The following is a 121896-nucleotide window of genomic DNA, read 5'->3' on the forward strand; positions in this document are numbered from 1 at the left end:
GCTCTCCAAGTATTCCCTGTCAGCCGTGCTGCTGCTGACCAACGTGCTGGACGTGCTGGTAGAACTGGGCCTGGGACATGTTATCGCCTGTATACAGATAGTGCATACCTACACGAAATGCTGCCAAGTCCTGTGCCTGAGATCCAAAGGACGAACCTCGGCAATGTAGTTTTGTTACTCAAATCTCTCAAAGTTGAGAACTTGCTGGATTTTGATTTCATGGACCCACCTCCGCAGGATAATATTCTTAATTCTATGTACCAGTTGTGGGTCTTAGGTGCTCTTAACAATGTGGGAGGCTTAACTGGTCTTGGCTGGAAAATGGTGGAGTTTCCGTTGGACCCCCCACTTGCCAAGATGCTTTTGATGGGTGAAGAGCTAGGATGCTTAGATGAGGTGTTGACAATTGTTTCAATGCTCTCAGTGCCGTCGGTATTCTTCCGGCCTAAAGATAGGGCAGAGGAGAGTGATGCTGCGCGTGAAAGATTTTTTGTGCCGGAATCTGACCACTTAACGCTATATAATGTTTACACTCAATGGAAACAACATCAATATCGGGGAGACTGGTGTAATGACAATTTTTTGCATGTGAAAGGGTTACGAAAGGCTAGAGAAGTGAGATCCCAGCTGCTGGATATTCTCAAGACACTGAAAATCCCTTTGACATCTTGTTGGCCTAATTCAGATATCGTGAGAAAAGCCATTTGTTCTGCATACTTCCATAATGCAGCAAGATTAAAGGGTGTGGGTGAGTATGTGAATTGCAGGAATGGGATGCCTTGCCATTTGCATCCGAGCAGTGCTCTCTATGGTATGGGTTGCACTCCAGATTATGTGGTTTATCATGAGCTGATTTTGACAACAAAGGAGTATATGCAATGTGCGACAGCAGTGGAACCTCAGTGGCTGGCTGAGCTGGGACCAATGTTCTTTTCTGTTAAGGAGTCGGACACATCGATGTTGGAGCATAAGAAGAGACAGAAGGAAGAGAAAACGGCCATGGAGGAGGAAATGGAGAATTTGAGGAAGGTGCAAGCAGAAGCAGAGCGAGAAAGCAAGAAGAAGGACAGGGAAAGGAGGGCAAAGCAGCAGCAAGAAGTCTGCACGCCAGGTCTGCGGCAGGGCTCTACAACCTATTTGAGACCAAAGAAGTTTGGTTTGTAATTAGAAACTGTACTTTATGAAATATCGAATGTGTTTCCCGCAGCATAATAGGGCTGTTCTTAACACAGGAAATAATTTTTTCTTCTTAATTGTGTATCAGAAATTGAAAAAGGAAAAGAAAAAAAAAAAAAGAAGAAGACAGAATTTGTTGATTTTTGCCAATGCAAGTATACCAGTTATAAATTAAGGATACTGGCTTGTTCGAAGTAGCAGAGGTGTTTTTTATTCTTCTGAGTTGGATGAACTTTTTCTCTTGGAGGAAATCTCTGTTCGCATTAAAAAAAAAACCCACAAACAAAGACATCTGACCAAAAAGATAAAAAATAAAAAAATAAAAAAATAAAATTGAAAAAATTCTTTTAGATGATTGTGGTCTTGAAAAAAGAAAAAAAAGAAGAAAAAAAAGCCTAAATCGAAAATTGTTTATATCTTTTTGGTTCATATGTTTACTATTTTAGTGACGAATCCTGATTTTTAGCAAATAACGTTATAAGTATTATTTGGAATATCACATTAGTTCGTAAATATAATAAATATTATATAACAATTTATATTTAATAACTTATATGATAAATGTGACGGGAAATACTAAATCGGCTTGTAAATAGCCTTGGGGAAAAAATATATTTTACGGGCTTTATTGTGAGTGCGCAGAAATATATTTTACAAATAGCCTTAGCCATGGGGAAAAAATGAAAAACGCAAGCTTACCTCTGAAGTAATACTGTTTGTAATAAAGCCCGTATTCTGTGAGGCCTCTCTCGTCGTTTCGACCAAGGTAAGCCGCTATCGCTCGCTCTCTCTCTCTCTCTCTCTCTAAAAGTTGATTATTAGTAGCGGAATTAGCGCGATTCGTCCACTTGTTGATGTTTATTTCGTTCGTTATGGTGAGATTTTCTGTAACGGAGGCTAACAAGATCTAAATTAGGGTTTTGATTTGGATCTGCCTGTTTGGTTCGTATTTTTATTCATTCATATGACAAAATGTAGTATGAGAGAGTTGTATTTGTTGAAAACTTGTGGGTTTTACCCTCCGTTTCTTTCGCGGGAAAATTCTTAGTATGGGGAAGCAAAGAAATTTAAGTAGAGGATAGTGTAATCTGGTTAAGTTTGACGCATAGTTTGATCCTATGTATTAGTGTTATTGAAAGATATAATTAGAAAAAAGAAAAAAAAAATCAATTCAAGAATTACTTGAGACCATAGGCCATTTTAAGTACCATAAGGTTGCTGAGGAATCACTTATGTTTGCATCTTATTCATGTGTTGGATTCAAGTGTGTCAGCGTGACAGCGTGTGTGACCCATAATGTTGCTCATTTTATTTTGTTTATTTGTATTTTGTAGTTTGGAGGAAGGAAATATTATCAATTTATATACGACCCGAGATGGTAAAGTGAAATTTTGAATTGTTCCTGTTTTATTTAATTTTGAAATCAAGAAGGTTTTGACTTGGTTATTTCTGGGATCCAGTCGGCGCTCTTCAACTTCCATTCTTTTTTAACAGTAGTTCTGTTGGGAATTTGTGCCTGCACTTATTTGAAGATGCATTTTCCAGCAATCCTTGAACAGAGAACGGGGTATGTTCTCTCTGTTGTTCTTATTGTTTTTTATTTCCGTGATTGTTGTGTATGATTGAAAGATAGTTCTTGTAGTTGTGTATGATTCAAAAATAATGTTAGTCTTTACCATCTTTTATTTTTTCAAACAATTCTCAAAAAATAGTTTTAAGCAATTTTCTGAAAATGACAAAAACAATTTCCTATATAATGAAATGTCATTGCAGGTTGTCTAATGACCAGTTGTAGTGGTCACTAGACAACCTGCAGAGATATTTTAGGCAGGTTTCTCTCTCTCTCAGACGCGCAACATGTATTCTCTCCATCCATCCTACCCATTCTAGCTCCTATTAAGGCAGATTACTTTGACTAGCCTGAAAATTTTCAGTTGTCCTTTTAGTGTCATTTTTTTAATCTATATATATATATTTCCAAATTTATGTATGGTTTGTCGTTTATTTATTTGATTTATCCATGTTAAGCACATTTCAGTGTTATTACAAGATTGATTGCCACAGTAATCTGTGTTCACTTGGATTGATGTTTGAGTTGTATGAATTGGTTATAGTGGGTCCTAATGACTGATATGCTTTTCTGACAGGTTTCGTGGTTTCTTTTGGAAGGCAGCCAGAATAGGTAGGCCTTTTGTTTGATGTTTTACCATCATCTTTGTTGGACTAGTCCGCAACTACTCCTATGTTTTTTTTTGGGATTGGGTGGGGGATTGACACTAGAGACCCAGGAAGCTATCCTTGGCGTCGAGTATTACTTTTTTTTTTTTTGATGTCGGGGAACTTCTCCAAGGCATGGCCCTTCGGACCCACCCTTGCAGAGTAAACCCAATATAACATAAAAGGGAAGCAGTTTTATTTTATTTCATGTGGTTGATGCCCTCAGATGTCATCCACAAAAAGCTATAAAAAAAAATGATTGATGCCCTATAAATCCCTGATATAATGTATCTTGACCTAAAACGCATTTCTTTTGAGTTACTTAAAAGAATTTTAGAGCACACATATAGAGCGAGATGCTGATTTGGGTATATTGATCCAAACAGTTATACATTAATATACAAATGGATGTGGTTAATCTAAAATTTTGCAAGACAGCTAGTGGCAATATGACCAGAGGGTCTGCTAAATTGCAGATTGCCCTGTCTGACATTCAAACTTGCAAACATGAAAACCATAGAAGAGAAAATGAAGTAGCAATTATATTTTGATAGGATATACATTTATTCAGGATGCTATGAACTTCTTATAGCCTATTTTATATTGCATTGCAATCTGAAACGCTGACATTTCCTTGTTTGTTTTTCTGAAAAAGGTGAGCGCTTGAGTCCGTGGGTGGCTGTTGGATGCTTCACAATGGGCGTGTCAATTATCTTTTTCTGAGCCCCATATTGTCCATGTATTCTGATGTAAGCTTCACCTTTTTTCTTCTCATGTGGCAAAAATCTCACTGCTTGAAATTGATATTATCAAATCTTCTATGTGGTGAGAATACTGTAACCACTCTTTCTAGACCTAGTTGACATACTCATATTAAAGGCAGGCAATTCTCAGGATATTTGTTTATTAATGATTCAACCTTCATTGCAAATACTTGATCATTATTTGTAAAAATTCTTTTCATGGTAATGGTTATGATGGAACAAGTATCATGTGCCAAGTCCGAGCCTTTTGTTGTATATTATTACAGTTTATTGAAACATGCATGTTAAGTGGGAAATCCAACACGAATGCACATGAAATATTTATTTGAAATGCCACAGATTATAGATTCTGAGACTGGTAAGCTAGTCAGCAGCAAGTGTGAAGTTTTGGATTGACGCATGCTATTCGTGATTTCTTGTAACAAACTGTGCATGAAGGATGAGAAAGGTCTTGTGTGGACAGGGTGAGGTTCCACTCATTATAATACTTTTATATTGAGATATGTACTTTATGAAACAGTGAAATTGGGAAGAATATGAGGAAAGAAAAGTAGGAGATCAAGCTGTAATTAGGGCAGTAGGGGTCTTAAAGCCAACAGGGATACATGCAATGACATGAACTGCGATCATATGCTTGACTCTCCTTAAAAACAAAAACTTATCTCCACCCCAATGAAACACAGACAGGATAATCTTCTTCATGGGTTTCTTTTGATTGCTTCCATCGGCTGCTCTCACCTTGTCTTCTTTGTTGAATCCATCTTGTTGTCCCAATTGAAGAGGTTCTTCTTTGTTGTATTCATCTTTTTCTCCCAATTGAAGAGGATCATCTTCTTTGTTGTATTCATCTTGTTCTCCCCATTGAAGAGGATAGCTTCTCAAGAACACCCTTCTGTTATTGTAGCTTTCGTTGCGGAAGCTTTTTGTTCTCAGCCCATCTCCCTCTATGCCTTTGCAATCCATACTATAAAAGATACTAATGAATACTGAGCAAAGGTGATTTTATGTAAGGGATAGATGGGGACAGAGAAAGGGAGAGAACAGGAAATTTGGTGCACGACAAGATGATCCTAGGAAAAGGAAATAATAATTATATAATTTAAAACCCTTGCATTTAGTTTTTATATGATCCAAGTGGATATTCTTCAATTATAAATCAATATTGTCTATTAGTAAATGAGTACTCATTGGATTCAGCATGGTCTCTGTTTTCTAGCAAGACGTAAATGTTTGTTTTTTCTTTTGTTAAAACCAAATCCTGTGTCTGCCTCTGTATGATTTATCTTTGTTGAATATGCTCGTCATATACTCCTCCTATGGCACGTAACACGTTGAAAACAAAGACAAACACGACGAAATATCAGACTATGTGCCTAGATCCAAGGCCGTGCACTATCATAAGTGATTAAAGTAACAGGTCCATGAAATTCTCACTACAACTGCCAACGGGTCGGGCACGTTGGAAACAATGACCAAGTTGATGAAAATGATAATAAACCCATGAAATTGCACGATGGGATGATGTTGATTTGACTTGGGAGATCTGGCACTTCATATATATATATATATGAAGTGCCAGATCTCCGGCTGACATGATATAGGCTGATCTTTGGATTTATTATTTTGGCTGAATCGGGGATGATGTATTTTAGATTTATTATTTTGGCTGAATCGGGGATGATGTATTTTATGGTTTAGATTTGGTTTTTTTAGATTATATATATATATATAAAGAAGAGGATTTTCTTTAATTTAGCCTATAAAATTGATGTGTCACTTGAACATGTGAGAAGTATATATATTTTTTTTATAACATTAATAAAGTTAGAGGAAATTCTATTAAAAAAATACATTAAAAAAATATGTAACTTTCACATGTTAAAAACACATGATAATTTTATATATTGAGCTCAATCAGATCGGAGTAAAACTATCTCCGAAAGAAAAAGAGAATTCAAATACGATAGAGTTTTTTTTTTTTTTGTAAGTTATAGAGAGAGAGAGGGAGAGAGTTGAAATATGATAGTTTATGGTTTTTAATGCAGGAGCAATTAGACAGTTAGGCAGCTGATTGATATTTGAGCAAAAATATGTTATTGGCATTAAAGATATCAAATCTTACGATGGGACAAATGGTTATAAGAGCCATATTCGTCCCCTCTAGGCTCTATCATATCATCAAGATTAAGTAATGACGTGCTAACTATTTGAGTACATTAATGCCCTAGTCTTTTTCTCTACTTTCTCTTCTAACAAACCTATTAAATATTTTTGACTTTTTTTTTTTCCTTTCTTTTCTGAATGAGTGGTTTTTTTTTTTTTTTTTTTGAAGGACTGAATGAGTGATTTTGGCCTTGATTAAAGGAGAGGGACCCTGTCCATTTTCAGAAAAATTAAGAAGATTCATTTTATGGTTTATATTAAAATTTAGGACAAGGTTTTCCTACAAAATTCCTTTCAACCTAACCTATAAAAGTGACATATGTCTATTTTTTTAATAACATGTAAGAAACACATGTGTTTTTAATAAAATTTATTATAGCTTTGTCCCCTATTAAAAAAATATGTGATTTTCACAAGTTTAAGAACATAGTTTTCCTTCAAACTGGGTTGAAAGAATTGTGTTTATTTTTTTAATAACATGTGAGATACACCTGAGTTTTTAATAAAATTTATTTCAACCCACTGCTATTAAAAAACATGTGCATCTCACATGTTCAAGGGACACATGTCATTTTTATAGACTAGGTTGAATGAAATTTCTTCAATCCAGTTTGGAGGAAAACTTTGTCCATAAAATATCATGACAGTATAAAAGTTGGACAGAGTTTTTCTCCAAATTGGGTTAGAGGATTTTTTTTCCGACATATTTTATAAAAATGACGTGCCTTCCACATGTGAGAAACAAGTGTTTTTTTTTTTTTTTTTTTTTAATTACAATGATAAAGTTGAAATAAATTTTATTTAAAAAACATGTGCTCACTTGAAAATATAATAGATTGGAGGAAATTCCTTGAATTTAGTTTGGAGAAAAACTCTGTCCATAAAAAACAGTATTTATTTTCCTTGAAAAGGAGATCCAAAGTTATAGTTATGTTGGTTTCGCAAGTCATGCTCCTTAACCAATTACACCATCTCTTGGGATTTTCTTTTTCTTTACTGTCATATGATTTTTGGGTTTTCAGGTTCTCATACAAGGAAATGTATCACTAAGATTGAAATACACTAATATGCATTTTGCTCTAATACCTAAACATTTTATCCTTAATAAATATTTAAGAAATTAGTAATGTATTTAATTTAATACCCAATTGAAAATTATTTATTCCCCTATATGCTATCTCCACGGGTAATAATTTTGAGTGAAAATGAGAGTTTAATAAGTCATTGCTCAAAGCTGCAGCCTGCAGTTTGGTAAGATGTAGACCTACTGCCGATTTGTGCTGGCACGATTGGAATAATTTAGAAAGTACCACACCAAAAAAAAAAAAAAAAAAATCCATTCTTGGCCATGTTCTTCCCCGTGAAGACTTATTTGCTTCCAAACAAGGCCTTATGATTTGAATTTAAACAAAATATTAGGGGGAAAGCTTTGATCGTGTCTTTAGAATATCCAATCATATCCGGCCTTTGCGCTTGCATTAATCATTATGTCCAAATAGTTGATTAATAATGAGTTCTTCAAATACAAAATGTCATGATTCTTGGTTGGTTTAACTGCCTTCATGCACCTAATATTCAAAATCCCATACATAGAAGATTTATATTTTAAAATTTTAATTCATTAAGAAACGGTAAATTTAATTATTTAATTAATATTCTAATTATTTTCTACGTGTTTCAACAAATAAAACTTAACAAATAGAATATATGACTGAAATAAATGGTAAAATATAGAGTTTATAATTTGAACTCAAGATCTCAGCTTTAAAATTATGTTGAAGTTATCTAATAATACTACTCTTTAGTCTTTAGTCTTCATACTCATTTCATATCGATTGCCCTGACGTATTTTAAATAACTTTTTATGACATCTATTAAAAAAAAAAAAAAAAAAAAAACTTCAGATACTTAAAACACGTAAAGTTAATCAAAGTGAAATAGGTATAAAGAGTAACATTATTTAAAATTCCCTTAAAAAAAAAAACATTATTTAAAATTATCACTTAATTCAAAAGCTCAAGATAATTTAAAAAATTAATTATTTAATTAATTTTCTAAACTAATTATGACGTAACAATACATCTGCTAGATCTATGGCCAAAAGGTGCAAACTATGGTCATTAATTGGTCACGCCACTTGGGAGTCGAGTTTTCGCCTTTCTTGCCTAGCAATCCTCTGACAAATACATAAAATGAAAGCAATAACTTAAAAGAGATTTTTTTTTGTGAAGGGACCCATGTCTGCAAATGCCATTACTTCGCTTTCAAGACCAATCAACTCCCACCCCCAGAACTTGGTTGATTGAAAAAGTTCAACCTTTTCTCTTTCAAAGCATTAATCCAACTAACTGCCCCCTGTTCTCTTCTAGCTCTCTTTCTATATAGAAATTGCAGAAAACAGAATTCCAATTCCTAATGGATAAACATGGCAATGTTTGGAAGATGGGGAACTCTGTTCCTGTTTCTACAACCTCGGACTCTGCCTTGAAACTTCAACGCTCAATCAGTTGTAAGCTGGACAGAGTCTTAATCGAATCACCGATCAAGAAAAACAAAGTCAAAGGCCAAAACTCAATTGCTGGACATGGTTTGAAGCCTCAGCCACCACCAATATCCCATGTAGACAGTTTCCGAGAATTAAGTACGATTTTATACTGTTAAATCTTTGTTGCCTTTCTAAGTAAGAATGTTGGACAATGTGTCTACTTACATTTGTGTCCTTTTATTTTTTTATTTTTCTACAAGTTCCGATTATCTGAAGTATTGTTCTCTGTTTCCTTCCTGATCACTTTCTGCATAATTATCAGCTTTTCTTTTCTGATGTAAAAAATTCTGGTTTTAGTAACACTGATGTTCTTGTTTTGTTTGAGATTAATATGATTTATTACTTGAAGTTTGTGGATTCGTACTTTTGTTTAATTGTTTCTGGAAAAGATTATGATTTGACCTCCTCTGTTTAGGTTGATTATTGCAAAAGTTATTTGACAGTCTTGGTGGCTCCTTGATTATAATGGTGTCTGTAAATAAAATGCTGACACGTGTAAAAGAGTTGTAGATACAGCATTACTAGGGTGATTATGAAATATGTATGCAAACTTGTTTGGAGATTTGGATTGTTTGTAGGCAGATTGGTTGGGAAATGTAGTTTTCCAGGATCAAATAAATAATCTTTCTTTCACTTGTATGTTATTCTGCAGCTTCCACATTGTAGAAAAATGTAGTTGCTTTCAATATATGCCTATAACATGTTACACGATATTTTTGTCTATAACAACATCAATTTATAGAAAGATATATACTATCTTTAATTGAATTGTGCCCAATGTTCCATGCAGGTGCTAAAGAGGAAATATATTTTGATCCACGGTCCTGCCCAGAATCTGATTGTGAAGACTTCTTCAGTATCAGCAGTGGTGAGACTTGGTTTCAATATATTCCATAATTTTTTTCTTTAATTTCTTTTTGAGTTTCTATTATGTTTCTTGCAATTTTATACTTGCTTCTTAGATTTTTGACTAGCTTGTATTCATGCAGATACAACCCCATCTTGTGGCAACACTCCTATCCACCAAAGCAGCTGCAAAGAAACTCCTGAACCTCTTTATGTGAACAGTACACCCAGTTCCAATCCTGAACCCCCTCCAACAGATATGAAAAAACAACTATTTGAGCTCTTTCAAGAGAGCTTCAGGGGAGATGCTGTTGATCATGGCAGTCCAAATTTACAAGGAAGGCCCATTTTTCACATCCCTCCAAAATCTACAAATCAAACCCTTTATGCATCTCTAGCAAGCTCTGAATGCAGCAGTGAGACAACAACTCCCAAGGGAAGTTACAACCCCGGCGGGAAGGGGAAACTCGCAAAGTCTGCACGCTGCTGCCTTCCAAATTTGGTGCGCAGCCTGAGCTTTAATGGGAGGAGGAAGAGGCTGAGCCTTGCCAATAGTAGAGGACGCTGAGCCCAGCTTCTACTCTGTCTATATTTGTAAAGAACTGCAAACTATAGTCTATAGCATAAAAGACATAAAACCGGTATCTTAAATCCCTTTTCATATATTTCTTGGCTTCCCTCAAGCAGGTTGAGAAGCAGTTCTAACTTCTAAAGTGAATTATGATCTTTCTTTATATTATCTTGTGCAAGTACTTGGGGAGCTTATATTTTAAAGTGATGATGCGAATTTACCTACCACTTTTCCTAGATCCTTGCACTTTTACTATGAAGTAGGCGGTAATTCTTCTGTGTAGAATCTTGTGATAGCATTGCAGAGAGATGCATAGATCCTGACAAGCCAAGTTTGGATGTGCATTGTCTCTTGCTATGTTTCATAGGACTATAGCATTCTTAGTTTAGTTGACACGGTATGTAACAACTCACCCTAAAAGATATGATATTATCTATTTTGGGCCAGATTCGCACGATTTTAGTATTGTGTTTACCCCAAAAGGCTTTATATCATTTAGACAAAGCATATTCCACATAAACATATCATATTTTCTACACTCAAACAATGTAGGACGTCACAAAATTGTTCACTTTTGGCTCCCCCGAATTAGACTTTCCAAAAGGTCACCTATCCTTGTACTACTCTCGCATAAGCTTGCTTAACTGTGGAGTTCTGATGGGATCATGACAATAACGTGTTTTAAAACCGTGAAGCTCATGATGGTCATGATCCTGTTAGAACTCCGCAATTAAGCAAGCTTATGCGAGAGTAGTACCGAGATGGGTGACCTCTTAAAAAATCTGGTTCGAAAAAACCTAAAACATACAATATTGTGTCAATGGAGTGCGGGTGTTACACGGTGTAGACTGCTACATCAGTTTATAAAAAGCTTATAGTAATATCACTAACAACTCTGTCTACTCAAAACATATGTAGTTTGATTTCTCAACCAAAAAATCAATGCACCAAGTTACTCCCACCGGCACTCTACACATGCTGCTTCAATACATCTGCTACCAACAACTTCAAAACTGATCTACAAAACGTGTGAGAAAGAGTCGTCTTTTTATGTTGTAATTTCGCCTTAACAACGATATGCGCCTTATAAACTGCGCCACTGAAGTATAAAATCTCGTCTTAAAAAACTCAAATTACGACAATTGACAAACAGAAGAAGTTGAGAAGGCCACACACACTACACAGAGCAATGCGAGCACTGAGTTTCTCAGCCTTGGACTCGCTTCTCATTGCTACCTGAAAATACCTAAATCCCCATATGCGTCTGCGAATTTGGGTACACATTAAACCCTAGCAATTTGAAAATGACTGGAAATGGCCGAAGAAATGCTCGGAGCAGAATCAAACCCGCCACGGAAGCCAACGAGGACGGCGCTTTTCTCCGCAACACAAAACCAAACCCGAAAGCACGTAAAGGCAGAACCAGAGATCATAGCTTCATTCGGATTTTCGACGTTAATCTGAAAGTCGTGCTCGGGCTCAGCGTTTTCGCGTTCTTAGCGATCTTCTTTCTGATTCGTCATCTTGTAAATCCAGCTGAAGAAGCTTCGAGACCTAGGGTTGTTACGCCGTTTCCGGCGCCAAAAGTCATGGACCTTCCTCAGGTTAAATGTGACTTTTTCCTTCTATTTCTTCTGTTTTCCTTTTGGTATTTATAGCATATGAAGTATGGATGAATTGGTTATTGCAGTTCCAAGGCGAGCACAGAGAGAGCTTGTATTGGGGAACCTATCGCCCTCACGTTTATCTTGGGATTCGTGCGAGGTATTCCTGTTGCCATTGCGAAAGAATTTCTTTGTTCACTGGTTTTTACTATATTATTTGTCTTTCGTGATTGAAGGAATGGTTTATATATTGAATTTTGGCGTTGCAACATATTCTCTGTAAAATGAACTGTGGACTGGCATCAAAGGAATAGATATCATCCATCATCCAGGTCATGATGGTTATCTGGAAAATTTAAATAATAATAATAATATTTCTAGTGTTGATTTTTGTGTTTGTGGAGTGGAGGTTATTGCCTTCTTGGTGTATTTCTGTATCGAAACTTTCTAAAGATGGCTAAAGTAGTTTTGGTACCGGTATACTAGAAATTGGCGTTGAAATGGAAGAAAGTGGGTGGTCGATAATGGCTCTTCATATTTCAAAGTAAAGTACGTAAACAAAAATCCTGACTTAAAGATCAAACGTATTTTTTGCACTTGTAGCTTTTTATGCATTTGTAGATAAATAGGCTTGTTTTGGAAATCAAATTTAAGTATTTCATAATCCCCAGACCTGCAAACATGCATGTGTCTATGTGGAGTTCGTGTTTGGAAACGACTAAAGCTACTACAATCACTAAAACAAGGCATTTGCTTGTGCTACAAGCAGAATTCCGGTTCTCTGCAAAATGATATAGTTAAAAAGATCACTTGGCCATTATATTTTGAAAAGGAGAGGAAAATAAAATGTCACTGTTACATGTTATGGTTTTTATATTCATTTATTCTCCACTTTCATCCAACTTTATGAATTAAAAGATGTGTGGGTAATAAGCTGCTGTAACTGGCAGGACTCCACGGTCTCTTATTGCTGGGTTGATGTGGCTTGGTGTAAAGGATGGAAGATATTTCATGAGACATGTCTGCCAAGATTCTGATGAGCTAAGCACATATGGTTGGACGCATCATAATGGACGTGATTTTGGACACCAAGTTCTGGTTGACCAGGACATGACCCTGGCAACAAGTTTCTTGAAATCGAAGGTTGATGGCAGTGGCTATGGAGGAGATTGGGCTGTTCAGATTGATGTTCAAAGTGAGCAGTAAGTGGCTGGAACCCCCTGAATATGACATGTGCTTTATCAAATGCATGTGCTATGCTAAGCATGATTTTTGTATAAATTTAGCCTTAAATTGGAGAAAAAAAGTCTTACAATAAAGTAAAAGTAGCATCTGAAACTGAGTTAAAAAATGATGGTCCCGTTAAGACTGCATGAAGTGATCTCTTTTGTTTGGCTTTGATTCATAAACAACACAATTGACCATTTGGAGTTGTTTAAATAAACTTATAGTGACTGAATCCTCTAGGTGAGGTTAGGCATCAAGCTATTTTGTTCTATTTTTGTATAAAAGTGTACATTCACTCCTTACCCACTTTTTTTTTTTTAAAAAAAATTATTTTGTTTGGTTCAGAACATTTCATTTCTGAGCTGCAATTTTTTGATAGCGTGTGTGTGTGGGTTGGGGGGGGGGGAGGAGAGTGTTGTGCAACTATGACAACTAGATGGTCCATTGGTAATAACCCCTGCATACTTTGCAGTGCACATGGATTTTGGCAGAATGATAGTGTCATCATTAGGCATTCATTTACACCTCCTAACATAAATTGTTGCTGTTGTGGTTTGTCCACAGATCTAAGTGGAATGAGGACATTGGGGGAACTGCACATATATTTTTCTATATGGCTGATGAAGATGGCAACGCTCTAAGTTTGAGTAGAGATATCTTGGACATTCGTGAGGATTCTCTCCTTGCATCAGGTTCACGAATGGATGTTGGAGATTGGCAGCTTCATTTAAAATCAAAGGTAATGTTTGCAAAGGAGCGCTGGTAAAAATGCAAGTGTTTTGTTTCTTTATGAATGATAGAAGTGCTGCTTTTGTGGAATTATATCCTTGAGCCACTAAGCTTTTTGGCTTTGCTTTTTGTAGATACTATCTTAGGACCTGTGTCATAGAGTAGCATAGTCCTTGATGTTTTCTACTTACCAACAAAAAATAAATAATAAATAAAATAAAATAAAATTTGTTTGACGATCTTTTGCATTCTTCACTTGGACACTGACCTGTTGCCTACATCTTCATGTTTTCTCTTTTGCAGGACAATTTGGAAGTCCATTATTCTGGTTTTAAGACAAATCACATTCACAACTTATCTGATCTTGTCCAGGGAAACCTTGGAGCACAAGTACGTCAGATTTTCATTTGCATCCCGATTTCTAATTCCATATTTGTATTAGACTGTTAGAACAACTGTGCTGCTCAAATTGCTATTGATTTCTTTCCTTTTTTGTACATGTAAACAGGCAAGGAAGTTTGGTTGGCTGAAGCTATCAGACACATCTGATCATTCTCCAAATATTATAGTTTTCCAGGTATGTGGATATAGTGTTAATAACTAATTTAGGATCTTAAAGCTGTGGATTCTCTGTCAACTGCTCAAGATTTTTTTCCTAGTCCATTGCTGGCGACTCAAGCTTATGGGCTACCAACAAAAGGTAGCAGCTCCTATCCTCCCTTGGGGGGCACCAAAAAAGAGAGAGAGAGATCGATCCTAGTGAAAGTGGGTTTCAATCCATAGTCTCTAATATGAACCAAGTGTCTAAAAACTAAGTTAGCTGACACCTTTCATCCTTGGATTCTACTTTCTCGCTACCTTCTCCTGATGTTTTCCAATTCTATGCAGATTTCTGCTCGGATTCCTTTTAAAGTGGATATTGTGTTTGTCTCTGGAACTGGTTTGCAAAGCTCAAGAGTTGAAGAACGTGTCAGCAGCCTTACAGGTGCCTACCACATCCATTCAATATGATAATATGTCTATGATATGCATTTTCAATTTTATTTTTTTATTTTTAATTTGAGCTCTAGCATGTCCACTGCTTTACCCAAGCAGACAAGATTTATATATGAGAAAGTCCAAAAAATATACAAGGTAAAAAGTAAAATAAAAGAAAACAAAGCTGGCACCTGAAACTTGAGCTAGGTAAAATCAGAGTTCTTGATAGGGGATCTGTAGGTTTAATCTTTGAAAATCATTGTGGGTTACCATTATGACTAGGTTGTTGAACCAATTTCCATTATGCCTTCAATCTTACTGCTAATCTTGCTTTTTATCATGGTTTCTGTCAAAATAATAAATTAGTCCTCTTTACCGCCAAGTATCCTGTCAAAACGATAAATATAGTCCTCTTTACTGCCAATTATCTAGGATATGTTTCTCTATATCCAGATCTGTAGGCCTTTCATCATTTTCATTTTTGGCTTGGTAAGTTTGAAGCTAGGTCCTAGCCTCATCCCAGCCTTCCCTTTACCACCGGAGCCAAGGCCTAGGGGCAGATCCTTCCTGAATTTAGGGAAAGTTTTCTACATAAGCTTCCAAATGAAATGTTGTTATTTCTCCTTTCTGACTCTGTGTTAGTTTTACTGTTAAATATTAGGTACCTTACTGACTGATCAGTTGAAAGAGAAGCAAAGAGAATTTGATGCTAAATTTGAGAAGAGCTTTAACCTTGCTGACAAGGTATCTAACTGTTAGTTGTTGGAAACTATTTCCATTTACTCTATCATTGTTCTAGTTTGATACTATATATAACACACTGTAGCATCGCACCTGGTTAAATGTCTTGCCGCCAGTGACATCTCTTTTCAGTAGTTGCATGGATGATGTGAGGTAACATATAGTTCTCCCTACTATGATATTGTTTTAGTTCTGAACAATGTGGTGGAATAGTGAATGCTCTGGATAAGCTGATTAAACTTTGGTGATTGAATAAGTTTGCCCACCATCTTGCGTACTTCATTGAACTATGAGGTGTCTTATGTGATATCTGCAGCCTACTTAAGTCCTTATTTTCCCTTGCATTGAGGCCTTCCCTCATGCTTCCTTTACTTTTAGTATGCTATTAACGATTTCTGATCTAATAGTTAGTTTGCTCCAGGCCCATATCAGAAATTTCAAAATTAAAAAAGAAAAAAAGAAAAAGAAAAATGTAATTAAGCCAAACAACTGTTGAGGTTGGTTAAATACATTCATGAAAACAGTGTGAGAGTCAATCCTTTAGCTGCACATTTTCGATTGCTTGAAACTTCCTATGTCTGATTTAATTCTAGAAAACTAAAACTACAAAGGCAAATTAGTGGAAGGAAGGAAGAGGAGTTATCAGTCATTTTAAATGTTTTTCCTTTAAGTTTGTTTTATGCATGTAAATTTTATTCTGCTTGAACTGGAAGAATTCTGAAAATTTGGTATTATATTTTCAGCTCGATTCTGAATCTGTGATTGTTGGTAAGGCTGCTGTTGGAAACTTGTTGGGTGGCATAGGCTATTCCTATGGCCAGTCAAAAATTTCACTCCCAAGGGACCCAAATGTAAGCATTATGAATTTGTTTTGTTTCCGTTGTATTTTATGTGATGTAAGATCTTTGTCAGTAGCATCTAAGCATTAAGTTGATAAATGTTGATCATTCCAAACATAAATGACAACATCAGCAATATGATGTTCTTATTCTACATATTTTGACTTTTGCACTATTACTTCACGTCTCAGGTTGCATCATTATCAAGCTTGATGTCTAGTTAGTTAGCTTGGTCATAGCGATTACAATGGTGTTTGAGATCTTGATAAGTTTTTTAGTTAATGTTAACAGAATGATTAATAGAGCAGTGAGAGGAAAAGGCAAATGAATCTTTCTGTGGTTTCCTGTCTTTCTTGTGGCTTGCCAATAACATAATCAGATATAGCGTTGCTGAATAAATGACCCATTACTTGATACACTTCACTTCCGAAACCTTTGATTTCAAGAGTAGTGGTATATATCAGAAATAAAAAGGCAAAACTCAAGTATTAGTTATTAGGTTTTTTGCATTATCTTCTGTTGTTTGCAGTAGTAATTATGTTCTGACAGGCTTAACAATGGGGCATTTTCGTTCTTAATTTTCGTGTTGTTTTTTCCCCCACTTTTGCAACCTGTGGAACTGCTATTATTCATATTTATTATCAGCTGTCATCAATTTCAACATCTGACAAAGTCATACAGTGGGCCATTTTCTCTTACAGCTTGGAGGTCTTGATAATGTTATTTCATATTGGCCAGCTGAGCTTTACACAGCTGTTCCAAGTCGACCCTTCTTCCCAAGGGGATTTTTATGGGATGAAGGTTTTCATCAGCTGCTGATCTGGTTAACTACTAATAATTACCAGTAACACCATATATATACTATTAATTTTGACAGGCGTTGGGATATTCACATTTGCTTGGATATCATTGGACACTGGTTAGATCTAATGAATGTTGATGGATGGATTCCATGTGAGCAAATTTTGGGTGCTGAAGCTCTAAGGTGATCTGGAGTATCTTATTTGGCTGTACCATTTTTCTAAAGAACAATTTTTACTTAAGAAAAAGGTTATATGAAGTGCCTTTTTCAATTATGTGCAACAAATTTGATGTTTTGGTTTCTCCAATAAAGTAATGCAAAGTCTTTTCTTGAGTGCTTGCAGTAAGGTTCCAGAGGAATTTGTTCCCCAACATCCCACTAATGGAAATCCACCTACTCTGTTTTTAGTGTTACGTGGTAAGGTTTTCTCTCAATGAACTTTTGCTTCTTCTTTTTTTCCCAGTTGTGCATATTTCTTACTTCTGTGTTTCAGTTATGCATGATAACAGGAGATTAAATCACTTGCTACTCTGTCTTTCCATATTAAAAGTATACTTAATTATCTAATTAAGAATTGACTGTTTTCTGTAAACCTAATTTTCAATGTATTTTGAAACTTTCCTTCTAGATATTGTTCGTAGCTTAAAGAAAAACAAGTTTACTGCAACTGAAAGCAATGAGGTCTCTTCATTTCTAGAACGGGCTTTTGTTCGCCTTGAAGCCTGGTTCCAATGGTTCAATACTACCCAGTCAGGTATATAATAAGGTTAATCTTTCTTCTTTTTTCTCTTTTTGTTTCTTTGGGGATGGGGGCAGGGATGGAGGGAGGGGGTAAATAATACATGTGATGATTGTCTGTAATTTTATTGAGGGTGTGGACAATGTAAAAGATCAGTGTTTATTATGTTTATAAGTTTACATCAGTTTTCTACCCATTCCAACCTCCTTTCTGTAGCCCTGATGTTATCTAAAATGGTATCACGATAAAGATTGTGTAATATTATTTCAGGATATAGACTATGTGTAGCATTTGCTGGCATGGTGTATATATGTATATGCTTGTACACATGTACTTCAACTTTTTACCTTGTTCATCTACCTAATGCAACTCTCCCTACTCAGAGCTTGATGTCATTCGGGATAATGGATTTTTTAGACAACTGGAATCACACAACAGATACATGCTTGTCTGCATTGGATTTAATTTTCAATTTTCTGATTTACTTGGAGTATTTTCTTCATTAACACAGGAAACGATAAGACCAGCTATTATTGGCACGGGAGGGACGGTACAACAACTCGTGAACTAAATCCAAAGGTTCTATTTTACAGCATTAATAAGTCTTAAAGTATACAGATTTTTTTTCCTTTCTCTTTCTTTCGTATAGAATGTAATATTTACTATTGGGGTAATTTATAATTTAGGTATAAACTTTCATTTGTTTTATGAGCTTCTTGGGGTCCAAGTAGCATGATTTAGGGAGGAAAAGCACAATAGTGAACCAGGGCAGACATTATCGCCTTGAACCATTGGGATTTGGTGCATTTGAAACATTTATACAATAAATGACTTTATCTTGTAAGGTTAAGAGGGTTCCTTCACTTCATGCTGCAACCTCTTTTCCTCTTTTTTTAATGCATTTCTGGTACAATAAATTAGAGAGACCCAGTACAACTATTGTGCTTTATTCATAATTCTTGACTATGTTTGACCCTTGGGACTCAGCGAAAGTATTTGTTAGTGGTCATCTTGTGTAGTGTAATCATTTTTGCCAACCCTCCTTACCACTTACTACCTCAATGTAATTTATTTCTGATTTATTTTGACTCTTGATTTTTGGTGGTCCTAGGACTAATATGATGCCATACATAATTCCAATTTTGATTTTATTTTGGAGTTTATCAGTGTAATGTTGGATTTCTGGAAAGAGTTTTCCGAATTGTTGAGAAGTGGTAAACTGACATCGTTTCTGAAATCTCCAGACACTGTCCTCTGGGTTGGATGATTATCCACGTGCTTCACACCCAAGTGAAGATGAACGTCACTTGGATCTCAGATGCTGGATGTATCTTGCAGCAGAATGCATGCATTCCATTGCAGAGCTTTTTGATAAGGATAATAAACCTGGAAAGGTATAATAATGAGAAAAGATATCTAGAATACTCTTATAACTCTTCTATCAGTTAATTGACCTTTGAAATAAATGATGCAGGATTATGGTAAAACAGCTAAACTGCTCTCAGATTTTGAAATTCTGAATCAGGTTTGTTATTATCATGCTGTCTGAAAGTGTTTCTCATTCCTCTACTCTTTGATCTTTCTCAATTAGTAATCTGTGAAATGACGGTGTTATCTTATACGATAAATATTTAGTACTTTTGGAATATTTATCACAAATAATTTGTCTCTTACTGCTTTCGGAAAGAAATGAGGGGTGCATGGAGGGTTAATATATATTGTATTTTCTTCTAGATAACTTCTAGGAAATAATTGATTATTGCTAGATTGGATGCTTAGGTGAGTATACTTAATATGGGGGTTGCTATTATAGTTTAATTTATATATGTGCTTGAATGCTTGATGTTTAAACAGATGCACTTTGATGAGGCATACGGAGCTTATTTTGATTTTGGAAATCATACTGAAAAGGTACACTGTCTGTATGTTTTTGTTCCTCTCAAAATTTGATACCATTTTTTATAATTTCATTTTCACAAACATAAACTGCAAATTGTACATGCTAGCATTTGCTATCACTGTTGAAACAATAGCTTTAGAAGGATTCTGTTGTCAAATAGGGTTTTGCCCTCATGAATCAGATATCATTTGGTGACACGTCTTGCTATAACCTTTTTGCTCATAACATTTACCTGCTTTTTTTTGAAAGTTGGTTTAATCATGTTAGGTTCGCTTAAGTTGGAAAGAGAAGAAGATAGGAGACAATTATGCAAATCGAGAGCTCGTGCGCGAAGTGTTAGAAAGGCCTCAGTTGAGACTGGTTCCTCATGTTGGTTATGTTAGTCTTTTCCCATTCATTGGGAGGCTTATTCCACCTGTAAGTTACACAGAATCTAATCTTGAAGATGATACTTGAACTGTTATTTGGTGCTTCCGTCTTTTCTTACTCTGGAGCACGGAAATATTAAGCTATTGCTTCTTTTTTTTTTGTGTGTGTGTAGTAGTAGTAGGTGGGTTTGTGGTTTTGTCCATTTGGTATCATTGATCTCTCAAGTGTATTGTTTAACACAGGGATCATGGATTCTGGAAAAACAGCTTAACCTCATCTCAAACCAAAGTATCCTATGGACAGACTATGGGCTCCGTTCTCTTGCCAAAACAAGGTGTATAGTCTGCTCGTGCTAATCTGATGACTTACTTGAGACCTTGTTGATTCTAGAACTAATCTGACTACAACATGTCATTTTGTATGCTACAGCTCAGTATACATGAAACGCAACACAGAGCATGACCCACCTTATTGGAGAGGTCCAATTTGGATGAACATAAATTACATGATTCTTTCAGCACTCCACCATTACTCCAAAGGTAAACCTTCATGCTTTATACAAAAGAAAAAGAACCTAAACGAAAACAAAGAGTCTTTTACAAGTCTTTTGTGGTGATTGTCACAGAAGATGGACCATATAGGGACAGAGCCAAAGCCACCTATGATGAGCTGAGGAGCAATTTGATTAGGTACTGTCTCACACAATGACTGAATATGGCTTAAGCTCATCAGAACTCACCAATTAATTTAAATAATATATATTCTTCACTTGCTGCAGAAATGTGGTTCGCAATCGTCGCCAGACTGGGTTTTTGTGGGAACAATATGATCAGAAGAAAGGCAAGGGAAAAGGTGCACGGCTTTTCACTGGTTGGACATCACTCGTGCTATTAATCATGGCAGAAACTTATGAAGAAAGTTAGGACACATTATTTAAGAATTGTGAGGATATCCCCTCCAAAAAAATATTTAGTTAGATGTGATGCTTTTAACGGGAGGGGGGCATCCAACTTTTTCTTTTCTTTTCTTTTTTTGCTTTCTTTCGTTTTTTTTTTTTTTTTTTTGTGACAAAGGAAAATCAAAAGTTTGGCTTTAACAAAATCACTAGGGATTACAGTTGCACGACAAACGCATGTTTTCCCTTTCACGTTCATCATGCGTGAAGTGGTGTAATGTTTTGCATGAGCCTAAATTGGAGGAGCCTTGTGTGAGTAAAAGCATTTTAGATAATCCCTAAGCTTATAGGTTTTTGTAAGATGAAGATATAAACCAGTGAGGATGCTATGACCCGGGGTGCCTCCTACTTTTCGCTTTACAAAATGGCAAAAACAAAATAAGTTTCGACTTCAAGATGAGTAATATCGCACGAGAAGAGCAAAGAAATCAACAAAGTGGTAAAAATCATCCGAGCCCCGAACACAACTGGTAACATCTGGAAGAGAATATGCATCAAAATTTTTCTTGAGATCTTATCTTCAATGAAAAGAAGATACATGATATTTTAAATTATTGGTAAATAAGAGTTTTGAATGCTCTGCGGTTAGCTAAAATGACTTCCACTATTTTATTTAAATTTTTCTGGGGTCAAGAGTTATATCTGCCGCCGGAGCAAAAACTTTGAACACATTAAAAACATCATCATGAACAAATGCAAGAGTGCCTTCGCCATTAAAGCTTCTTAGCTGACATCATCCGTCAAATGTGTGTCCTCAGCCATTATGATCTCCATGTCCCTGGCGTCTCGCTTCAAAACATTGCCAAGCCTAGCAATGGCCTCTGTCTGCTGCTGTAATACCTGACCCACAAAAACGAGAATAAAGACATGGACATCATTCCAATAATACGTAACTAAATGAACAGTAATGCCCATAAGCAGAAATCACAATTACAACCAAAAAAGTCAAAAGTGAAGAGAATTGTTGAGCTTTCAAGTCTTGTCCACTCTTACCTCCTGCATATCAGCAAGACTCTGTTCATGTATTTTGGTTGATCCTGGAAGATAAACAGAACCACCGGCACCAAAGCCATTTGCTTGAACACGAGACAAAGTTAGCAGGTTTTGTACCCTCCTAGAAAGTTCTGCTCCAGATCCTTTCAGCTGAAAACGTGTCTACTTGTGAGTATCATCTCCTGATAACAGCCCCAGAGAAGTAGGAAGCATGAATATGAGGGCAAAAGACAAGAAATGCCTACCTGTCTAGTTGTTGCAGCTAACTTTTCAGCCAGTTCAGCTTCCCCTTTTGTTAATGGTAATCGGAAACCCTTACCCTCCATGGCCTCCACAATTCTCATTACCTGTAGGCATAACACGTGATTAGACCAGCACTAAACAGAAAAACTACAAGAATGACCAGTGTTTCCCATCAAACATAGCCATCCCAGCTTGGGCCATACAACTTATAGCATTTAGACATTACAGGAACTTCCCTCTCAGCTATTCATGATGAAATTAACAAGGTCATCCTGTACGCATTGATTTTCTGATGCAATGGATACAATCATACTACAAAGTTACCACGGTTTCTCAAACATAAAGCAGAAATTATCCCCACCCTTAAAAGACGCCTTTGAAGAACTTGCTCTTTCTGTCTCATTCTTTCAATCCGAGGAAGAGTGTCAGCTTGAAAATGTCTTTGAAGCTGCAGAGATTGTTAAATATGTAAATGCCAAAACTATATGATGGGGAGAGAGAGAGAAAGAGAGAGAGTACCATCTTCACATTGCTTTGGGTAATTCGTAACCTCTCTGCATCTGAAACAATGACATCATCTTGGATCTGCACCAAGCCGGTATTAGAACATTATACTGGCCAGTCCCAAAGCATGATGAATAAAAGAAAACAAAATCGTTTAAAAGATAAGGTCTCCCAGAACATCTAATTATCCTTGCCACTTCTACTCCTTGAGTGCAACCATAGAAACAACAGCAGGAAAGTAGCTATAGCAGCCAATGAACTCCATTCCACAGCCCTGTAACCTTCACCGCATTGCTCAATTTTATTCCTTCATCTAAATATATTTCATCTTACCAACAGAACATATATATGAATGTATGTGTGTGTGTATATATATATATATACCCCATTGAGCTCATTATTCCATGCACTGCTGTCAGTTTTGTCCAACCGTAACTTCTTACTCACCATACCCTGTCAACTGGATTTACAAAGTTCCAATCGATGCATTCTTTCTATCATAGCCATTTATCAAACTCAAAGTCTGCATAAGCTCAACTTGGATGTGTTCTACTCACCACCCCAACTTTTTTGTACTATAAGGAATAACTGGTATTATATAATAGATGCTACTTTTTCGTTCAAAACTATCTAATTAGGATCCTTATCACTACTTTACAATTACTGGCACGCATAGGTTTTTCCTTCTGCATCTAGATTTTTCAGTGAAGTCATAATAATAACATAACTTCCATTATCCTTTCTCAATTCTTGCTCAACCACTCTATTAGAAATGCACATAATTTGTTCAAATCTATGAAATATTTTTCTGTGATCCAAATCTACATGCTGCCATCCACAACTATAATGTTTTTTTATCCAAAGTTCTAAAAAGAATTACTTTTGAACGACTACATTTCATGATTCAAAATTAACAGATATTACCTTAAGACGCTGTGAAAGATCCTTAAAACCCTGAACAAGCTGAGGCCACAGGCGCTCCCGGTCAGCACTTTCCATACCCTCCAGCTTACCCATAGCCTCTGCCCACATAATCTGGCAATGCAAACTATTCTTGAAACTTAGCCCAAAAAATAAATTTGAAGCTCAAAATACAAAAGCAAAGAAAGGATATATATATGAAAAAAAATGACTCACATCTGATACACCTGCAGGCTTCACTCTAAACCGTGGATCCGTGACGCTGAACAACAAATGCTGCCAACCAACACAATCAGCAAGACATCACAAAAACCTCCAAAACCCTAATTCTCCATTCCTTTGCTCATAAATAGCATGGAAATTAACTGAAACTAATATTTTGAACGGCACATTTTCATTCCACAAACACAGCGAAAAGAAGATAAGAGATAAACGAACCTTAAAAGCATATTTAGGGTTTCCAGGCTCGTCCTTGTAAGCGTCAACAATAGCCTAATCAAAAGCACACAAGAAAAATCAATTAAGCAAAAGAAAATAGCTAGGGTTAGGGCCTTACAAAAAGAAGCACTACTTGAATATCCCGATCGGCGAGAGAGAAAGGAAGAGGTGCCACTGGAGCCATCTGAGTAGTCAATTGCGCGCCGGAGAAAGTACCAGGCTGCGGCGCAGAGAACGGTGTCGTTTGGAAGCCGAACGTGGAGGACGGTTGCTGAAACAACGGACTCTGTTGCTGTTGCTGAGGCTGAGCCGAGAATGGGGTGGCGAAGAGCGAGGACCCATATCCGGTGCCGAAAGACGGCGTCGTTTGAGTCCCGAACGCCGGGGTCGTAGACGGCGTGCCAAACACCGGGGTCGCAGATGGAGTGCCGAATGCCGGTGTCGTAGACGGAGTTCCAAACGCTGGAGTCGAAGAGGGAGTGCCGAATGCTGAGCTTGAAGAGGGAGTGCCGAAGGCGGAGGTGGGAGCTTGAGCTCCGAACATTGTTGTTTGGAGAGTGAGTGAGACGAGAGGGATTGGAAGGTTTTGGGGATTCCTTAAGCAGATCGCGCCATTGGAGGATTTTCAAGTTTTGCAGCTCAGGTGCTCGACCTCTTTCCTGACCTGGGACACTCGACTAATTGAGGGGTTTTCGAGTGTTTGGGCGCCAGAAGCTGTGGTGGGTAAAATCAAAACAAAATTTGTTCCACTCTCCAAATTTATAAAATTTCCCACAAATTGGTTATACAGTCGCACACTCGCATGGCATATATATACCGAACGTCCACTCCACGGTGGAAATAAATTTCTTCCGATCGATAAATTAACTTCTTTAAGGTGAAATGTGTCTTTTTACTAGGGTTTTTGAACGGTTATAACCGTCGGTTATTGAATATTCGCAATTAACTTAAGCTATTATTAGATTTTAATAATCACCGCCTAGATAGTTATCAGTTATTTTATAACTACGGTTAGCGGTTATTCAATCCAATAAATTATAACAATTTTTTTTTAAATGGGCTTTTAGACTTTTTAAGTGTTTTGAGCTTTTAATTTACTATTTTTTAGTCTTATTTTAAGGGTTTAAGGCCAAAAATGTTCCAAAAAATATGAAGAAAAAAAAAAAAAAACATGGCCAAATAAATTCTATCCCATAAACATGGCTAAAAAAAACATAGTCCAAATCCATTAATCCAATACAAATGAAAAAATTAAAAAGACAAATCTCAAATTCATTCATCCAAATACATGGCTTCGTCTGGATGTTTTATTTAATATTTTATTAATATAATATATTTATATTATTATATATAAATAAAGTCGGTTACCGGTTATAACCGCCTTGCCCTACCCCTAAAACCGCTAATTGCAACCGCTCTAGTCGGTTAACGGTTTTTAATAACCGACTACCAAAGCGGTTATCGGTTAGCGGTTATAAGTGGTGTATAACCAACCCACTTGAACACCCCTACTTTTTAGTATGAGAAAATAACATATCTTTTTAATATCATGTCCTTTTCACATTTTTTTTAATAGCTTAAATATTTAATTATAAATACATAAATATTTTAACTATATATTTATATTTTAATTATAGCGAGTTACATAATGATTGTTACTAAATACTTACTAATTTGATGCTTAATGATGATCAAGGTTGTTTAATGGAGGGTTTAATTATGGGTTTTGAATTCAGGATATTTATTTTCATGTTAATTGGAATGAATTATTTAACAAAGAGTAATGCTCCTATAATCATTCTAGGGTTCTCCCAAATGTGATGTGGCTTTTAAAATTACTGTTAAATTTGAAATATGATTTATTGAATTTTGATCTATTGGTAATTTTAAAAGCCACATCACATTTGGGATAACTCCAAGAGGACTAAGAAGACTTATAGCATTACTCTTTAACAAAATACATGGCTTATCACATGGATACTACGAACTTAAATTAACCAACAAATCAAATTCCAATCCAATCCATCCTCCTCCGTTTCATGAAAATTTATTATCTAAATTGCTTGCACCATTACTTTTCTAGTCATTTATAATTAACAACTTTAATGAAGAAAAGGATAAGGGGCCTATGTTGTCAATCCTGTTGAGACGTGGTTAATTACTTTTCATTGACAATGTTTTGATTCTTTTGAACATATTACAATTCCCAAATTGAAAATATTTCTATTAAACTAGCACGTGTCATTTAGATGTGATTTTTATATGCATTTTTAATAAGAACGATTTATTTAAATGCATGTGAAAATCACGCGTTCTGCTCTAGAGATATATGTTGATTTAATATATTAAATTTTATAAATTTTCTCCAATCAAATTTAAAATAAAACTTTACTAAGAAAAGGAAAACTATACTCACCCCTCAATAATCTATCCTCCAATTTATAATATTCTCAAAATCTTTCAATTTGTTTAATGTATGATACAAATTTACCATTAGGGTTGCAATGTCTTCCCTCTTTAAGTCAAATGACAAGCGTATCATATGACCTGCACATGATATAAAATGACCATTATACTCTCAAGTCGTGGGTCTAATGCCATCCACGAAAAGGCGGGATCTACTGTAACCTACGATTGGCCTTCCTTTTTCTTTTTTTTGTTGCTCTTTATTTCCTTGAATTTCTTTTGCCTTTTTTTTCGTTTTTATTTTATTTTAATTTGTCTTTTTCTGTTTTTTTTTTTTTTTTAATCTTATGTATGTATTTTTGTCCTTTTTAATAAAGTGAAATAAATATGCTCCAATATCTGGGACATCCCCTCCCTCACAAATCACAATAGAGACGACTACTCCAAAAACACAATACCACTTCTGAGACATGCTGCAAAAACCCCATTATATATCCTGATGATCTAAATGATTAAACTCGGTTCTCGATTCACTCTGGAATATGTATTCTAACTTCCCAAGGACGGTGAAGCGTAAAAATTATAAGCAAAAGATATAGGTAAATCAGATTTTTTCATGAAACACCCTGCACCCAAGAATAATCCTACCAGATAACACCTATTTAACAATAGGCATAGGAAATGTTTTGAAAAGTTAGCATCCACGAACAGAATACATATAAAGATACATTCAAAAAAATAGACTCCTAAGGAAAGAAACAGGTAATTGTGAAATGCAAAAGGCCAGCAAATAATAAAAATACATTCAAGACTCCTGAGAAGATCCTCAACCTCCGAAGAGAGCTTCTAGGCCTTGATTGTCACACTGCAAATGCACAAACCAGACGGCTTTATATCAGAAGTCTGCCACTCTGAGCCGGGGGCTGCATTTGGGTCATACAACAGAGTTCTGTAACCGGGTACATCCTGGAGTGAGAAGAGCAATAATTTTCCATCCAGTATTCCAAATCGAAAGCCAATGCATGAGCTTCCTGTCAATGGAACTGGCACCATCTTCCATGAATTGTCATCTGGAGTGAATATTGCCAGTTTCCGCTGGTTCTTCCACTCCATACAAAAGAGGTTCTTTCCCAGCACAGCATGAGCAGTGACCATGACACAACCATTCTTCATTTCACACCAGGTGTGCTTCTCAGTGTTGTACACATCAACAAACTTAGAATTTCCAATTGTGAAGCTAGATCTTCCACCCATGACATACAGCTTTCCCTCAAACCCGCAGGCAAAGCAACCCGACCTTGGCCGGCGAAGGCTTTCTATGAGGGTCCATTTGTTAGTATCGGGATTGTATACCTCCGCACTAGATAGATTGTCACCATCCATACCATAGCCTCCAACTGCATAAACCATACCATTAACCTCTGCACAAGCAAAGTCAAACCGAGCCACATTCATCTTTGCCGATTTACTCCAACTGCAATTACAAAGAATATGTCAACAAAGCTAGCACAAGAGACGGTAAAAATATAAAGAAAAAGAGGATCTCTAAAAGGTCGCCCTTTGAGTCCCTTATCAAAAACCAAAGTTCTTTTATGGAAGTTGATATATGTGGCTCCGATGTTAAAACCCCAATTCAAGACTTCAACTAAATGGAGAAGCCACCAATCAACACAAGTCAGCTGCAACTTGGTAAAACGCAACACCAACTGCGTACTAAAACAACCTAACCTTGAGTTGTTGATTTGCTCCCACCCTGCTTCATGGGTTGAAAAAGCAAACCACTCAGTAGTCATTAGTCAAAACCAAATCTCAACTGAAGTTGATTGATTTGGTTCAGTATGGGTGGAAAAGATAGAACCAACCATGATTAGTTCCATTCTAGATTGAAACACAAGCAAATGGACCTGAACCGTGTTGAAGTTATATACCCCAAAAAACAAGCTCAAACATCAATTTGGCACAGAATATTACAGAGGGTTGTCTACAGTATGCACACTTCTTGCTGCTGTCTTGCAAGAAAGATGGAGCTTATTCAAAACAGTCATTTGTGGACAGGATTAGTCCGGCATAGTCTAGAAGGCAATGTTATCTCATTAAACGTTTTTGTGGACAAAGCATGGACCTCTGTAGCGAATTTTGAGGTGATGTAATCCCGCATCTAATTCAAGGGAAGATCTTGATGTTGGAAGGCAAAGATATTATTAAATATGTTTCATCTGAGAAACTACTGATTTGGAACCAATCTTTGTTGTTATTAGTGACTGAACAATTGGTCAAATACTCCAAATCTGCTATTTCTTTCAAACAAAATCACCAACTTTTAAATGAAAGGGCATGATCTTATAGGACTTGAGAAAATGAGCTAAAAGACTCCCTACATAAATTAACGTTCCTAACCAGAAAAAGATTGCAAAATAAGCATGAATATACAAATCGCATAAAACCTTCAATTAAGTTTGACAGCTGATCTGACTCTATATCCCCAACAAGTTTAAATACATCAATCCTGTAAAAAGCAAGAGTCCCAAGCCTTCAAAGAAAATGCAACAAAAACATACCTGTCTAGGCAGGAATCATATTGGTAAACATCTGCAGAGGCAGAGCCAGTCTCATCAATCACAGAATAGCCACCCATGACAAGAAGCTTTCCATTAAGGACAACCACCCCAAACCCAGCTTTCACTGGACCAGGCATTGTTGGAAGAAGCCTGTGTTTATTTCCCAAACAATCCAGAACCTCCCAGTGGCTTTCCTTCCCTTCAGCATCCATGGTCAAGACATAGAGCCATTCCTCAAGCAAGCCAGCTAATTTCCGCACTGTGATGAATTCCTTGCTTTGAATAAATGACCTCCACCTTTTGCAGACACCACCCATAGCTGGGAAGTTGGAACGAGGAACAAGTGCAAGACAATACTTTGCAACATCATCAGGCAGCCCAGCTAGAATGGGGCTGTCAAGATCATAAACAACCTGAGAAGAGAAACAGGGATTGCTTTTCGAACATGCCGGTACATTATGCTTGACTGAACTTGAGAAACACATATTTGGTTCCGTTAATCTCTTCTTTCCACTCACAAACCCCAGCATTGACTGAACTGAGAAGCTATATAAATCTTGAAAGATATGGATGATTCTTGTTTTTTATCAACTTTATCACCCAAAGAATGTAAAATATGACAGAACTTTAATTAAAGAAATTCATGATATCCTTCACCAATAGGGATTCTACAAGACCAAGGCATAAAAGATGTTGCAGAACGAATCACTTGAGCTGTAAATGCCGAGGATTTTCTATGTTTCGTCCAGTCTGATTCAAATTCCATACCAAAAGCTTTGCTCTTACAGTAGTTTCTTTCTGTTCTTCTATGCAGAATATTATTGAAGCCAACGTTGTCCTTTCCTCCACACATTGCCCAAATATCTAAATACCATACAACAACGTTATCTCAACCTAGTCTTTAGAATGGAAATGTAAAAGAACTAATATTTCTCCACAAATTCATACAGCTGAAGATGACAGAAAACTCATACCAGTCAAGGCCATAAAAACCAGCAAGTCTTAACCCCCTGTAACTTCCATTTGATTCAATTCAAGGATAATCTGAACATATAGGAGCAAGTCAAGTCAATTTGAATAATACCAAAAACTTGCTCGGTAAAAAACAAACAACAAAAACTTGAATGCAACAGCATAAAATACAATGCCACAAACGGTTATAATTGATATTCTACTCACAGATTCAATAGAAGAATACAAAACTCTCATTTGTTGTGACTATCAATTTCAAAACACGGGGACTAAAAGGGCCTATGAGCCACTTGTATACACTAAAAAGCAAAAAGTAAACCAGTTCTTTTCCACCTTCCTGTGCTAAATTCTATACATCACGTTTCATGACCGAAAACAAAAGGTCATCACCTTATTTAAAGTGGTAGACAAATGAAATGGACAAATATAAACACTCCAAAGACCTTATTATATTCCTCTTAATTACTGAACGCGTAAACCCAAGGACCACTTACCCACCCACCCACCAGTATGATAACAAAAAATGAGTATGGAAACACAAAGATGAAAGATCTACACAACTTAGTGCTGGTGAGGCTATCACGGATTGATCAATTACTGCTATTCAATTGAAATTGTTCTTACTCATCTACAATTAAAATAATAAAATTGCTTTTCAATTGAAACAAGAACAACCCAGATCAGATCTAAATCCTCGCCCAGAAATTACAAAACAAAAGCTTAAATAACCAGATCTGAAGTCAATCAACTGATTAGTGAACGACAAAATGAAACTTGACGAACCAATTAAAGCTAACAGAACAAGATTAACTATGCGAAGTAAAAGGTTGAAATAGAAGATACAAAAAAATGAAGTGAAAGCTAGAGGTCACAAATTGAAATCCACCCCAGCCCCCAAGAAGGCGAGGCAGTGCAGAAGATAGAGAAAAGAAAATAAAATAAAAAATCATGTACGTTTTTTGCGCATGAATGCAAATCTAAACTTATGGGAGCTAAAACAGCAAACGTGAGAGCAATTATATCTATATCGTATTCGGCATTAAGAGCAAGACACAACCATAAAAATTATTCAAAAACGAAAAGAAAAAGTAATACATTTTTGACAACCCAATACAAAAACTACAACCTTGTAATAGATTATAGTCGGCACAGCTAGTATAAGCGAGAAACAAGCAAAAAGATAAAACATTTGATAAAATGCTGCAACACCGAGTAAATCGATCTAATGAAGACAAAAAAAAAAAAAAAGTTGCAGAGAAGAAGCATCTGAATTAGGTGAGCAAATGGTGGTGGATCTGAAATCAGAATTTAGAAACAAAAACCAGAACGAGAGAGAGAGGAAAAGGGTAATCAAAAATATTACCTGGAAAGCAGTAGATTATCCAAGTCGATTGTTGGAATTGGGAGGATATACGAGTTGATGACTGGTGAGGCAGCGGAAGACACAATTTATAGGACCCAAAATAGCAAGGAAGATAAAAGCGACAGGCACGACGACCACGTCAGAGGACAATGAGATATGTGCCCAACCGGTAAGGAACGAGACCACACGCTCCTGGGTGTTCCCTATATAAAGGAAAGGAACACTAGCATTAACCTATCTTATTATTTTTCTGTGTCAAAGTTAGAAAAAAAAAATGGGGATAAGATTGAGTGTGCGTACTCAGACACAGTTGGCTCCGTCTAACTGGTCTGAACCGCACGAAAATGCTATATCGGGGATCATGATTCTTTCGTGGTCAACGTCAATCTGCTTGGCGAGCCTCGAGGGAAGTTGGGTTCTTTTGAGGTGTTTGTCGGCACCTAAATGTGTTCTTGGTTAATAATAATAAAAAAAAGGTGATAATGAGTGATTAACAGTTTTGATTAATATAATTAGAGATAAGATTTGTTGTTAAGATATTAATAGAGCATGTGATGTGTTTTTTTTCTTACTAAAAGTTCGAGATCTTTTGAAATGGAGAGGAGCATGTCCATTATATGCTAAAATTGTCTCTCTCTTTTTTTTTTTTTTAATGAAATTGCCCTTTCCATACAAGTCACATGTTTCTCTCTATTTCATTTTTGAATACTTAGGCCTCGTTTGGTTCGCGGAATGTCCAGTCCATTGAAAAATGATTAGCTACTACTATGAATAGAAGAGTATGGAATAGATTAGCTATTCATATTCCTTTGTTGGGTTGTAACGCTGGAATAGACTAGCTAATTATATTCCTTCGTTTAGTACAATACAATATGTTGGTAAATGAAATCATATTGTGGTCAAATTTTCTAAAATACCCTTATAATATAAATACAATTTATATTATTAATGACTTTCATTTTTTTTTTTTTAAACATAAACAACTTTACTATAATTTCTTTTTCTTTTTTGTTTTTAATTATGTCAGATATGTGGCCTTTTTTTTTTCTTTTTTTTTTGCAATTACGCTACAAAATTATTTATATAAAAAAAATATAGTTGGAGAAAATAGAATCAAACTCAATCTTGAAATCAAAAAAATATAGTTGGAGAATGTATAAAAATAAATAAAAAAAATTTTTTGCACTTGCAGAAAAACTGTACCATAAGAATTAGAGAGAAAATAGAAAGAGAGATAAAAAATAAAAAAAAATAAAAAATAAAAAAAAAAAGAAAAAAAAGAGTGAACGAAATATAGAGACAGATAAAAGAGACATGAAGATATAGAGAGAGAGAGAGAGAAGAATCAGAGAGAGATCAAAATTTCATCCCACAAGTGGGGTCTTTTTTGACAATTTACACAATTAATTTAATCACACAGGAAATGATTAGCTAAACCACTCAAAAATGAGTGGTTTAGCTAACCCTGTGTATATGGGATTAATAGTCTCATAGGAATAGACTATTCCCAGGAGTAAAGTGTTACCAAACAAAATATTAGTTATACCTAGTATTAGCTAGTCCAATCTAAGGGTCTATTCCACAAACCAAACAGGTTGCCAAGTATTGAAATCTTAAGAACCGTTTAAGACTAATCTATTTTTTGAGGCTTTTTGAAATTAACTTCTGGGAGCGGTTGTTGAACATGCTAGTTGTCAATGATATAATATTATAATCTATGGAGGATTGAAAATCATTTTCCACTGCCCTTTTCTTTCAAAAAATAAAATAAAAAATCCTCTAGTTAATCACGAGCTCTCATTATTTTGATTTTCTTTTTTACTTTTATTGCATTATGCATACATATCAACAATGAAAAATGCTAACCATATTGTACGTACAATTTACATATATGGTTAGTTTATACGCCGATGTAATTGTTACATCAGTCATCAACTAAAAAAAGATTATCATTATTGATGAATAGCCCAACAATTATTTTTATGAATGACCGACTATCTACTTAAATAATTATTACGGATGGTTGAGCAAGATTTAGTTGTCAATACCACCACCGTAGGTCGGGGGTGGCATCAATCCTTCGATTTAGTATTTTTCTTGATTGGCATAATAACACCAAAGATTGTACGGAAAATGCTATGTGCAAGCGCAACTGCACAAGGTTACAAACTTTAAAATAATGTGCTAGAAAATAATTCATAAAAAATTATAAATTATAAAATTAAATTAAAAAAAAAAAAGAAAAAAGAAAAAGGAATTGAAGCATATTCAAATCAATGTTCCAATAATCACTACATTTTATGTCTGATCCCATCGTTGTACTACGCGCTCTTATTGAAATTACAACAGTCTAGCCTACTAATATGTAAGAAAAATCTTAATGGCATATATTTTTTAATATGGACTATATAGTTATCATAGTGGTTTGATTGTCACCTTGACAATAGGAATTAGTACATGGATTTGAGTGTATGAATAGTCACGAAGAACGAAAATGACAATACCATAATTGAGAAAATACACAATGACACAAACGCCAACAAGACCCTGAAAAATATTTGAGAAATGCTAGATTTATATTATGATTTTATTCATCATTCATTTAATAATGCTAACATATCACTCTTGAATAGTTATTGAATATCTTTTTATTTTTATTTAACAAAGATTAATTCAGTTAGTAGTCGAGAGTGTCACCTCAATATTATTGATTATCTAACTTTACTCATAATAATATTTACATCAAAATCACGTGATCGACATTATGTTTTTATGCGATAAATATACAAAGATGACATAATGTATCAGTATATATCACTCGTGATTTTTATTTTTTATTTTTTCTATTCATGTCAATTCACGTGGATCGAGTTGAAAAAAAAAATGTTGTAGATATATCTGTAATTTGACATTTTATCAAATCACTCCATATGATTTTAAACGCATCAAATCACTCTTTCAAGGCATCCATGTGATTAAATCATTCTCTCCTTCAAATTTTTTAATGGTGAGCAATGACATTAGGCTAATGGTCATATCATGTCCAATAACATTTTAATTAACAAATGTACATGTAGTTGAGTCAACACCAATTATTATAAAAAATGAAAAGTAAAGGGAAAAAAAAGATGAAAGAATGGTTGGGGTCATCAAACCACGCAAAATGTCTTATGTGATTCCTACCACCTTTAAAGCCTTTTAATGGTTGGTGGCCAAATCATCCCACAAATTTTGAGGCCTCAATAACTTTTTTTTTTTCTAGGATTTTTTCTAGGGCCATCCTGACCGTTAATTGGAGGCCTCTCTAATCCAAGAGGATTGGGGAGGATCCGGATCACAACTTTTGCCTTATTTATTTTTAAAAAATAAAATAAAATAAAAAATGGAAAAAATGTTTGAAGCAACCCTATCTATTTTTTGTCTTTCTTTTATTTGGTATTTTTTTAAAAATGAAAATTAGTATTTTTTTTCATAATAATGTCATTTTTTTCAAGAAAATGTCATTATTATGAAGAAAAATACTATTTTTCATTTTTTTAAAAATATTACATAAAAGAAAGGCAAAAAATAGATAGGGTTGCTTCAGACATTTTTTCCATTTTTCATTTTGTTTTTTTTTTTAAAAAAATAAAGAGTAAAAGTTGGACTTTTGTTGGGCAAAAAAGTTGGGCTTTTAGCATTTCTCATTTTTTAATATGGGCTATATAGTTATCATAGTGGTTTGATTGTCACCTTGACAATAGGAATTAGTACATGGATTTGAGTGTATGAATAGTCACGAAGAACGAAAATGACAATACCATAATTGAGAAAATACACAATGACACAAACGCCAACAAGACCCTGAAAAATATTTGAGAAATGCTAGATTTATACTATGATTTTATTCATCATTCATTTAATAATGCTGACATATCACTCTTGACTAGTTATTGAATATCTTTTTATTTTTATTTAACAAGAATTAATTCAAATATTAGCCGAGAGTGTCACCTCAATATTATTGATTATCTAACTTTACTCATAATATTTACATCAAAATCACGTGATCGACATTATGTTTTTATGCGATAAATATACAAAGATGACATAATGTATCAGTATATATCACTCGTGATTTTTATTTTTTATTTTTTCTATTCATGTCAATTCACGTGGATCGAGTTGAAAAAAAAAATGTTGTAGATATATCTGTAATTTGACATTTTATCAAATCACTCCATATGATTTTAAACGCATCAAATCACTCTTTCAAGGCATCCATGTGATTAAATCATTCTCTCCTTCAAATTTTTTAATGGTGAGCAATGACATTAGGCTAATGGTCATATCATGTCCAATAACATTTTAATTAACAAATGTACATGTAGTTGAGTCAACACCAATTATTATAAAAAATGAAAAGTAAAGGGAAAAAAAGATGAAAGAATGGTTAGGGTCATCTAACCACTCCGTGGTTCCTATCACCTCAAAGCTTTTGAATGGCTGGTGGCTAAACCACCCCACAAATTTTGGGGTCTCAATAACTTTTTTTTTTCTTAGAATTTTTCCTAGGCCAATCCTGACCATTAACTGGAGGTCTCTCCCGTCCAAAAAGACTGGGGAGGATCTGGATCCCAAATTTTGGGGCCTCAATAACTTTTTTTTTTTTTTTTTTTTTTTTTTTTTTGACAAGACACTTTCAAAATTACGTGACAAAATTATTTTAGTGTTGACTCAATAATATGTGCAAATATCAATTTGTTATTGGATATCATTTACTCAACAGTCTCTGTGTCATTATTCAACATTAAAAATTGCAATATAACAATACATGATTTAATAAGTTTTAAACTATAAGAATTGATTTGATAGAGGGTTTTACTTTCTCTATTATGAAACCTATACATTTGTAGCTCTTCTACATGAACGCTTGGAATTTTGGAAAGAAGAACGTCAATTTTTTACTGAGATACATGCTTGGCCACACGTATACCCCACAGCTCCTCATTCAATTAAACGGAAACACGTGTTAACAAGTGTTTTTTTCTCGTCCATGCTATGACAACGAGTGGTAGCCAAATCTGCTGGTTTCTTGAGTTTATGCTTTTTACCTCGATTCAGGTTTCGTTTATGCTTTTTAAATGATTGCATTTTATTTTTTTTTGAGAAAATATTTTTATGTAACATAAAAGTAGAAGTAATTTTGAGTAATTTCTTATTATTTATATTTTAAAAAGAGAAAAGAAAAAGTGTAATCAAATTGGATAAGGACACCACCTTTCCATCTATTGCTTTTGAAAAAAAAAAAAAGAAAAAAAAGAGTAAAATAAATAAATATGAAAAATAATATTACTCCTTTATATTTTTGTCACATGATAATATTTTTTTAAATTAGAAAAAAAAAAACATTCCAAAACACATTAATAATCATACCCAGATCTATATCTCCTGCGAAGAGTTTATCCAATGCCCCCAAATAGCGGGAACGATTAATTGTTAACCAAACACATGGCAGATCTGGACATGTGGCTTCAACTAGTTACAACATTCACTGGATGAGATTGAATTTGAATATTATATATCTACAGACTACAGTCTACAGAGGCCACAAAAATGGTTAGTGGCGCGCGCATGATCCGAGCAAAAAGTGGTGAGGGAATCACTTGTCCAAATCAGCCCCAGGAATCAGGATATGTTCATGTTCAACTATAATTGACATCTCTGGTGTTGATTAACATCAGATGATTGTTAGGAATTTGGACGAGAATATAGGTTTGTGGCATAGCTGAAATCATATGTTATCTTGGGCAAGACAACTATTGCTACGGCTGCCATTCGTTGATATTCTTTCTGTATTGTTGTGCAAAGTTCCACATCGTAAGCATCAAATCTGTTTTGGACATTTGGTGTTTGATGGTATAGTAATGGATTAAGTCTTTTAAAATTTTTTTTAAATGTAATGTGACTTTTAAAATTATCGTAATTTATTAATTTTTAATTTATTATAATTTTAAAAGTCACATCACATTTAAAATAATTTTAAGAAAAATTTTAAAAAAATTTATAACATTACTACAATACAAGAGGAAAGACGTGGCAGTTTTCTTTTTCTTTAATCTTTTTTCCGTAAGCAATAGATAGGGAAGGATGTGTCCTTATCCAATTTTATTATACTTTTTCTATTCTCTTTTTAAAATATAAATAATAAGACTACTTTTATGTTACACAAACTCAATGTAAAAACTATTTTTGCGTTCTGAAAATATATATATATATATATAATTTTAAGTTGTTATTATTTTTGAACCACAGAAACAAAACAAAAAATAAATTCGTCAATTCACATTTCCAGAATTATTGACATACACGTGTCGTGTTAGTCAACTGTGAGACTTATCGGTCAAAATTGCTAACCTTTCCAACAAATAATTATTGTGGTGGTGGAACATGACCAGCAAGTGACGTATACAGTTTTGAATTTTTGGTGATTGAGGGGGATAAGGTTTATTTTTCTTCGTGAATTCGACGGTTCGGGGGTGGTTGGATGGGCTGGGTCAAACGTGGAATATGGACCGTGGAGTCGGGTCGAAGATGACGGCGCACGAGCCATTGGATGTGGGCGGGACCGACGCTGACGGGAAGGTAAATGGAGGGTCGGATAGCTTGGACTTCCAGTTAGGGGCAGCTAATGATCCGGATGGGTCTCCGTAGACGTGTACTTGGGCAGAGTGACGAAGGATGGCACGCAGTTTCGCAAATCGATCTTGCTAATAGATGGGTCTAGTGTCTATGCACTCAGACAAAAGTTGTTGTACACAATTTCTTTTACATCTCTTTTATACCTGCCATTAAAATTATTTTAACTCCCCTCAATCACATCACATGAAAGAAATTACTGCTTTTGAGTTTTGACTTTTGTCGCTATAGCATATAAACAATTATTTTTTTCACACATTATATGCAGACTATCTTTCCTCTTTTATTCCGTCAAAGGGTAATTTAATTTTTAATATTATCATTATTATTATTATTTTTAAATCATTCTTTTAACATTCCTCTAAACGAGTATCAACACCCTTATCCACCTTTCTATTTAAATAAGTAACTTTGATCTAAGAGAGGGGAGGGAGCCGGTGACTTTCGAACACCCTATCTTTTTCTTTAATTAAAATTATTTTTCTAATAAAAAAAAATGAATTTTGAAAGATATATTCGGCTAAAGTTTACACGGAATATCTGAAAGCAAATGATCAATCCACCATAACATGCATTAACAACTTTGATAGCTTCGATGCCATTGATCGTTGCCGTGCACCTTTGGGTTTGGATCAACTACCGAATTTTTTTAATCGAATCAAACGTATAATGTCTAAACCCGCCTAGACTTTTGATCTTAGCCAATACGTGGATACACGCATTACTGAGATTTCAATATCCACCTTACTTTTGCAATGTTCTAAGCACCCATTTTTATATATATATATATTCTACGAGGGAAAAGGGTTACAAAGGGCTAAGCACATTGTTTTGTTTCTTCTAAGCTCATGCTTATGACTTATGAGCTTAACCCTTTATTCTGCTTGGTCAAATTGCACTTAATTTCTTTTAACAAGTAGCTAGCTAGTTTTTGACTGGTGATGGTCTTAGTATTTGAAGAAGGGTGTTAATTTTACTATAATATTAGATATAACAACATGATGAATAGGACGAAATACTCTCTCTTTGCTTCTAAATAAGTGATATATATAACACAATCATTAGTAAAAAAATTAAAAATTATACTTTTCAATTTTATTTTTTTAAAAAAAAATTGTATGTATTTTAAAAATAACTTTTTATAATAGAGTAATATTAAAAATTAAATATATATTTATGAGATTTTATTTAAAAGAAATATCATATATATTTCGAGACTAAAATTTATGATATATTTTGAGAGAGAGAAGAACATAATCGAGAAACAACAACGTAAGAGTCTATTAGGAGAGTATTGATTTCAAAATTGGTAGCGAGTTGAAGATTATTCGTTTGAGGATAGAGATTGAATAATCTGAAGCTATGAGGCATTATCCACGAACACGACCTAATTAATTACTTAAGAATATGGTAAAAAAAAAAAAAAAATTACTTAAGAATACTACTATTGTAAACAGGGTTTGAATTGGTCGGACAATAGAGTATTACTATAAATATAAAAACAAATATAATTTCGTGATCATAAATATTATCTCTAATATTTAAATTATAATTCTAATCCTAATGTTATCAATAATGATGACTTATTATTGTTGAGGAAAATCAAGCATAAACAATAATCAGAAAAATCAATGCAACTTTGAAACATGTATAAACACTATCTTTAAGGTGATAACTATCCCCACTCGAAAGAGTTTGTTGCTGGGTTGCAAGTAATTCACCATCAGAATACAACAATTCTGAAGTTTTGTTCTTCAGAGTTTTTTTATAAAAAAAAATCGTGTATTTGACTAGTAGGATAGAAAAGAAAGTTATGAAATTCGTAAAGCAAAAGCTCTATTTATAGATTATGGAGAGCAGTTACAAAAATGATTAAGTAAAATGAATTTCATAACTTACAAGATATAAGTGGATAGTTGAATGGTTTGAAGGTATCTCTTCCAATTAGAGTTCAACGTCCCAACGGCTGCAGTTCAGCTGTTTAATTTTTTAATAACTGCTTACTCAAGACTGGCCGTGTTCTGGGCGTGTGTCTAGGCCTACGTGCGCCCAAGCCCAACTCTTTTAAAATGTAAAATGTTTATTGTAATAGAGGGGATTCGAAACTCTAACCTAGGAGCTAATTAGAAGACCCTTTAATATTAAGCACTTATCCATGTCTTTAATATTACAATATATACAAATCTATAACAATTATCTCTAAGTTATTCTAGTCCTAAAATAACTCCTATTAGCCCGAACAATCAAATAGCATTGAGGATTAATTCTATTGATATTGAAGTGTTAACTAATATTACATACTTACAGTTTAGAATCTCTAATAAACATATTATATTATTATATTGAGGTAGTTCAAGAAAAGCATATAAGCTTTTACATTTTACACCAAAAGATTTTTTCTAATTTAAATAAGTTTTCTACAGAAATCAAACGGGGTCTTAAGTCAATTGATGATTCTACAATGCGAAATACATTACAATATGAGTATCAACTAAGTTAAAGCACCAAAACAACCAAAATAAAAGAACTTCAAATAAACGAACAAAATTAAATGGGGTCTTAAGTTAATGGGATAAATGCAAAATTAATTACTATGGTTGGCCTAAATTAGTAAATTAAAAATCGATCCATTTGGTGTAAAAAATAATTAAGAGATCCTCCAGTAGGCCAAAATAACAATTTTATTCCTTGTAATCAAATTTCATCAAAACACTTAACGAATTCTATTAGTGTGATATGTCAACACCAATAAAAATGATGACACATATCCCTCTTAGTAAAAAAAAAAATTAATTAATTAATTAATTATTTTTAAATAATAATAATAATAATAATAATAATAAAGGGGTAGCCAGCAAAACCTATGGGGTGGCTCACAGAGTCGCAGGCCACCCTTGAGGTGGGGGTGGCCCCATATCTAGCTACGGGTGGCCACACACCACCCCCAACCAGCCAGGGGTGGCGGCGAGCCGCCCTCACCCCCTCTAATTTTTTTTTTTTTTTTTAATTTTATATATTTATATTTTGAATGTATTTTTTATTAAGACATGTGTCATCATTTTATTAGTGCTGGCATGACATACTAATGGAACCCATCAAGTGTTTTGACAGAATTTGACGGTAGAGATTAAATTTTTATTTTGGTCTACCCCGATGACCTCTTAATTATTTTTTATACCATATAGATGGATTTATAATTTAGACCAACCATATGGACTTATTTTACATTTATCCTAAAATTAATTGATTGGATACTACAATATATATATACATATATACCTCTTAATTATTTTTTATTCCATATGGATGGATTTATAATTTAGACCAACCATATGGACTTATTTTACATTTATCCTTAAATTAATTGATTGTATACTACAATATATATATATATATATATAAAGACCTCAATACATCAAAAGCCCGAAGCCCACACGAAGCACTCATCGCGTAAGCCTTGCCTATCCCACGCCTAGAGGAGTCTCCTTTAGGGATTGTGATCCCCAACAATCTTTTAAAATTGCCGGCCAACACTTTTGCAAATATAAGCCATTGGATATATCTAATAGCTTATAATAAGACACCTACTACTAAAAGGTAGGTGGCATATTTCCGAGGTTAAATTTTTATTTTTTTTTTTTCCCTCCAAAACTTGCTTATTCCTTCTTCATTTGCTTCTTCCTTTTTCATCTTTTCCTGAAAAAAACAAAAAAACAAAAAAAACAAAAAAACAAAAAACTTTGACAACAAGCTTTTGCAACTGTTTCGGACCACAACTAGTATGGCTCTGTTCATATCAAAAACCTGAGAAAAACTACAACCAACCAGGGATCACACTATCGAACTGGTAATCCTGTTTTGAGTTTTTTGTCCATTTTCCCAGTTTATTTTGGTCTTTGAGTGGGTTTGTTGTATAGGGGATTGAGGTTGTTATGCTACTATTTGTTATTTGTTGTCTCTTTATTTGTTGTCCCTGAAGCAAATAATATTTTTATAACAAAAACAGTGAAGACTTCTAAGGAATAATCTCATGTTGTTACTCTATTGCTTAAAAAAAAAAAAAAAATTGCGGTGCAGACTTTATAAGGATTTTAGTATTTTACTTTCTTTTTATTCAATATATTACTTTTTTGTTTTTAAAAGACACACTTTAAACTAAACCTAAGAGTAAGAGCCTCTAATGTGTGTATATATTATCTTTGTATGGAAGTTTAAATCTTCCAACAAAAAGTAATGTTTTGTTTAACTTATATAATTTTATTTTTTGTTTGTTGATGACAGAAATATACTTTTGTAACAAAAAATAAATAAAAATGGATAGCATTATGGATGATTCCCTTCAAAATATGAATACTCAAATAGATTGGACACCTAAAGTTGATATGAAATTTAATACCCTATAAGATGCATGGGAGCATTGGAAAATTTATGAAAAGCAAATGAGTTTTGGAGTGAGATAAAAGTAAGTCGGATGGAAAAGTAACATCGAGAGGATTTGTTTGTTGTAAGGAAGGTGTTCGAGGAGCAGACAAGCGGGATCATCTTTACACTTGTCATTGAGATGAAATAAAAACTAACTACCATGCACGGTTGTTTATTCCATTAGTACGAGAGAGTGGGAAGTACAAGGCTTATGATTTTGTAGCTGAATATAATCATATTATGCATCTTCAAGAAATTGTTCATATGATGAGGTCACATCGAAAAATGTCAGAAGTTCAAGCATTTGCAATTGATTTGGCATGTGCTTCTGAAATCTCACCTAAGACAACCCATGCGCTGAGGAGTAGAGAGGCTAGTGGGAGAGCAAATTTTGGATATACTGAGCTTGATCAAAAAATTTATTTTCGACCAATTCGGCAAAAGAATTTGATATATGGTGAAGCTGGTTGCATATTAAGGATGGTAACTCTAACTCACATGCAAAATGTTATTCTCGTCAAGATGACATAATTTGAGTTTATAGCGAAATAGCCTAAAATAATTGTAATTTTCTAATATGTCTAAATGTATTTCATGTTTGTTGTTTTTGTTAATGATATTTTATTTTGTTTTATAATATAGCGAATTGAGCAAGTGCCTTATTCAGTACCAATGATAACATTTGAAGAACCATTTGGAGATAGGCTTGAAACCGGTTTCATTGAATTTCTACAGGTAAACTTACATCATACTTGAAAAATAATAATATGTCTCATATTAAGTTGACAAGTTAAGTGTTATGCTTTTTTTAGGTAACTAATGGATTCAATCTTATATCAACAATTCCTTTTGATAGTGCAAATACAAATAGGATAAAGTTTTCCTCTAAACTGGATTGGAGGAATTTCCTTTAACCTAATCTATAAAAGTGACACGTGTCTATTTTTTTTAATAACATGTGAGATGCACATGAGTTTTTAATAAAATTTATTTCAACTTTGTCCATATTATTAAAAAAACATGTGCATCTCACATGTTCAAAAGACACATGTCACTTTTATAGAGTAGGTTGAAGGAAATTCCTCCAAGCCAGTTTGAAGGACAACTCTGTCCATACAAATATGAATCTCAGGAATTTATTTGGTAAGTAACAAACTTACAAATAGAAAGAAAATTTTTAGCACTTTCTCATTAGTTTGAAAATTGACTTTGATTTTGGAACATGTTCAGGACATTGATTTTTTATCGTCACTTGGACATTTCAAAGGCCCACTATGTTGGTGTGAGTTTAAATGGTGGCGTTGGTTGTATTTTTTGGGCTTTTGGTGGTTGCACAAGACTAATCACCTTCGCTACAGTGCTAAGCCCGACAAGCTGACACTGACCCATTTCTTCCAGAACAGCTTTCATCTTACCCATTCACTTCATTTTCCCCAATATGTCCACCAACATATCATATGCTTCTTGTGTGTGTCTATAACCTAACCGCGACTCTGCCCATCTGAACACACCCAACGCAGACTTCCAATCATCCTTAAACCTATGAAGCAACTTATCAACAAGGTCAGAGGACAACTCTATTCAATTACATGGTTGATCATTCAAGAGCGACCGAACAACTTCATCTTCGCTGATTCCAATAAGAATTTTAGCGATGACAATGTCTAGATCGGACAATGTTTTCGACTCCAACGGAGCAGAAAGACATGAATAAAGAGCGCGAGACGATATCGTTGGACGGACAAGGTTATGAATGTGTTTAGCGAATTTCTTAGCATGGAAGATCATGGAGATGTTCCGTCCAAATGAATTCTTGAGAGTGAAATTTTATCAGAAATACTTTGAAATTCCACAAACCTGTTTAGTTGAAGGTCTTTTGTGTTGAACGTGTCTCTTGGTCTCTGGGCTGATCGCGGGATATGGTGTTGGTCGTAGTTTAAATCATTTAAATATAAATATTGTAGAGGTGGGCGTGGGCTGGGTATTGGCCATTTTGGGCTTCCGGCCCGCAACATGTGGGTTTTGAAATTCTAATCCGTTGGCCGTCACTCAGCTACAGTGAATTTTATCCGCCAGGTATCGGGTTTGCGGGGCGGGTGAGAATGGGGCCAGTAATGTACTAATGTGGGTTTGGCAGGGGCGGGTTCAAGAGAGAGAGAGAGCAAAAGAGAGGAAAATTGAGAGAACATGAGTGAAACAAAGGGAAACAGAGAGATAGGTAGATAGAGAGAGAGTGAAAGAGATTCAGAAAGAGATTAACCTGGATGTTGGCTAATCGGAGCTCCATGGCTGGTAAGCACGGTTGGGTGAGAAACTAAGAGCGTGAGTTTGAGAGGAGATGAGACCGTGAGTTTGAGAAGATGCGATTTGGGTTATTAGGTTTACAGTAAATTCAAGCGAGGCGGGCGGGTATCCAGATTTTTTTAAAACAAACCGCGACCCGCCACGCCCCGTACGGGTATTTAAAAATTAAACTCAGGACCCAAGTTTTTATTAGGGCAAATGGGCGGGTCGGGCGGTTATTGCGGGTGGCTCGGGTATATGCCCACCCCTTTAATATACATGCAAGTGGTAACACAAGCCATATACATCACAAAATAGAACTTTGGACTAATTTGTTTGAGAAATGTTATGGGTACTAATTCTTTTACTAACTACTAACATAATGAGTCTTTAAGGGGTAGCTCAATCGGCTGTGAACTACGCCTCATGAAGCGGATGTCACTAGTTCGAATCCATCTTCCCTCTTCCCTTTTGTGGATAAGTAAAAAATAAAATACTAACATGATGAGGAGCTTATTTATTGGTATTCGTAGCATTTTTCTTTATTTATTGTTTTGAACATCTCCAATGAATAACCTTTACATCATGTTAATACCCATATATTAGTAAAAGAGTTAGTACCCCTAACATTTCTCAATTTGTTTATTAGGGGGCTAGGAAATGCCACTTGAGCCAAAGGCAGTTGGCAAATGTAGTTTACAAAAAGATATTGTCATGCATTTGCTTTAAATTTTAAATGACTTCTAAACCTTGTGCAATCCCATATATATAAATTTTCTTTTTATTTTTTTGAGAAATTTGTTGTCCCGTGGATGGTTGCACACGACTAATATGGATTTTGGATTTTTTTTTTTTTTTTTTTTAAAAAAATTAAACTATATAGAGTTAAACGTAAGTAAGGAGAATATGAATTATTAATTGTGATTACTCGTTAATTTTGCCTTTCACTAGTATACACGCACATGATTTTTCGCCAAAGGGATTCCTTCCCCTTGATGAAAATTTCCTGGTGACTTTATTCTTGTAATTGGTGATTTTTCATCCATAAAGGAAGGGCAAAATTTTATTTATTTTGCAGATTTTTGGAAGAATTCAGTGTTCTCGCGTAAGAAAAATAATGTGTGTCTATTATAATACATGAGCCAAAGAAATGATAAAATGCTAATTAAGGAACAACCATGGAACACGGACACAAATTGGGTTTTGTCTATCTTTCATTGAAGATTCTTTCTCAAGTTCTTTCTTACAAAAAAATCTCCCTCACTAAGGTTGAATTGGCCCTCTTTTATATGTACATACAAAAAATGGTCTAAGAGTTGCTAAAGTCATGTTCTCCTACGGTTCACCGTTACCCTCCCTTGTCCACCGTCCATCATGATTGAGATCTGAGCTATCCCTCATCAACGAGATATTGGCACGTGGGCCATTGGGATTGACCCAGTATGGTCTTCACAGGGGTGGGCCCATCGGTCGTACTATGGGGGGCAGGTCCCATACTCTCTATGACAGAGGTAGTCTTGATTTGACACTATACTGCTACGAATACACAAGTGTTTTCCCTTATTGGACATTTGCTTTCACTTGAGCTAGGGATTGGGTGAGCGAGGCATGACACCCCGTATGACTCTTTCGTACTACTAGTTAGATGTAGCGAAATGGTTCATCTTACGGGGCTGACTTGGTTAGTTCACTCGTGGTTTGGTAACGACGAACCTTCTTTGGTTCGCATGAAACATCTCTGTGTTCAAAGAGGTTAGTTTGAGTCCCCATCAATGCTTGTCATCTGCACTCTAATGAAACTCGCTTTTAGTTTGAAGTTCACGCGTCTCAAAATGAGTTGGTTAAAGAAAAATTAACTCTAACTTATTTTCTCCCCAATAATATGAAAGGAAAGTAGAAATTAAAGTAAAATAAAACTATGGTGTAAATAAATAGAGCATGATGCAACTTATTTGCTTGCGAGAATGTTAAATTTTATGCTTTTAATCTTTAAATTTCAAATCTGTACAATTTCATTTGAATGAGATTGAAATTCATTTGACCAAAAAGGAATCTCCATGTGGCAGTCGTAAGTGTGTTTCATGGGAATCGCTAGGAGGGTTCTGGTAGCTTTTGCTCAGACACAAGACTATATTTGACCCCTAGATTTTCATTAGGAAACGTGGCACAAGGCTGTGCACAAATAGGAGGAAATAATAAACAGTTTGTTGTGACAAAATAAATTTTAAGATCCCAAATAAGCATATAAAAGGAGAATAAAAATAACCTGAGCACAAAGATTTCATATGGTTTAGTTTAATAAACCTACATCAATAAATCTAAAATAACTTTACTGTTAAAAGATTGAATATAAAAAACATTAAGAATAAAACTACTAAAAACGTTAATACACTCAAATATCACTCTCACACAATAGATAATTAATTCACAGAAGAGAATATTCTATAATTCTCTAACCGGCACTACAAACCGTGAGAAACTAACGCGAGATTGCAACAAAGTCAAGTTCAAGAGGGTAATCACTCATCTGCTCCCAATATAATTAAAGGCACAATTCTTTAGAAATTTGTATGAATTATACTGAGTAAATTTCATTATTTTCAAGTTAAATGGTGAAAATTTTGGCATACCAACATCTGTGACTTCAATTAATAATTCAAAACGTCACCTAGATCGTGCAAAATTTTGTAAAATGTTAGCTGATTGAACTACCTCTTGAGGACCACTTCCGCCTTTTCAATTGAATTAGTATGCAATCAATTAACTTAGGGATAACCTATATAAAAATAATAATAATAATAATAATAATAACTTAGGGATAAATAAAAAATAAGTCAATATGATTGACCTAAATTACAAATCGATCTCTATGGTATAAAAAACAATTAAGAGGTCCTTAGGATGGGCCAAAATAACAATTTAATGTCTGTAGTCAAATTTCATTAAAACACTTGATGGGTTCCGTTAGTATGTCACGTCAGTACCAATAAAATGATGATATGCAAAATAACAACAAATTAAATTTTCCTACATTGATGCGTTGCTAAAGGGCTAAGATCAGGGCCAGTCAGCGATAGATTAGGTGGCTGCCTTAGGCCCCCAATTTAACAAGGCCCCTAATTAATAAATATTAATGAAGCTTTTTTTCATTAAAAAAAAAAAGAAAAAAAAATTAAAGCTTTAATTACCGCAAATATTATTTAGTTAATGCCCAAATTTATGGTAAATTGGGGCTTTAAAATCTCCAACATGGCTTTAAAATTCCTTGGACCCATGCAAAAGCAGTTTCGGCCATCTTATAGAAGATATTCAGAATGGGCTGCAGACTATGGGCAATTCGTGTGTGATATATTGTCCAAGGGAAGCTAATTATATATGCTGCTCACCGGTTAGCCAAAAATGCTACCGAACATGTCATAGATCTGTTATGGAGGGATGAGATTCCACCATGTGTCTATGGTATTGTAAGGAGGGAGGAAGTCATTCTACCTCCATGAGTGTATTTTTCCACGATGATTTTTTGAATAAGAATCTCAATTATTTTCAAAAAAATAAATAAATAATTGATAACATTAAATAAGAAAATCAAATAATATATTAACATCAAAGTCATTTTTAAATAAAATTCTCATGTTGAATGTAGAGATATTTTGGGCATTGTGATGAGTAATCAAAGATCTCCCTCGTAATTTACAATAACAGCTAATTAGCAATAAATTATGATACCAAGTCCCCCTTGGCAAATTGGATAGTTATTGCAATTTGCATGAGATATGCATTTCTTTTTTCTTCTCTCTCTCTCTCTCTCTCTCTCTCTATATATATATATATATTTTTTTTTTTGACATGTCCGCATAAGATGGGGAATGTGGATTCAAACTAGTGACTTTCGCTTCATTAAGCATGGTCTCAGCCAATTGAGCTATCTCTTGGCCCATTGAGAACTTGTTTTTCTCTATCTAACGTGAGAGTCTAAGACATAGATTGCTTCTGTGCACAAAATATGAATTTATGATTAGATTCCAACCTTAAAAAACATTAAATGTTAATAATATGGAAAGTCTTTAAATATTGTATTCAATTACAAACTCATATTTATAAGTTTCTATTTTTTCTCTCTATTTATCTATTCAACTATCTTGTTCAACTTTTAAATCTTTTTTTTTTCCTCCAATTTTATTAATTTTCAACAACTAATTGTTCAAATCCTTAAAATCATTTCATATCTAATTAGTGATTAAAAAAAAATGAGATGTTAGAAAAACTTGAATATAAAACCTTAATAAGTAATTTTGCATTTCAAAAGCGAGAGTAATGCTTTTAAAATAAAAATATAATATTAAATTAAACATTAAGAAAAAATGCGAAATTAGTCATTGTGGTTTACCTTATTTATAATTAGCTCCATGTGGCATCAAAATGAACCCAAACGTGCTTGAGGTATGCCAAAAGAACAATTTAGTCTATACAGTCAAATTTCATCAACTATTTTACATATTCCAGTAGTGTGATACTGATTTAAATACGACAAGTATCACAATTTTATTGGTTCTAACATTTTACGCTATCAGAATCTGTAAAGTCAGTGAACAAAATTTGACTGTAGGAACTAGATTATTTTTTTGGTATACCTCAAGGCCTTTGAGTTCATTTTGATACTGCAATGAGTTAATTACAAATTAGGTAAACCACATGGATTAATTTTACATTTTTCCCTAAATATTATTTATTTAATATTTAAATTTAATGAAGGCCTCACTAACATTTTTTGCCTTAGGGCCCAAAATGTATAAAGGCGACCCTGACTAAGATTGTGTCATTTTATGAGTTTTTAAATGAAATTTGGGTAATTATAAATTTATAATAGGTCATAAAATGGCCGAGTTAAAAGAAAAAAAAAAAGGGTTGAGTTCATAAGGACCAAACTTAAATTTTCAAACTCATCGTAATATATATTAGTCATGCACTATATATATTTATATAAGTTTTGACTTCAAAAAGAAAACAAAAGAAAGTTTTGAGAGTTGGGGGTGGCCATGGCCTCTACTTGCTCTCCCCCTATATTCATCCATAATCTTAGGCCTCAAAATTTTATCAAGCTGACCCTGGAGATGCATGATACATGAAGTCATGCCCACGTTGATGTTGGTTAGCATTCTAATCACGTAGATGATTGCGATTAGAAATTAATTAAAGCTCACATGACACATGTGTAACTGTGTTCATTCTAGCCTTGTTATATTTTGATCTAATTATGACTAAAAAAATTACTTAAACTTAGGCTCCATTTGTTTCGGTGCTTTTTGTTGGAAAATATTTTCAACATAAAATTTTTATCGAAAAATGATTTCCTGAAAAACATTTTATAGTATTTGATGCGTAGGGAAAATCATAATAAATACTTTCCGACGTTGGGTCCTGGTGGGGTTCCAATAAGATCTTGGACAGGTCCCGGGCTAGTCTCGGCGGGGTCATGGGTTGGTCCGGTCGGATCCCGAGCAGGTCCTGGTAAAGATTCGAAAGAATAAGAGAAAGCATGAAACTGGAAATACTCGAGAAAAGGCAGTAGTGTAATCCAATATTGCTAACGAATCAAAATATTATTCCAGATCTGAACTTTTTATAAACCAAAATTATTTAAATAAGGCATGAAACTTGACGCCAAGCTTATTTTAAGTTTGCACCCACTTCACAAAATAGATTAAACTAGAAACAAACATAAAACAAAGAGAGTTGTAGTCGGTTTGGTTTTACGGTTTTAAGATGTGTAACTTAAAAAAGAAAAATATTAGTTTCAAAATCTACAATTTGAAAATGTAATTTTAAATTGCAATTAATTCTTTGATAAAATCGAAAATTGACCTTAAAAATGTGGGTTTATTTAAAAACACACCTCCTTGCATACAAATTGAAATAAGTATAATTCTTAAATTAGGAAACTATTAGTAAGACAAATCCATATTAGTAATTTCAAAAAAAAAAAAAAACCAAAAAAACAAGAAGAAGAAGAATCAATATTAGTAGTTTCTAAGGGATAGCTCAATTGGCTGGAAACCACCCTTATGAAGCGAATGTCACTAGTTCGAATCCCTCACTCCCTCTTTCTCGTGTGAACATGTCAAACAAAATTATTAGTAATATCATAGAGGTACTATCTAACCACTACCTCTGCACATGCTAGTAACCAAGTAAATCTTAGCACTGTATCCAACTAAGCTTTATTTTTACCCTGAATTAATGAATCTTTATAATAGTTGGCATTATATTAACTTCAACCAAACTCGATCTAGGCCTTCAAAGTGGAACTAGATCATTTTAAGTGAATTGATGAATATTTAATTAGTTATATTTAATGGGTAGGTTTGTTCTTTTATTTTTTTAGGGAACAAAAATATGGCTAAAATATAACTAATTAAATATTATCTAAAGCTTGGGTAAATTTAATAATAGATTAAAAAATAAAAAATGTAACACTTCTGATCATAATTTTAAATGCTTTCACCTACTTGGAAAAAAACAAAAAAAAAGAAAAGAAAACGCTTTTCTCCAAATTACAAGAGGTGGTTGGAAGTGGTTTTAATGTTACAGCGATGAATTAATTATTGTAGGAAATTTGGTTGGAGGTGCTTTTAATGTAGGAACTAGGAAGCGTTGGGTTCAACTCATCATTCAATTCTACTGTTAAGTTTGAAACTTTGACACGGAAAGCAGTTCAGACACAATAAATATACAGCTTCACATTCTTTATTATTCTTTTTGAAAATATAACTTCTGTGTAAATAATTTTACATATTTAATAATAAATTTGGTCACCTCTTCAATGACAATGATGTCTAAAATAAGAATATAGAAAAAATAAAAATTTATGGATCACCGTAGATTTTGTTCTTATCTTATCATTTATTATCCTAACCATTTGTTTTTTTTGTTTTTTTTTTTTCAAGACTTCTTTTAAGTTGTATGTATCCTCCCTGCAAATCCAATAGATTAGAAAAAATATACACCAATTTTTTTTTTTGGTTGGCCGGATTGATAAAGAGAAAAAAAGAAAAAAAGAAAAAAAAAAGACTGCTAGGCAATCTAATAGGTAATCCACGCTTTTACTCTTTGGATTGCCTAGCGGATTTCCACTAAGGGGGGCTTATTAGTGGATTGCCTAGTGGCAATTCACGCTTTTCAAATTCAGGATGGGCCCCCCACCCCCCGCTGTGGGTTAAAACGTGCAGGCTGTGCAGCAGCTTGATAATGGCTTTAGCTGCAATAGGTGGTACTGGGGGATCACGTGGCAGCCTTGACAAGTCAACTTTAACTTGTAAATTATACGGCATCTACTGATCTACGTACCAAAAAACAAGAAGAGAATCTCCAAAGCGATTATGCATTGTTGTTTTAAACAAGAAGACGTATTACAACGGAACAGAAAAGGAACAATATATACATACGATCTCATAAATAAAATAGACCGTGGTAGGTGAAAGCAACAATACTTCAAAAAAAACAAGTAGTACTTTCATATTTACTTGTTTGGATGAAGAAACACCGAGAAAAAAAGAAGAAGCAAAAGGCTGTGAAGAAACAACAACCCTTACCACTGAAACGCGAGAGATTCATGTGCAAGAGAAACTAAGGAAAGAGAAGAAGAAGAAGAAGAAGAAGAAGAAGAGCTGATTGCCAGAAAAGAAAGGGTAAAGGAAGAAAACAAAGGTATGCAGCATAGTTGAAGCAAGCATATATTATCCCTGCAGGCGTTCGTTTTTCCATACAGGCTACCGGCTTTGTTCATGCCCTACCTGCCAGCTTCGTTCTTGCTGTTGCATATGATCTCCGGTATGTCTTTTGCTCTCTGTGACGTGTACGTAGTTCTAATCTCTGCAACTATAAAAGTTTGAGATGTGAAACTCAAAATAATCCTCTCTGCTTGCCCGGCCAATAATGTCGCTGCCCCTTACAACTGGTTGTGCGTGGGCATTAAACCAAGATAGATATCAAAAAAATTATAGTGGGAGTAAAAGTTAATTTATGGGGGGTTGAGAGGGGTTATTAAATCAAGATATCTTTTAAAAAAACTATAGTGGGAGTAAAGATAGATGATTTATAATAGTATATATAGCACTCTGTGAAGAACCTCTCTTACTTTCTGTGAATTTGTCTGTCTAGACTAAGCTGGGGTTTGACTAGCACGGCGCATGGCCGATGGCTTGCTCATGGAAACGGCATACCGATACAGTTTTTGAGACTTCCGATGGTGGTCGACGGCAACGCCTACGGCCTACTTCTTCCCCCTCCACCTCTACCTCCAGGTAGGGAAACGTCCAAATAAATAAATTAATTACTTTATGCGTCATACGTGGACCCAGATGACTGGATGCCACGAAATAGCGGTAAACAATCATGTAATTTTTGTTTTTACCTTAAGTGGTTAAAATATAAAAGAAAAAAGAATAAAAAAAAGCAAAAAGAAAACAAGAAATAAAAAAACAAAACTGTCTACCTGTCAGTGTCGGAGAAGACACGTGATTTGTTGGAAGCGTGCGGTGCGTGTAAGAGTTGGAGTTCGAAACGCAAGATTTTTTCTTATATTCATCAATATCATCATTATAGAACCCTAAGCCTAAACACCTTGATGGTGAGGTCAGCCGCCTCCTTTTCCCCTCCAGTCTGTGTTGCAGTCTTTCATCGGAACTCCCTCACCATGCGCACAGTTTTGCTTTAAACCAGATTTGACTAAACTTTGTGTGTCAGACTGAAACTATCTATTTTTATTTCTTTATTTAGTAAATCAAAAACCTTTTGCAGCTCTGATCTGACGTTGGTTGTGGGTGGATGATGGCATCCGGATCTAATCTCTGGCCATAAACGATAAAGGATGAACCTTAGAGTCTCTGCACAAACGGTATGAAATTCAACCAAAGTTATGTGTTTGTATTTGTATTTGGTTTTGTTCCTAATTTAATACATATAGATATACCTGGTCAATCCTTCGGTCTATATGTATATACTTTAAATTTAATGTGGGTGATAGGTTTTACAAAGTCACAAATAGTACCAATTTCATTTAATCGTACCAAACAGTGATACATAAGATAGATCTAAGTTCTCTTTCTCGCGAAGAATATAATATAATTACCAGAAGGGGAAGAATGGTTACAATTTTGTTGGGTGAAACATCACCTACATTTGATAATAGAAGAAGATAATGAATCCATATAATAGAGAACAAAGCCATTAACGAATTGTTGGTCATACACTAGAGATGCATTGGTTACAAATGTTATAGACGAACCGATAAAGTTGGACAAATACACCAACAATGTTGAGAAAATAAAAAATAAAAATAGAACTTGAAATCAGTTTAGGTTCTTGTGCGATTATAATTTAATTCCTTAGTTTTTTTATTTTGACAATTAAATCATTTAGATTTTTTCTTGATTTCAAATGTTCCTCGTTCAACTTACTATCACCCGATATTTAATTGATCAGTCGTACATGGCATATACTAAACTAATCTAGCTGAACAAAGAAATCTACAGAAGAACCCAGTAACCTAATTGTCGATCAAGCAACATAGTTTTATTTTTTTTAAAATGGTCGATTATGCCTATTAAGCGCTTTAATTTTGAAGAGAAAAGCTCATTTTGTTTTTTATTTTTTTTATTTTTTGGCTTCTTTATTAGATACATATCGGATCTGATACATGCACCGACATTTTGCTTAATGTTTTTGGACAAACTAGTTTGATCCATTAGCAGGAACCAGTGACTGGGTATTCGTAAAAATGTTTGCCTGGGAGAATTCTCATCGTGAAGCGTGCAAATGGTTGGGATTTCGAGGAGAGCATCTTTACAGGTTCATTGTTTTTTCATCATCTATTTACCTGTTATCATAAAAATTTTGTTTTTTCATCATCTATTACCCACTCCTTTTTTCTCCTACTCTCTCCATATTGAGAGTGACAAATCTATTATGAGGTCCTTGGGAAAGACACCGAAATAAATGAATGAAGCATGGCAATCTTATAACATTGAGGCTCGTGATGCATGCCATCTTGTGAACAAAAATGGCCTTTAGTACGAATTGTGTCTTGCAAACTTTTAGTCTAACTACAATCATTAGTTTTTTTTCTTTAAGTAGATAGGTAAAGGGTTACAAGGAATTAAAAAAATAAAAGAGAAAGGATCGACCTGAAGAATTTGAAAACAAAAAATAGGAAATTGATTGATAAAGGATCATAATTCATAAGCAACTGTGTCTTCTAGATATGGATAGGCATGTACAAGTATATTTGAAAATGCATCGATAACATTTGAATTCTCATTCTCCTCATCTTCTTCTATCTTATTATTGGTTTGACTTCTTATTCTTGTTGCAACCGTGTGGATCCTTATCCGGATCATTTTTGTTTGAATCTTCAAATGGTTCAATAGACACAACGAATGAAATTATGAAGCACATTTTGGAGTAGTTAGTGCAAGGAAAATTACTTCTAACTAACTCCATATTCCCCCATCAAGGTTTAACAATCTTTTCTACTCAACTTTGCTTTTTATTTTTACTCCTAGTCCAATTTAGGACTCGTTATGGTTCGTTATAATGGATTAATTAAGTCCTTCATTTTTATTTTTAAGTAAAATGATAAGGATTTATTATGCTGTCAAAGTTTTAATTTGTTACACTTTAATGATGCAAGTGATTTAAATAATATGACAATATATATAACATTTGATTTTTTTTTAATAGACTATATATATATATATATATATATATATATACACTTAAAAAACGGTCATGAATAATCATGACCTAAATTAAGATACAGCTTCACTTTCTTCAGTATAAATTGTATAATCAATTTTTTTTTGTTTTTTCCTAAGCGAAATTGATGCACAGAAAAATAAAGATGATCACATAACGGGATTGACAGCTTAGTTGTGAAGGTTGGGTGGTTGATGGCTTTGATAACGGGATTAGCTGGAATAGGTGGTACTGGGATTACTTTAACGGAATGGGCAGCATTGACTAGTCAACTACAACTTGTGAATTATATCCCATATATATATATATATTTTTTGTAAGACTGAATTATATCCCGTTTAAAAACAAGGGAACTTGGTAGCACAGAAATCGAAAGGAAAAAAAAACAAGTATTTGTACTCTCAACAGTACCTTAATTTTTGCAGCTCATGAAAAAAACACATCACCGACACCTCCATTATTGTAAAAAGGTTGTAAAGAAACGAGAAGAATTTAAAAAAAACATAAAAAGCAAAAGCAAAAGCAAAAGTGAACATTACCCGAGAATCTCTCGGACAACAGGCCAATAGAAAATAGCCGGTGATTTCCCAAAAAAGAGTTAAAAAGAAGAAGAAAAGAAAAGAAAAAAAGAAAAGAAAAAAAAAGAGAAAGCAAAAGCAAAAGTGCAACATTACCATAGAAAGGCGATAATCACAACAGGCCAATAGAAACTAGTCAAAGAAGAAAAATATCTAAACACTCTCTTCTCTCTCCTGAAGCCTCCATTTTCGGCCAAGCTTGAGGAGGGAAAACCTCCTGGTTGCCCTCCTCCTCACCCCTTTTGCAACATCCAACATCTCTTTCTTCTGAGTTTCTCTCTTCCTGAGAGAGCTTTTTTACTTCTAGAGTTTTTTCTAGATCTACCTTTCGACTTTGACGATTTTTTCTCTTGCTCATTTAGGGTATTTTTTCTGCATGAATTCTCTCTCTTGCTCATTTAGAGTATTTTTTCTGCATGAATTCTCTTGGTTCTTGCTCTCTCTTTCTCTTGGTTCTATACGTCGTGGTTTGTTGGAGGCTTTCTAAGTTCGGAAGAGTTAGCAAGTGTATATCCGCGACAGTCCCCCTAATTGTATATTAGCCTAATTAATACCTTAGCAAGGTTGACGCCCCTCCGTTTCCTCCGGTCTGCCACAGTCTTTCTTTCATTGCTGCACCACTTTGCCTAAACCAGATTTGTCTATGTCGGATCTATCATATCAAATCTACCACCATTGTCGTATTGCTTGGAACTAGAATAAATATTTTTCTTTGCTATCGAGAAAGAAAGAATTATATTCGGTTTCTGGAAACCTTTTGCAGCAGCGATCTGACATTGGTGGTAAACGACTTGTGTTGTAAGAAGTGGAGACAGCTTCATCATCATCATCCAGGCGGATGGCGGATTCCGATCTCCTGAGGGCTTGAGCCTCCATGCAGTACAAACGGTGGTATGAAATTCAATGGAAGTTACGTTTGAATTTGTTTTTTTTTTTTAATTTTTTTTTTATAATTTATTTTATTTTATTTTTTATATGTGATATGTGTTTATTATTATTATTATTATTTGTATAGTAATTTAATACAAATAGATATACCTGGACAATCAGTACATATGCATGTACTTTAAATTTAAAGGAGATAGGTTTGTAAGGTTTCAAATACAGTTTAATTGTAACAATATTTATATAGATAGAGCTAGTTCTCTTTCTCTCGTTTATAATATACCTACAGGAGAATTATTATAATTTTTATCTATGAAACTTTAGCCGCATTTGATATTAGAAGATAAACTAGAATAGAGAACAAAGCCATTAACGAATTTTGAAGAAACTAGGCATGCGTGGTTATAGACTAACGGAGAAAGTTGGACAAATGCCACCAAAGTTGTTGAGAAAAAAAAAAAAAATGATTTGACTTTTTGCCCTAAGCAATAGGTCTATTATTCAGCCGATGTCTATGATTTCTAAGTCTAATCATTTGGTAAAGAGAGTCATAGACCCCTGTCTTGATGTCTAAGCCTTTTGCAGGTGCAATATGACGTTAATAATAAATAAGCTTCCAATTGATCAAAACTCTGAAGACAGCAAGTCAAGACATAGAAGCACGAGACAAGGCAAATGGGATGGAGGAAGTCCATCGTTATGTAATGGTATGTGATGAAATTTGTGTGTATTCAGTTTTGTTTAATAAAGTTAAGGGAAAAATAAAATCAATCACTTAGTTTTCAATTTTGACAATTAAAATTCCTTAAAATTTCTTTAGCCTTTTTTTTTTTTTTAATTAAAAAATGTTATAGATTACGTGTCCTATAGCCGGGGAGTATTTGGTGGCTACTGAACAGATCTATTAGGAGCAATTTGATGAATCATTTGAGGAGCTGGGTTTGTGTCTCAAGGATGGCTATAAAGGTATGCTCCTCCTTTTCTCTCTTCCTCGTAATCTCTTCTCCTTTTTAGTTTTAGAGCATATATTAGAATGATTACTTCATCATTTTCTCTGCTCATTGTTTCATTACTTGACTCTAAAATTCCATGTGATTTGCAGCACCTAATATTTTTTAAATTATGATTAGAGTACCATATCAATTATTCAAGTATGTTTTAATTTGTATCTTTAGATGCCTTAACCTGTAGTATGTTGATAAATGTTCCTTCTTCTTTGAAGATGGCTCTTGCTGATTGTTTTGCAAGGAAGTAGTTGAACTTGATGTCTTTTTTATTCAGCACTATATTGGTTAAATATTGCCTTAAAGGCTCCTAAATTTATTTGATTCTATATACCTTGATGCAGGGTAAACTGGTCCTCTCCCAACTGTCGAAAATATATTGGAAAAGTAAGTTGAAGTGACATGGATATTACAATTGGAGAAATTCATGAGGGTAAGTATGTTTATAGCTTAGAAAATCATTGAAAGTAGCGTCAGTTGTAGTATTGTGTTGTTTGCTTGAACATTTGCTTGCAACCTATGTAATACTAAGTTTAAAAGGCTCTTCTCAAATAATTATCATCATTTTCATTGACAAATTCTTTTATATAGGTCACTTATAAAAAAAAAAAATCTTTTAGGTAGGTAAAAGCCAAGAATCTAACATGTTCCTCCTTTGATAACTCTGGCAAACCTGTACTGGTTGACTTTTATGCCACTTGTTTGGTTCTTCCCTACTTATGTTTATTTTTTTTCTCTTCCTATCTTTTTTCAGATTTTGCTAACATCTATGATGTCTCTGACTATTTTGTAAGCCTATGTTATCACATTAAGCCATAACGTGCGGAATCATCTTGCTGAAAAACTTTATAAGCATTTTATCGTAATTGTCTAGATTTATGTTTGTCTTGTAAGTAATCTTTCATTCGTGAAGCAAATTCGTATTGTTCACCTTATACCCTATTAAGAGGGGTGTGGCCTTTAGTTTAGGAATAATTCCATGTCCTTGGTAATCTCCAGAATAGCAAAATTGAGTAGGATCATATTTAAATTTAATCGGAAGAATGAGTAACCCTAGGTATGGTTTGCATGTGGTCTTTGTCAATTCATGGATCCCATCCTCAACAAAGTCAATACTTAGCTGGAGTGTAAGATATAGATGGTGAAAATTGACACTAAGAAGTATCCTAGCATTGATGATAAATACAAAATAGAAGCGTTGCCTACATTCATCATATTTAAGGACAGAAAACCTTATGATTGAATTTGCATCTCTCTTGCTCTTGTGTGGAATCCAACTGTATCCCTCTAGATGTTTTTTCTTGTGAAAGTAATCAATAAGCCCAATCTTATACTTGTAGAAGGACCTCTGCCCTCTCTGACTTGTCTTGGATTGTACAAATTTTTTGGTTTTGACCTGTCTCATTTATGTTGACCAACTGGTTCTCATGAGAGATTTTAATTGTGTAAATTGCATTTTTTTTTTGTTGACAATGAAGTCAGTTAATCTCCCCTAAACTTTAAATGTGAGAAATCAACCCCCTAGACTATGGGGTCTATTGCAATATCTCTCTTCCTAAAGTTTCTTTAATATTCCCTATACTTAAACTTAAATTCACATACTTATCACATTTCATGGTATCACATGCTTATTTTTCTTTTATTTTCCGGTGCTCGCGGAGTAAGCATGTGAAAGTTAATCATATTTTTTAAATTTATACAGGGGACATTGGCAAATGACCCTATTGTTTAGGGTGGGAAAGTTCAATTTACCTTAAATTTATTTGACTTTCTAGAGTCAGCTTTCATGTTTCTATATTAGAGAAAAATAGACATATACATTGCTTTGGTATAATCCACTCCAGACAAATCAAGGTCTGCTAGGGAAGGATTTTTTTATCCTTTGTGGCAATGTGTCATGTTGTCAAGACTCTAGAATATTAGTGTTTACCGTTTAGTTTAAGCCACTGGTAAAATAATCAGCACCATATAACTGAATACTACTCTCTCTCTCTCTCTCTCTCTCTCTCTCCTATAGTAATATTGAATTTTTTTGTTGATCTACTTCAAATTAGTGTCTTAATATTACCTATATATATGTGTGTGTGTGTGTGTGTGTGTGTAGTTTTTCCCTTATTAATCCTTGGTGAGTCATTATATGCAAAATGGAATTTATGTAGGTTCAAAGATATATCAGGATACTAGCAAAGGCTCTTGCCAAACATTTTGGTGCTAGATTGTTGATTGTTGATTATTTTTTGTTGCCTGGTTTAAGCTTTTTTAACGTCTTAAAAAGCTACGAAGATAGAAATTTATCTTTTTTTCTAGGAATTTTATTACTATCTTCTAAGCTACAAATTTCTTCCAACACAACAATTGTTTTCATATTTTTGTTAACATAAGCTCTAGGGTGAACTACAGATTTTCAGTTTTGCAAGCATCTTAATAAGGTTGCTCAATTACCGTTTAGGTAGTACTTATCAAAAAAAATTGTTGTAGAGTAGGTGAATGATTGCTTGCTCAATTGCGTGAGAACAAGGTTGTTCAATTTCATAAGTTAAATATGTGTGTGATTCCTTTTCCTTCTAACTGATGGGAGAGTTGTTTCGTTTTTGTTGATCTATTTTTATCCAAAATATGAGGTTGTCATAACTTTAGTTTACTGGTAAAGGGAATTCCCTTTTTTTCTTTTTTTTTTTGATAGGTAAACCCACAAACCTTTCTTGACAATGAAATTTTCAGCTTGAATCGAATCGATTAGTGGTGTAAGGATGTTGACTGCATGCCGTAGTGAAAACCACTAGTTCCTGAACAATGACACCAATATCATACAACTTTCCCTAAGACATGTTAAACGAGCTACATGCATAAGGAGTTCAAAAAACCTCTAACAACATAAATTCCGACACAATACATGAAGCTCCTTCATGCATATGATTAAATGGACAAGGACAAATGAGTTTGTCAAAGTACATATCCATAACTCATACCAATCAATTTTGAATTTCATAGCCAAAACAACCCCTCTTTTAGGAAATTTTCTATCTCACATACAACTCAATAGGGCTAACAAGTTTATTCTAATACTTATTGATTTAAAGCTTACATTTTATGATTTTCAGTGCCTGGTGGAACAACATAAAGAAAGTTTCCAAGAAGGAGAACGTAAGAAATGTTTACCAAGTACTTTTCGATTCCAATTATTTAGTCAATATCATTTACTAATTACTTTCATATTTTGTAGGCAAAAAAGATAGCTGATGTTTTGCTATCAAAAATCTTCGTTGGGCGAGGATTTATTGATAATGCAAAAGTAACCTCTTTGAAAGAACAAATCCAAGGTAAGCTTGAAACCACAAAACTCTTAATTTAATGTATACATGAATAATAATTAGTTTTACTTACATTAAATACAGCACCTGCGATGGTATGCCATGAAATGAAATGGCATAACCCACGAGGACAAGGCAACTATGCCATGAACAGTGATGCGTCCTTGAAGGGTGAAAATAAGGTGGGTGGACTAAGTGTTATCGCTAGAAATGCACAAGGAATTCCAACATGGTTGGAAATGAGCTGGGAAGTAGGCTTCAGAAGTCTTACTTTGGAAGCATTAGCAATGTTGAGAGGAACAGAATTATCTCTTGCTGAATGGTGGTACATTGATGCGCCCTTGAAAGCAGTGTCCTTGAAAACGATGTCCTTTAAAGCGTCTTTTAAAGCATCCTTTAGAACGGACGCAAAGTATGTAACAGGGATGATTAAAGATAATACATATCTTCCAGACTGCTCGGATGAATATACTAAAGAGTGTATTTTTCTTAAGAGCGACATTGAAAGAGATTGACTGGACATTTGCATATTCTTGCCGTGAATCAAACATTGCAGGTGCTGTAATGTTTGATTCACGACAAGCATATGTAAATGTCCAGTCAGTCTCTTTCAATGTCGCTCTTAAGAAAAATACACACTCTTTAGTATATTCATCCGAGCAGTCTGGAAGATATGTATTATCTTTAATCATCCTTGTTACATACTTTGCGTCCGTTCTAAATGATGCTTTAAAGGACACTTTAAAGGACACCGTTTTCAAGGACACCGCTTTCAAGGACGCATCAATGTACCACCATTCAGCAAGAGATAATTCTGTTCCTCTCAACATTACTAATGCTTCCAAAGTAAGACTTCCGAAGCCTACTTCCCAGCTCATTTCCAACCATGTTGGAATTCCTTGTGCATTTCTAGCGATAACACTTAGTCCACCCACCTTATTTTCACCCTTCAAGGACGCATCACTGTTCATGGCATAGCTGTCTTGTCCTCGTGGGTTATGCCATTTCATTTCATGGCATACCATCACATGTGCTGTATTTAATTCAAGTAAAACTAATTATTATTCATGTATACATTAAATTAAGAGTTTTGTGGTTTCAAGCTTACCTTGGATTTGTTCTTTCAAAGAGGTTACTTTTGCATTATCAATAAATCCTCGTCCAACGAAGATTTTTGATAGCAAAACATCAGCTATCCTTTTTGCCTACAAAATATGAAAGTAATTAGTAAATGATATTGACTAAATAATTGAAATCGAAAAGTAATTGGTAAACATTTCTTACGTTCTCCTTCTTGGAAACTTTCTTTATGTTGTTCCACTAGGCACTGAAAATCATAAAATGTAAGCTTTAAATCAATAAGTATTATAATAAACTTGTTAGCCCTATTGAGTTGTATGTGAGATAGAAATTTCCTGAAAGAGGGGCTGTTTTGGCTATGAAATTCAAAAGTGATTGGTATGAGTTATGGATATGTACTTTGACAAACTCATTTGTCTTTGTCCATTTAATCATATGCATGAAGGAGATGCATGTATTGTGTTGGAATTTATGTTGTTAGAGGTTTTTTGATCTCCTTATGCATGTAGCTCGTTTAACATGTCTTAGGGAAAGTTGTATGATATTGGTGTCATTGTTCAGGAACTAGTGGTTTTCACTACGGCATGCAGTCAACATCCTTACACCACTAATCGATTCGATTCAAGCTGAAAATTTCATTGTCAAGAAAGGTTTGAGGGTTTACCTATCAAAAAAAAGAAAAAAAAGGAAAGGTTTGTGGGTGCAATCTTCGTTCATGCTGTATTTTGGGCTGAAACAGAGTTGAAAGTTACTTGCGATCACTAAGGACAGCAGTACTCAATTATAGTATAGAGAATTGGATTGGATGTTGATGCTCATGTGATTTCAGTTTAATCTTACCTTATTCAATCGTATGTATTTTTTTAGTGGTTTCATTTTATTCCCCCAAAACGTTGTTGAGAGGGTTATGAAACTAAGACCGGTAAACATTGATATAGGATGTGAAGTTTTTCTATTATCTCACCCATTCATGTCGAAGACAATGGTGAGCCTAAAATTTTATGTAATAGGAGATATCAAACTTCTACCTAAATCACTATGCATGTTTTCTTGAGCTTATGTGCTAAAATAAGGGGTCTAAGTGAATGAAAAGATAGGACAGGGAGAGGCCCTAGTGGTGGGAATGAGTGAAACCTAAAATGTTTGAATCTTTTAGTTTAAATTTTGCAAGGTTTTGAAGACCCTGGTGCCCCAAAATAATAAGGGGTTTACTCTGTTATATAAGGGGTTTACTCTGTTATATATAAGGGGTTTACTCTTTTAATTTTTCCTTCTGTCCAAAGTACCACAAAATGCAAGAGGGAACAATCTTTCACACAGTAACAACACTCACAGAATTACCACCAGTTTGTTTTAAATTCTTTTCTTAACATTTCAAAGTTTTTAAATATATATATATTTTAATTAATATAATAAAAATAACTAACTTGATCAGTGGGCCTTGAAAAAGAAAAGATTGTGATGGGCTGAATTTTCAAAAAAGTGTATTATGGAGTGATGGACTTCTTTAAGAACTTCATTCTTAAGGGTATGGATAGTAGTTTCAATAGAAGAGTTATTCTCATTGAAATGATTTTTTCCCTAGTAAGTGTATTGTATCTCAAAAGCACATGATTTTAATTATGAACAATGTTTCACCAAATGATTTTCATATATGCCGCCACGTAGTTGCCAATGTTAAACAGGAAGGTTAAAAAAACTAAAATCATAATATATCTCCAACCTCAAATTTTGAAAAATTAGACACTACAAAATAAGCAAGATAAGCTAACCTGTAGTTGCTCCACGCAACGTTGTTTCTTGGACATTAATCAACTCATCAAACGACCAACCAACCTGTAATTAAAACATCAACCAATGAATTGCAAAATGAAAGATAATCCAAAAGGTCATTCCTCATAAATTATGCTCGAAGTATACGCACACTTCACCCATCAAAAATAAGCAACGCTCTTAATAGATTTTGAGGCCAGGGCGACACACTTTTTCTTTTGTAAGAGGGCGACACACTTGGGTCATATTAATTCTAAATCATTCTTATTGCTTTTTGCACAAAGGACTTGCAAAATTCACCTTTGTTTAGAGAACTAGTGGGAAGGCATGTTGTGTTTGATAGTAAAAAATATATCTATGTAGTCAAAAAAATATATCTATGTAATAATTAACATTAAAAACTCAAATGACATACATAAAAATTATTTCCCAGCAAAATTTAATATCTAAATTCTTACATATATAAGTGATATGATAGGAAAACATCAGAGAAGTGATTAGATATAATATACAACAAAAAGAATTCTATGTAAGAGTTAATCTCAATGGTGCACACATATTTTAACTACAAAACCAAGCATATGGTTTTGTTCATAATCTACTAATATAGGAAGACAAATTAATACTCAATATAGTAAAAATTTATGTCTTCTTTATGCGACATTTGTTAATATCATGTGCAGCTCCAAAAAATACCACTTTCCAAACTCATTCTGAAAACATAAATTTATTCATTTCCATTTGGGTGCGTCATGAACAAGAAATATTAAACCTATGACCTAGTCCTTGGTGAACTTCAAGCTCGATAATGAACTCGTGTTCAGAAAAGTAACATTATCTGCGATGCCATTCTATTACCAGTAAACTAAAGTTATGACAACCTCATATTTTGGATAAAAATAGATCAACAAAAACAAAACAACTCTCCCATCAGTTAGAAGGAAAAGGATTCACACACATATTTAACTTATGAAATTGAACAACCTTGTTCTCACACAATTGAGCAAGCAATCATTCACCTACTCTACAACAATTTTTTTGATAAGTACTACCTAAACGGTAATTGAGCAACCTTATTAAGATGCTTGCAAAACTGAAAATCTGTAGTTCACCCTAGAGCTTATGTTAACAAAAATATGAAAACAATTGTTGCTAGAAGAATAAATTTGAATTTATGAGTACACAAGGGAAAAGTGGAGGGGATTCGAACTAGTGACCTCTACTTTATGAGGCATGGTCCACAACTGATTGAACTACCCCTTGGAGACTATTCTCAGTTTGGTAAATGCATTCTCTCTCCCTTTTTTGTTTGTTTGAATAAATTCATAATGCTATGAATATAAAATGCAGAATCATAAAATAGAGAAGAGACAAAATATTTTACGTGGTTCGGTCTATGACCTACTTCCACAGATAAAGCCCAAAGGGTTACTCTATGCTCTTATTGAATTGATTTGGTTACACATTCTCTCTCCCTTTTATTCTGTTTGGTTTTGCTTCTATTTTTGGTATTTTCGGCATACTCTGCCTATCTTTGGCGAGTTTGGTCTGTCTCTGACGAAGGTTCCTATTTGATTTTCAACAGTATTTCAACTTGGTTTTGGTGTCTCCAACGTGTTTTGCATGTATCTTGCTAATTACGACGATACTTGTTGGTTGATCACGTGAAATGTGATCGTTGTAAGTTGTCAAGATCCGACCGGCCTTGGTGTTTTGCGGTGAGATCCAATCTATCGTTGGTGTTTGAGGCGAGATCCGACTGGCCTTGGTGTTTTGCAATGGGTTCTGATCGGTCCTTGTTATTTTCCGACAAGATCCTGTTGGCCTTGGTGTTTTTCGGCGAGATCTGACCGCCTGTTGCAGTTTCCGACGAGCTTTCGACTGGCGTCGAACTTTTAGCAAATTTTCTTGTAATTTTTATGGGTCTTGTGTGCTCCAAGCTGTTCCAACTTGAGGTGGAGTCTTAGAATATGTTTTTCTATGTGTTTTTCGTTTGCTTGTTTCTTCCAATTTGAATTTATATGATTTATATGATTTAGCTTGAGGGGGAATGTTGAAAGAGTCATTAGGGTTTGCCATTCAAAAAAAAAAAAAGTCATTCGGGTTTGAGGGTAGTTTGGTCATTGTGATATTTTTCCAATCCTATATATTAGGATGTTTGTATTAGATTAATAATAAGCTAAATAATACATCAGTCTTAGAGTATGTTTTTCTCAGTGTTTTTTGTTTGCTTGTTTCTTCCAAGTTGAATTTATATGATTTGGCTTAAGGGGGAGTGTTGTAGGGTTAGTAAGTCATTAGGGTTTGCCATTCAAAAAAAGAAAAAAAAGAAAAAAAAGTTCATTAGGGTTTGAGGGTAGTTTGGTCATTGTGATATTTTCCTAATCCTATATATTAGGATGTTTGTATTATATTAAGAATAAGCTAAATAATACATCACCCTCTCTTCTCCCTCTAAACTTCTTGCTACAAAACCTCTTAACATAAATAAAATGCATACCTATTGAGTGTAAAGTTTCAATTTAGTCATGCTATCTAAGTTTGAGGACAATACAGTTGCATAAATTGATTGTGGGTAAAAGTTGGATGAAATTTAAACGAAAGAATTGCTATGGAAAGGCAGAGATACAGTAGATTGTAGGACAATGGAGATGTCAATTGATCAGCTATATATACTTCCAACAACTTCAGGGAAACTTGAAGAACTCATAAAGCCAGTTTCCATTAAGAGAATATATAATACATAGAAAAAGCAGCAGCAAAAAAGATACACATATGATAAATTTAATGTTCTTTTTGTTTTTTTTCCCCTCGTGGTGTTTATTATAACATTCTTGGCCATTACTATACTTCGCTGTAGAGGCGTCAAGTTAATGCAGATCTGTTCATAAATTCCCATTCGCTGGAAGCAAACACAAGTGAGGCCCTATGTTAGAATATAAATTAAATAATTAAATTCATTTATTTTTATTAACTTTAAGACTTGCATAATTTATTATCCAAAAATTGGTCGATCTTAAGTGTATTTTTCCGCTTAAGATTTTTACAGATTGTCCTTATCAAGCATTACGAACATTGAAAAGCACGGGTAAGATTAGTCAGTCATTCAAACTTTGTCCTTTTACACACTTTTCCAACAAGTAAAAAAAGAAAATAAACAAGGTGAGGGTATCAATCCTTTTGATGTTTGATGGATTATTTTGTAGAATACTTACTATTTTGTTTTGCACGCCACTTTTATCTGCTTCCATACCGCAAGTTACACTGGAAGCATAGAGCTGCAAAACATGCTATACCGGCAGCAACAATCTTAACAAATGAATCGGGAATGATCTATGAGGGGATAAACCAGCAGTTACTATAGACAATAACACTCCCTCCAAGTTGCAGGGGATAATAAAGCTACCGGATTTTATGCCACTTAAATCTTTCTTTGCAACTTCATCAAGCTTTCATTGCACCAGAGGAGCCCGCAATGATACGGGTGAGCTGTGGCCTTATCTTGTTTTCTGCAACCAGCGGGCATAAGGTCAAAAACCCAGTTTAGTTACATACAAATAAAACAGATAAAAGCCCCACAAGGTCAGAACTAGAAACATACTTGACAAGCAGAGTAAGCAATAACACAGATTTGTGCATTACGTACATTTTCTACATGAGTATACAAATAAAATTTACTAATAATTTTCATCATAATCTCATGTAACTTGTGTTTATCCTAGGGGGGGCTTTGGAGATTAATTTGTATTGTAAGTTGACTACAATCAAGTCACACTCATGTGGGGCCAAACAACCTGAAAAGAAATGAAGAGAAGCTGAACATCAAGGCCACTTTTTAACGGCCAAAAATTAGTTACAAACGGGTTTGTAGTAAATTCATACAAATTAATATAATAAAGTAATGTGTTTCTTAACACGTGAGAAGCACATGTTTTTTTAATAGCTATAGCACACATGTCACTTTATCAGATTGATTTGTATGAATTAGCTACAATAATTTATATCCCATTTTAACCGGTTTATGTCTTTATTTAAAGACTTTTTTATAGGTAATCAAAGAAATTTTATAAAAAGCATAGGGGGCGCCTCTAAGGTCTTTATTTAAAGACTTTTACAAGTCCTAGTTTTGCATGCATATCCTTTTGGCAAAAAGTTTTATTATAAAATTATATACGCATTCGTTTTGGGCTCTTTGAATATACGCAAAAAACCCGAGAGAGACATAGCGTGCCAATGTGCCACGCAACAATACAAGAAGAGAGAGAGTATTCTTTTCTTCTTCAAACAACCACCACGTATAAGAGAATAAAAAATAGTGTTTGTGGAACACCTTAAAAGTCATTACCGTTGTTTTCTCTTTTGTGTGTGAGGTTTTGAGCATATTGCAACTTTTGGTTTAGTGGTTTTTGTTACCACTTTTTTGTAATTCATCTTTTGATGGTAAACCTTCTTCCTAATTGTCTTCACCTACGAATATAGGCTTTGTTAAACTGACCAAAGTCTTGTGTTTTGCAGGATTGGTTTAGTTTATAATGTTCTTTTCAACTTTTTTTGCTATTCTCATTTTCAATTTGTCACAACAATAGAAGAGGTGTCCGAAAGCAATGGCAGCGTTGGCCCACTCCGAGAAGAGAGGGGGCTTATTGATGGCCAGGATGGTTAGCCGCGAGTCACTCGACCTCGAGGATCAGGAAGGAGCTAGATTGACCGCCAGAAGGCTGCATAGGCCCGCTTGACCGATAAGTGGAATAGACCCAAAGCAAAAGCAAAAGTGCAAAACAGAAAAAGATTATATTGCCATCACAGTGTTTCTGTTATGAAGCCCACTTCAAGCCCTTGGGCCTAAATTATCTCTTTCCCTTTGCTTGTGCCTAAGGACCTTAGCCTGCAAGGTTTGTAATGTACCGATCATTTCATCACCATGCAAAAACTAAAAACTCCCACCATTTAAAAACCCAAAAAAAACATTGACCGTCCGATTCCGACATTGTTGCCGTGGCATCACCGCTATTTAATCCTTTTTCCACGTTATAAAGCCGTACAACACGAAGAAACTGCTGGACACTCTCCGAGTCCTCCTCGCTCAACTGCTCGAACCAGCAATGGATAACACGCCCAAAGCATGACTCCCCACTGACTCTCTCTCTCAAAGGAATTCAAATCCACAATCCCTATGACGATCGCCTCCGTTTCAATCATCCGACACACCACGGCGTATCACCCAATCGTCAACAGCCTCCTCCCGCGGCGCCTGTCGACCGTCCGATGCCTCTCAATCTCCGCCAAACAGCAAGAAAACGCTAATAAGGTGTCCAAGAAGCCCCATCCGAGCAAGAACCTGCTCAGAGCCAAAAAAATCTTCAGAGACTACTCGTCCTCGCTCGCCCCAGTGCTCTCCCCCCAAGATCCCCCTCCGCTCTCCCAATCCCAAGCCATCGGCACAGTCGCCGCCGCCCAGGCCAACTTCATGCGCGTCGTCGTTCAATCGCTCTCATCGGAACCTTCTGGAGGCTCCGGCGAGGGTTCGGAAGCTTCGGGAACCGGAGTTGAGCTGCTGTGCGTGGTGAGAGCGGTGCTGAAGAAGATCAAGAGGAGGGTCTTGGTTGGGGACAAGGTGCTGGTGGGATCCATCGATTGGGTGGACCGGCGGGGAATGATCGAGAACGTGTTCCGGCGGAGCTCGGAGATTCTGGACCCGCCTGTGGCGAATGTGGACCATTTGCTGGTGCTCTTCTCGGTGGAGCAGCCGAGGCTCGAGCCCTTTACGCTCACGAGGTTCCTGTTGGAGGCCGAGTCGACCGGGATTCCTCTCACGCTCGCACTGAATAAGTGCGAGCTTGTGGATGATGAGGTTAGGGTTTTTCTTTTTGATTGTGATTGTGATTCTCTGGGTTTGAAATGTAGAAAATTGAATTAGATTTTAGAAGCTGAATGATAGTTGATAGTTGCGTCTGCTCTATCCGAATTTAGTTAGGCTTGTCACTGAATAAGGCTTTGGCAGCGAAAATGCTGAATATAGTGCTGCAACTGATAGCTAGCGAAACCCTCTGTTGGTTTAGGTTATTGAATTCCAAGGTGTATGTTTCTAAAAGTTCTCTCGTGAAGCCATCATTATATTGCTTGTCAAAGACCACCTGTCTCTAGCATTTGATCTGGATTGAAGAAACATACTTGGCCGGCTAATAATATGTGTTGCTTTCCTGTTATTAAATGTTGTTCGTTATTCTTTTCTTTCCCAGATATTCATTCTGAAGTTTGTTAGACTTTGATGGGATGTGCAGACACTAGATGGATGGCGGATTAGGCTACGTAGTTGGGGCTATGAACCCATTTTTTGCAGCGTTGAGTCCAACTGTGGACTTGATCTTCTTGCATGTATTTTGAGAGATCAAACAACTGTAATTGTGGGTCCAAGTGGAGTTGGGAAGTCTAGTCTGATTAATGCTCTGAGAAGCAACCACCGTGATTCCGATGCAGCAGAAGGGGATAATTGGTTTGATCATGTGAGTTTGAATCTCTCTGCTTCGCATCTTCACTTTCTTATTATCTTTTGTTTGTGATTGCACGCAAGTGTGATGCGTGTTCCCCCTTTTGCTCATGTGCTTCTTTCAGATTCTAGGCAGTAAATGGTTTGACGAACAGCGAGTTGGGGAAGTTTCAACGAGAAGTGGCAGAGGGAAGCATACTACTCGCCATGTTTCTCTGCTTCCGTTGTCAGGAGGGGGTTACCTTGCTGATACTCCTGGGTTTAACCAGCCTAGTTTGATGAAAGTAACAAAACAATCTCTCGCCCAAGCTTTCCCTGAGGTTTGTGCTGTTTATTAAGCATTCTGTACTTCGTTTGATTCATTTACATAAGTTCCTTGATGTGGCATTTGTCTGTTTCAAATAATCACTTTTTAGCTCCTCTCTTCAGATCCGGAAAGTGCTCAGTGACGGGCCTGATAAATGTTCATTCAATGATTGCTTGCATCTCGGTGAACCAGGGTGTATTGTGAAAGCAGATTGGGAGAGATACCCATACTATTTTCAGATTCTTGATGAGATAAGAATCAGGGAAGAATTCCAGCTCAGGACCTTTGGAACCAAAAGAGAGGGTGATGTGAGGTATGTCAGATTATATATGGAGCATGTTAGTTGCGCATTTTTCATCTCTTAATGCTTGCTTACCTATGAAGTTTGAGCATTTTTGGAGTACAGATCTCGTCTGGATCAGTTTGCAATGATCCTTGTGACCTTAAAGGCCATATTGTGATTTTACCAAACGCTTAATTGCGATTTCAAATTGCACGTTTTGAAATCACTATTTTTTCAATTATATGTTTTGAAATCATTATTTTGTTAATTACTCATTTTGAAACAGTAAATCTAAATGGACTTAAAATGAGTCAATTTGTTTGTAGGTACAAGATGAGAGATATGGGCGTTCAGCAAGCAGAACCGCGGTTGGAGCCTAAGAAGCATAGGAGAAAATCTCGTAAGAGCATCAACCAATCAATTATAGATGAGTTGGATGAGCTGGAGGACGATGACGACGACTTGGAAGTGGAAAAATGATCCTTTTTTAAGAGCTATGAGGAATGAAAACCGGTAGGATTAGGAAGTTGTTTGCCTCGAATCTAATATTGTAAATAATAAGTTTCCTAACTCTTCTTTTGTCTCAGAGGTTAAGATACATTCGTTAGTACAGATTACACGGTGCGACTAATTGGATTTCTCTTTCTGATTAGCTGAGGGGTAATACTCGTTTGATGGCAGCTAATCAGATTTGACATAAGAACTAATCCACTAATTCCGATGTTCTTCACTTTTTGCATGCTTGACCCTCTAATTGTATCTGATGCCGATCTTTGTATATGGAACTTTTTATGATTTTGCTGAAGTATTCTTGAATGGGCCAGCGATAATCAAGTCTTTAAATCACGAAAGAGAGTGCTTGCTAAAGGCTTATTGAGAGTGGCATATAATCAAGTCTTAACATGAAATTAGCATGTTAGAATTTATGGGCATGACTCGATTAATTAAATAAATCAAATTAAAATTTATCTATACAAATCTTATAATTATGTCTCGAAATTGAATACGAATCGTATCCCATTTTAAGGAGGTATTTTTATTGCACACATTATGACTCGATTAATTAAATAAATCAAATTAAAATTTATCTATACAAATCTTATAATTATGTCTCGAAATTGAATACGAATTGTCACCCTTACATATGTAACCCATAACCCATTTTAAGAAGGAGGTATTTTTATTGCACACATTATGACTCGATTAATTAAATAAATCAAATTAAAATTTGTCTATACAAATCTTATAATTATGTCTCGAAATTGAATACGAATCGTCACCCTTACATATGTAACCCACAACCCATTTTAAGAAGGAGGTATTTTTATTGCACACACAACTTGAATCGGAAGCTTTAGCCAACATAAATCAAAATTTGTTCCTCAGCAACATTGGTGAAGCAGGAATAAACCAACAAGCTCGGATGTAGAGAAGATAAGCACATTAACTTTAGTAACCGACTAGATGTGTAAATATTTTGTAATTCACTTGAACTTAATGCACCTATCTCTGAAATTCGTAGGATTTTCAGAAACATATACAATCGTAGGACTTCAAGAAACATATACAACTGTTTCCATATAACCAAGCGACCCTTCCTCAATGCTCTGCAAAGGTAGGTCCCTGCTGCAACAGAAGTAGCAGGCTAGCAGCTATTTCGGGAGGAACAAAGGGCGAGTCTCTTTCCATGTTGATATCTATTATTATTGTTGTCAACACAAAAAACATACACCTATTTGCAAAGCTAAGACGAGTATAACAAGAACAATGACATTGTCACCACGGAGAAGTTAATGGTGAACCGACCAATAGCAGCCATCGCTCTGAAGTTACGCGTTCACATGCCTATTACTGTTGTCATTAATCTACAGATGAGCCATCATGCTTCTACCGCACATGGTCAATACTAGGGCACGAACTTGCCATGTATTATCCAAATTAAGAAGGGTGCAATATAATCCAATTCTTAATGTTTCACACAACGCATGCACTTCAAGATTACATCCAACAAAATGGCTACATTTTAAGCTTACAAGAAAGCACCCAAAGCTGATGGGCACATTCAGTCTAGGAGCACGGTTAACTCTGTGACATTGGGCAAGTAGAGAAGCCAATGAGCAAACACAGGCATCAGGCATCCTTGACTCATCATTGTTTACATAAGACCTCGCTGCTTTCCTAAAGCAAAAAAGACACCTAACACATCATCCTAGTAGGTGACTCAAGCAACCATCCTCTTACAAAATGACTCATAATCTCCTTGCAGCCAAAGCTCAACAGGGGATAGATTTGCTTTTGGGGAGTTCGACACATATCAATTTTGTGATCAGTATGTTAAACACACCACACCAGGACATCTAACCCCCACGGCCTCAGCCTCCACACCCTCAAACTACAGCCATTTGGTGAGTTGGAGACCCTATCAATAATGTTTATGTTAAGTCCACTTCACCTTCTTTTGTTTTTAATGCCTACCTTTGGCTCAAGTAATATTTTGTCAAACTCGAAAGTGTCCAAAGTAAGCAGGGTTGCTGGAAGCTTTAATGTAGAAGTTGTTTTTTTACTTTCTTGGAGTCGTTGTTCCAAAATTGAAAAACAAGTCGGCCACACAACTACTGATTCTAATACAACAATGAAGAATTCGAGAAATGTAATAAAAGAAATCTCATCAATGCTATTGATAAGTCATATTTTTAACAATAATTGTATTATACAAACTGAATGTCTTTTATGAAAACGTTATTGACTCTATACCTTGCTAAGATGGTACAATAATTTGCTCTTGGAAACTACACAGTAGTTAAATCAACCTAATTGTGTCCAAAAATTCAACTTATTAGTCTACACTTAGTTAAATGTACTCTAATTCATTACAATATTCGAGTTGCTTACCTTGTTTCTAAGATGGGAACTTTTCTGTCGGGCACTGAAATTAAATTACGAATGAGTTAAATTGTTCATAAAATAAATCTAACATGTTAAATGAGAGAAAACCTTCGACCTCCTCCACCAGTAATATCCCAGATCTCAATGAATAAACATTTCAGCCTTTTCAAATTTATGAATTCTGACAAATCTACTAGAAAAGGAAAGAAATAAAACAAATAGAATAATTTTTAGTGTCAGTTCTAAGATATCATATTAATGGAGGTTTGAAATACAATATTGCATCTTACCATTGGTCCAACTGTTTAATATTTTTATATTCGGGTCTGCAAGTGAGTTCTCTACGATTGGCAATTCTAGGTCCCGATTACAGGCCGGTTCCGGTTTTACCCGATCCGGTAACCGGTTTTTTAAGAAAATTGTTTTTTGGGCTTATTTTAGGTATTGGGCCTAAAATAAGCCCCTTTTTTTTCTTCTTTTTTTTTTTTTCTTTTTTTTTTTCATAAGTTGACTCATTTTTAAAAAAAGCTATTAGTCTTTTGGTCTAAATTAAAGGAGCTTTGTTGTGATTGTTCCAAATAATTATTACAACAATAAATATAAACTACCAACAATAAATAATTTATATATATTCAAACAGTATATTTCATTGTGAGCCTAAGAAATTGTAAGAACCAAACTTTATGCAAAGAAAGGCATCAAATAAGTGACCCAATTGACCAAATTTCCAAATGCTTAATACCCCAACATCAGAAAATAAACAACTACTACAATCAACCCAATAAACCCAACATTAGAATTCCATCAAATCTTGTTTAGATGTTAATATTATACACTAAAGTAACAATATATATAAATATTACAACAATAAATATAAACTACCAATAATAAATATATATATGTATATAAATATTCAAACAATATATTTCTTTGTTTTCCATTTTTCCTACTCTCCAAATTGACTGTCTGAAAATTTTCAACTTAGCATAATAATATATATTAATAAATAAATATTATTAAATAAAATGGAAATTTGGTTCCCGATTTCCCGGTAAAAGCCGGGTACCAAAAACCGGGTACCGGAACCGGGTCCCCGGTTTCCCGGTTCCAGTTCTGGTTTTTCGGTAATTGTTGACACCCCTAATAATAAGTGACAAGTGTCATTTGTCACATTTTTTTTTAAAAATATTTTAAAAGTCATTTATTACAATTTCACTAATTTTGGAAACCAAACATTAATTTTTAGAAATCCAAAAATGCTTTTTAATACTTTAATAGTCATTTATTACAATTTCACTAATTTTGGAAATTAAACTTTAATTTTTTAGAAATCAAAATATGGTTGGCGGAAGGGTACAATGATATCCCCTTTCATTTATTGGCTAATTTCTCATATATATTAGAAATTCTATGCCAGTTAGGTTGAAAGGCATCTTGATTGATGATATAAGGATTTTCCGAGTAATTTCAAAGATGGTGATTTGGACGATGGATGCAATTAAAGTATGTATGCCATTCATAGACGATCAATCACTCAACTCCAAAAAAAAAAAAAAAAATTACTCAACTCAAATATGGAAGTACTGGCCAAATGGAAAAGAGGTATAAATCAATATCAATATCTACATTTGATGTTCATAAAGTTAGTACTACACTAACAATTATTCTCTTTGTTTTGTTTTTTCTGTTTTTCATTAGTTTTGTGCGAACGCATTAGAAAAATGGAGCTAAAATGTTTTTTCATTGAAATACTGAAGAAAAAAAAATTGTGGAACATGTTACATGTAATATATGATTTAGCATGGGATATATTTTTGTCAATGTGAACAATTTAACTTATTTTCAATACCCGTGAAATGCAATAGGCTGTCGGTGACATACTCAGAGAGCAGGTAAGCATCTCAAATATTTTGATTAACCAAACTATATTGAACTGAGACTAGACTAATAAATTAAATTTTTAGACATCATTTCGTTCCATAAGGTACCATCACAGGTGTTGTATTTATTGCAATTAAAACTAATTATTATTTACGTATACAATAAATCAAGAGTCTTGTGATTTCAAGCTATTTACCTTGAATTTGTTGTTTTGAAAAAGTTACTTTTGCTTTATCAATAAATCCTCGTCCAATGAAGATTTTTGATAGAATAACACTAGTTACCATTTTTACCTACAAAATATGAAAGTAATTAGTGAATGATATTATGTAAATAAATAGAACTAAAAAGTAATTAGTAAACCTTTCTTAGGTTCTCATTCTTGGAAAGTTTTTTTGTCTTATCCCAGCGGGCCCTAAAAATAATAAAATGTAAGCTTCAATAACTTACATAAATTTTTTAAATCAATAAGTATTAGAATAAACTTGTTAGCCATAAACTTGTGTCCAATTGGACAGAAATTTCGTCCAAACTTGTTTGAAGGAAATTTCCTTCAACCTACTTTAATAAGTGACAAATGTCATCTGTCACATGTTTTTTTTTTTTTTTTTTTTAATTTTTTTATATATATTTTAAAAGTCATTTATTACAATTTCACTAATTTTGGAAACCAAACATTAATTTTTAGAAATCCAAAAATGCTTTTTAATACTTTAATCGTCATTTATTTGAATTTAACTAGTTTAATAGTTTTGGAAACTAAACTTTAATTTTTTAGAAATCCAAATATGGTTGATAACATCCAGTTGGAAATATAAATTTGTGCCTCTTGAGTCAAATTCTGCTGCAAACTTTCTTGTGAGCCATGCAAGAAATCTAAAATTAAATGGTTGGCCAAATCCAAAAAAGTATCAAGATTTGCAAGACGACGTCCATATCACGAATCATATATATATATATATATATATATATATATATATATATATATATGAGAAATTCTATATAAGTTAGTTTGAAAAGCATCTTGATTGATGATATAGAGCTTTTCCGCGTAATTTCTAGAAGTTCTTGAGATCTCAAGATCTCAAGATTTAATATCTTAATATCTCGATTTCTCAAATCAGTTTGGAAGAAATTTCTATCATTTTTTTAATATTTTAATAGTAATTTATTACAATTTCCAAACGAGTTTATTCTAACACTTGGTGATTAAAAAAAAAAAATTGTTAGTTATTGAACTGATATATAACATAGCATTTTATTATTTAGAGGACTCAAGTTAGCAGATTCAGAAGAATCGATGTTCAAGGTAAAATTAAATACTTTTTAAGTTCCTAATGTTTTGTTATATTTTATTAACAAGTACTTCCATATTTTGTAGATAGAAAGGGTATAAATTGTTTTTTGTCAAAGTACTTCACCGGAAGAGGATTCACTAGTAAAAAAAACCCATGCATACGGTTTGACAGTACATCAATCGAAGGTAAATAACTTCAAAACACAACACTCTTGATTTAATCTTTTACATAGAAAATTTAACTTGTGTGTGTAGTAAATGTCGGTTTTTTATTATGGATCTTTTTCTTGGACTTCCTTAGTGTAAAGGGCGGTAAGTGCTGTTCTAGGTAAGCGACCTCTACTCCAGTACACAAACTCGATTTCGGTCAGTAGACTCTAGAAAGATATTCGAAAACCACGAAGGAAAAACCAGTGGAAACTAGATCCTCGAATATGATTAAGTACAGACAGAAATGGGTTAATCGATCTAGACCTGTATTCAATCATATATATATATAGCTTGTTCTTTTATTAGTTGAACACTGAGGTTGGCAACTAGAGGTGGAGATCGGGAACTAGAAATACCTCTTTGTCATTCTTAGACCATTTGTATATTAAGAGCTATTTGTGCTTAATCTATAGGCGCATTATGACTTTTTTTTGTGTTAATTGCTCAAGTTTAATTGGGAAGTGACCTCTATATAGTCAGTTATGTTGTTGGAACAAACATTAAAGATTATGTGGCAAGCTAGCATGCTACTGGGTTGTTATCCTTGTAAATGTATCTTATTTATTTATATTTTTTATTTTTCTAATTGCAAATACTTTACTTTTGAAGTGCATCATTATGTAGCGTGCATTTTATAGATGTGGTGAATAAATTATTCATATCATTGCTTAAGGAGTAATTAGCCGGTCTTTGTTGACCTTATGTTTGTAGTAGGCAAACAAAACTAAAAGAAGAAATTAAGTAACATTGCAATCATGAAATCTGTCTATAAAATTGATGGAAGTTTATGTACGCGGCAATAAATAATTTTAAAAATTTAAAAGCTTATTAAAAATTGCAAAAATATAAAAATAACTAATAACTAAAAGACTTTAAAATTAAAATGATCCATCCTCTGTCATCTAACTGTGAGATCAAGTCCCTGATTCTTATAGAAAATTTGGCTTCCTTTTCCAAATTAGTCGTACCTTTCATTTTATTAGTACTAGTGCTAATATACCAAACCCTTTTGAAACCAGATTCAACAGGATCTACTAGAAGTGCTGAATCAACATGAACTCCACCGGCCGAAACCCACTTTCTCTCTCTCAGAGAGATAATTTATTCATTAAATTAATATTCTATCAAGGAAGACAATATGTAGTTTGACCTTAATATTACAACTTAGCAAAAGAAACTGTGAAAATTGGTGGCATTTTATAGAACAAAGATTCAGGTGACCTCATTCATTTTTTTAGTTATATTGAAACGGGATTAATGTGGCGAAGAGGTTGTCCCTGTCCTATCTTTTCATTCACTTAGACCCCTTATTTTAGCACATAAGCTTAAGAAAACATGCCTAGTGATTTGGGTAGAAGTTTGATATCTCCTATTACATAAAATTTTAGGCCCACCATTATCTTTGACATGAATGGGTGAGATAATAGAAAAACTTAACATCCTATATCAATATTTTCCAGTCTTAGTTTCATAACCCTACCAACAAAGTTTTGGGGAAATAAAATGAAACCACTGAAAAAAATACATACGATTGAATAAAGTAAGATTAAACTGAAATCACATGAGCATCAACATCCAATCCAATTCTCTATTCTATAATTGACTATTGCTGTCCTTAGAATTTTGGCTGGAAGGCTTATAAGATATTTAATTGGGAGATTTTCGCTTTTGAACTTTTAAGAGAATATGCCAATTAAAGCATGGTTAAATCTTATTAATGACATCATTAAAACTTAATTTGGATGTGAGAAGAGGAATGACAACACTTGTTCAATAATAATTGTTCAAATTTTTTAGTTTTTTTTTTTTTTTTTTTGCTTCTTTTCTTTTAACTCAAATTTAATATGGTCACATCAAATGTCAATGTAATGTTTATTGTTGTGTGGTGTTGTAGAGTGTTGAAGGATATGCGATTTTTGCTAAATACAGACCAGGCAGTCATGAGGAACTATTAAGTTTTTTGTTTTCTTATGTGTTTGTAGTGGATTTCTCAATTATATATTAAATTTAAATTTTAGTGCTTTGCATGTTAAATATTCTTGTAAATGAAAATTTATTTGAAGAATTGGAATATTTTCAATGGTTACGTTGTAAATTTGACAAATATCATTTTTTTTTTTTTTTGATAGACAAATAGCTTTTATCATTGAATAAAGATAAATGCTATGTGCCCATTAATTCCTCCATATTTGGCTCATATTATCTTATAAATTTAATAAATCAGCCATTAGATTTGTAGAGTCCAACATTGACTTATGTAGGGTTTATGTAAATCCACAAATCTAATAGTTGATTTATATGATAAGATGAGCCAAATATGAGAAAAATATTTATCCATAACATTTCTATTGAATAAATGTGTTGGTTGGATTTCTTTGAAGATTACATGCTACACTTTTCAAAAAAAATAATAATTAAAAGTTGGTTCTCATAGGATATGATATGTCACCATCGCTTGAAATTTATTATTTTGCAATGTGCCACTATCTCATGCAATGGTAACACATCATTTTGGAAAACCAATTTTTAAATTTTTTTTTTGAACTTTTAGCATTTCTTGTAGTATAATTATAAGTTCTTTCTTCAATTTTTTTTTTAAGTTATAGTGTCAACCTTAAATTCTTTTTGTCTTTATTGTTTTAAGCTAAGCCTAAAACAACATACAACCTTAGGTCCTTTTAATCCACACAGGATATATATAGAAAAAAACAGCCTCCGTCGATTTCAAATTTCGTAGTAAGAACAGCCCCTTTTCCAAACACTTTACGTTTCATCATCAATAAAAAAGTATATTCTAATTGATTAAATAAAATATCATCCACGACATAAAACATCATTTACTACATAAACTGTCTTCGACATGAATGGGTCAGATAATAGAAAAACTTAACCTCATTTCTCCATATTTACAAGTCTGGGGTTCACAACCCTCCCAACAAAATTTGGAAAAAATAAAAAAATAAAAGAAAATAACAAACTATTAAAAAATATGTACGAGCGAATAAAGCAAAATTATATGTTGAAATCATAAGCTACCCTGTAGAGCTTGTTGTAAGCTTTACACACGAGCATCCACATCCTATCCAATTCTCTAATCTACAATTTAGTACTTACGACCACAGTGATTACAAGTAAGACACTTTATGGCTTTGAAATAGTGCAAACTGCTACTGTTATAGCTCCGAGTATTTCTCCTTCCTTTGCAAACAATACCATACATTAATGTTTTTCATTTTGGTCAAGAGTTTCCTAACAAAACACCGATATCAATAGAAACACTTCAAAATTCAAAAACGTAAACTTAAATACATGCAAAAACCATACCGCTTTACAACAGGGATTCTCAGCCTTAGGCTTTGCAAGACGTCCATATCACGAATCATATATATATGAGAAATTCTATGTAAGTTAGTTTGAAAGGCATCTTGATTGATGATATATGGCTTTCCCACGTAATTTCTAGAAGTTCTTGAGATCTCGAGATCTCAAGATTTAATATCTCAATATCTCGATTTCTCAAATTAGCTAGGATGAAATTTCTATCATTTTTTTTAATATTTTAATAGTAATTTATTACAATTTCCTAATGAGTTTATTCTAATACTTGGTGATTAAAAAAAAAAAATTGTTAGTTATTGAACTGATATATAACATAGCATTTTATTATTTAGAGGACCCAGGTACAGTAAGTTAGTAGATTCAGAAGAATCGATGTTCAAGGTAAAATTAAATACTTTTTAAGTTCCTAATGTTTTGTTATATTTTATTAACAAATACTTTCATATTTTGTAGATAGAAAGGGGTATAAATTGTTTTTTGTCAAAGTACTTCACCGGACGAGGATTCACTAGTAAAAAAAACCCATGCATACGGTTTGACAGTACATCAATCAAAGGTAAATAACTTCAAAACACAGCACTATTGATTTAATCTTTTACATAGCAAATTAATTACATTTCTTTTCGATAAATACAGTCCCTAAAACAATAGCATACAACTCTACCTATCAACCAAATCAAATCGGTTTTTCCACCCATAGTCATGCGTCCATCAAGCCTAACGACGATTTGACAACATCTTGTTGGAAATATATGCATGTGCCTCGAGGGTTAAATTCGCCTACAGACTTTCTTCAGAACCATGCAAGAATTCTACGATTAAAAGGTTGGCCAAATCCAAAAAAGTATCAAGATTTGCCTGACATCCATATCACAGAGCATGATATATATATAAGAGAAATTTTATGGCAGTTGGGTTGAAAGGCATCTTGATTGATGATATGGGGCTTTCTCGAGTAACAACAAAGAAGGTGATGGAGATGATGGATGTTCAAGTAATTATGCCATTAATAGACCATCAATCATTCTACTCCCCACCAAATATGGAAGTACCGGTCAAGTGGAAAACAGGTATAAATCAATATCAATATTTAGTTTTGATGTTCACAGAGTTAGTACTACACTAATAATTATTCTCATTGTTTTGTTTTTTCTGTTTTTCATTAGTTTTGTTCGAACGCATTATAAAAGAGGAGCTAAAGTGTTTTATCATTGAAATATGGAAGGGGAAAAAAATATTGGAACATATTACAGGTAATCTATGATTTAGCATGAGATATATATTTTAGTTAAATGTGAATGATTTAACTTATTTTCAATTTTAATTCAGTACCCGTCAAATACAATAGGCTCTCAGTGACATACTCAGAGAGCATATAAGCATCTTAAATATTTTGATTAACCAAACTACATTTAACTGAGACTAAACTAATAAATTAAATTTTTAGACATCATTTCTTTCCATAAGGTACCATCACATGTGTTGTATTTATTGCAATTAAAACTAATTATTATTTACGTATAAATTAAATCAAGAGTCTTGTGATTTCAAGCTATTTACCTTGGATTTGTTGTTTCAAAAAAGTTACTTTTGCATTATCAATAAATATCGTCCAATGAAGATTTTTGATAGAATAACACTAGTTACCATTTTTACCTACAAAATATGAAAGTAATTAGTAAATGATATTATTTAAATAAATAGAACTAAAAAGTAATTAGTAAACTTTTCTTACTTTATCCTTCTTGGAAAGTTTCTTTGTCTTATCCCAGCAAGCCCTCAAAATAAAAAAATGTAAGCTTCAATAACTAACATAAATTTTTTAAATCAATAAATACTAGAATAAACTTGTTAGCAATAAACTTGTATCCAATTGGACAGAAATTTCGTCCAAACTTGTTTGCTGGAAATTTCCTTCAACCTACTATAATTGTCACTTTTTTTTTTTTTTAAGTCATTTATTACAATTTCACTAATTTTGGAAACCAAACATTAATTTTTAAAAATCCAAAAATACTTTTTAATACTTTAATAATCATTTATTACAATTTCACTAATTTTGGAAACTAAACTTTAATTTTTTAGCAATCCAAATATGGTTGGTAGAAGGGTACAACGATCTCCCTTTCATTGCATTCTTGATACAGAAAAATAAAGTGTTTTGAAAATTTACCTTAAAATTCATACTTTCTATAAAATTAGTGTTACACATACTTTCACCTTTTATTATTATTATTAATATTTGTTTACAACAAGCATGTATGCTAATGGTGCGTTTGGCATTGAAATTTTATAAATAAAAAGTGTCATTTTAATTTCTGTTTCCCGTACCTCGTTGTAATCTAAATGGAACCAACAAAATAATCAAGCTTTGTGGCAACCTAAAATCTTATCCTAGTGAAAAGATTGACATAAAGCCTTAATGCCTACCTTTGGCTCAAGTAATATTTTGTCGAACTCGAAAGTGTCCAAAGTAAGCAGGGTTGCTGGAAGCTTTACTGCAAAAGATTTTTTTTTACTTCCTTGGAGTCAATGTTCCAAAATTGAAAAATAAGTCGGCCACATAGCTGCCGATTCTAATACAAAAATGAAGAATTCGAGAAATGTAATAAAGAAATTTCATCAATGCTATTGATAAGTCATATTTTTAATAGTAATTGTATTATACAAATTGAATGTCTTGTAAGAAAACGTTATTTACTCTATACCTTGCCCAGATGGTACAATAATTTGCTCTTGGAAACCACACAGCAGTTTAATCAACCTAATTGTGTCCAAAAATTCAACTTATTAGTCTACACTTAGTTAAATGTTCTTTAATTCATTACAATATTCGCGTTGCTTACCTTGTTTCTGAGATGGAAACTTCTCTGCCGGGCATTGAAATTAAATTACAAATGAGTTAAATTGTTCATAAAATAAATCTAACATGTTAAATGGGAGAATACCTTCGACCTCCTCCACCAGTAATATCCCAGATCTTAATGAAAAAACATTTCAGCCTCTTCGAATATATGAATTCTGGCAAATCTATATGAATAATTTTTAGTGTCGGTTCTAAGATATCATATTAATGGAAGTTTGAAATACAATATTGCATCTTACCATTGGTCTAATTGTTTAATATTTTCATATTCCGGTCGGCAGGTGATTCATCTACGATTGGCACTTGTAGGTCATAATTTTGACTTGTGATATTATCTTAGATACTTGTTTTTATTATTATTATTATTTTATTATTATTATTAGATTTGGCAAAGTTCTTAAATTTCTAGAAGTTATTGAGATCTCGAGATCTCGAGATCTCCAAATTTAATATCTCAATATCTCAAAATCTCGATTTCTCAAACCAGCTTGGAAGAAATTTCTATCATTTTTTTAATATTTTAATAGTACTTTATTACAATTTCACTAATTTAGGAAACCAAACATTAATTTTTTAGAAATCAAAAAATGTTGAATAACCTATTTTAACCTATTTTCAATAGCCATGAAATGCAATAAGCTGTCGGAGTGTCGATGACATACTTAAAAAGCAGGTAAGCATCTCAAATATTTTGATTAACCAAACTACCTTTAACTAAGATTAGACTAATAAATTAAGTTTTTATACCATTAGGTTGGCTGAACAGATGCATACTTTTGATGCACTGAACAACATACTTCTTCCATTAAATTATAAGGTGCATCAATAACAGTTTGTACAACATATAATTATTATAAAATAAAATAAAATAAATAATTGATGGGGTCAATTCTCACATTCCTCTTTGTTGTCTGTTGTATTAGCATGATGAGCTGATAGCTCATCTATACGTCCAATTCTGGGACTAAGTTTAAGTTAAGTAAAATTTAAGCATGATATCTACTCTTGAGTATTGACAAGACTGAAACAGGCTGATCGTGATATTGATTTAAAACTTGTTCATGGGGAGAGGCCAACCGTTGACCTTCGAGCAACCCAAGTTGAATGGAATGCTTTGGAGTTCGATGAAATAGCAATGAAGGCGAAGGTAGGTAATAGGGCACTAAAGCTTTATGTTAATTTCTTAATTTATTATTTTGTTTGTTCCACTCAGAATACAACAAAGTATGCATATATCAGAAAATATAAGGAACACAATATGCTGCTGAAGAGTTATAAGCAAGGTAACTCAAAAAATATTTTTCATATAAGAATCATTAAAAAATTAGGATATTAATGAATTTAATATAATGAAATAAATTTTTCAGACATCGAAAATACACCGGATTTATCATCGAGTAAGTTGAGATTGTTAAACTGAAAAACATATATGAAACTATATCTTAACCGCAACATTTTTTTGATACTATAGGTAGATGGAGTCTTTTATAACGACATTACCTTATGAAGGGATGAGCTCAGATGAAGAGATGAGCTCGGATGAAGAGGCTTTCCAACTTTGTGAGCAAATGATTCGACGGAATATAAAAGAAATTGAGAGAGATAATATACTTTATCGTCTCTTTCATAAGAAGAATGTCAAGATTTAAAATTGAAATGCCCGAAATGATGTGATTTCACACACTGCCTACCTTTACTTTCTATGCTTTGGATTTTGGCAAGTGCTAAACAGTGAAGTCATTGTTTATTTTAAAAATTGAAAGACTCGAGATGATGTGATCACAATGATGTGTCCTTTAAAACGGACTCGAAACACATAACAAATTTAATTGAGAATGGACATATGGCTAAGAATGCATATCCTACAGATATACTTGAGTATGTATCTTTCTCTATAGCTGAATTGTAAGAGAGGGGTCAGCGACTTATATATGTTTGCCGCAGCAGACTTATTGTTAAGTACTCAAGAATTATGGGTTTGTCAAACATACCAATCCAAAGAACAAACTTATTATTATTATTTTATTTATTTATTTTTTACAACATAGTCAACAAAATAAACAAGAAAAAGTCCACAAGACCATTTGGATCAAACACTAGCATAAGTCGGTGACTCTAATACCATGTTAAATTACTACTTGTCTTAAAAGCTTAAAATTATAGAAACTAGGAAGAAATAGATGTAATCATTTAATCAAATAATTTAATTATTAACATCTTAAACTTGTATGAAATTTTATCCTCATCTCCTCATTTTGGGATATTGGAAGTTATTGGAGTATTATATGAAATGTCATCAAATGCAGGCAGGTTGAGATATTACCTTATTCGTAATCAAGGAGGAAATTTCAAAATATCAGAATAAGGTCAGAGATTAGTCACCAAAGAGAAAAATTTCAAATGTCAAAATATTGAGTTGTAATTTCAAATGTCAAAATATGGAGTTGTAACTTCAAACTTCAAGTATTGATTCTGTGATTTGTTTCATGAGATGAGAATGGAAAAAAACCGTTTTTGTTATATATATATATAATACACTTGAAGGTAATGTATTGAATTGGTATTTTCCATTTGAATGACATCGATAACACTTAACATTCAGCTGTACATTTGTGGTAAGCTAATAATTCATACTCAATACGATTTGAAAAATATATATTTAATTCAAAAAAGAAAGAAAAAAAAACCTAAGTGACAAAATTGCAAATAATGAATAAATGGACTTAATGATTTGAATTAATACATTGATCAGGTAGCCTACAGTTGTACTGGTTTATTTTGGCCAACCAAATGTTTTCCCAAATTTCTAAAATTAGTTTTCTATTTAAGAATGGGCACAAAAAAATGGGCTTCCGTTAAAATTGTCCATTATGCCTCAAGCCTCACAAACAAATGATCATGTTAAGCCTTATCATTAATAAGCTGCAAGCTTAAAACTACGTGGTAAACCTAATCTTGTTTTGCAGACAAAAACTTATGTAGGAGAACCCACCTCATATCCGATGAACAAGTATAAAAGCAAGCAGAAAATACATCCAAGATATATAGAATCAAGAGTTACATGTTTTAATACTTTTACTTAAAAAATCATAAATAGAATCCCATCCCATATATATATATATTAAAAAAAAAAAAATCATGTTAAGCTTTGATACAGTCCAAGTATGCTTGAGAATGAGATCATAATACATGCAAAATGCACTCTGAGAGGCAAGATATTATTCTAAAAACGAAATTTGGTTAGGAATAATTTCAATTCTCATATACTTGCAATTAAGAAATGTCAATTAGTAATTACATGTCTTAGGTCCTTGGGGATGAAAGATCACATGGGTAATGGTAAATTGCACGAGGAATAATTACATTAATTGTTTTTTCCTTTTTAGCTACAAAATATTTACAAATAAAATATGGGGAAAGTAGTACCGTACACGGATCTTCCTATACGGTTTCCAGTTTCTCCTTTTCAAATATATTGTGTGCATGGTACCCAACAATCTATGAGAGTTTTGCTTCATCGTGAAGTTGGTTTTGTCCAAAAATCATAAATATAAATTAGAATCTCCACAACGTTATGTCGGAAAACCATGAACCAATTAGAACCGCCACAGTTAAAAAAAAAAAAATTAAATAAAAAAATTGACGAGACAAATAAATAAATAAAAGAGCTGTTTCTAGTGATACAAAAGTAGGGAGGAAAAATTAGTAGGAATAAACATTATTACCATGGACCAGAGCGGTGGTTTGGTAGTTCTAAAGTAATTTTTAAATAGTTAAGAAGTAATAAGGTGAAGATTTGATTGCTGCAATGAGAATTTCGAAACTTGATTAGTCTATTGGGCTGTGTTTGGCAAAGGAGTGGGTCGGACCGGACCCAAAATTTCAAAAAATTCTTCTCAAAATCAACCTCAACATTCTTATTTTTTATATCACATCAATTATTACTATTCAAATAAAAAAAAAAATCATTACAAAACAAAATTTTTCACTTTTTTATACAAAACATTCTTACTTTTTTTTTTTTTTTTTTTCACATCAATCAAATCTGCTACAGTTCCGGTCCACTTCTTAAGTCTACTCATTTGTCAAACATAGCCTTGATGTCCTGATAGAGCTTTGACTTAATTGAACTTGGGTTTTACTGAAGGCTTGTTATTCCTGCCGTTTAGGTCTCACACTTTTAGTTGAAAGTTTTCTTTTGATCAAAAAAGCATAAAAAATCAGCATCCAATCTCCTTGGAGAGGAACAAATACCTCTAGTTGATATCGTTATAATCGCTGGCTCTCATGAGATGAATTCTCATTCTTTGTCGTTGCAATAGATGCTTCCTCTTTTTTCATGTTGGTGTATGTATCTCCCCGGCCACCTCTCATTTTCAAGTCATCTCATTTGAATTGTGAACTGTATATAGAATCCAATTTCCTTGGTCCAGGTAGTTAGTTGGAAGTGCGTTTAATATACAGCTTCACTTCCTTTATTGTCATTTACTTTTATACCCATTCTAACGTCTATAAATAAACAATTCCCTCTTACGTTCATTACAAGTTAATCTTTAACCTAAAGGCTCATCTTATTCGAAGTGAAACACTTCAAATATTCTACCCCGCTTCACCTTCTTTTCCTCCACACGCATGCTCCACTTCACCCATTGGGAACATTATTTTACGAAAATTAAATAAAATTTTTCTAATCAACCAAAAATGTTTTTATTTTTTATTTGATCACGATTTTCTTCAACGAGAAGTGGCAGAGGGAAGCATACTACTCGCCATGTTTCTCTGCTTCCGTTGTCAGGAGGGGGTTACCTTGCTGATACTTCTGGGTTTAACCAGCCTAGTTTGATGAAAGTAACAAAACAATCTCTCGCTCAAGCTTTCCTTGAGGTTTGTGCTGTTTATTAAGCATTATGTACTTTGTTTGATTCATTTACATAAGTTTCTTGATGTGGCATTTGTCTGTTTCAATTAATAATCACTTTTTAGCTCCTCTCTTCAGATCCGGAAAGTGCTCAGTGACGGGCCTGATAAATGTTCATTCAATGATTGCTTGCATCTCGGTGAACTAGGGTGTATTGTGAAAGCAGATTGGGAGAGATGCCCATACTATTTTCAGCTTCTTGATGAGATAAGAATCAGGGAAGAATTCCAGCTCAGGACCTTTGGAACCAAAAGAGAGGGTGATTTGAGGTGTGTCAGATTATATATGGAGCATGTTAGTTGCACATTTTTCATCTCTTCATGCTTGCTTACCTATGAAGTTTGATAATTTTTGGAGTACAGATCTCGTCTGGATCAGTTTGTAATGATCCTTGTGAAATCGCTATTTTTTCAATTATATGTTTTAAAATCGTTATTTTGTCAATTACTCATTTTGAAACAGTAAATCTAAATGGACTTAAAAATGAGTCAATTTGTTTGTAGGTACAAGATGGGAGATATGGGTGTTCAGCAAGCAGAACCGCGGTTGGAGCCTAAGAAGCATAGGAGAAAATCTCGTAAGAGCATCAACCAATCAATTATAGATGAGTTGGATGAGCTGGAGGACGATGACGACGACTTGGAAGTGGAAAAATGATCATTTTTTAAGAGCAATGAGGAATAAAAACCAGTAAGATTAGGAAGTTGTCTGCCTCCAATCTAATATTGTAAATAATAAGTTTCCTAACCCTTCTTTTGTCTCAGAGGTTAAGATACATTCATCAGTACAGATTACAACGTGCGACTAATTTGATTTCTCTTTCTGATTAGCTGGGGGGTAATACTTGTTTGATGGCAGCTAATCAGATTTGACATAAGAACTAATCCACTAATTCCAATATTCTTCACTTTCTGCATGCTTGACCCTCGAATTGTATCTGATGCCGATCTTTGTATATGGAACTTTTTATGATTTTGCTAAAGTATTCTTGAATGGGCCAGCGATAATCAAGTCTTTTAATCATGAAAGAGAGTGGCTACTAAAGGCTTACTGAAAGTGGCATATAATTAAGTCTTAACATGAAATTAGCATGTTAGAATTTAAGGGCATGACTCGATTAATTAAATAAATCAAATTAAAATTTATCTATACAAATCTTATAATTATGTCTCGAAATTGAACACGAATCGTCACCCTTACATATATAACCCATTTTAGGAAGGAGGTATTTTTGTTGCACACAGAACTTGAATCGGAAGCTTTAGCCAACATAAATCAAAATTTGTTCCTCAGCAACATCGGTGAAGCAGGAATAAACCAACAAGCTCAGATGTAGAGAAGATAAGCACATTAACTTTAGTAACCGACTAGATGTGTAAATATTTTGTAATTCACTTGAACTTAATGCACTTATCTCTGAAATTCGTAGGATTTTCAGAAACATATACAACTGTTTCCATACAACCAAGAGACCCTTCCTCAATGCTCTGCAAAGGTAGGTCCCTGCTGCAACAGAAGTAGCAAGCTAGCAGCAGCTATTTCGGGAGGAACAGAAGGTGAGTCTCTTTCCATGTTGATATCTATTATTATTGTTGTCAACACAAAAAACATATACCTATTTGCAAAGCTAAGATGAGTATAACAAGAACAATGACATTGTCGCCATAGAGAAGTTAATGGTGAACCGACCAATGGCAGCCATCGCTCTGAAGTTACGCGTTCACATGCCTATTACTGTTGTCATTAATCTACAGATGAGCCATCATGCTTCTACCGCACATGGTCAATACTAGGGCAAGAACTTGCCATGTATTATCCAAATTAAGAAGGGTGCAATATAATCCAATTCTTAATGTTTCACACAGCGCATGCACTTCAAGATTACATCCAACAAAATGGCTACACTTTAAGCTTCCAAGAAAGCACCCAAAACTGATGGGCACATTCAGTCTAGGAGCACGGTTAACTCTGTGACATTGGGCAAGTAGAGAAGCCAATGAGCAAACACAGGCATCAGGCATCCTTGACTCATCATTGTTTACATAAGACCTCGCTGCTTTCCTAAAGCAAAAAAGACACCTAACACATCATCCTAGTAGGTGACTCAAGCAACCATCCTCTTACAAAATGACTCATAATCTCCTTGCAGCCAAAGCTCAACAGGGGATAGATTTGCTTTTGGAGAGTTCGACACGTATCAATTTTGTGATCAGTAAGTTAAACACACCACACCAGGAGATCTAACCCCCCACGACCTCAGCCTCCCACACCCTCAAACTACAGCCATTTGGTGAGTTGGAGACCCTATCAATAGTCTACCTAGTCTTTATCTCAACAACAATCTAAACAACCAACCACAACATCCAAACCGAAAAATAGGTAGAACATTATAAATCTTTTTTTTTTTGCCCCCTTAATGACGTGGAATCTCACCAAGGCAAGGCCCTTCGGGCCTACCCCTGGGTTTATACACAACCCCAAACCCCACATGCTAGAACCGTGTATCCTGTAATACAGGAAAACTCCTAATGCAAAATCGAACTCAGAGTCTACGGCTCACGCAAGCCAACCCTTTGACCAGTACGCTGCACCCTCACGGGTATAACAGTATAAATCTTAAAAACATAAAACCGATACCTCAAGTCATATTTCTAACTACCATGGGAATCAAGTCTTCAATAGGCAATCAACCCAGAGCTTGACTATTTACATAGATGTATCAGATGTATCAGAGTTCGACACGTATCAATTTTGTGATCAGTAAGTTAAACACACCACACCAGGAGATCTAACCCCCCACGACCTCAGCCTCCCACACCCTCAAACTACAGCCATTTGGTGAGTTGGAGACCCTATCAATAATCTACCTAGTCTTTATCTCAACAACAATCTAAACAACCAACCACAACATCCCAACCGAAAAATAGGTAGAACATTATAAATCTTTTTTTTTTTTTGCCCCCTTAATGACGTGGAATCTCACCAAGGCAAGGCCCTTCGGGCCTACCCCTGGGTTTATACACAACCCCAAACCCCACATGCTAGAACCGTGTATCCTGTAATACAGGAAAACTCCTAATGCAAAATCGAACTTAGAGTCTACGGCTCACGCAAGCCAACCCTTTGACCAGTATGCTGCACCCTCACGGGTATAACAGTATAAATCTTAAAACATAAAACCGATACCTCAAGTCATATTTCTAACTACCATGGGAATCAAGTCTTCAATAGGCAATCAACGCAGAGCTTGACTATTTACATAGATGTATCAGATGGAGCACATCTATAGTTTTGTCAAAATTATGACCGAGTAGATGGCAAAAGCCACAAAAAATTCACTTCCTCCTTTACCCAGAGAAACAAAACAAAAAGAAGGGAGAGAGAGGAATCTCTCGAAATTAGCAAATCAGTAAATGTAAAACAGTATCAAAACCGATCAAAACCAAAAGAAAATTCTTTCTACCCATTGTCTAAAGGTTCCAAATTCAAGGGCAATCGAGTACACTGTATTATCCAATTTTAGAAAAGCACATCACAAGAACATTGACTTTTGAATCCTAGCAAACGCCAATACTAAGATCATCAGCCCAACTGACCTACTTCTTGGCGGGTTTCTTCTTGGAATTCACGGCTTGCTGCGGCTTCGGATGCTTCTCGGCCTCGCTTGGGTCCAACCAATTGAGTGGGTGGCGATTGAAGAAGGGCCAATTGGGGACCGTCACCAATGTGGTCAGAACCAAACCCCCAGCAAATATTAGGATCATCATCTGGAACGATCCTAATATATATCCCGTTGCGAACGCCACCACTGCGAATGCCAATAGCAGTATTTGCATCAGCTGCTCCGCTAGCTTTTGCCCTTGCCAATCCATCTAACCAGAATCCAAGAACAAGTTAAATGTATAAATTGCCAGATTCTGTCTTAAAACTCTAGATCATCAATCTAATTGATATAGGAACAAAACTTTACGCAGGGAGAAGCTTGGAGTGAAACCCTAGGTGTCCGTTTGGTTTTTACGTTCTACGAGGGTAACCTAGAAGCTTAAAGCTCCGATTAAGTCGATTCAATAGCTGAAGACTTTGAATTAAGTTGTTTTTTTCAGTTCAACAGAACCCAGGAATGGGATATATGGTGAGACAATCTCACTTTTTGTTGCAGTTTTCCTTCGATTTCAAATCAACCAAACAGAATGTGAGGGAGAGAAAGAGAGATGTACCTGACCGAGAATGTGAAGAGAAGAAAATGTGATGTTCGAGCGAGAAAGAGCATAATGAGCACGGTTCAGAAACTACTTATACTGGCCTATTGGGGTTTTGGGTTAAATGGAACGCAGTGCATCTATGCTTCAGTTGGGATAAAAATATTGCATTTAAGGTCATGTTCAAATATATATATATATATATATAAAATTGAAAAAAATTCGAGTTCTATGGCCTTTTTTTCACTAGTAGTAGTCCAATTAGATTTTGAACAGTTTTTTTCCAAGCTTATTGAAGTATATATATATATATTTTTAGCATATATTTTCACAATGCATAAAGAACACTTGGCAGGCAATTATGTAGATTATTCCTCTAACCCACTAGTTATATGTAACGTGGGAATAAGACTATAATTGATCACTTACTAGTTTTATAAGCAGGTTCAACCTTTGCGTCTATTGTGCAGAGAGAAGACAAAAATAGACTTGAGCCTTAGCTTGTTTACTGAATCACCACCAACTTTTGTTCGCATTGTTCGAGCATTCTCATTTGACAAAAATAGCCAAATTTTATTTTGATTAGCAAAAATTGCTTAGCCTAGATGCTAAAAAGGGAGTAAAGAAGCTCCATCCAATTCAGCAATTTAAAAAAAAAATATTTGATGGAGAATAAAAATTAAATTAAATTAATAAAAGTGAATATATATATATATATATATATATATAAAAAAAAATAAAGAGCCTGAAAGAGTTAATAGCTACAATTTTTCTTTCTTTTTTTTTCTTTTTTTCTTCATCTAAAATGAAAGCAAAATTAATCGAGTTACGTTACGAATGCGAATTGATCCTAGTTTTAAGCAAAGCCCAAATACAGAGGCCTAGACTGTAAAAGTGAAGGCTTTTAATTTAACTGGACTTTAAACTTTAAACTTGGATTGTAGGGCTTTACCACGTGGGTAGCCCTTCCGGAAATTCTCGACAGCCTAGGCTGAACCTAGGCCGAAGAGAGGGTTTGGAAATAGTTTTCAACCAGCAATAGACGTGCCTCGGTTAGAACCTCACTAGCTGCGTCATTACCCCTAGCACAGAGATGAGTTTGCACTAATTCCTCCATCCCTTCTTATAGGGAGTTTAGGCCTCGCCTACTTCTACGTCCAGATGATGTGGGACAAGTATCTGCTTTCGTGTGTTGCTTTGGCAATCAATCTTTCACCACCTGCGGCCGTTTTCACATCTAGCTACTCAATCATGCATCAAACTAATCAAGATTTTAGCTTTGCTACTTATTGATCTACTTGTGATATTTCCTATAATTCCAATTTAATCATAACATAAAGCAACTGGCCCATAAACGTTTACGAAAAGAAGGGTCTAAATAGACGGTTTGTTCTATGTCTCATGCCCTGGACTCGAAATGAAATTTGAGCACGTTAAAATAGCATGATCGAATAAATTATTTATCTTCAACATGCCATTCTGTTTTCTGGTTTTGCTTCTGTATATCCGGCAGCATTGTTCTGCAAATCGACATTTGCAGCAGTTATTAATAAAGTAACTCTCCAATTCATCTCCCCCCAGTAGCAAAATGGCATTATATTCTTCTCACTACTCTATACCATAACTTCGATGTACAAATGGCCACCCCGACCAGAGGGAACGAGAATAAGCATAACAAAAAGCAACGTCTCGATGTAAAAGAGAGGGGAGCAACCATAGATTCAACAAGAATAAGCAACCAATTATTTAGGTGAAAAGCCCCACTATAACTTCCACTTTTCTTGCCAAAAGAAGACTTGGACTAAATCATTAAGCCACAAAATGTGTATGGGACAAGGAAGGAAACATCAAATATCATGAAAATGTAGGAGAGAACCAAGGGTAAAGTACGGATGGCAAAATTGATGCAATCTCTAATAGGATTATGTGTATAAAAAACTCCTGCATTCATAGGCCAACAACAAATCTCCAACTAAAATCTCAATGACGTTCGAGCTAAACATAGTTTGAATGAAAAAAACAAAGTCATGCAAGTCATCTAAATAACAGCTCATTCTATATGACAAGAAACAAAACTCATAAAAAGGCAAAAGAGTAGCAGCAAGAAATTCGGGACACCGTTTCAATTGTTTGTTCTCCGACTGCAACTTAAGAGGAAGCACCACTGCGTAGAGCTTGAGACTTCTTAGATTTGCTAGTTGTCAACTGAGTCTCAGGCTGCAAAAACCACGGCAAATAAGAAACAAACGGAACAAAAAAGACAATCAACAAATTCAAATCCTTCAGCACACTGCCACTGTTTCAACAATACACTGAAGCAATAACGATGAATTACCTCTTTCTTGACAGGTTCTTCCTTCTCGGACAAAACCAACTCAATATGGCAAGGAGATGACATATAGGCTGCCAGGAAATAATGCAATACAAAATCAACTACCAAACTAAATAGAAAGAAACAAAATATAGCATTGCATGGATTCAGAACATACGATTAATTCTTCCATGAGCGCGGTAGGTACGGCGCCTTTGCTTCTGTGCTTGGTTCACCTGGATGTGAGATATATGGAGAGCATCGACATCCAAACCCTTCACCTGGAACATTTTATGTACCAGATATTAGTTAAGATTATGGATGAACAAGACAGTAAAAAAGGAAAAGCAGATGTAACATACTTCAGCATTACTCTCAGCATTCTTGAGCAAATCCAGGATGAATTTAGCAGATTTAGCAGGCCAGCGCCCTTGACCATTTGAATGCCTGTTCTTCGCCTGAGCAGTCCGGCCAACACCACGGCAGAAGCGTCGGAATGGGATCGCCTGTTTGTGGGCCAGAACATCCTCCAAATATCTCTTAGCCTTGACCAATGGCAACTTTCTGATCGCAAAGGCAGTCTCCCTAGTGTTCTATAGGCAGACGTAAGGTAACACCATTAACAAAAAGTACATACATTGAAAGGAAAATACAAACTTGACCAATAGATACCAATAGATTACTTTAAATAACAAATTTCAGTACAAGTACAACATCCTGTAGAGTCTCAATTGACAAAAGAACAATTCTAAGGACCAGCTTAGGGAGAAATTAAGAACCAAGGAGAAGAATCATAACATTAATTGAACATCTTAGGTCAAGAGATACACTGAAAAATGCATCTGGCATCATTTACTGAACCTTCAGTCACTAACAACTACAGAGGTTCACCCAATAATAATGCAAGTAATTTTCTTGCAACTTTCGAGAGCAGACTACACTAAAGGCAAAAGAGCCCTGCTTTTTTAAGCAGGTTCCAGAAAAGACAAAAACAAGAATCAATACAATGCTTCATTGATGAAGTTTGAAAGAAGTGCAAAGGAGCAAGGCAAAGCCCAAGAAACAAAGAAGTGCGGCAAATAGAACCCTCAAGTACCAAAATTGAAAATACTAAGCATTTCCCCTACTATTTTTTGTAAGTTTCTCTTTTTCCAATATAAGGATCCCCTAATCCTGAATGCGTGTTGTCCAATGTCAAAGGCCCTCTGAATTTCAAAATTCAATTGACCGACACATATTGAACAAATATCCAGCTGGCTGTGTCAGAAACATATCTATATCTCAAACATGTCAAAGTCTGGGCTTTGAAGTATTAGTGCACATAGAATGAGATCATCCACAACTGGTGACCAATGGAATAGGAAAAAATACCTCGAATTGGCTTTCATCTTCAGGATTTAAACCATATCTTAAAATGAAACCTAGCATACTCATTCACATTCAGAAATATAAACAGTTTTAGAAATCAAATACCAAATGTTCCATCATTTACTGAACCTTCAGTCACAAACAACAAACAGAGGTTCACCCAATAACAATGAGATTGATGTCCCTGATGTTTACGAGAGGTCCGTTCACTGAGGCAACAGACCCCTGCTTTTTTCATCAGGTATTAACACCAAAACAACTATAAAGAAAGGAGAGATCAAGACCTCACAGCAACAAAATTTCCACATCTTAAATATACATAAACCAAATCATACCCAACAAAGTTACGGAGTTGAACTTGCAAATACACAATTTAGACCAACAAAGGCAGAAAGTACTATATAATCATCAACGCCATGGTATCCCTCAAATCAAGGACCACAAAACAACAGAACCTTGCGCAACTAATTTTCCTGAAATTTACAAGAGCCGATTTCACTAAAGGCAAAAGGGACCTGCTTTTTTTAATCAGGTTCTAGAAAAGACAAAAACAAGAATTAATATGTGCTTAATTCATGATGTTCGAATGAAGTGAGAAGGAGGAGGCAAAGATCCAAGACCTTAAGACCAAATATCTCTAAAATTTTACAACCTTTATTTCATTCAAGAGAAACAAAGTGTGGCAAATAAAAAACCCCAAGAACCAAAATTTAAAATATTAAACATCTCTCTTACTAGTTTTTATGCGTTTCTCTTTTAAAAATAGAAGAGCCCCTAATCCTGACTCTGGTTGAAATTGGTTTTTGCAAGTTCATCTTGGCTTTTATCATCAGGTTTTAAACCATATCTTAAAATGAAACCCAGCATATTCATTCATGTTCAGAACTATAAACTAAATGTTCCATCATTTACTGAACCTTCAGTCACAATCAATAAACAGAGGTTCACCCAATAACAATGAGACTGATATCCCTGACGTTTACGAGAGACCTGTTCACAGAGGCAACAGACCCCTGCTTTTTTCATCAGGTATTAACACCAGAACAACTGTAAAGAAGGAAACAGGAGAAGACCCCGCAACAACAAAATTTCTACATCTTCAATATACAAAAACCAAATCATATCCAACAAAGGCAGCAAGTAACATATAATCATCACATTTTATCGCAAACCAATTACCATAAAACAACATAGCCTTGTGTTCCAATTAATAATTTCAAATTTCCTCAAAGAGAAAAAAAAAATACTATCAAGTGTTAAAGAGCAACCAAACAAAGTTGAAGGTCAAACAGTAGCACATCGTAATAGGCACCTTGAAATGAACCCTGAGGTCGCAGCCCCTAGCCTTGCAGGCTGCATTAAATTCAAACATGAAAGAAACTATCAGATCTGAAATGATAAACGCTGAAACCAAAACCCAAAATACGTAAAAACCTGAGGCGCCCAGAGGAGTAAAAACGAAAATGGTACTTACATTTGGTGGGGTTGTCTGGCTCTCTGGAGTACTTCACCTGAAAAAACCAAATACAGTCAGATTGTTTAGATTAGCGGAGATTTTGAGGACAAGCTATGTTTATGTTGCATTTGAAGAAACGAAAGAGAATAGTCTGGATACCATGGCTGGCGGCTGATGAGGATGAGGATGGTTCAGCTGCCTCGGTGAAACTTCGATTTGCTCTTAAGTAGCAGAGAGGAGAAGAGGAGGCGGTAGACTCGTTTTATAAAGGGTGAAACATGAAACCCTAATGTATTGCTGGCCTTTATTTGGGCCGGGCTTAATTTGAGAGGCCCAGCTAATTCAGTCAGCCCAAAAAAAAACAAAGAAACAAAACGTCACTGGGCCTTCAGGACTCTTTTTCTCTTTTCTGTTTTTTTTTTTAAAAAATAAATAAATTATAACGATTTCTTACACAAAACTAATCACAAGATTATATTACGCTAAAGCTCGGATAAATTCCAAATCAATTAAGAAATTCGAACTCTGGCTAATAATATGGGAAGCATATTTTCTTGCCAGTGGAGGCAATTCAATGACTGTTGGCTCCTACCAATAATGATACCAAAAGAACAAATAAAAAAAAATTGAAACAAATACACAAATAAGAGATGATATATAGACAAAGAGTAACATTATACTTCACACCATTATTATATTATTACGTTAATGTGACTTGACATGGGTTAGTAGCCTTTGATTTTTTTATTTTTTAACAAGATTCAAGAGCTACAAACTCATGTCATATCAGTACAGTGTGATTATAGTATTAGAAATAGCATTTCTCATAGATAAATAAATGTCCTAGAGAAACTGTGAAGCATATTATTTGGAATTGCGAATCGGCGCGAAATGTTTGGGCTGCCTGACAGTGCCTGTAACAACAAGATCCAAAAGTGTTCTAAAATGGAGATGACGTTTCCAAACATTATTGTGAATTTGGGCAAAAAGTTGGATGATGGGGAGATGCAAATGGTGGTCGTAGTGGCAAGACTTTTGTGGCTACGGAGAAACAAAGTAGTTTATGGAGGAGACCTCACGTCACCAACTCACATTACGGAGACTGCACTCTCCCAGCTAGAAAATTACAGTAAGGCGAAACAAGAAAGACCGATGACCAATACTAAGCCTCTAGTGACAGATTCCGAGAAGTGGTGCAAGCCTCAAGTAGGTTTTATCAAACTAAATTGGGATGCGGTCATCGATATTCAAAGGCAGTAGATGGGTGTAGGCATCATCGCTCGCGACCACACAAGTGCAGTTTTGGCAGCCGTCAGTGCTTCAAGACCCCACGTTACTGACCCAGGCACAACTTAAGCTATAGTAGCCTGGAGACTGGTGGAAGTTGGAACTTCAATGGGTCTCTCTAAGGTTGTCCTAGAAGGCGACTCTCTTGATCGAGGTAGTCACTACTTTGAAAAGTGATGGTCACTGCTGGAGTTGATTTGGGACTATGGTCAGTGATGCAAAAATACTCCTTAATAGCCTCCAAGAATGGCATGTATGCCATGTTAAGCGTTCGGCTAACAATGCAACTCACATGCTTGCTAAGTATGGGCTTTCAGTCCATGAAGACCAATTATGGAATGTAGACCTCCCAGTTTGCATTCGAGATATTGTAATCTCTAATCAGGGAGCTTTTGCAATGAAACACCAATCAAAAAAAGAATTGGATATAATACATATTCATACCATATATGGCTGTCTTGTTATTTTAATACACAGTAAATAAGCGTTCATGTTTGATTGTGTCTAATTCTTAAAAATAGATTTTGTTAAAAGTATGTGTTTGCTCTAGTATTAATGCTTATTGGCTGTTAAACTAAACTAAAGAGAAGTGTATAAAATAGAACTGTATACTTTTGTGGCTATTTAATTGTGGTATCATAATATATTTTGGATATATTCTAACATTGCTAATAGCTTTAGAATCAAATGACACCCTCCACTCCTATAAGTATGAAATGGTAGGTGAAATCGGGAGCTCGAGTTCCCTTAGAAACGTTGAATAAATTAATTAAAAAAAAAAAAATCGATGGTAAGCATCTTTCTTCTCACTCTTCTATTCTGTGCAGATTAGTCATCTCAAATGAGTTGAAGAGCATACTCTACATAATCATTTTAGAAAAGGAAAGTAAAAACATAAGTATCTAACTTGGGAGAGAATGAAAGTATATTTGACTCCGTTCGTTAATATATTTTTTGAAAGTGTTTTTTTTTTTTTTTTCTTCAAAAAAATGAATAATACGCGTTCCAAACTGTCCACCGATGCACTGTATAGTGCTTTTCAATTACATTTCTGTATGTATAATGCAAGAACCTTACGCTAGTTGGCTAAAAGGCTGAAATGACTTCTGATCTCTGTTGTTCCAAAGCCATGACTTGGTGGTGTTTGTGTTTGGAATCAGAATGACAATCAACGTGAAGTTATCATGACTTGTTGAGAGGATGAGATGTACAAGAATGGTATAGAAACGTCGTGCAATTTCTAAATCTTAAGAACAAGTTGTAAGATTATCACCAAATATTGACAGTATTTTGCCTCATTTTACGATCCTTTAATATGATATAAAATAGGAAAGAGACTGGGTTTCGAAAATTGTATAATCCAAGGTAATTAAATGAAACAATTGAAAATCGAAAGCATTGTGATCAAGCAAATAAACGTGGCTTTGAGCCAAAAGGGACACGGCCAATATCCAGATTAAGGTTTAGGGTTTTTGAGTTTATGGTTTGGGGTTCAATCAGTCTATTGGCCTTTAAGCAAAGAGGATTAGAGAAGAATGAAGTATTGAATGAATGAATTCAAAAACTGATATTGATTTTATTAAACTATCTTATTCAAGATTGATTTTCCAACCAATACAGGGCCAGCCCTTCTTGGTATGTTTGCAAAGAAACCTGCCACTGTGAAACTAAAAGATATAGCTAGACATGAAACTAGAATAAGCAATAACATCCACCCAGTCCGGGAAAAGGCTTTTCAACTTCTTTGCCCCATCGACTAAATTTTGGTCTAATACAGCAACTTCCACTCTTAAATCCTCAGAACTGCTGGCCTGTAAAAACCAAGAAGTTGAGCATGATTAGTAATGGCCACAAGAAGAGATAGGGACAAGGTGAAACTAAACCGTGACCAAACTTTACCTCTAACCAGAAGGTCCAATTCTCATGGCTGGCTCCACTAAGTCTACATATATATGAAGGCGGACTACCATCGATTGTTTCAGGAGCTGTACCGGTTTCACAAAGGGTAAAATTTCTACAACAAAGTGAAGTCTTTAGGCCAAAACCAAAGTGGAATGTGAAGGAATTTTCATACCTGGAAGAATACTATCCGCAAATGACCAACTGGATAAAGGACCAGTAATGTTAAGGACTGTAACCCAAACCTCCTCAAGGGTACTGAAAGGAAGACAACACATTAAGATGTTTAAACCTTACAACTGAAACGTTTTAACACATTATGAAAATCTGTGTTTTCAACTATATCTAAACAAACTAATGGACCGTTTACGTGCATCTATGTAATGGCAAGACACGTATTAACACCCCGTGGATAACGAGGAAGCAAGAGTGGGAGGTTTACTTCAAAGCTCAACTTTGTTCACTTGTTTCAATCATGTAAAGAAATAGCTTTCAACTATTGCAATGAACATTTCACATGCCTAGTATGTGATTTATACGGATTTCACACTACAGCAACAAGAATCAGCAGTTTAAAAAACAAATGCATACTGAACTTCTTTTGCCTGACAGAAGAAACCTTGTCACAAGCTTTAATTCTTCCCCTAGTTTTGGGTGCATATAAATCGTGCACCAACATGTGATAGAAAAAGAGTCGACTTCTAAAGTCATCAGAGATCACACCATAAATTCTGCACCACTGAATATACAAATGCAGGTGGACAAGCATCTTAAAGTAAAGGTATCAAGTTATACCAGAATGAAACAAGATTACAGGGATACAAACAGCCACATGTTGTGCAAAACAGATAAGTAACTTATCGTCTTCCAGAAAACAAGTCCACCATATTTGAAACATACAACTCTGTTTGAAGAAAAGCAACATTATTTAATTGTAAAAATATGAAAAGCGTGAATATTTATGGCTTGGAATATTAAACTATGGCCATGTCAGCCAATAAAGGTACTCACAGCTTTGGAGTTTTAAATCCAAAGCACATGAAAATGCTTGTGGATCTATATGCAGATCAATTTCATGGACAGCACATGCATTTCAATCCACTCACCCTAATGAAAGTTCCAAGTAAACTCTTCGAGATCCTTCTCTAGAAATTGTTTGTGGCTTATAAATAGACAAATGGGGTAGGTATCTATGCTGCTTCAGAACATCATCACTTTGTGTGGGGAACTTCAACATTCTTGAGAACAAAAAAGAAACTGGAAATAGTGCCTGCAAAAGAAAGAGATCTTCTTGATAGCTTTAGATTTCACCCATTACACCCATAATTTTAGAATTAACATAGAACAGTCTATTGAAAGTAACCATTACTTCATGTCATGCAACTTATCCCTTGGTGAGCATATAATCACAGTTACATATTTAAAAAAGAATGGCAAACCTCAATATTTGTGCCAGTAGTTTTTGTTTTATTGTTGTGACCAATGTGTTCAGAAGACCAGCTTAAGTATCAATTGAGGAGTAAAATCAGCTTTTGCTTAATGCCATGACCATTTGTTGCAAGAAAACATTTGGTTGACAAGTCTAGTATATGAGAGAGAGAGAGAGAATTACTAGTTTTTTTTTTTTTTTTTTCAGGAAATCAGCATATTAATAAGACAATTATTATTGTTCAGATCTCACCAAAAAAATGTTGATTTTGATGCAGGTATATGCATTGCTTCTATGCTGGCATGAGGGAACATTTGACAAACTAGCCATTAAGAGTTAGAAATAGGATAGGCATTATTTATGCCTTTCCAAGGCATACAAGACCATCTAAATCATACACTTGACATAACATTGACTTGAAACTTCAAGGAAATCAGCATATTAATAAGACCATTATTATTGTTCAGATCTCACCAAAAAAAATGTTGATTTTGATGCAAGTATATGCATTGCTTCTATGCTGGCATGAGGGAACATTTGACAAACTAGCCATTAAGAGTTAGAAATAGAATAGGCATTATTTATGCCTTTCCAAGGCATACAAGACCATCTAAATCATACACTTGACATAACATTGACTTGAAACTTCAAGGAAATCAGCATATTAATAAGACCATTATTATTGTTCAGATCTCACCAAAAAAAATGTTGATTTTGATGCAGGTATATGCATTGCTTCTATGCTGGCATGAGGGAACATTTGACAAACTAGCCATTAAGAGTTAGAAATAGAATAGGCATTATTTATGCCTTTCCAAGGCATACAAGACCATCTAAATCATACACTTGACATAACATTGACTTGAAACTTCAATAGTCACATACCATCCAAGTCTCTCGATGAGACAACGTTGCAGTTTCAAAAGATAACTCCGAACTAATTTGCAATTTGTTTGCCACTTCAGGTGCATATTTGAAAAGAAAAGGTAAAGAATTGGAATCCAGTACAGAAAGATCATAAGTAGAATCCACAACCCGATTTCCATCTGTCAACCCCAGAAGTAAAACAAAATTTTCAGATGATATAACCAGTAGAAGCGATTTTTTTTCTTCTTTCTGTAAGCTAAGACCACCATTAGTAAGAAAGAGATATGCTAATACTAAAATATCATAGGCTAAAAGTGTAATTCTATTTAAGTATTGTAGTATTTGACTTGTCAGATATTGAAAACGTAATGAAATTTACAGGCCTGTTTGGTAGCATTTTCTGAAAATTTTTCCATGGTTTTGTTATTCTTAAATTATAAAAGAAGAGTTTTAGGAAGCAATTTAATGTTCTCTGAAAACAGATTATTTTCACAAACAATTTTTCAAAAACAGTTTCTGTTTGGTAGAGCGCTTTTGCACTGTTTTCTGTTTTTGTGAATATAAAAGAGTTTTCTGTTTCTAAAAATAGGAACCAAATAAATTTGTGGTTCGTCCAACATATATAAGAATGATAGCTTCTGTACCTGCAGTAAGGACTGTATGCTGAAAGACAAGCCTCTTAGGTGCGTCCTTGCTGTAGGGAAAGAATTGCGATGACAGAGCCAAGGCAAGCACACTAAGATGCAGCAAAAAATGCAAAATTGATGACTTGGCCAACCAATGACCACATATAGGTATAAGGGGGCCCACACACCAGCCAGTTGCAACTCCAATTATTGCTGCCATTACGATATCTGGAATAAAATACCCTGAAAGCAAAGACATAATCATTACTACTACTATTACTACTACTACTACTACTACTACTACTACTATCACTATTATCATGATGATTATTATTATCCTTGCAGTTACTGTTATTGTTATTATCACTACCAACTCCGCTACTATTGTCATTATTTTATATGAATACTTGGGTGGTTAAACACTGCATAATAAAGTCTCCAGATTGTTAGCTTTGAACTGCTTTATATAAGACAGCTTAAAGGTATATCATAAAAAATTTAACAACACACTTTCATAAGATAAGTATGAACAAAATTAGAGCCTACAAGTTGTGAATAAGATACATGATTCAACAACTTCTTAGGGTTTCTTCCCAATAAAAAGAAAATTAATTTTAAGGTAGAATTCATTTGTCAAACAAGTGGAAACATCCATTTGATTAACTTTAACTGCCACATCCACCAAGTGCTCACTGATTAGTGCAGCCTAGCAAAACAATAATATACAGTGAACAGGATTCCAGGGATGCATAACTCTTCGCTCAAAACATAATTACTTAATGAAACAGAATTGCATCCCCCACTAGATCAAAAGACTGAAGTGTATTCTGTTTTAAGCAAAACAGTCTTGCTACTGCTCATGTCTCAAGAGTAGTATGTTTGTTGGAAATGAAAGGTTTAATACTGAGAAAAGATAAAGAGTTCAGAAAAACTAACCATAAGGGGGTGGAACAGCACCCATCATGCCCATCTTCTCAATCAAAAATTGAGCAAGAAACCCCCCGAAGTATACAGAGTATACAAGGCATGGAATCAGAGGGATTATGTAAAACACTGTTGACCTGACAAAAACAAATTTAATCATATCACAATTTCAATATGCTACAACTTAATTCCTTCCGAAACAAAAGACATGCTGTGGTGCAACAGTTCTTTGCAAGAATTTAAATGAAGAGTGGTTCTAGAGCATATTTACATTTACCAATTTCAATCTTACCATATATGAAATTCTACCACCAGCAAACATTAACGTGAAGTACATCAATATATATGAACAATACAAAAAATTATGCAATTCAACTAATTATGATTCATGAAGTTTGCAGAGAAATATGAGTTCAGAACCATGGAAAGCTTTACACAAATGATATTCAACCACCAATGAGGTTTTGTCCCATACTTTGACGACAACAAAGAAAGTCCTTCGGAACTTTTCTCGATCATTTCACCAATTTTGGCAAAACTTGTCAAGAATTATTTAGGTACAAATTGTAGCAACTGAGAATCCAGCAAGTGTCATCATTCCTGTAACGACCCAGGGAAAAACGCTAACCACATCTGCGTTATTACCCTAAAAGGACTAATCAATTTGGAGCTTTTCTAGAATTCATTATAAAACCCTGTTTCACATAGTAATTAGGCAATGTGGAACTTAGTACTCATGACTATCTTTATAAGCCACCCACTCTATGTGGACTTCTTCTTATCTTCTTAATATGGGACCGGGGTATTACAATTCCCACTAGAGATATATAATCTTTTTCCAAGAGGCCAACTACCTAACTTTCCACTACAACGTTCCCAAACTTACAAGCCAAACCCCAGGGAAGCCCAACAATTACAGCTATTTTCCTTTTTGGGCTGGGCTGAAGCCCATTCGAGATTTAGGCTAAACAAATTGCCAAATGGAGTGTGGAATCTAAGAAACAACCTTTGCAATAATTGCAAAAACAAGACATTTTCCCAATAAACTAGGAGTTCTTCTGCACATAAACACTTGGAAACCAGCAATAACACAAATGACTTTCAAAGTAACAACTAGAAAAAAATTGACACGACTCACAAAAGAAAGGAATCAAACTGACCACCATTGAGACGCGTACCTGAGTGATTGGCATCCATAAGATTTGACTGACAAGCAAAAGGAAGCCCACGCAACAAGCATAGAAGCGGAAATGAAAAAAGTCAAGAAGCCCCCATTCAGACCAGCTAAAAGATAAGCCTGCTTTTATGAAGATTCTTTAGACATGAGTTGCAATGTATCTACATCAGACTAATAAACTAATCACAGTAGCCAATACATACCAAAGTTAATATTGCATAAAACCCAAATGCTCCCCAAAACCTAGCTTCGTCAGATAATCCCTACAAGATTCATGCTAGATTAATGGTAAGACAACAACATTAAGCATCTGCAATAGGTCTATAAAATAGATTTAAATCAAATTTGAAATAATGGTACAGCATGGCATGTCTGACATTTTGGCATTACATACCATGTGCACTGGGAGGACATAACCAAATAGATAAATCTTAGCAAGATCCACTACAGCAAAGTTTGTTGAAATTTACAGATTAAAAAAAAAAAAATCTAGGGTAAATTACACCCCATAAACTACAGCCTTTATTCAGCCCCCCCCCCCCCACATGTGAAATTGCTAAATTGTTCATTTATGTGAAAAAGGGTCTCAAATGTAAATAGTTAAAAAAAAAAAAAAAAAATCAATCCCGTTCTCAAATACCTCATATATCAATTTTCAAAATTAAAAGATAGAATATTTTTATAGCTAAAAATATAAAATAAGCATGCTTGTCAAGGATTTAGTCATTTCACATGCTTTTCTGTCCAACTTAACGGCGTATTTGACGAATGAGACAAACTAACACCAAAACTTCAAAATAGAGTATGAGTTGCACTAAGTCAAAGATTATGGGGGTCAATGATGCACATGTGATAGTTTATGGAAGGAAAGTGTAATTTACCCAAAAATTCTATGAAAGAACATATGATAAACTTGGCTCGAATTGAGGAATATATGAAAATTTTCAAATAGAAGTGTACCTCTCTTGACGTCTTAGGAACTGAAACATCTTGAGAGAGAGGAAAGCAACTCCAAACAATTCTTGGAATCAACAGACCAACAAGTGAACCAGGGATAAACATCATGAAAGCCAAGTATGGATGAGCAAACCTGCATTTCGCTCCAGCACGTCAAGAAGAAACTTGCAAATGCACTGATAAAGTGCAGAAGCTTATATTCAAATGGAACTAGAGGCTCTCCAAAGAGTTGGGGTTTGATTTCTAGAGGTTTCTAGAAGTTTAACGTCATAACATCGGCTAGGATTTAAAAAACAACCCATATTATTAAATACATCATTTGGAATCTTGCAAGTACTTTATCACTTTATGCTTAACTGAATCCTACTAGATCTCTAAAGGCAGGATCAAGCCTGACATAATACACATACTAATTCCTAGGTCACTTGATTTAGCCATGACTTCCTTACAGCCATAACATGTCACAAGTTAAACCATAGAAACTGAAAGGAATCATCATGTATAGGGAAGAGCTCCTTCATTGATAGCAACAGGTTTTATTGGCGGCTGAAATGAGATGCCTTGAGATCGAATATAATTAAATACAACTAAGTACAGTTTTATCAATTATTATAGGGTATCCCAAACTTATTAACCTACACCTATTAAGAGGGGGAAAAAAAACTTGATGACAATAAAAAAGCTAGTCAGTCTAATATTAATAACAATATTAACAAGAGAAAAGTTTATCAAAAAATATATCAACCCACCAGCTCATTGCATAACGAGAGAACAGCAACCTTAGGATGGAAAATAAAACCGGAACAATAATTGCAAGTATAATCCCAGTAGCATGGAACAGCGTTCCTGAAAAATTAACAATTTGACAAAGTTACCCAAAATCTCCAAGTGATGTCAATGTTAAATATTAAATATAGAGTAGAGAACCAAAACTCTTAACAGGAAAATATTACAATAAAATTAAGAACATAAAAGGACAGCCACATATTTTTAAATAGAAATCAGCAAAGACCATTTACCTCGCGTAAAATCACAGAAGATTGCAAACCAAGATCGCGATCCAGAATACAGCAAACACAAAAAGAAGGGCATAATAAGGAAGATGGCAATAGGAATACTATGAAGTACCAAGGCTATTCTTCTTGAATAGAATATCTGAAAGATTCATGACGAACAAAAAAAAAAAAAAAAAAAAAAAGAAAGGAGCAATATTATTCATCACTTACAATAATTAATGCATCATAATCAGATCATAAATCACATATTAAAAGCATACCATGAACCATGTTAAGTAATCAAAGAAAACAGCTCGTTCATCCATGTATCCATTGGCAGTAGCAGAAAAAGATTCTCTATCATGGGCATTTTGTAGCTTAGAAGAATTGGTGAAGGCTTTAATCATGCTGAACAAATTTTCTCCACGTGCTTGGATGCTTCCAGGTCTGAAGACATTTGGATGTATAAGAGGAAGTGTTTAAGGACAAAAATAACATAAAGATTCCAATTAAGTAAATATGTACCAAAATAGCAGATGTAATGCATACAATAGTCTCTCCATTGTGTCATAGGAGGTATGATAAAAATAACCACCAAGGAGAAAGATAATATCCAGCCCAGGAATGTTGCCATAATCTTGGGAAAATATTCGGTAATCTGTATCTCCAGGAATAACAGGAAAAACATCCTGCATAAAACAAATAGATCCTCCATTCAATCAGTTGTGTTGAAACAGAAAATTACTGCAGACAACGCACATTAAAATGTAGAGGGGATAAAAGCACATGCACACACACACACGCTCAGGGAGAAGGAAATAAAATAATAAAATTATGGTTGAAGAAAGAGTGTAAATATAATCAATCAGTTGTGTTGAAATAGAAAATTACTGCAGACAAAGCACATTAAAATGTAGAGGGGATAAAAGCACATGCACACACACACACACTCAGGGAGAAGGAAATAAAATAATAAAATTATGGTTGAAGAAAGAGTGTAAAACTATAAAAATCCATTGCTCCAACCGCAGTGCAAAACTATAAAAATGGTAACATGACTTTTTGACTCATTTAACAAAATCATGTAATTAATCGTTGAAGGAAGCAAGAAAAAGGTGTACTGTTTTGACATCATCATGAAAGTTGATATTCAGCGCTCCTCATGAATCATTAAACATGAGATCAATCACCACCTAGATTTGAACTTAAGACTATAAGAAAGTTATTCCCCAAAAAAAAAAAAAAAAAAAAAAAAAAAAAACCTGGGCAGCACTATGTGCCATCGGGTATACTGCTGATTGAGCGTAGACATCAGAAGGCCAAGAACCAGGTCCAGATTGGCAAACTAAGTCTGTTTATTGAAGAACACATAATCAGCAGTGTGTTATGACATCAAAAACGAAATATAGAACAGGAAGAAATGTTGAAATTAAAGTGCTTATCCTCTGTCAACAAGAAAACAATTCTCAATTTATTAATTGTTCCTCGATTTCAGTAAATATATAATCAGGCATGGAAATCGAGCACATGTTAATATTTATTGTTAATACAGTTCTTTGATTGATCTTCTTTGTCTAACATTGTAATCTAATTATCCTAGGTGTTGGTTTCTATGTTTTCTAGGTTATCGGTTGCTCTCTAAGTTATCCGCCAGAAGGAAAAGTTATGGCAAGCAGTTAGTTGCAGACTAACACTCCTGCGCACAGTTTCAGAAAATAATATCAGCATTGGATCATATCCTACCAGGACCTCCAGTACCAGATGCTTCCACATTTATAAAAGCTCCAACTGTATCACGCCATTTATGTGTCTTCATGAAACCATGTGAACCCTGAAACAGCAGATGTGAACAAACAACACTTCAGAAGCTTAAATGTATGTGAGAGAGCCAATTGCAAGAAAAATAAAAATTAAAGAAGGAATTTTCAGATGCAAATTAAATATATGATCAGCTGGCAGAAATTGTGATGGTTGGCTTTTCTACTGTTTAACTTGGTTTTGTTTTTCAGGCAGAAGTGTGTTTAGGAGGTCCCGTGACACCTATTTCTGTTTGCTAATCAGTGACGCCCCCCCCCCCCGCCCCCCCAAATTACAAGGAAAAAAAATTTTAAGGCAAATAAAAAAAAAAAAATTAAGGTTTTTTTTGCCAATTGGTCATTTCTCAAAAAAAATTTGGCCCTTGGTCACTCCCCAAATTGAAAGCTGGCTCCGTCCCTGTTGTTAATTAAACGTTAATCAGGGGATAGCATGAGGCAGTTCCAGCTTCAGTTGATTTTAAAAAATTGTAATATATGTCCTCCTTAACAGAAGTAGAAACAAAAAGGAATTTTAACAGGTGTAGCACATTAAAATTCAAACAAATCCAACTTATACATCTACAGAATTGATTACTTGCATCTCTATAGCCAGGATCCTTTTCAACCATGATGCGGACTTAAAACAACAGAACACCAGAAAAACTCTGTACTTGATAGAACTTTCAAAAAAGGGCAGGTAGAAATAATAGCTGAATAAAAATAATTTTACTTCCAGACAAAGCAGTACCATGATGTCTTACCAGCATAAATAGCTCTTCTGCACCATTAAAAAGAAAAACAATAGGCCGTGGAGGGACCCAGCCAGAGTCTACAGTGACTCTTGCTACTTCCAGCATTGATGCTACAAAAGAAAGAGTAAAGACCAGATATGAACCAATCAAACAAGAATGGCTGGTGTAACATTTATAATGGGCATAGATTTTCATTGTACCCACCAACACATGAACCACAGTCACCAGCACCTGGGGAACCAAGCGGACTATCAAAATGGCCGTTCAGTAAAAGTGACGGGTCAGTGTCTTGTGAATTTACCGATGATATCCTGCCGTTTGTTTAAAGTTAATCCACAGTGACATTTGTACCAAGAAACAAAACAAAAAACAAAAAAAGAGTGGAAAGATCCTTTTTTTTTTTTTTATATAAGGAAATAAGTTATCGCTTCATTTACTCATAATATACAGACTTCCGAATTTCCTCTCATATGCAGTACAATTTACAAGCTTCAAACTTAACAAATTGTACTTGTGTCTTTGTCCAGACACTTCCTCATTTTCTCCCAGTAATGAGTAAACCACCTTTTAAGATTGCTTCTTGGGAAGGTTATTCCCCCCTGCCTTTCTTTTTCTTGTCCTTTCCAATATTCCCTTATAGGGGTCTAATGGTTCATTTTCTCCCCCACAATATCTGAACTTTTACCTAATAGCACCAAAAAATGAAGCTTCGCATGGCTTTCTTGGTATTTAAAATGTTATCTCTATCTAAACATCTTTTAAAACAAGAGGAAGTGGGGCCAAGTAGTTTCATTGTTGATTGATATGCTATTTTCAAAATCAGCACTAACAAATGCAAATTCAAACAATCAATACAATTTCAATCAGAACAATGTGAACTTACCTCATTACAATGTTTATGTGGTTTCTATACGCCAGCGTGATGCTGTAGCCTAAGAACATCATGCTAAAGGAGCCATTAACAACAGTCTCCTCGATATCTACGCTGCAAATAAACCAATTGGGGCACCACTGCAAACTATTAAAACTCAAATAAACAACCAAATCCTCCAGCTTAAGTACAACAAGACCAGACCAAATCTAACTTGAACATGCAGCGTTAAAAACAAAACGAAACAAAACACAGAGAAATTGAAAGGCATAACTTCATAACATTTTAGAAATCAGTAGACCAACCTAATATCGGACCCAGCCCGATCCTTCATCATTTCCAGCTGGCCTTTGATATAATGAGCAGCTTCTCTCAAGCCAGGACGCCCTTCCTGTCAACCAAATACTAATAAACAACCAAACAATTTTTTTTTTTTTTTAAAAAAAAAAGCTTCTATCTTATGGTTCACAGTTACTCTTCTTTGGTTGCTAAAGAAAACTACGAAAAATTAAAAGACGATGAAATTCGCAATCGGAAACCTGAATTTTGAAACAAATTAAATAGCATTAACATTCAAATTTTAATTTACCATGCAACAAATTTAAACTTCTTATAAAAAAATCAAGAAAAAACAAGAGCTCTGAGAAAAATGAAATTCGCAATCTCAAACCCGAACTTTGAGACAAATTAAAGAGTCAAAGCATCAACTTTTTTGGCAAACAAGAAGAGCTTTGGGAAAACCAAAAGAAAACGATTTCATTTCAAAATCAAAACCAAAGGAGCCAGAGAATCGGTCTCACTTGGCGGCCATCGATCACTTTGGACAAAACGCGGACGTGCTCGACCGCCCTCGCCTCCGAGAACCGGCCGAGAGGCGCGTCGCTCCCAAGCGGCTTGACGAACTTCATGTGGAGGACGGAGTAGGCCAGCATGGCCATAAGGCCGTACATGAGCGCCAAAGCAAGCAAGAATTTGAACCCGCGCAAGTCCTCTCTACTCAACCTCAACACCATTTTCTCGTTGTCGCTGGATCGGTGCCTCCAGGCTCCAGGTCTGAACACAAACAGGCGAGATTTACACAGCCACAATAAGAGAGAGGGAGTGTCTCGCGTGGATTTGGAATATGCTGGACCTTGTCAGTGGAGTCGGTAGGAAAATAGTTAATAGAAGAGAATCATAGATAGATAGAAAGCTACAAATGCTTCCACACTCCCGCGACGTTGCGTTTGTAGTCTGGGAAACCAATTTATATATGTATAAAATAGTTCGGTGTTGTACAAGCTTGGCCTGCCTAAGACCAACACTAAGACTGCTAGCGCCGGCCTTTACGCATATCCAGTATCTGGAATAATTGAATTCATAAATTTTAAAATATTTTATTTTTATATAAATTATTCAAGTTTTAAATATCTTATAGTTACAATGTCTCTTTCATCCAAATTTATAGTTGGTTTGAGATTTTGTTTAAGAGTTTAAAAGGAGAGAAATGTTAGAGTTACAACTATTTTCATAAATATTTTGACCAAAAGCTTAAAAATAAAATTTTTTGTAAAAAAAAAAAATATATATATATATATATATATATACTTAAAAACTCTATTTTTCAAATACAATCTCAAACATGTTTTTCCGGTGAAATTAGCTACTTTAAGAAAAGAAATAAAAAAAAATGGTGAGTTTTACGGTTACCTGTTTTAACAAAAAAAAATTCAATATATTCTATGATCTATCAATCTCTCACATTTTAATAAAATAATTAAATAAAATAGTGCAAGTAAATCGCTAAAGGTCATAAATTTCTTACCAACTCCATTGTAGGTTTTTCTACAACAAAAAAGGTTTCTAAAAAATAGTCATGTGTTCCGTACCTACTTATAAAACAGGTCGATTTTTAAAGGTTGGGTTGTACTGTTGTAGGAAACATAGCTAAAATAAAAGGCAAATATAAATGTTTATTGTTGGAAATAAAATATGCCCATCTATTTATATTTATTTATCATTTTATTATTGCTCACTCAAAAAGTGACATGTGTTCACCCTAGCTTATTAAAGGAGAAAGGGCTCCCTGTCTCCTTAACTTAGACATTTCTCTCCCTCTCACGTCTCCACCTCCTCTCCTAGAGACACTTCTCCCCTTGTCTCTATCTCTCTCCCTTTCACACATCTTACTACACACATAAATTATTGGTATTTGGGGCGTATTATAGCTTTATATTTTTACTCATATATGTGAGTATGTGACGCTGATTTGAGCGTCGGATGGTCTTTGGCTCCCTAACCGGAAACCCTTGACCGTGCTCTTATTTTGCAGATACGCCACAGATATACATGAATCTTCTTCTCAGCCCAACAATGAAGAAAAACTGCCGATTAGCCGTACTGTGGACCAAAAATCGCATCAACACTTATGAAGGTGGATAACTAAAATTAAAAAAAAAAAATAAGATTTTTTAATTAAAATTAACAAAATAATTTGTTGAGCCAAATTTAAATACTTTAAACCCTTTTCTTAAAAAAAAATAATAATAAGGATTAGTTATCTTTTCTTTTTTATTTTTACAAATTTGAGTGTTAACTCATTTAAAAACTATATATATATATATATATATATATATATATATATATATATATAATTATATTAGTTACTTGTAGACTTTTAGTTGTCATTTCATCGTTTTTTTTTTTTTTTTTTTGGAACATGAATGAAGATGATCGAGATATGAGTCTGTAATGACGTGCCGTTTCGAAATTGTTGAGTTTCATGTCACTTTCTTCTTACATATCAAATAGAGGGATGGTGGGTTTTTATTTTTATTTTTTTTAGAAAAATGTTAGATTTATAAATAAATTTTTTAAAACAATTAAATTATAAATTGATGTGATCTAATATGATTGAGTTCCTCAGAATTTCAATTTATCTCATTTTTAATTTTGTTATAAAATTTATTTGTAATTTTAACAATTCTTTTTTTGTAATAGGCCAGTCAAATGTCTTCTTTATTTAAATATAAAAGAAAATAAAAACTATACAAAAAAGAATTAGACACTATTTTATTTTATTTTTAACATGGACACTCTATTATGGAGGCCTGTCAAATGTCTTCTTAAAAAAAAAAAAAAAAACTAGACATAAAATAATTGGACACTATTTTATTTTATATTTAACATAGACACTGTATTATGGAGGCCTGTCAAGTCTCACCAAATCGAATGTCTTTGGTATACAATTGATAACAATACCAAAAAAAGAAAAGAAAAAAAAAACATATAATTTCTATTATTTTAAGAAAACCCCTGTTTAGAAAAAAAAAATGAAAATAATTACAATGCAATTCTTAGGGTTATTACTGAGGATTGAGATCCTTGCAATTTTAACCCGCCTACAATTTCTAATATTTACTTATTATTATTAATTTTTTGTGAGTACAATTTTTAATATTTAAAATTTTCATTTAATTGAACAGACTACATTGAGCGATGTAGTCTTTAAAAAATAAAAAATAATAATTAAATGGCATGGCTAGACTACCCTATAAGAGTGGACTACTGCTATTTTACTCACAAATTAATGGGTGAGATGGGGTGACTACCCTAAAAAAGCAAGCAAGGATGAGAGGGTGGTCAAACCACTCATAAATACCGTTAGGGTCATCCAACCACCCTCAAGTGGGTGCACGACCACCCTAACCATTCTTATCGGGCTAATCGACCACTTCTTTGGATGCATGGATATGGCACTCTCCCCCCATACTCCCCTTTAAACCTTGGGGGAGAGCTCTTCGATGGTGATTACACCGTGTCCTTATAATGGTCAACCACATCCCCAATGGCGGACGCAGGATTTCTCCTACATGGGGGCATTTTTTTAATGAATAAAATATAAAAAATAATTTTTTGGTCTCTCTTTGTGCATTGCTGTATTTTTTTAATGAATACAAAAATAAAGTTAAACAAAAATATAACAAACCGAATAAGTGAATAATTGAACAAAATTTTTAATTATGTTTTAAAACATATAAATAGAACTTACAATTTGTTTTGTCAATACTAGCACTCATTTAATTGTCCTATTTGTAGATATACTCTTCGAGTTTGGTCTTTATCACTAAGATGATAATCAAACTTACTTTTTTTTTTTTTTTTTTTTTTTAAGCAAGGATCTCCGAACAGATTTGCTAAATCTACTTCAACTCGAATTCATTTAGAATTTAATTGGAGGTCAATAGAATCGTTGTTTTTCTCCATAATCTCAGACAACTACAATTATATATTTATACAATTAAAATATAAAACAAAAACTATATAAATTCATAAATAATTAAATATATAAATAATTAGCAAAAATAGACTTAACAGTAATATAATTATATAAATATTAAAACAATTCATTAATTTTATAAGCCATTACAAGATTATGTCTTGCTTGTCCAGCCTGTCCCAACTCCCCAGTCAATATTCCCAAAAAAAAAAGAAAACGCACCGTTTAGAGTACTATTCATTGTCACCTTCATTCCATTCGTATGAAACACTGAGTTTCTAAATTTTTTCAAATTTCATTTTAGTAAGGGGCATAATATATGGTTGAAGCATGAGAAATAGGGCATAATCATAGCTGAAGGGCATACTTATGCCTAGGAGAAGGCATAATCCGGCTGAGGGTCGACCCACCCTATGTTGGTGGTCTAACCACCCGTTCAAATAATGTTCCCTCACTTTCTTGAAGGCCGTTGTTGACCCACCCCAATGACAAATTTGGGATGACCAATCACAAACACATTATTAAGTAGTTGACCACCTTAAAGGGTAGCATTGTGTATATATTATTTACGTTGTCATGTTATTTAAAATTTTAAAATAACGCAACATTATGTATTTCATTAAATACTAAAAAATTTAATTTGGATCAAAGAAAATTATCTTCCCGTTTGAGTTCATTATAGCATTGAATTAAAAAGCTTTCCATACCTTGACAAACATCACTTTTACACAAACCACTGAATTCCTAACTACCATAATCACCCATTTACTATGAATGACTTAACCTCTTTTTCTATTTTTAATACCAACATTGCAAATATAAATTCGACACAACTTGAAAAAGGTGATTTTTTTGTCAAAACGAGGATGACCTCCAAAAAAACCAATTAAAAAAAAAAAAAAAAGAGAGAAAAGAATAATTTTCTATTGTTAATTTTTTCCCCAAAGTTCCATTAATTATTCTCTTATTTGTTCTATTTAATTGCATCTAAATATGAATGGCACAAAAATAGTTGCATGGTGTCATACTTTCATGTCCTTAAAAAAGAAGAAAAAAAAAAAAGGGTGTGTGTGTGTTTTTTCTCTGACACAACAAAACGGACAGTTAGCTCATCACTCTTTAAAAAATAGAAAGAGACTGCCTGTAAATCCATCCATAGCACCACCACCAACAGAAACACCTGCGAGAATGTACGGAAAAGCCGCAATCTCTCTGATTTTCGTTGTCCTCCTCCTTATCTCATACTCTATCTTAATGGGGACCGTCGATTTCAGATCATACTTCTTCCCTCTGATACAATCACCCGCGGGTGCGCGCTCCCTCTGTGCAACCACCAACCCGCCTCTCCGGGTCTACATGTACGATCTCCCGCGCCGGTACAACGTGGGCATGCTGAACCGCCGGAACCCGGACCAAACCCCAGTGACGGGCGGTACCTGGCCTCCGTGGCCCAGGAACTCGGGCCTGAGGAGGCAGCACAGCGTGGAGTACTGGATGATGGGATCGCTTCTATACGAAGCTGACGGTGGCGCCGAGGAGAGAGAGGCCGTTAGGGTTTCTGATCCGGAAATGGCCGACGCGTTCTTCGTGCCGTTTTTCTCTTCGCTTAGCTTCAACACCTACGGGCACACCATGACGGATCCGGAGACCCAGATTGATCGCCAATTGCAGGTACTTGACCCGGTTTCTTCCTTCTTTTTTTTTTTTGGGGTGGGGGGTTGGTGTTGTGTTTGTTTATGGGTGTAGTGAATTGATATTAGGGGAATTGGGAAAATTGGTATTGAATTGGGTGCTTTTGCTTGGTTTTCGAGTGGCCTCTTAGCTTGGGTTGGCTTTTGCATTGGATTAAGCTTCACTGTTTAAACATAAACACTCTGCCGAGCTTGTAAAACTTTAAACATCTTTGTCCTCGATTTGCTAAGGAACTGATCTGAAAAGTGGGAGAATGCTTAATCTTTTGGATACGAAGAGAATTGCTTACTTTCTGAGGCCCACTATTGTTGGATGAAATAGAAAGTAGCAAGAATCAAAATATGTGGACAGACTGAGAATTTTATTCAAGTTTGGATTTTTTTTGTATGGAGTCATTTAACAGAAGTGACATATTGAAGGGGTTGCTTGTGATTGGAAACCCACGGGTTGTAGCATAGGATAGTTTGGACTTGGTGGCTAATCGAACATCACATTCCATTTACTTTATATGGTAAGCGATGCATTTGATTTTCGACATGCAAAGGTTTCTGCAATTATCTACCCACTAGGCTTTGCTTTATAAGACAAGTTCGTTCTGTTTGTTCACCATTCATTATTTTGGGAGTTCAATATGTGGCCTTTGATGGACATAGTTGCAAAAACGGTCGATAGCAAATGATTTCAATTATTTCGTTGGTCACGTTTTAAAAACATCTATAGCTTTTCTTTGACTATATATGAGAAAAACCCATGCCCAGATCAGTTTACTAGGTTTTTCAGCAAATGGTTAATAATTCACCAGTTAGAGGGCAGTTATGACCAATGACTTAGCGGTTTGTATTGGTTAAAATTCATTTTGTTTTACCTATTAATTATTTTATGTAAGACTGCTCATTTTCTTTGCACATCGCTTGATCAGTTTTCTGGAGTTCTGCCTCTGATGTCAACTCTTTTTTCACATCAATGTTACACGGGACAAAAATATGTTTCAAATACCACACCTTTGTTGAACCTATGTACTTTTGTTTACAGTTCAGTATGGGTTGCTTCTGATTTCAGATTGATTTACTGAAATTCTTGCGGCAATCCAAGTACTGGCAACGGTCTGGAGGCAGAGACCATGTGATTCCTATGACACACCCCAATGCATTCAGATTTCTACGAGAACAGGTGAATGCATCTATTCAGATTGTTGTAGATTTCGGCCGCCACCCTAGAATCATGTCAAATCTGAGCAAAGATGTGGTTTCCCCGTACGTGCATGTTGTGGATTCATTTGCAGATGATGACACTCCAGACCCATATGGATCTCGCACCATACTTCTTTTCTTTCGGGGGAGGACATTCAGGAAAGATGTGCGTTAAGTTGAATTTTGTTTGAATTATAAACAACATCCAGTTCTTAAGCTTCACATATGAAACTACAGTTGATTTTCCTGGGTCTTGTTTTGTTGCAGGAAGGCATTGTTCGTGTTAAATTGGCAAAGATATTAGCTGGTTATGATGATGTTCACTATGAGCGGAGTGTTGCCACAGGTGAAAATATAAAAGTGGTAAGTAGTTGATTAATAGATAACCTTCAAGTGACATTTTTATTTGCATATCTTGGTCTTAGAATGACGAATGTAGATGATTCATACTATTTCTAACCATAAGAAAGAAGATGCAATGATTTTGTCAAAAGTTTCTTGCTTCTTAATCATCCATTGATGCTGTCTTATTGATACATAGCTTGCTTCTTGTAAATTCTAATTGAATATCTAGATGAATGTTGCTAAATGGAAATTCAACACCATGCAATGCTTGCCACATATATCTCTAACCATAACAATTGAAAGATATATGTCACCATGTTGAAGGACCAAATTTAAGTGGCTGTGAAATCATAAATTTTTTCTTGACCGAAACAGAATGGAATCCCCAAAAACAAAAGTTCTGACCTTGCATTCATACGAGTATCCTAGTCAACGCTCTAAATGTGTTTGCTTGCATACTTTCATCTTTCTCATTTCTTTCATCTTCTGTTATACCAGTCTTCACAAGGAATGCGTTCATCAAAGTTCTGCTTGCATCCTGCGGGGGACACGCCTTCATCTTGTCGCCTGTTTGATGCCATCGTGAGCCACTGTGTCCCTGTCATTGTAAGTGATCAAATTGAGCTCCCATTCGAGGATGAAATTGACTACACCCAATTCTCCATATTCTTCTCTTTCAAAGAGGCACTGGAACCTGGTTACATGGTTAATCAGCTCCGGAAATTTCCAAAAGAGAGATGGATTGATATGTGGAAGCGGCTTAAGAATGTCTCCCATCATTACGAATTTCAGTACCCCCCAAGAAAGGAAGATGCTGTCAATATGCTATGGAGGCAGGTTAAACATAAGCTTCCTGAGGTCAAACTTGCTGTACATAGAAGCCGGAGGTTGAAAGTCCCAGACTGGTGGCGAAGGAGAAGATGATCTCGGGAGCCTGCTTTTGACTTTGTATATTCATTATAATTTCTTAACATAGGGGAAGCCCTTAAAGGAACAAAGCTAGATACGGGATGACGCCCTTCTCACTCTTCTGAGTCATTGAATGGGATTCTTTGTTCTTTGAGGAGGAAAAAGAATCTTTTTTTCTTTTTTTTTTGTTCGAAAAAATATAACATTGGATTCATGCCAATTATGCAGCATACCATGGCATACTTATTTTTCATCCTCTACACAGGATATGCTCCATAAATGGAAATCTTAATTTTCTTAATAAGTGCGTTGGCTTTCTGTTAGGCATTTGGATTCCAAATTGACAATGGAATACCCATTGAAAGCTGGTTTGATGATCGTTTGGATAAAGAACTACTCGCATTCTGTTCTTGGAGACCTTGGTGGGAGCTGAAGATGTTCTTGGAGAGCTTGGTTTGAGCTTAAGATGTTCGGCGGTTGATTGCAAAGAAATTCAACCTTGGGGAGAAAATAGCGGCAGCTGTTTGTCCTCCTCTAAACACAATTTGAGATCCTTTAGAAAGATGAGCCTTCAATGTGAATTCCAGTTCTACAGTTTGAATTGGTCGTGATTCAACGAGATAGAGAGGAGTGCGGATCGGGGCTGTAATCAACAGTTGGAAACGTTTTATACAAGGAAGATGGCACCCAGAAGTGCTTCATGGATAAATGAGCTTGGGAATAAGCGATCTCAAACTTTTAAACTATATATATGTATTTTGTTGGAAGGGGACGAAGATGGCTGTAATTGAAAAGTTTTGGTCTTTGAAGATGGGAGGAGTTAAATGAGATTTTAATAAAGTGACAACAGTCAGTTATATTATTTGGCATTTACTAAAATTCTTGCTCTGATTTAACTTGCCCTCATTACAAACAATTGCAAGCCTTACTCGAGTTTGGTCCATTTGGGCCACTTTGTATTAGACTAGCTGGTTTTTTTGTTTTTTTTTTTTTCGTTTAAAGCTGAAAACAAACAATTTATAGTTATAGAGTATAGTACTTATTTATAGAAGGAAAACAAATAAAATAAAAAAAGAAAGCCAGCCTAACAAATTCCTCATGCCGATTGAGAGAGAAACTCAAGCAATGGCGGCGGCGGCAGCGTCAGGCGTAGGAGGGTGGATGAAATGAATGTGTGGAAAAATAATTTGGTGTTTTGTTTTCATTTTAATTTTGTGTACTAAGTTGAGGTGTTAGCTTGTTAGTGGTGGACGGTGTCAGCTTGTGAGTGATGGGCAAAAAACAAGGCTTTTCTCTTGACCAAATTGAAGTTATTCCCACAAAAGAAAGGTGTTACAGTGTTTCATGGGCTCCAATGTGCCACAGGCCCACAAAGAGCTGTAGCATTGTCGCTAGCAGTTAAGCTTAAGAGTTACGCGAGAAACGCTGGCTTTATGGATTTTAGATAAACATATTTTAATTAATGTAACCCAACTTTTTAGCACAATATGACAATATCCAATCAAAATAAGCACGCCAATAAAGTCCATCAAACGACATATAAAATGCCACATTTTAAAAATATTGCATGTTATGGTTGATAATTGAGTATATTTTCATTAGATTCTTTCACTCTATGTTGTACAAAATCTTTGAGCTAAAAATTATTTTTTAATTTTTTTTTTGACAAAAATTGTATTTGCAAAAGTGAAGAAGAAGCTTGTTATGAGATAATTTTTGTTTTTGCTACCTCGATAACATGCCAACTTTTTAAAATGTGACATTTTTCAAACTGTTCAATATAAA

General features: G+C 34.6%; 10 protein-coding genes, 2 long non-coding RNA genes and 4 other non-coding genes across 26 annotated transcripts in view; 8 read left to right on the top strand and 8 right to left on the bottom strand.

The window, feature by feature from the left end:
* The window catches only part of LOC132177525 (pre-mRNA-splicing factor ATP-dependent RNA helicase DEAH7-like), a 10834-nt gene extending 9464 nt beyond the window's left edge, over nt 1-1370 (top strand). The window contains exon 19 of the mRNA XM_059589889.1: nt 1-1370. This exon is cut by the window's left edge and continues 436 nt beyond it. Coding sequence (XP_059445872.1) covers nt 1-1164 — 1164 coding nt within the window. The 3' untranslated portion in view covers nt 1165-1370.
* A 451-nt stretch (nt 1371-1821) lies between these two features.
* On the top strand, nt 1822-3342 carry LOC132178858 (uncharacterized). Its single transcript, XR_009439859.1, has 4 exons — nt 1822-1942; nt 2511-2554; nt 2671-2743; nt 3324-3342. It is a non-coding gene; the product is annotated as an uncharacterized LOC132178858 (long non-coding RNA).
* A 5280-nt stretch (nt 3343-8622) lies between these two features.
* On the top strand, nt 8623-10506 carry LOC132179238 (uncharacterized). Its single transcript, XM_059591908.1, has 3 exons — nt 8623-8961; nt 9656-9733; nt 9855-10506. Exons 1-3 carry the CDS (start codon nt 8736-8738, stop codon nt 10277-10279), a joined length of 729 nt encoding a protein of 242 aa, XP_059447891.1. The 5' UTR covers nt 8623-8735; the 3' UTR covers nt 10280-10506.
* Nucleotides 10507-11440: 934 nt separating this feature from the next.
* On the top strand, nt 11441-21361 carry LOC132176975 (mannosyl-oligosaccharide glucosidase GCS1). 2 transcript variants are annotated; one of them, XM_059589151.1, is made up of 22 exons: nt 11441-11886; nt 11973-12046; nt 12837-13088; nt 13678-13852; nt 14146-14232; nt 14351-14419; nt 14731-14827; nt 15482-15564; nt 16305-16412; nt 17102-17223; nt 17278-17385; nt 17546-17619; nt 17831-17956; nt 18453-18520; nt 19186-19335; nt 19416-19466; nt 19796-19852; nt 20109-20258; nt 20453-20544; nt 20640-20749; nt 20836-20899; nt 20989-21361. In XM_059589151.1, the coding sequence occupies exons 1-22, from the start codon at nt 11587-11589 to the stop codon at nt 21131-21133; spliced, it is 2562 nt and encodes an 853-aa protein (XP_059445134.1). In that variant the 5' UTR covers nt 11441-11586; the 3' UTR covers nt 21134-21361. The 2 variants fall into 2 exon arrangements, with proteins under 2 accessions (XP_059445134.1, XP_059445135.1); XM_059589152.1 differs by having other exon boundaries at nt 20839-20899.
* Nucleotides 21362-21750: 389 nt separating this feature from the next.
* On the bottom strand, nt 21751-25046 carry LOC132176976 (nuclear pore complex protein NUP54). The gene is made up of 9 exons (XM_059589153.1): nt 24398-25046; nt 24265-24318; nt 24043-24102; nt 23830-23940; nt 22921-22986; nt 22763-22849; nt 22404-22505; nt 22159-22308; nt 21751-22005 (listed from the first exon to the last, which is right to left on the bottom strand). The coding sequence occupies exons 1-9, from the start codon at nt 24806-24808 to the stop codon at nt 21889-21891; spliced, it is 1158 nt and encodes a 385-aa protein (XP_059445136.1). The 5' UTR covers nt 24809-25046; the 3' UTR covers nt 21751-21888.
* Nucleotides 25047-27352: 2306 nt separating this feature from the next.
* LOC132179461 (F-box/kelch-repeat protein At1g67480) lies at nt 27353-31734 on the bottom strand. Its single transcript, XM_059592191.1, has 4 exons — nt 31564-31734; nt 30203-30272; nt 29229-30092; nt 27353-28144 (listed from the first exon to the last, which is right to left on the bottom strand). The coding sequence occupies exons 3-4, from the start codon at nt 29756-29758 to the stop codon at nt 27517-27519; spliced, it is 1158 nt and encodes a 385-aa protein (XP_059448174.1). The 5' UTR covers nt 29759-30092; nt 30203-30272; nt 31564-31734; the 3' UTR covers nt 27353-27516.
* A 20712-nt stretch (nt 31735-52446) lies between these two features.
* LOC132177461 (uncharacterized) lies at nt 52447-66534 on the top strand. 8 transcript variants are annotated; one of them, XR_009439771.1, is made up of 11 exons: nt 52451-52773; nt 53104-53246; nt 53743-53839; nt 54680-54792; nt 57040-57167; nt 57747-57868; nt 58016-58127; nt 58510-58598; nt 61267-61309; nt 61389-61485; nt 61561-65914. It is a non-coding gene; the product is annotated as an uncharacterized LOC132177461 (long non-coding RNA). The 8 variants fall into 8 exon arrangements; XR_009439770.1 differs by having other exon boundaries at nt 52447-52773; nt 61267-61485; XR_009439772.1 differs by lacking the exon at nt 61389-61485 and having other exon boundaries at nt 52457-52773; nt 63118-65914.
* Nucleotides 66535-69358: 2824 nt separating this feature from the next.
* Nucleotides 69359-72214, top strand: LOC132177462 (small ribosomal subunit biogenesis GTPase RsgA 1, mitochondrial-like). The gene is given in 6 exon segments (XM_059589797.1): nt 69359-70180; nt 70611-70832; nt 70942-71136; nt 71246-71436; nt 71733-71880; nt 71882-72214. Coding segments are annotated over 6 exon segments (1476 nt in total). The 5' UTR covers nt 69359-69502; the 3' UTR covers nt 71924-72214.
* A 9709-nt stretch (nt 72215-81923) lies between these two features.
* LOC132178484 (small ribosomal subunit biogenesis GTPase RsgA 1, mitochondrial-like) lies at nt 81924-89486 on the top strand. Its single transcript, XM_059590912.1, has 6 exons — nt 81924-82013; nt 84916-85032; nt 85099-85109; nt 88631-88769; nt 88882-89072; nt 89307-89486. Exons 1-6 carry the CDS (start codon nt 81924-81926, stop codon nt 89458-89460), a joined length of 702 nt encoding a protein of 233 aa, XP_059446895.1. The 3' UTR covers nt 89461-89486.
* A 4460-nt stretch (nt 89487-93946) lies between these two features.
* Nucleotides 93947-94097, bottom strand: LOC132180130 (U4 spliceosomal RNA). Its single transcript, XR_009440026.1, has one exon. It is a non-coding gene; the product is annotated as a U4 spliceosomal RNA (small nuclear RNA).
* An 806-nt stretch (nt 94098-94903) lies between these two features.
* Nucleotides 94904-98386, bottom strand: LOC132179320 (large ribosomal subunit protein uL22y). The gene is made up of 7 exons (XM_059592023.1): nt 98297-98386; nt 98156-98192; nt 97994-98034; nt 95676-95906; nt 95492-95594; nt 95338-95405; nt 94904-95219 (listed from the first exon to the last, which is right to left on the bottom strand). Exons 1-7 carry the CDS (start codon nt 98297-98299, stop codon nt 95151-95153), a joined length of 552 nt encoding a protein of 183 aa, XP_059448006.1. The 5' UTR covers nt 98300-98386; the 3' UTR covers nt 94904-95150.
* LOC132180190 (small nucleolar RNA snoR74) lies at nt 96152-96280 on the bottom strand. Its single transcript, XR_009440078.1, has one exon. It is a non-coding gene; the product is annotated as a small nucleolar RNA snoR74 (small nucleolar RNA).
* On the bottom strand, nt 96788-96916 carry LOC132180188 (small nucleolar RNA snoR74). The gene has a single exon (XR_009440076.1). It is a non-coding gene; the product is annotated as a small nucleolar RNA snoR74 (small nucleolar RNA).
* On the bottom strand, nt 97576-97704 carry LOC132180187 (small nucleolar RNA snoR74). Its single transcript, XR_009440075.1, has one exon. It is a non-coding gene; the product is annotated as a small nucleolar RNA snoR74 (small nucleolar RNA).
* A 2581-nt stretch (nt 98387-100967) lies between the features above and the next one.
* LOC132177280 (uncharacterized) lies at nt 100968-112973 on the bottom strand. 2 transcript variants are annotated; one of them, XM_059589538.1, is made up of 21 exons: nt 112518-112973; nt 112023-112108; nt 111730-111831; nt 111051-111157; nt 110856-110956; nt 110042-110129; nt 109561-109649; nt 108848-108987; nt 108580-108745; nt 108323-108458; nt 108053-108149; nt 107307-107436; nt 106550-106609; nt 106348-106466; nt 105182-105306; nt 104264-104488; nt 103638-103798; nt 102430-102593; nt 101499-101581; nt 101324-101409; nt 100968-101235 (listed from the first exon to the last, which is right to left on the bottom strand). In XM_059589538.1, the coding sequence occupies exons 1-21, from the start codon at nt 112728-112730 to the stop codon at nt 101092-101094; spliced, it is 2622 nt and encodes an 873-aa protein (XP_059445521.1). In that variant the 5' UTR covers nt 112731-112973; the 3' UTR covers nt 100968-101091. The 2 variants fall into 2 exon arrangements, with proteins under 2 accessions (XP_059445521.1, XP_059445522.1); XM_059589539.1 differs by lacking the exons at nt 111051-111157; nt 112023-112108; nt 112518-112973 and having other exon boundaries at nt 111730-111817.
* A 4114-nt stretch (nt 112974-117087) lies between these two features.
* On the top strand, nt 117088-120950 carry LOC132179842 (probable arabinosyltransferase ARAD1). Of its 2 annotated transcripts, XM_059592632.1 has the most exons (5): nt 117088-117646; nt 118727-119023; nt 119125-119220; nt 119701-119808; nt 120436-120950. In XM_059592632.1, the coding sequence occupies exons 1-5, from the start codon at nt 117164-117166 to the stop codon at nt 120568-120570; spliced, it is 1119 nt and encodes a 372-aa protein (XP_059448615.1). In that variant the 5' UTR covers nt 117088-117163; the 3' UTR covers nt 120571-120950. The 2 variants fall into 2 exon arrangements, with proteins under 2 accessions (XP_059448615.1, XP_059448614.1); XM_059592631.1 differs by lacking the exon at nt 120436-120950 and having other exon boundaries at nt 117090-117646; nt 119701-120429.
* The last annotated feature ends 946 nt before the right edge of the window (nt 120951-121896 follow it).

The sequence above is a fragment of the Corylus avellana genome, chromosome ca4 (assembly GCF_901000735.1).
Source record: "Corylus avellana chromosome ca4, CavTom2PMs-1.0".
NCBI classification, from domain to species: Eukaryota; Viridiplantae; Streptophyta; class Magnoliopsida; order Fagales; family Betulaceae; genus Corylus; species Corylus avellana.

Excerpts from the sequence above, each read along its gene's own strand:
- LOC132179238 (XM_059591908.1), top strand. The coding sequence starts at position 8,736 with ATGGATAAACATGGCAATGTTTGGAAGATGGGGAACTCTGTTCCTGTT. Across the intron at positions 8,962-9,655 it reads AGACAGTTTCCGAGAATTAA|GTGCTAAAGAGGAAATATAT; the intron begins GTACGATTTTAT and ends TGTTCCATGCAG. Across the intron at positions 9,734-9,854 it reads CTTCTTCAGTATCAGCAGTG|ATACAACCCCATCTTGTGGC; the intron begins GTGAGACTTGGT and ends GTATTCATGCAG.
- LOC132176975 (XM_059589151.1), top strand. The coding sequence starts at position 11,587 with ATGACTGGAAATGGCCGAAGAAATGCTCGGAGCAGAATCAAACCCGCC. Across the intron at positions 17,620-17,830 it reads TCTGTTTTTAGTGTTACGTG|ATATTGTTCGTAGCTTAAAG; the intron begins GTAAGGTTTTCT and ends CTTTCCTTCTAG. Across the intron at positions 18,521-19,185 it reads CTCGTGAACTAAATCCAAAG|ACACTGTCCTCTGGGTTGGA; the intron begins GTTCTATTTTAC and ends TGAAATCTCCAG.
- LOC132176976 (XM_059589153.1), bottom strand. The coding sequence starts at position 24,808 with ATGTTCGGAGCTCAAGCTCCCACCTCCGCCTTCGGCACTCCCTCTTCA. Across the intron at positions 22,987-23,829 it reads ATCTTTCACAGCGTCTTAAG|ATCCAAGATGATGTCATTGT; the intron begins GTAATATCTGTT and ends GGCTTGGTGCAG. Across the intron at positions 22,309-22,403 it reads TAGCTGCAACAACTAGACAG|CTGAAAGGATCTGGAGCAGA; the intron begins GTAGGCATTTCT and ends ACACGTTTTCAG.
- LOC132179461 (XM_059592191.1), bottom strand. The coding sequence starts at position 29,758 with ATGCTGGGGTTTGTGAGTGGAAAGAAGAGATTAACGGAACCAAATATG. Across the intron at positions 28,145-29,228 it reads TATGATTCCTGCCTAGACAG|TTGGAGTAAATCGGCAAAGA; the intron begins GTATGTTTTTGT and ends TTGTAATTGCAG.
- LOC132178484 (XM_059590912.1), top strand. The coding sequence starts at position 81,924 with ATGGCAGTTGGGTTGAAAGGCATCTTGATTGATGATATGGGGCTTTCT. Across the intron at positions 82,014-84,915 it reads TGGAGATGATGGATGTTCAA|GCTGATCGTGATATTGATTT; the intron begins GTAATTATGCCA and ends AGACTGAAACAG. Across the intron at positions 88,770-88,881 it reads TCGCTCAAGCTTTCCTTGAG|ATCCGGAAAGTGCTCAGTGA; the intron begins GTTTGTGCTGTT and ends TCCTCTCTTCAG.
- LOC132179320 (XM_059592023.1), bottom strand. Across the intron at positions 95,907-97,993 it reads ACCTCAGGGTTCATTTCAAG|AACACTAGGGAGACTGCCTT; the intron begins GTGCCTATTACG and ends GTCTGCCTATAG. Across the intron at positions 95,220-95,337 it reads AAGAACCTGTCAAGAAAGAG|CCTGAGACTCAGTTGACAAC; the intron begins GTAATTCATCGT and ends TGGTTTTTGCAG.
- LOC132177280 (XM_059589538.1), bottom strand. The coding sequence starts at position 112,730 with ATGGTGTTGAGGTTGAGTAGAGAGGACTTGCGCGGGTTCAAATTCTTG. Across the intron at positions 106,467-106,549 it reads TTTATGCAATATTAACTTTG|GCTTATCTTTTAGCTGGTCT; the intron begins GTATGTATTGGC and ends TCATAAAAGCAG. Across the intron at positions 105,307-106,347 it reads TATGGATGCCAATCACTCAG|GTCAACAGTGTTTTACATAA; the intron begins GTACGCGTCTCA and ends TGTTTTTGTCAG.
- LOC132179842 (XM_059592631.1), top strand. The coding sequence starts at position 117,164 with ATGTACGGAAAAGCCGCAATCTCTCTGATTTTCGTTGTCCTCCTCCTT. Across the intron at positions 117,647-118,726 it reads AGATTGATCGCCAATTGCAG|ATTGATTTACTGAAATTCTT; the intron begins GTACTTGACCCG and ends TTCTGATTTCAG. Across the intron at positions 119,221-119,700 it reads CAGGTGAAAATATAAAAGTG|TCTTCACAAGGAATGCGTTC; the intron begins GTAAGTAGTTGA and ends CTGTTATACCAG.